Raw genomic sequence first — 144,179 nt, forward strand, 5'->3', positions numbered from 1 at the left:
CGCTGTTGCCTGCTGCATGCGAGGTTCATCTGATGCAGTGGAGGTAGTGAGCATTTTTGCAGACATCCATTATTTTACACCTCACCTTGCAGGTGGCTCCTCTCATTACAGTAGCCCTCTTGTAAGCTTGTGCGATAAGTTTGGCCTTTGGACCATTTGGGAGTATGGTGCTTGGCATGGTAGCAATGGTGTCTGCAGTTGCGTCCTGGATGGTAATGAACTCAAAAACCTGCCCTTGGTTGTTACTGTAGGCAACAGTGTAGCGTAGCACAAGCACCAGCTGACAGTGGGTGGAAATTTCATCATCTCATATGCTTGATGGCGATAAATTCAGCACTCTCTACTTCCTCCAGAATGTAATCCTTTAGTACTGACAGCATGCAGACCGGCAGCTTGTTTTGTACTGTCTTTTTTAAAATTAGTAGCTGTCTTCAGGTGTTCCTGCAGCACACTGTCTAGGGAGGCAACAAATGTACCAATCCCCTGAAAATGCCAAGGTTGCCCGAGGAGTCAGTCTCATCATGCCCACACAAGGCGAACTCAAAAGCCCCACAAAACTTATCACAATCAATTATTTTGGATAAAATGTGTCTGTTTTTATCCACTTCCCCATTGTTCTTCCTAACATGCCTAGCTTGAGATAATTATTCATGTGTGCCCTGGTGTTCTCATGTTTCCTTATTTTCTCAGACAGGTGCTTCGTATCCCTCACTCCCATAACTTTCTATGCTGGATCTCTTCCCGTTGTTTTAAAAAGCAAGCACAGAAAGCATTATAAGGCATTAGCATGACTGCATCAAGCTAGCCATGCCTCTCTGGTGTACCAGCTATAAGAGAAGCCTCGTATGTACTGCTAGCCTGCTGCCTGATTGCGCGGTCAGGTTGATCTGGGCCCAGCTCTCCACCTGTAGTTTCTCCTTTGCCAATCTCTTGATCTTGAAGGAGAGATTTTACGGAGTTTGGGTTGGGTCTTGATATTGCACTGCTTGTCATTGTTATGTAGTTAAAAGAGAGACTAGTCCTGAGTTGAGCAGTGGCTTGCTTGGGGCAATAAAATAATCGCCTTTATCAGATTAGATTTGAGGACGCTGATTGGTTAAATTTTAGTTCATACGTTCATATATTGAATCAGCAATTGGCTAAATTGTCACACAGATCTGCTTCCTGTGGCAATTTCTCCATTGCCCCAGAGCTATTGAACTTGTAACATGCAGACAGGAGGAGGGGACGTGTATAAAATCTTTACCATGGCTGCATAATGACACCATCTTTAATTTTAATTCTAACACAGTTAATCATAACTTCATCATGCGACTTGTGAGTTAAAAAATACTTAGGCTCAAGAGTGAAATGAGATTTTTACAGTAGCTAAAGTAGATCTGACTTGTTACTTCCACCCCTGATAGTTCAACTATTACACTCAACGGCCTAGATTTCAATGATATGGGCTTATTATTGTGTAACAAGCTAAGTTTGGCTCAGAGCTGTTGATACTTTTCACCATAGAAACATAAACACTAAAAACTAATTGAACTAGTTGTAAGCTAGTTAATGCCGAACCTAACTCTGTGCCAAAGATAATGTTTTTAATCCAATATATGTGGTGTATTGGATCAAACTTCTTCAAACACTTGGGTGTGTTCCCAGTTTTATAGTAGGCTGTCTGACCTGATAGGGACTACGACTTTTTTTCTTTATTTGCTGTAGGCACTAATAGAAACTGGAAGCTAGGAGATAAAAGCGGACATGCAATAAAAATCACAGAAAGTATATATGGTGCACTATATAGTACATATGTAGTGTTTTCGGACACAGCCTCTCATCTTGTTATTCCATCCAGACATGTCAGCAGCCAATTGCATTGATTAGCTCACTGTCAACCAGAGACGAAAATAACAGCATAGAGATCATTTTACATGTTTTTGTTATTGCACAGTATGGGTTAATCTGTATTTTCTACAAATTTACAATGAGCAACAAATACTGTATATTCTCAGATAGGCTCTCTTGATATAACATAGTCCCCAGTAGCTGTCTGTGATGCCATGTAATTCTGTTCATATGTTTATTTCATAGCTTTCTTTATTATTTATTTTTTTATTGATTATATCGCTGATTGATATAAAAAACATGAATAAAGGATTATTTCAGTCTTTGCCCGTTTAAAAGCATCATCCTGGTGCTGGTTAATGAGCAGTTGAGGCAGCAGCAGTGCCCTCTGTTGGCACTGTGCCCTGGTATCGCATTTCCATCAGAGAGGAAGATGGCAGCTCACACGTGCACAGAGAGGCCTGGCTTACGTAACTGAAGAGCAAAGCCTTCATGAGCTCCACAGCTGAGATGTGATCTTACTCTCCACTGACGGAACAGATGAGTGTTAAAGCACAGCCTCCATTGACCTGGATCTTTCAGACGATTCTGATTGGATGCTGCACTTATTTGCATTAATGATTATTATTCATACCAGCAGGAACATCTATCAATTTATCTTTATTTAATATACATATAGAAAATGTTTGGCACATTTCTTTTTAAAGTACATTATATATTCTTTGTCTGAACATCTGTATGGTTCTATGACCTACCAGTTACTATTATACATTGAGAAACTGAAGCCTAAAAGGCAATCTTGGCACTTGTTCACATTCATCAGGAAACTTTTTATTCCATGGCAAACCAGGATAAAGCCGGATCCAGAAAGGAGAAAGTCATTCTGATGTCATCCACCATTGTCTCTACTGTGACTGTGGATGTTGTCACCGCTCATGTTTCGGCATAATGTCTCTTGTGTCCACCACTGCCATACCAGGCCTGCTCAGCTCCTTAGGGGATACATCTGCAAAAAACTCAGCAACCACAGGGCAATGATTTGACGCCACACCACCCCATGACCAGTTATCTGGGATCCAGGGGTTAGTCAAGCCCTCCCGCACTACCATGCAGTGGCCTGTCGGAGGAAAAGACACAAAGACCTGGGAAGTCAGCACGAACATGAGACTGCATGCCAAGCCTATTATCATACTAACATGGACACAATGTACCAAAGTATTTACACTCTGAAGTGAATTTTTATCTGACAAAAGCTGCTGTAGCATACATCTAACAATGATTAAACACAAGAAGCTCATTGCAGTTGGATGTGAATATTGGATGAGATTGCAGATGGATTTCATTCATCATAAACAAGAAAGAAAGCTAGGAGTCCTGTTCTGAAAAGTAGTGGGAGAAGTTGTTGCCATGATCACCAGAGCAGCGTATCGAGTCAATAAATAAAGACTTGAGACTTGACTTGGATTTGACTATAGTGAAACTTGATTTTCTTGAGACTTTAATACTAAACCATTCAAGACTCATGTTTTGAATTGGTAAAATCCATTTAGTCCAATTAGTTATGTAAAAAACGTACAGCTTTGAAAAAAACATCAAAAGCCGTATCATTTTAATGGTCAGCATTCAGAGTCCTGAAAGACTTGCATCTTGACTTGAACTTTGCCCCCCAACGACTCAAGACTTGAACTTCTCTACAATACCTTGAGACTCAACTTAGACTTCTTTTGACTGACTTTGACTTGAGACTTTTTTCAACTTAGCTTGCTCAGCACGAACTGATTCAATTATCATTATCATCATTATTATTATATTTAGATTGATTATTATTATTAGTGTTATTAATAGCCCTATTATTATAATTATTTGTTTTATTATTAGTCTCATTAGTATTATAAATCTTTATGTGGAACCTTCATTGTGCTATGTTCTCCTTCCTCCCTCCTTTTATGTGTCTCAAATGACTTGATACTCAACTTGGACTTTTCTCAAATAGCTCGATGTAGAGTTGTTTCAACTGACTGACTTGAGACTGGACTTGGAGATTTTATGAATTATTGTAAATGTCGAATTGAAATCTTAAGCTTTATCACTGTTCAAAAATGCCCATACTGTACACCTACCAGAACAGATCTTCTTAAGGGAGCGACTGACCCAGATGTTATCTAGGCAGTGGGTGCCCTGTGGTGAGCGGGTGCTGATGTTGGTGAACTGGGTGGATGGTACCAGGGCACAGAGCTTCTCTTTTCTCAGGATGTCCAACTCTGAGCTCTGAGGGGAGGAGCCAAAATCTCCCAGCACTACCACCTCCTTCTCACCTGCAGAGAAAGATTTGGAGAAAATGAATGAAATTCTCATAATTTACCCTCATGCAGAGCTGGAGGATGCACAGGACATGATGATCTGTCTGAGATCACTTAAATTTTGATCACTTTCTTTTTGGGCAAATTGTGTGAATCCACCCGCAGTGTCGTGTGGTGTAAAGTCTGGAATAGCTGATCTTGGCTCTAAACTGACAGACTGACCTTTGAGTGTCTCCTGGATACTTGGGGAGAGGCGCTGACACTTGACTTCATCTGTGTTGTGGTTCTTGCCATTGGACTCTCCTGTGGAGGCTGTGGCCTGCATGTGGACGTTCACCACTGTCAGTTCGTATGAACCAACCTAATTGAAAACATCAGTCATTTGATTCTGATCAGAATTATTATAACCTATAGGCAACTAAATTAAACAATATGACACAAAACACAGAGATACATACAAGAGATATCCAGCTTACTGTTAGCATTGTACCAACATACGTGTTATGTATGCCCATCTAAGAGCATTTAAAAAGGGATTTGTTTTGTCTTAATTATATATCATTACTATAAGTTCATAGTTTTGATGACCAGCTTACAATTGCTAGAGGGAGATAAACTCTGTATTCCTTCAAGTAGCAATGAAACATCTCTGACAAAAACGTTTCGGAGCTTTGAGCAGGAGTGGTGATCCAGTAAGCGCTCAACAGACTAGGAGTGTGTGGTCAGCAGAATGCACATTTGTTTAAGAAAAGTGCATTTGTTTTCTGGAGATTACATTAGAACATAAAATAAATAGTTAACTCTTATGCTTTTTTAAAATTTAGTCAAAGTCAGTTTTAGGCTTACTTTTATTTTTTGTTTGATTATGCTTTTCCCGGTTCTTTTATTTCAACCTTTCTGCTGTATTGTACAGAATGTACAGACTTGTAAATTTATTTTATAAAATTCTGTTGCAGCACTCATTGGTACCTAAGACTTTTCAGGACTTTGACAAAATCAATCTTAAATGAAACCGCTTACTAGCTTTTTCCTGAGCTGAATCCACATGTCATGGTCCATCATAATATCACTGATAATGATAATAATAATAATAATAATAATTTTTAAAAATCTAGTGGTGAAGACTGTAAAATATGGTTGAAAGTCCCAGGAAAACCTAGTAAGTTGATAGAGAGTTAAGATGTTTTCATCAAACTACTATTTCCATAGTCAGGTATGAACTTTCATGTTCAACTTTTCAGAAAGCCAAATCAGCTATTCACTTACACTCTACCAGGCAGTCTAAACATCTCAGTTCTCTAATATGTTCCAAAAATGTGGTCAAATTCTCATTTAAACTCAAAGGTGCTGTTTTGTGGAATTCAATATTATCAACCACTCTTCATCTTTATTCACTTTTAAAAAAACATCATAAGAAAATATTGGTCATTCCCCGAATACATATTCCTTGTTGGATAGTTATACTAGGAAATTATTGTTTTCTTTCTCTGTTTTTTCTTATTAGTTTGTCTGGTAATTATCCTCCCATTATATAATTCTGATAAAATTTATGTAATTTGCTCATGCTGCATGTTGAGCTTTTCCGAGAGGTCTTTCTATGAGCCCTCAGCTTCCTACTGCTCCTGCATAGTGTTTTTTATTGTATAAGTATACGTGCAATGTATTTTCATGTGAAAATATATCAAAGAAAAAAAAGTTACTATTATTGAATTCATTTTTAATCCAGGTTGGTCTGATCAATTCGTGGTCATTTCGAAGTTAGGTCAGGACAACATATTATCTGCGTTTTCATGAAAGGGGCAATATCTGCCTGATATGTTGACCAACATACCTCATCTGAACACTACTAAACACGGATTTTGGAATAAATCATTACTTACAAAAAAGTGAGCCATGTAGAGTCGCGGGTAGGTATGATTGCCATTGCCATTGACAACAGGAGACTCCAGGACTGCAGCATCCTTCAGGTCAATACCAGACGAGCTGTCCCACAGAAACCCAGAGTAGCTCACTCCCTGGGAACAGAGGACCATGGGATATAGAGTCAGATATTTTTGACTTATGTAACACCAGTCTCAACACCGTCACTAATGAACAGCTTATGACCAGTTACTAATATAGTTCACTGTAACACAAGGCTATTGATGTAGACTATCTCTACGCTTATTGAACTGTAACAATTGAGCTGTTATCTTCTAACTCAGAAAGTGGGTGAAACTATAAGCAGAAACCGTAAATGTGAATTGCTGGATATTATCTACCGAATTAAAGCGGAATCATGACTATTTATCAGACTGTTACCGAGATGAGAAAGAAGTACATTTATTGAAATGCAAATGTTAATTAGATTTCCTGACTGAGGCTTAAGTGGATTCTTTTCTGTGGTACTACTGTATGAGCCTCGCGGGAATCCTCTGATCACAACAGGATTCTGTTCCAGAAGGCCTTATCTTATACAAGTGCTGTATTTTAGATGAAATGTCAGATAATAATACTTTGTTTTGGTAACTGAAAACATTCATTAAGATAAGATGACCCTTTAGTGATCTAGGGGTGGGGGTCTGCTTCTTTGCAGCTGTAAACAATAGGAAAATATAATGTTACTAAAAAAGTTACAGTATTAATGTATATTCACTTTCCAAGAATACTATGTAGAAATGCATCAGAAAGGATTAAAAGGATGAAAAAAATTTGAATTGCAGTATACTGAGACAGACATATATAAGAATATACAAAATAAATTGTAAAATCACACAGAATGAAACTATATGTTGTTGCTGCCAGTAAATCCCTCTTATGACTTCCTATAGCCCTTCTGGTAGCTGCCTTTAAATTTCTGTTCTGTGAGAAATGTTCCAAATACAATATAAAACACCACTAATTCAGTTTTACTTTATTTACAGTACACTTTGAAGCAGGGCCATAGCCAGGTTTTAGAAATACTGAGGACTTGAACCCTGGTCCTCCCCTCCCCCAGGAAATTTTGACAAGAACCAAAAATTCAAGTCTGTAAATGAATTCATCTGGCATGCCCCAAGGCTCAAAAGCGGTCTCTTTGGAATTCTTTGGTGTTCGGACTATAGTTCAGCATGTAGGGGAAGCGCTGAGGGCAGTGACTCTGTCCAGAGCTAAATAAATCTGCCTACTAGAACCCCTAAAGCTGACTAACTGAGACATTATATCTAGTTTGTTTAATCTCTACAAAAAAAAAAAAAAAAAAGGAAAATTAAATTAAAAATTGAAAAGGGAAATTACTGGTTGTTGTCTAGATACTACGTTGTCATGGATCTAAGTGTTATCTGCACAGACTAACCATCCAAAACCAAAATGAAAATAGAGTTTATTTTTGTTTCTGTTTAAGGTAATTCAACTTGCTATCACCAAATGGAAGTTATAGTTTTCTCTCATTTCAATTTCCCTTTACATCACTTATTAAGATCTCCGAAACTACCAAAACAAGAAAAGAAATGTCCTTAACTACACGATTTCAACATAAAGAATTCCTCCTCCTCCATTTTTAAAAACTTTATTGTGCCATGTCCTGATCTTTCTGTCAGAATGCTCTAGGAGTTGGGTTGGCTGGGCTCTGTAAAAACCCTCTTTTTATTTCAACTGTCCATCTTACGTGACTGAGGCCATGGACACACAGCTGACCTAGCTCAAGTTTATATCATGAGTTCATCTATTGCGCGGTTTCTGCTGTGAAAAAACATCATCTGCTCTGTGCTCAGTGCTTTCCTGATGTCAGGGCAGATATGAAGAAAAAAGAGCTGAATAAATCCACTAGGCTTACCTTAATTGAGTGGCTTATACCTTTGAAAACCAAAATGGAACAGCCTCATTTTCTTGATATAAGAAATAAACCTGATGTGCGGATTGATCTTTAACATTTGGGTGCTAACTGGCAAAAGTTAGGGTTTGGCAGATTTGGGCGCTTGAGTGCTGATGATATCAATATTTGTCGAAGTTGCATTAAGTAGGCCAGTGTAGCAGCAGTTCTCTGCCCCTTCAGTTCACTGTAAAAAGAGAGATTTCAGTAGTGGTAAAGATGGCTGTCATACCTTGCTGGAGTGCCCGGTGGGTTTGTCAGACACAACGCTTTTCCACAGGCCTCGTGGCCATTTCCACTTCCGTATGCTCGCCAATGTTCCTTGGTTTAATTCTACACAGAACTGCAACACAACATAAAGAGAAAAAATAGTGTCAGCACTTAGCTAATATGCACAGAGACCAAATTTGTTGTTAGTTACACTTAATCATTTAGAAATGATGTAAACGTTGACTCTAATTTTAGTTCTGCAAAATCTTCTAAGAGGAAGAACCACGGTTTTTTGGCTAAGTATCAACACTTGAGTGAGCCTGGTTAAAAAAAAATAAATAAATAAAAAAAAATCACTTGCAATTCAGAATAAACCTTTAGGTTAAATACTCAAATTGCAGCTTGCATCTAAAATTATGAAGAGTTACTAACTGAAAAACATTGATACAGTCATTACAGGCCCATGGAAAAGTCACAAGATATCCAATTTAATATCCATTTTATACAACTTTATTGTGATCAGTTACAAGTGTCCCTAATTAGCTGTGCCATGAAAGATACTTTACATTACAGGTAATAACCAGATAATAAGGGAGTACTTTTGTTGTATTAACAATGAGAATATCTTGGTAAAATTAATATATAATAATAGGACACAAGGAGGAGAGTTAGAATTGGTTTAAAAAAGTGGCAATGGGCCAGAACAACTAAATAATAACTTGTCAATAAAAAATGTAAAATGTTAAGAACAGCTTATTTGGTTCTACACATTAATTACTGCTTTCAGAGCAGCTCTGAAAGCAGTAATTAATGAGAAAGAAATATTAGCAATAATGTTGCTGTACGGCTAAAAACTCAGAACTGTGCATTATAAGACACTATATGTGCCTTTCAGTGCCAAGAATGTTGTGAGTTGATAATTATGAGAATCCGAACATGATATAGTAAACACTAAAAAAAACACAGAGGCCTGAATACATAGATGGGACCCAATATTAAAATATCTCATGTATGTTGACACAACTTTTTCCTGCTTCTGTTTAGTTTCTAATCTGTCTGAAATACATGACATTGCAATAAACAGGGAGTGTTGTTCTTTAACACTTGAGGGCAGATTAACTAATTGTCACCAAAAACATGTTACGCTCAACAGTCTAACAGTCACTGAGATACAATACAGAGAGTTCGGTGAACTCGAATAGCCCCATCTCATCTCAAAGAGGAAATACAGTCAACAAGAGGAAGCCTCTTATGTTGACATCACTGAGAGACAGCTAAACCAGTAGTTTTCTAATGTTCTAGAAAACAGGTAAAGGTAACTCAGTGTGGAAATACAAGAAGCAGGAGGAAGCAAAGAAATAGAGGGAGTTTGAACAGATGAGCGTGCTCATGAGGGCTCAGGTTGCTGTTCATGGTGACCTGCAACTGGCTCTAAATTGAACCTGAGAGGCTCTCTTTGGGACACCGGGGAGACAGAGGAACTCCACCTACGTGCACACACACATACATGGCCTTTCCATGTGAGACCAGGTCTGAAAGGACACCGATGAATATTTAAAGTGAAAATCTACAACATTTTAATAATAAATGCTACTGCAGTAAAGTTTTCTCAAATTTCGTATATCTCATACACCGAATGCAGTCTGGGGTATATCTGCCATGATGACATGAAAAGAAATATATCTATCTATCTATAGATATATCTATCTATATCTATCTATCTCTATATCTATCTATATCTAGCTATCTCTATATATTTATTATCTATCTATCTCTATATATTTATCTATCTATCTCTATATATCTATATATCTATATATCTATATATATATATATCTATATATATACTTATACATATTTTGTCATCATAGCTGCAGCATTCCCATAAAATGTACATAATGTATGTATAACAAAACTGTAAACTGTAAAACTGTATTCTCGTATTATTCAGAAATATGCCCAATAAAACACAAAAATTTGATGCACTCACTGAGCATTTTATTAGGAACACCTTCACACCTGCTTATTCATACAGTTATCCAATCAACAAATCCTGTGGCAGCAGTGCAATGCAAAGAATTGGGGAAAAAATGTCATCTCAGTGACTTTGACCGTGATATGATGCCAGACAGGCTGGGTATTTCTGAAACTGCTGGTCTCCTGGGAGTTTCACGCACAACAGCTTCTAGAGTTTACTCAGAATGGTGGCAAAGACAAATAACATCCAGTGAGCAGCAGTTCTGCGGATTGAAACACTTTGTTAATGAGAGAGACCAGAGAGAGATTGGCCAGACTGGTTGGAGCTGACAGAAAGGCTACGGTAACTCAGATAAACAGTTTTTCCCACTTTGGTAAACAGAAAAGCATCTCAGAATGCAAAGCACATCCAAAGTTGAGGCGGATGGGCTACAACAGCAGAAGACTACGTCAAGTTCCACTCCTGTCAGCTAGGAACAGAAATCTGAGGTTGCAGTGGGCACAAGCTCATCAAAACCGGACAGATGACGACTGGAAAAAATATAGCCTGCTCTGATTAGTCTGGCTTTCTGCTGAGGCAGCAGATGGTTGGGTCAGAATTTGGCATAAACAGTGTGAATCCATGGACCCAACCTGCCTTGTGTAAATAGTCCAGGCTACCGGTGGTGGTGTAATGGTGTGGGGAATGTTTTCTTGGCCCACTTTGGGCCCATTAATACCAATCAATCATTGTTTGAATGTCACAGCCTGACTGAGTATTGTAGCTGACCATGTGCACTTTATGGCCACAATTTGTCCATCTTCTAATGTCTACTTCCGGCACGATAATGCACAATTTCACAAAGCAAAAGTCGTCTCAAACTGGTTTCATGAACATGACAATGAGTTCAGTGAACTTCAGTGGCCACCACAGTTACCAGATCTGAATCCAACAGAACACATTTGGTATGTGTTAGAATTGGAGCTGACAAATCTGCAGAAATGATGATATTCAATCATGTCCATGTGGACCAAAATCGCCTCCATGTTCCCATTAAGCATAGTGTACAAAGTTACTATAAATAATATATAATAATAAAGTTACTATAAATAGTACAGAGCCTGGCAGATGTCAAAGTGAGAAAGAAAAAAAACAAGTCCACCTAAATTAGGAAATTATGTTTTGAATAAATAATCAGCGTGAGAAAATTACTAATTTGTGCTCTCAAATTACTTAGTTCATACTCTGAAATTATGAATTTGTGCCCACATAAAGGCAAATAGAAGAAGAAATCTGAAGAATACCTGCATATCTCCATCCTAAATTGATAAAAACCCAGATTAAATCCAAGCAGCTCATTTACATTACATTCTCCACAGTCCAACAACTTTCACTGTTTATATTGCACTGATGTCAGTGTATGTCAAGTAACAACAGGAACTGAAGTTTGGTTGTTGTGACTACTCCAGTTAGTTAGGGAGGAGCACCCAGTTTTATACAATCATTTTTATACAGTGACCGGTCAACTTTTGCTGGTGTGAGTTAGCAGCACATACAGTGTATACTGTGTATCCTTGCATTAATGTGGAGCAAAATAAATAGTGAAAGTTGTCAGGCCATGGGCAATGAAATTTGTATATGCTGCTTGGATTTAATGTAGTTTTTTGTCAATTTAGGATGGAGATATGCAGGTACTCTTCAGATTTTTTCTTCTATTTGCCTTTATGTGGGCAAAAATGAGTAATTTCAGAGTATGAATTGAGTCATTTGAGAACACATATTAGTAATCAAATTAGCAGGGTTTTTTTTTTTTTTAAATCTTGAATGGAGATACATGGATATACTTTGGCCCGTTTACCTGATAAATTTTATTTTATTTCCCCCCCCCCTTTTTTTTTCCTTAAAACTATTTAATTTTCTGGCCCAGGCTTCATCCAAAGAAGTACTCACGTGGAATAATATCTTAAATGTTGTGTAAGCCATTTTTAAATAGCACAAACCAGTTAACTTCACTGTCCTGTGATCTGAAGATTTATGGATATTGTATGGCACTTCCATAAAGACAGATAAAAAAGTGAATGATCACAATTGATGCAGCAGAAGCTGAGATGCCTTGGCTTTCAGTCTGTAGCTGACTAAAGTTTCAAAAATAGTGTACCCTACACTACCCACAACACAACTCAACAGCATATTTGGTAAGACCCCAAGAAAGACAACTCCGATGACAGGTTTATTATTCAGACTTAGCAGAACAATGGTGAAGAGGTTTTACATCCTCTGTGTGGACTACTAATTACCATTCATTCTAGCAATAAGATTAAACTGCTGAGAAACAAGACTGCGTCTTTTAAGCTGTACTGTGGTGGCCTTTACTGTACCTGGTCTAATTCCTGCGGGACTTTCTAGCTCGACCAGTTGATCCCTGCTGGCCTGGGCTCGCAGCCAGGACCTTGACTACATGATATGCCCGCACTTATGTCCCCACAGGCTGAATTTTGAGTCTGTTTTGTGTTTAGACCAAAAAACACTTCATCCTTGTATGCGTTACAGGCTCAATTGCCCCTGGGGACTATGACTGAAAGTACAGTATATCCTGCTGGGGGTTTCTAACCTCCTGGCAGGCTGAAAGTGCTTTATTATTAATATTATTACTTACTCAGCAGTGGGCCAGAGAAAGCAGAATGCAGTTCACCCTGACTGTAGTGCTGTATATATCTCGCTACGGTCTGATAGACCTGTGGTACCAATGGGAGATGACCTGACACATTTTTATGCTTCAGTGTTAATTAGTGTTAATTAGCTTTGTGCTGCTCTGCTATGGGCATGTGTTTCAGTCCTTATGAGGATAGAGTGTTTTTAGACACTGTGTAGTTATTTGTCAATAAAAAAGTGTGGTCAGAAACTGTTTTACTCCTATAAAACAAATTGTCATGTTTTTCACAAGTACAAGTCCCAGTGTGTCATTTGCATGCACATAATTTGATTAAGTGCTTATTTGCTTTGGAATTTGCATCTCATATGTACAGTATTAACTAACCCAGGTCCTGGATTATTACCTGATCTTGTGGTCCTGTTTTACGGAGGGGCCCTTTCACTATGCCTTTAATGGGATATTCTACAATACAAATGCGCTGGCAAAGAGTTGTCGATTTACACATCTAGCAGGCACAGAGCAACATCAGATTTTAATTAGACTTGTGTTTCTTTCCACTTTTTTTTCAGTCCAATATTCACTTTCTTTTAGCTCTGTTTTGGTCTCCGCCAACCCCCTGGAAAAAAATACCTGGCTCTTAAGCTGCTATATGCTCCACTATGTTCAGTAGTTAGTTGTTAATTTTGTCTGTCTGCTTGAGCTTTTTCACTGGAAACAGCTGCCTGCTGCTGCTGGAAACAACGTTGATGAGAGCGCAGAAATTGAGCCAAAACAGTAAAGCGGCAGGCTGTAAAAGCAACACAATGAGCTGAAAGACACTCAAATTCTCTGTATAGCTGTCAGGAGAATTATTCTCTCTGGGTTTGTCACTACAAGCCACAATTTTCACATTACAAGTTCTTATTTGAGCAATTGTTTATATAAAAAATTGATTAGTGCTAATTTAGTTTTTAAATTGTTTTAAATCCTCTTTCCTCAGCCTGAGAATATGCGGTGGGGCTCAACAAATAGCAAAATCATATGTTAATTCTGTTCATTTCTTAACCTTACAGTATTGTGACTTTAATTAACTCTGCAGCCTCTGGGAACATCTAGCAAGACTTAGGCTAAAAGCAAATATGGAGTTAGGTTATAAAATGTAGTAAGCCTTTGTATGTTGGATGCTGTGTTTTATGTATAAACTGTTATGTGTATTTTTTATTCTCAGATCTCACTTGACAAGAGATTGAATCTCATCAGGAGGAGGGGTTGAAGTATTTATAAAGTACAGAGCTAGAACATTTGTCCAGTTATTACATTTTTATTGGTTTATTTGCACAAAGGCTGATTGATAGTTCCCTGTTAGACATTTTACAGACTGATTAATAACCTTGAAACCTAACCACAGAAAAAGGGTTCCTAAGTGACAAAACACACAGAGCACAACAGTCTAAAACCGGCACACACTCTCTGTGTGACTAATCAAAACACATGAACATGTCTAGCAAAGATACAGTGAAATGCTCTCATGGGTATTTGGAGATTTTCTTACACTAAACAGGCATTTTCTACAGGAATGGAGTGGAGGGTATATACACTAAAAGTTAGTTAAGCTCAGTTTAGTCCTGACAATCATCATAATGTAAATTTTCACAGATCAGGGTTTGACAAAGCAATGTAAGTTATGATAGGGTCATTTAAGAGTCTTTTCAGCCATGGTAGTTGCAGTCTGCTTATTCCTCCTCAGCTCCGCTACCTCTTGCCCAGGTGTTGATTATGTGCCTTCAGTAACTGATAAGTTGGCAGATGACAGCCTTCAGAAGACCATGAGTGATGTCACAGCTGCTACATGCAGTGGTGGACGAAGTCTATTCAGACGCTTTATATCACAGTGTTAAAAAAAAAGCCCATCACAAATCAATGCCCTGCATTCATAATCCCACTTAAGTGAAAGTGCAGAAGTGTTATCAACTAAATGTGCTTAAATTACCAAAGGTAAAAGCACACACTCTTGAAAAATGGCCCCTCTGAGTTATAATTTATCATATACAATACATGACATTATTACTCTAGATTGTTAGTACTGATGGCATCAGTGTGTAAGCAGCATTTTACTGTTGTAGCTGGTTGAAGTTGAGCTAGTTTATCTACTTTAGATACAGTTGGGTAGTTTAGTCTAGTAGTTCCCAGCTTAGGGTTCGGGCCACTTTAGAGGGTCACAAGATAAATATGAGGGGTCGAGAAATGAAACGTTTTTTAGTTTTCTCTAATTTTCGTGGTAAAATATTGGATAATTTAACCTTTTTGGGCCTAAATGAGTAATTGAAGTGAAACCATGTGAGAAGTTTACATGGGATATCTCGTTTTTATGGAACTGCTAACCACTCACAGACATCTGGAATTTGACAAGGACGAGCCAAAAAGGTTGTGAAATACTGGTTCAGTCTTTTAATTTAACACATCCTCTTTTCAGTATAAGGTCAATGGGAACTGAGATCTAAAATATGAAATTTGAGGAACAAAAGTATGTCAGGGCACAGTGATAGATGGATATACATTTGTAAGATGAGCAATATAGTTGAAATCAATGACACAAAATTAATAAAGATAATTTCCGATATAAATACATATCATCATGAGACCAAAATCTTCTATGTGTAAAACAAGAATTTTGTAAAACACAAAATTTGACTGTATTATCACGTATTCTGAAAGTTAATTCATCTTAATATATCTTTAGATATGACATTTCAATGCCAGCAAATGTTTTATATTTAGAGTTCCCAAAAAATGTTGTTCTTGTATGATGTAAAATCTAATGATATGTAATTTAGATCACTACATGTCAATCCACTCTCCAGTGAAACCCAGACTCATTGCATTCTTTTAGGGTTAGCAGCTTTTGAACGTAGGGTGACCTATCCACTTAATTAATGGATGTTCTGGTAATTCTCTGACACTACTGTTAAATTAAGTATGTCTGTATCCAGTAATCAGCACCTCACTACAACCCTTAGTGTGTGTTACTTTTTCATTATGTATATGAAGGGCGAACCTAATACACTACAAACAAAATACTACAGCAATGAAATCATGGGAATAATCTGAATATAGAGTACCTACTGTCAGCCAAAATCATACAAAGCTGTTTTAAGAGTTTTATTTGAGCAGTGCCTTTTCAAGTTTTTCCATTGCCCATTAACTCTGTAGTAAGATAAACTGCCACGATTAAGGATGAAAAGATAAGTTGACTAATGACTAGAAGAGATGGGAAAACTGCCAGAAAATCATTGTGGGATGCTGGCTGAGTGAAAACACTGCAATGTGGGCTACCACTTGACCAAAGGTACCTCGTCCTCCCACCACCTCCCCCTCTCTCTGTCCAAAATACCCTGCTGTTGACCTATTTCCCTTTCCACGGATCTCGGATTTCTCTGCCAAGGACCAACCTGGTAGCCAATACAAAAAGTCACATTACACATGTTAAAAGATGTGTGTGGGCTGAAATGCAACACATCATATTGCTCAGAGCAGCCTGTTGAACGCTGACATTTTTGTGGACGCACCAAGTTCCGTGCATTAATGCAGGCGCCCTGTATCTCTGCTCAGTAAGAGAGTGAGTGATCTGACTCTACAGCATACCTACTGTATATTAGTGCTTCCGTTTGTGAGTTTATACATATAGCCGCAAAACAAATTCATTTTAATGGCATTGCTGCAACCAGTGGATTCACTTGTCGGGATGCAGTAAATTCTTTCCCCTATTTTTGACAGTGTTGACATCTAGGGGAATGGAGAACTGGAGAGGGCAAAACAGAGGAAGCGACCATACCTTGCTGCCGCATTACAATTTTACATAACCTACTCTGTGGGAGTATAAACTGCCCCACAAAAGACGAATAGTTTCTAGACAGTTATGAAAGAGTTGATGGAGGATGCACTGTTACAACTTTAGGCAAATTGGATTTATAGATTAAATAGTTTATTTCCAAAGTGCATGAATAAGGAACTGATCCTCACACCCTTTTTATAAAGGCCTCTGATATGCACTGTGTATGACAGTCTGCAGCTCGATGGTTGAAGTTGAGATGTGGGAGTTTTTGTTTTTTTAATTTGATTTAATTTATACTCTATATGTGTTTTTTTGTGTAAATTTCTGATTATGTATATTTGTAATTTATGTAGTAATTTTTTTTTTTGTTCGCTGTTCCGCAGGACAGCTGTTACATTTCTGTTTTTTGTCTTTAGTTTTTCACAGGGTTGATTTGGTCTTGAGTGTGTCTAACTGACATGAGTCAGTACTAATCATAGTCATCAGTATCACCTGCACTGGTCACATTGGGTAGGCAGAAATATCTGAGGTGTAATATGGTTTTTCCCCACTGAAGGACGCGTTTAAGCCGAATAGCCTGTCTGTGCTGAGCCTCATAAGTTGTTAAATTAAAAATAAAACAGAATTCTTAGATATTTTTTGACTTTTGATTGTTTCTCATGCAGAGCGCACCCGACTGGTAACTGAAACGCAGTTGCTTTGAACATTAGCTGATCAAAATTAAATGACAATTACAACAATTTTTAGTACAAAGATTCCTCCTGGGTGTGTTCTTAACAAACTGAAGAATGGTGGAGATAGCATCCCCATGTGGCCAGCCAAAAGGGTCTAATTTTGTATCATTATTATTATTATCATTATCATTATTATTATTATCATTATCATCTGCAAAAAAAAGGATCTCAGAAATCAGGGACCAACTGACAGCAAACTTGGCTGATACAGTCTAAAAGGGATCCACTATTAAGGCAACAAAATTGACCTCAACTCACCTCATAGTGGACTGTAGTAACGATTTTAACGTTTAGGTGCAGTTTTGGGTCATTCGGCCTTTAGGGGTCGCCAAGAAATTCAAATGTTGATATCTCATAATGGACTGCCTGTTTTTTCTTAAACTAAGATGGCGTGATCTATGGTCAATATGTGAAACTTGGTTTGATCAAAGTAGGTGGGCAATATCAGCAGGTAATCAAAAAATTTAGCAATACAGCTCTCAAAACTTCAAAAATTGTCTAAAATTGCCTTAGGGTCGTAGAGACTTCATTCTTTTTGCAACGCATTATACAATACGTGATGAAACTTTGCTTCACTGCAAACAATCAATTACAAAATTGCATAATTAATTAACTAAAAAACTATTAAAAAACTCCTAAAGTACTTGTTCAAATGCTACCAAAACTGAGTCACAGATTGTTTAGAATCTTGAAATGAAATGTTGTAAGAAGTTTTGAAATCTTGTTAAAACTGAGAACCTAGTGACATTAAAAGCTTTTGTTTTTGTAATAAAGTACTGTGTAAAACAACATGTCCTAGCTTGTCAAATGTGTGATCAAACGTCATGAAATTCTCAGAAAACATTTCTTAGTTGATCACAATCGTGCAATTTTCTTTCATTGTTCAACTTTGGTCAGAGCCAGGCTCGCTGTTTCCCCTTGCTATTTTCCTATTATTAGATCAGTGCAAGTAATGGAATGATCAGGTTTAACTTGGTGAACTAGAAGACAGTAGAGCACACCCACCCTCTGATGCTGAACATCTTAGAAAGCTACAGCTTCTGGAATGATTTACTGTATGTTCCTCTGTCTTTTGTCTTCGGGGAAATTTGGCCGTCACAGTTTTTTTTCCCCTTATTTTTAAAAATAAGTCTGAATAAAAGATCAATCCAATGTATCCTGATTCCTGACACTGCTGAAAAGAATACCCTGCAACCCACAGCAACCACTGGCATATTTATAGTAATGAAAGCACAGGAGAGCACTAACACAGTTCAAACCCAAATATGGACCTAGAAATAGTTCACATTTGGGAGACAGAGACACACACGGAGCGAGTGAAAGGAAAGAGGGAACAGTTGCATAACAGCAAACCTTAAATAAATGAGACACACCGAGTGGGAGTTTCTGAGTGAATTTCCCTGTGTGGTGAGTTGTCTCTTTTACAATGCTGCAAATCAAAGCAGCCATCAGCACCTACAGTGTCAATCCTCTCAATCAGCTGTGTGACCCAATCAGAAAATAGTGGGGTGCACGGCTGAACTTTACCTTATCAAGAGCCTCCCGCTCCACCAGGTCCTGCACTGCCAGTAACTTGATGCTGGAAGCAGAGAGAGGGAGGATAAGTTTTACGTTTACATATTTACATAATGACTGTATTTTACATTTAACTGTGTAAAATGTAAGTTTTTGTTTGTAGAAATATGAGACAATGCTGCTGAAAATTGAGTTGTGGGATAACTGTGTACATTGCAGACGACTAAAGTATCTTCTTGAGATTTTAAAAGGTAGACTGCAACTTTTGTAGAACAGTTGCGGTTTGTTTCCATCCACCTGATTTTATGCTCATTTTTAATATGTGCATTAAAAAAAACTGGGTGTAAAGATCAAAAATAGTGAAAGAAAGTTTTTACTCTCGGCTAAGGTGAAAAGAGTTGGTATATGGATAAAAGTAAAATGCCAGCAAGTGCCGGTTGCAATGACAGGCTAATTCTCAATTCATTTCCCAAGATTCTTTTGGGTAAGATACTTCAAAGACATCATCAATAGGCAACCACACTAAGAATGAGTAGAATAAATCCACAAGGAGCAAACAACAAACAAAAACTCATGGTGGTGTTTTAAGTTCTTATTTTGTAATAAAACAATCTAAAACATGTATCTTCATGTATCTCAAAACCCCTGAGTGTATTGAACTGAGCAGGTGTTGGTGGTGGTTGAGTTATTTCCTCTCTCAAATTCATAGTCTTTCTGTAAACCCCGCCATTTTGGTCAACATTACTTTGTGTAGCATTGGTTTTGAGGTTTGTACATGCTTAAATAGTTCCATAAATAATCCACTAAATTCCCTAAATGTTGACCTGAGACCTTCGACCGAAAGACAATAGCAGAAATATTCACATCACCAAAATAAACTCAAACTTCATTAAAAGTCATAAAAGCGAAGGAAAAGATGTGTCAGTACTATCCATGCTGTTTGATTCACAGGTGGTTTAGGAAATGCATAGCTTAGACACAACAGCAATGAGTGCCCTGCACTAAAATGGGAGAATTAAACATTGAGGATCTTACAAATCAACTTTAAGGGGTTGGTTCATCCAAATTACAAAAAGACATTTCCTCACTTCCTCCTAGTGGTACCATGCAGATACGGTATTTTGGTTTTATTTGGTTTGTAGATATTTGTCACTGAGATTTTTGCCTCCACCCCAGTACAATGGAATTAAATGGGATTTTTGTCTGTGGGGCTCACAACAATCAAAATTTACATTCACCAATTCAACAGGAACTTTTCTTTCCAGATACAGCCTCCTGGTTCTCTGAATAAATTCACACACACCTTACTGTGAACAGTTTTCAGAGGAACTACTTTCCATTGAAGAAATAGTGTGTTGTAATTTGAGTCAACTGACCCTTTAAGGTTACTAAAAGCACCTTTAAATCAATCCTTATGTGTAAGTAACCCAAATGTTTTTCTACTCCTACACACTTAGTCTACTGACAGTGAATAGGCTGTAAATTTTGTATTCAGTGTTTAACATATACAGTAATGTTACATTATGCCAAAAGCAGGTTTTTATTGTACTGTCGTGTACACATTAATGATACACAGCAAAGAGAGTCGACGCACCAGATACAAGCGGCACTGCCCAAACTGGATCCTCAACGTTATATACAGCACACTTCCTCCAGAAATATTCACTATTGTTAAAACTGGCAGAGAGCTGAGAAAATCTGACTAACTCCTAGCGAGGGAGCCTGGACTTCTGTCCTAAATTCTATCTGCCAACATGTTATTGCACAGCAAAGGAGGGGCCCTTTACAGCCCAATAAACATTTATCTGTTTACTTTTAAAATGATTTTCCAGACCAACAGTCAGCACAATAAAGAGCAATAAATTTCTGTGGGGCACCAGTGCTTTTCCTCCTACCATTTGGCTCTGAAGAGGAACTGCTTTGCAATGTAATTTTGCGACAGAAGTGAGGAAAGCATTTCTCAGTATTTCTTTAGGATTAATATCTTTTAAGGGCCTACGCATGTGAAGAAATTTAGAATTTAGTAATAAGAAGGCGAAATCCCTCTAGTCGAAACTCACAATCTTCCAGAGCTCAATCTGAGCTCCCAAACATACCCTAAGCTCAGTCTGCAGTACGATATGCTAAGCTGATTCACTGTGGTGCAACACAATGAAAAGAAGGTGGTGGCAATGCTTTGACCTCATTCACCTCTAACCTACTAATCCCAAATCAGCCACACAGAAAATCACATTGCATAACAGTGTTTTCTATTAGTGAAGTGCTGCTGCTGCTGCTGCTGGGCATTACAGGAGCTCTGCTACTACTCCAGACTGACTCACATTCACCTAGTCGAGTGCTGTAGCTCCACCGAGGCTCAGTGACAGCACCAGCATCATGTGTAGTGTAATCAGCAAATCTTGCAAATCATGATACTTGGAAACAGAACAGAAGATGTGTCAGCATGGATCAGCTTGTGATGACATGTAATAAGACGCTCCCGTAAAAGACTGTGGTAGTGGATTTTTTGATGCGTATCATACACCACAAGTGTGCCCGTTGGATCACTGTGCCAAGAACCAGTGCGGTTGTTTGGTCGGCATCAGAGTTTGATTGACAGCTTTCAACCTAAATAAACTGAACCACATGGGTCAAAAACAGGAGTTTGTTTAAATGGCAACAACCAAGTTAAAGTACGGTGTGAGGAGAGAGTCTTCAAAATATCATTTCAAGGGGCATTTCAAAAACTTATCATTTGATCACACTGATGCAAACACTGATGTGTTATAATGCCTTCTTCATTCCACAGATGTGTTATTAATGCATGCTGGCAAAACCAGTAAGAATTGCATGGTGTAATTAAGAAAAAAGTTACTTAGTGTGCTTTCTACAGCCACTAAAACTCCCCCATTCACTGTCACTGGAATTAGAATCAATTAAAAGCAGATGCTGATGCACATTCAGCACACCACAGCCAGTACAGTAGGTGAAAGATGAAGAGGGGAAAATAGATCTAGATGTGTGGAAAGCTCAGAGGCTGTTAGACATTTCTTTAAGCTGAACAGGCTGATCCCTGAATATCCTCTGCAGGGTTATGCTGCTATACTGGCGAGTGTTGGACAGACAAGTTTACAGGTCTTACTGCCTTACCAGTAGTGGGGCTAAAAATCTAAAGTTTGTCTTGAGGTAGGTGATGCAGGTAATGTGGTCATAAAATCACAAGGGTCATCCTTTGGGGAGCGGGAATGACTGCATTAATTTTAAATTCTGGTAAGTAGATGGAATGGAGTACCTTATTTGCAGTGTTGACCGGCCAAAGTTGTCTGGCCAAAGGATGGTGCTAGAAGAAAACTTATTAAGAAAAATAGAAAGGGTTTATCCTCTGGGAACCAGGAGGATTTCATGGCAACATGCAAGATATATTTTGATATTAGAAAGATTTTTGCAGCTAGTTTTGGGCAACAACCAATCAAAAATGAATAGACTACTGTATGTCACAATTGGAAACAAAACAACAATGGATGACAAACAACAAATGTCTTCAAGTTCTATGAACAGTCTATAAATCTTGCTATGCTTCAGGGAGCTAAAATAATTTCAGGAACCTAGTGAAGTATTTGGCCACTAGAAGAGCTATGGAGCAATTTTTTTATGAGTGGGTCCCCACTTTGCATCGTGCTCACATACGCGGATGCACATGCACACTTGTGAGCATGTAGGTGACAGTAAACAAATTCCTGTTGTTGGTTTTATGCTGTTACACTTATTAACTGTTAGTGGTGGTAATGCAACACTGAATGCAAACATTACTGTGGTTGTTTACAAGAAAATTCCACAGGGCAGCTTTATTTCTTAGTTAACTTGACAATAGAAATTAGGTAGTGTTAGCTAAACGTTAACATTTACTCGGTATATTATATTTCTAAAATTAACCCTTTACAGCTCTTTAAAAATTACCTTAATATTACGTGCATATTTGTGTCTGAAATTCATTTCTGGCCACAAGTCAATCATCACTGACTACTTAAAACTCACTATTGAACTAACAGTGCAACAGTACATACAGTGCAAAAATACCACAGCACTCGTGTAGTGTACATGTTGGCTTCGGCAGAAATGGGCAGGTGAAAAGACCTGAGCGATTCTGACAAGGACCAAGTTGTTGTGGCCAAATGCCTGGATCAGAGCATCTACAAAACAGCAAGGCTTTGTGGGATGCTCCCACTAGCAGTGTTGAGTACATGCTGACAGTGGTCAGAGGAGGGAGAAACCACGAACCGGCGACAGGGTACTGGGGGATGTCCTGGTACAAGTGTGATCCACAGTGGCTCCACCTCACAATTTACAGGACTTAAAGGAACTGCTGCTAACGTCTTGGTGCCAGACGGCACCTTCCTAGGTCTTGTAGAGTCCATGCCTTGGTGGCTTGGAGTTGTTTTGATGGTATGTGAAGGACCAACAGCATATTACACAAGGGGTGTCCATAATGTTTTGGCTCATCGGTGTATATTTAGACTAGATTATCCACAGCTATCAGACACAGCATGGAATAATCTAGGCTATATCATGCCATCCACAAATGGAACAGAAACTCATTACATAACAATACCACTGAGACTCTTTTTACAAATGGACCACCAGTATCAATAATCCTTATTTCAGCTTTCCTGTAAATCCATCTATTTCTACTGCTCACCCATTCTCAACTCAACTGAAAAGCTTCACATACGTAACAATGACAGTTGATGAGATCACACACAGAAACTTTGTTGCCTGATCAGTGAGTCAGTCACAGATTCTGTTTTCAGAACAAACAGGCCTACACACACACACACAGAGACAATACCCCTTTCCTATCCCGTAGGTGTGATCACTCTACACAATGAAAGAAACTCTCACAAAGACCCTGTTACACTCCTAGTGCTTGAAAATCCTGATCCTCCTGTTTCCACTGGCAGGGATTCAATCCCAGCTCACATTGAGCTGACCTGAGGTCCAGCCATGTCATCAGGACATGGTGGATAATGCTGAGTCAGGGATTCAGCTAGTGCTCTGATTGTACTTTCAGGCCTTCAGAGGTCACCAAAATGTGCTGTGTCTATAGGAGATCATCCTGAATCAAATAATACTTAAGAAGAAATGGAAATAAGCCAGCCACAGACAAGTGCAGAAATACTGCCAAAGGTTGCAAAGAGCCTCAGTGATATCAAGCCTGATCCTTTAGTGTCACTGTGACAACACAAACTGTTGTCGGTGTTAACCAGACACTTGCAGTGAATTTCTGGGCTCCATATCTCCTGGAGGTTGCATAATCAGAAGTGTCGAGCGGCAGCAGCAGAGATGATCTTGAACATGAATAATGCCTCTGAGGATTTTCTAGCCCTGAACGAGGAAAGGGCCCAAGGCTGGAGTTCACCACAGCGCAGACATTTAAAGAGCACACAGCCCGATGGGGTGCAGACAGTGATAATAATAGCATTTCTGTTTTCAGGGGGGTTCACTTCAAATCACTGTTCATTCCTATCACCTTTTAAAGACTTTACACTGTGAAAACTGAGATTGGGGTGAATTAATAATAAGTAAAGAAATGATAGCAACATTTACTTGATAAAAAAATGGCTAACAGTAGTTTCAAACTATTTTAAGTTGAATTTTATTAATTAAGTAATTATTCATTACATTTTAACCAATTTTGCTAAAGAAATTCCAACCATAATATACTGAGAATAATTTAATTATATTCTATGAAGAAAACCAAAAGTTTTTTCACTTAAATCTTTATAACAATGCATGAGAGATACAATTCACTAGATTCATACAGCCCTGTTAATGTTGATTTGGCCAATTTGAGTCTTGTATACTGTTCATTTTCCCAATTTTTCATATATGTGTGTCAGTTTTTCCATTAAGAACATTTCTTCAACGATTGTCAGCCATTGCTGCCATGTTGGTGGTTCTACCCTCCTCCAGTTCCTTGTAATGGAGTTTTTATGTGCTAATAACAGATTTTTAACCAGTGTCTGTCAATTCCTGTTTCACTTTCTTCAGTAAAATTACAAAGAAAGAAAAAGAAAGGAAGTTACAGCACTCCCTGGATTTTGCCTATCCCAAAGACGATCTGTTTACATTTGGAGTCTTGCAGAAACTGTTCTCTGATCTGGATTGTTCAAGGCTGCCCCCAAAAGTGCAAAACCTTAGGCTGGTTGGTAGGTTGACAAGGAGTTCTTATTGAAATTATGCATAAGGCTTGAGTTTAATCATTTACTCTGGACTTTTTCATTTGACCAATTTGAAAATGATACTGCTCACCTGATACACTTAATCACATCAGACTCTACCTTGTGGTCCATTTAAAATCATATTTTCTGTGAAAGTGTGGCACATTTTTATGTCATCGCACATAAAACACTCCACCACTGATATCTTTCCAACATCCTTTTTCTCTATTTAATGATTTACTATTTTACTATTTTTGCACTTAAATAATTGAAAGTTGTTTGAATTAAAAAAAATTTAGTGCAGAGTTGCACTATTGACAAAGTTATTATATGTTGTAAATTTGTTATGAGTTATTGATAGTAATTATGTAACTCCAGCCAAAAAGGAGACATTTTAGTAGACTGGAAATAATAAAATCATGGCAACAAAATGACATGTAATATTACTGAATAGATTGAATACCCTATCATACCAATTAAAACGTTTTGCTTGAGTACTTTAGAATAACTAAATCAGTTTCAACCAGATAATTAGGTAGGTGTTATGCAATTTTAGCCAGATATTTAATTAGTCTAAATAATTATTAGCCAGATCTAAATAAGTAAATCTAAATCACTTTTTTGTAAAATTAATTTTGGTTTATTAAATATATAGGTTAGATTAACAAACTTTTTGGGTAAATTTGAATAATTTCTTCAAAACATTTTAATCAAGGTTTTATACATTAAATTTATTCAATAATACTGCATGTCCCTTTGTTACAGTGTTACAGTGTACTAGGGTTTTAGAGGTTTTCATGTTTTAACTTCAGCTCAAGGAGGACTTTGTTCCTCTGTTGGCCTTTACTTCCTAGTTCCCCTTCTGTGTTACTTTCAGGTAAAAATCTGTCACATGATTTGCAAAGTTGTAAGAGTACAATACACAAACATGTACAAAAATCTCATAAAAGGATATCTTTTGCAGGATATTCCATAGGAGGATACGGTCAAAATGGCAACAGTATTCAATAACATGCAAAGAAGCTGCAAAACACAATTTTTTTTTTTTTTTTTTAATCAAAATTTAATTCACACATTTACAAATGCCTTTTTAAAAATATTAAAAACATAAAGACGGCAAGTTGAATCACACGAGTTCTTCTCCTCAAGTTTTCCTGCACTGCAACTCTTGCAAGTATTCAGGCTTGTTTGCCAGTCAAACTACAACCTTCTGTCAGTAAGTTCATAGAGTAGTTTCTACTTTTAAGTTGCATTCATATTTTTTCTACATTAACACCAACGCTGCTGCTGTTAGAAGCTTTTTAGCCTTTTTTTTGTTCATTGTTTTGGTTTTACAATGCATTTACTGTCTGGTGTCTGGAGTCACAGCGCTCTTGTTGGTCTTGTTTCCGGCCTCAGTAAGCAGCCGTTTTCAGTGAAAAAGCTCTGATAAACCCACTGTACACCGCCTGTCCCGCACCAAATTGACTAGGGGACTAGCTGGTAAACATAGTGGAGTATTCAGGTCCTTATGACCTAGGTATTTTTCTCGGGAGTGCTAAAAGGAGAATGAGTATTGGACTTACGTTGATCAGGTGGACACAAACACGACTCTAAACGAATGCTAATGTTGTTCTGTGTCTTCTGGATGAGTAAATAGGCAAGTATTGCTAACGTGACAGCCATAACAATTATATTAGCTCGTGATATAGCGTTAGCTGCGTATCTTCCAACGTATTCTGATGTTTTTTTTCCCCTTAGTGGTCAAAATTAGTCGTGGCATCTTTTACCACCAGGCAATTTTAAATTTATATTTAAATGAGAAATTGGTATGGTTTCACACCATGGCAAAATTAAGTTGAAAATGAACACATAATAGCAATATGAAAGTATAAACATGAGCTGGGAGACATAGACCTAGTCCCGGTCAATGTTGGAAGAATAAAGCTCCATCCCATTAATAACGACAATAACTTGCTTACATCGGTCACAAACAACCAATGCTAACAGCTAATTGTGCTAGCAACAAACATAAGCTGCTTATTTAGCCCTATTTTTGCAACAATATGAGTGTTTGGAACATAGTGAGCATTTGAAGAAATGCATTGAAGTCTGTTCAAATTAAAACCAGCAAGCTAAAATATTTTTTTTGAGCCGTGTTTTATTTTTTTTGTGGGGGGGGTCCCTTCAAGGTTTACTCCTCAAATCAAGTATTCAATTAGCAATCTCTGTACTTTATATTAATCCGTAATTCTCACTGGATATTTCTAAGGTAATGTATTTTTTGTTTCAATCCTGTTGACTAAAATGGAGTCGTACTATTGACTATAGTAAGCCAGTCTGATTTGCCGCTCAGTGTTAAAATGCTGTTGAAGAAGACGAACAAGCCCAAATCAGCTTTGTTTAGCAGAAGAAACAGGGTTAGGAACACTGTATTGGCCCAAGAGACTGAGTCGCTGGGCAATACCCTAACTTACCAACAATAAAATGCTGTGCCAATGGAAATTTCCACATGAGCACCTAACACCCTGCGTCAGCTCAGCACAGACCTACTTTGCAGTGCCCCATCCTCATTACCACAGCACCCATGCTGGCCTCAATCTCTCTTGATTCCTTTACTGAATCAGGTTGTCTTAGAGAGGTCCAATTCACTCACATCACTGACAATATAAATATTCAGCATGCTTCTGTGTGTGCTCCTGATAGTTCTGTCAGTCCGTGAAGGGATTAAAGGAGTGTGCGACACTTCTGCCAAACCCTATGCCTGGATTATGAGATACATAATCCAGGCCTACTGTGTAGACCACAGATGTTGCGTACATCATCTCAACAGCTGGACTGGGCTTGTGTAGGTTGCAGTCAACAGGGAGATTTGCAACCTCACACACATAAATGTTCACAGTCTGTGTCACTCACAAAGCCTGGGAGTGGCTGTGCTGTGGGTGAAAATGTGTTTTGTGGTATCAAAGACTGAAAGGCGCTCTGTGTAGAACTGTTTGCACAATACTAGTTTAAAATGAACTGCTTCCTTGGTGTGATTACTGTAAACAAATGAGATCATTGGGAGCTAAACTGGCTCTGTCCAAATGACAAAGATACACCTACAAACACCTCTAAAGCTCATTAACATACTCATTTGTTTAATCTATAAACAAACTAAAATGTAGATATGATATGACTATGAACTATTTCTTGACAAAAAAAAAATCTTTAAAAATGTTAAATGATGTAATCAGAGTGTTTATATAACCATCATGCTTCATTAAAAGCCATCATGCTTTATTAAAAGCATGATGATAATAATTATTAAATTATGAAATGTGCACTTGTGCAGAATATAGAAGTTGACAAATGAAGTAGAACAAGGCAACAAAAACAGTATGCTGTGCAAATCATGTCCTTGGCATGTTATGTTTTCTTTTTACAGCCACACTGATCCTCCATCCTTTATGGCTTTATGGTGCATGCACAAGCCAAATGCTTTTCATTTGTGAATGGAAGCAAGCTGACCTGCATGAACTGGCATCATTATTAGTTTAATGCTGACTGTTCTACTGAAGAAACAGTTTAATCAAAGGATACTGCTGCATGATTCTGAATATCCACGAACTAACTCGGGTCACTTAAAGTCCAACTACATAACATTTAGTGATCCTTTTTGCAGACAAACAAATAATGTCAACGCGATTTTTAATTTTATTGTAATTATTTAATAAAAAATAAAAGTTGCGGGGGGTTTAATTGAAAGTGCTTCTTTTCTCTGTGTCAGTGTCCATTTTTAATTAACAAGACAGTTTGCTCTGGTAACTGTAACTACCAAGCCAAGGACAAAGTGCATTGTATTAGCAGCATGTCTTGCAGGTAAGTTTTCGAGCTGTTCGGTGTGCTGCAGCTGTCTAGCTAATTAGCTGGCTGGACAGCCAGTTCAGGGAAACGTGCAACACAAGTCATGTGTCTTTGTGCAGTAGATAACAAGGACATTGTTCAAAATCCTTGTTGTGTTATGCCTGGCTGTTAATAAGTGTGACCATTTGTAAATGATACAATGGTGACGTAAGTTTAATGTGCAAATATTGTATGTTTAATATGAAACTGATTTGCTGTATATTAGGAAGTACTTCATCTAGACAGAAGAGGACCGGTTGCGCTTCAACTGGATAATTCACCGATATTGTAGGAAACCAGAAAATGTAAAATATTTATGTATGCCGCAGCAGAAAACCACGCTATTTAATTTCAGCTGAACTTTAACTCCAATCAGTGAGACTGTGCAAAAAGAGAAGCACAGATTCTCAAAACAGACAGCAATCGAAAGGAAAGATTACACCATAAATGGATAATGATTCTGAATATTAATAGAATAAAACGCTCTGCGTGAATGCAGCCATTCAGAGAATCTTTCTAGTGGTTTTATAAAGTAATGATAAGCTAAACAAAGAGCGGAAGCAGATCTGATTAGATGGTACCAGCGCTGCTGAATAAGAGAATTGCGACACTGCCATAGACATCTGTTGTAATCGGAGACGGTGGGAGTGATGCGTGTCATTGGGCAACCGATAGTTCCAAACACTGAACAATTCCAGCATTGAACCCAATTCATTTTCAGTGTTTCCCAAGCTCGCTTACTGGTAAGTTGATTAAATGAAATTTTTTGGCATTTTAATGCAGATGTCAGTTGGCCTATATTTACCTCTAATTAAATACTACTGGCGTTCATTGGCATATAAAGTTTTTCTTTGGTTATTAGATTTGTTGTTAAAATTAGCAACACATAGTTGCAACCCTATTAGTACACTTAAATTCAGTGAATAGTAGTTAGCTCAACTAGATAACATGGTTAGCTTGTATCTAGCAAGGTTGTTCCTCGGTTACTTTAGTCATTACACACATCCTTTGTTGGACAGTGAATCAGTGACAGTTGATAAGATCAGCAGCATAAATGTGGAGGATCATAGTAAAAAGAAATTATAAGTGCAGATAGCTAATGACTTCATATATTTTTCTGTTGAAGAGCTGACATGTGAAACCATGGGAGACTGACTTTGATGTCAGAAACAGCTCTCTGTATCCTCCAGAACAATCAAAGAGTTGATTCAATGCCCCTAAACAACGAAAACTGAACATGATAAAACCCTATGCATTTTAAGAGTAGTGGAGTGCAAATACCATATCCCACCAACAATAACCTAGACCAGATCTATTCCACGTTTTGGCAAATATGTAAGTAGTGTACATGGGACATACAATTAATTGAGCTGCAGAGGCATTTACACCTCAGCTACTGAAATGAGTAAAAGATCTCATAATGGTTTCTCTGACAGAAACACATTCTAGGGTGAGTATCCTCTTATATCCTCATACTAAAATCAACTCTGAAACCACATTGTAAAGCTGATATTTAAAACATTTTCTTCCCGGGAAGGCATGCCCCTGGACCCATGTAGGGGATTTGCATCGTTGCAACCTTTTTCACCCCTGATGAGTTTGCCCTGACAATGATTTTTTTTTTTGACTTTTGTTATTAGGCAGATTGCTTGTCACCAGACATATCCGTAAGGTGCTGCTTGGCAGTGGTCAAATGTAGAGGGAACAGCTGAAATGTTGCCAGAGATGAACCCCTGATTCCTGATGGCGAGGAACACACCCCATTTCCATACTTACTCAGTTACAATCCTTGTAAACTGGGGAAGGAGAAGTTCTGGTGTTAGGAGAGTCTACAGGTGTAAGGTTGGTTTGGGATTTATATAGATGGGTCAATATTACAAATAAACCGATCTGACTTTTTCAATCCTGATATTGATACTGATAACTGGGCTTTGGGTATCAGCCAATACCAGTGTTTAATTGAGAGAGTGCAAGTAGCACTAAAACTTGTTGGCCTTGGTTGACAGCAATGCTACAGACATATGACGATCGTATAGAATATGATGCATTTCTGTAGAATAAACTAATCAACAGTATAAAGTCAAAATTAGCTCAACCTTAAACATCTACAGCAGTAAAATGCAACATACACATTAGTGCACGATAGCATGATTCTATTGTTGAATTTAATAAATTAAAGCAGTAGAAATGTACCTTATGTTTAATTGGCATACACATTATATGGCAGTAACTAGGAGTTTATCCAGCCTTGTCTTTTCCCCAGCCTGTATTTGGGGTCATGCCTTTATTGGTTTGTGTCGATCACGCCTCCACCCATTATTGGAGACGTGGCCTTTAGTTGACCACTGGCTTTTATTTGAGGAAATACTGCGTATAATAAATCGCTGTGATGAATGTATCTGGTTGCTTTGTTTATTTTGCACTATTGACTAAGCTTTTTTCTCGGCTTAAATTGAGCAGGTGCTTGCATTCATTGATATTGACTTGTTGTGCATGTTTATGTGAATGTCTTAACGTAAGACGACATTAGGATGTAAGTAATTATGACCATAGAAACACAAGAAAAATATTAATGTATACATACTGTAAATGTATTCTACTTTATGTGAGAAATCCCCCTTCCTTCCAAAATTAAACACATAAAAATTGATTAATGCTGTCTGTCCATTGCTATCCAGAAAAAAATGCTACTATAAGTTTAGTCAACATAGTAATAAGTACATATTATGGGTTAATGTTTACCAAAAATTGCTGCATATACACACCGATCAGCCACAGCAGTCAATGCTGATGTCTGTCCCGCTTGCAACATTCATTTGTTAGCACCTACTGAGGGCTACATGAACCATATGACCGCGTGGCGGCAAGATCGAAGAATGTCACAACTCTCTTATTCAATTGCGCTGGACGGTACTATGATTAACAAGACAACGATGAGAGCAGCTGCAATATGCCTGTCCCCCAAAGACCGAGGAATATCACAAGCAACTAATTATCATATAAGAGGGTTTACTAGCTACAGTGTAAACACAGCAGGCTGGGCTATCATCTGTTAGCCACTTCTGCTAACAACATGAAGGAGTGGTGGAGATATGAAATATTAAAGGCTGGACAGTAAGTGCATTTCAAAGGTTTTCTTCTCTTCATTCGGCTTGGATTTCAGTGATCTGTCAGATAACTGAGTTCTTAGTAAGGAAATAAAACTCGACAAGAACCCAAACAAAACCACAATCCAGGATGAGACCGCTTTGGCTGACTACACTATATGAGGATGTAGACCTATTTGTCTGGTGTCTCTACTTTTTTCCCTGTTATAAGAAACTAAAGCTTGGTTTTAGCAGGAATTATCCACACTGTGTGTGATGTCAGCTGGCCATCACCTACTACCATCAACCCTGTTAGCAAGGTCAGAGGTCTACTACGGACGCAGTACCACTGAAAACAAATCTTCACGACTTGACACGCTGAAAAAAGGAGGGTCAACACAACCTTGCGCAATCTTGCAGCTTTAAGGCTCAGCTTGTTCACGCCATGAAACTGATACTGATGTTCCATCCACATGATCCAAACACAAAGCTCATTTCTCTTTGACTCATGTTTCAGTGAGGAAAAATTAACTTTGCTCACAGTACATTACACAGTGATGAGCGGTAACTTAATTTGATCAACACAGGTGTGACGGTTATTATTGATTACTGACTGTGACTGAATCTGTTGTTATCATACCTCAAAGGAAATTCCAGTATTTTCTAACCTGGTTTGTCAGAATTACAGCCATTCGGACTATGAATCATGCTAACTTTGCACTTGCCATTTCCGTTTAGCGAAGTGGGTAACATGTGGCCAAGCAGCGCAAGCCTCCTAAACCTTTCTAAGTAGGCTTTAATCTACAGAAGTAATTTCAAAGACTTGCCTTAATCAGACTCAAAGTAAACACATTAATTAGCCCCCCGCATTAGCTATGGTAACAAACTTTGTGAAAATTTGACTGGTGGACTGTTTGTGCAGTCCATGTTGATTCGCCCTAAACAGCTAAAAGTACCAATTGCACAGGCGTTATCTGTAAAGCTAGCTAGCAACAGACACACAAATTGCGTATGTTTGTGTTTAGCTCAGCCTCTGACCGATCTATGAACTCAACAGATATGCCGGTTCTTTCTGTTATTTCCCTACAGACTCTTCTCTTTCCTCTCGTCTTTGTATTTACAAGAGGCAGATTGACAGAAGAACGGGTTCGTTTTTTGCTCTAATTGCATCTCTTGACTTTGAATCTAAACACCTTTAAAATTCAGCTGACATCCTGTGTGAGCACACAGTAAGGCTCAGTTTAACATAATATATCTCATTTGTTCAATGTGTACAGAAAGCAAAATGTAAAAAAAACAATTTATGGTGCCAAGGGGAGTTATGTGTTGGAAAGTTTTCTTGATGATTGGAGAGTTTATTCAACCACCCAGCAGTTCATTGCAAACTAAAGCCTGAGATGTTAAAACCAGTTGTAGATAACAGTCGGTGAGCTCAAATTTTAATTTTGATAGGGTCAGAAATTTTACCAAACCTGGCAACCTCACTGTGACAACAAAACTTTGGGATATTGCGCAGTCACTGCACCCTGCTGGTGTTCACCAAGAAATATTCCCAGCACATGTTAATAAGTGAATTTTAGAGATTTGGTAGTTGTGTTTTTTAAGTTTAGACAGAGGTTTAGACAGAGGTAAGCTAGCCATTATCCCCTAAGTCTTAAAGCTAAGCTAAGTCTATGTGTTTACTCGTTACTTCGTTGTTTCTTCATTTCCAGTGCATGCTGAAGTGTTAGGTAGGTGGGACTATAAATTGGATGAATGTGCGATATCAGACTGGGAACAGGGATGGCCCATCAAGGATGGAAGGTTTTTTTGCATTAAACTCTTGCTTCCTGCGGTTCGGCAGTTGCACGGTACTGCAAGACATATTAGATGCCACGTAAATGTCTCAAAACAGACAGCTGAATTCCACTGTGTGACACGAGAAAAGAACCATCTGAGTGAAACAGAAAAGTCCTCCTACAAACTGTCATGCAGAAAAAGACGATTCCTGGAGTAGATTTGACAGCAACACAGTTTTTCACCACTGCAGCCACATTTTCTCTGAGTCAAGTGAGGCCCTTTCAGCTCACATCTACACCTTGATCCATATTAACCCCATTGGTAAGAGCTAGTGGCGGCTCTTTCACTTCCCTCCTGTACAGTGTGTGAGGTTGACTAATGGCTGGCTTATTACTAACATCAGCAGGCTTGGGAGGCTGTAATGGCTGAACACAGTTTGCTGTGTAACCTTTGGTTAGTGGGAGTTCCTTGAACTCTAGAAGCTCTCTGCTTGTGCCTGGAAGAAAGCCAGGAAGTGTGTAAACTCAGCCTGGATCTTGTGATTGCTCACACAACAGAGCCCAAGCTGTGAAAACACACCATATCTACTCTACAGAGTCCTCCTCCATAACAATGATCGCTGCACTATCACCATTGAGGCTGTTACCAATAGCTTGGGAACACAGGAAGTGAGAGGCATGAGTGAGGGAAGTGGTGGAGATTTATTTGAGGGTGGGTGGGTTCGGTAGGAGATGGAAGGGGAGGCAGATTACGGGGGAAGATCTAAGCTGGCGCCAAAGGTAGTCTGACATTTCTTATTAAAATGCACACGACAGTCGCAAAGTTTTAGGTTGTGGCTTTATTGGTGGCTTAATAAAAATGGATGCTTGTAACTCCTTTCAGTAAATTTAACATTTTTTGTGGCCTTCATTTTCAGCTAATCGTAGCAAACCAGAGGGACAAGGGCCTTAGTACACTTCAAAGTCCTTGTTGGCTCATCTAACAGTGCCTGAACTGATAATGACTTTCTGACGTCAGACTAGCCAGAACCATATCCAGTAGGTTTTTTACGTTACCAAAGCTGACAATCCAACAATCTTACCTCCTTCGTGGAGTGATTGGCTGGGTTTGCAGTGGTGTGAAGTAGTCAGGGTTTAAACATTCTTCACACACAGTATTCACCGTTATCATCACTTGTGTGATCCACTGTGTTGAGACCACAAGGACACATCAAAGACAGAGTTCTTGGACAGAGATCAGGGATGCGATGCAATGTGAGGAGCAGACATTTCATATATCAAAGCATACCAAACCCTTAATGGTCCCGACACACCAAGTCGGCTTTAAAGAACTAACTCCAACAGAATCTCTTCAGCTGCACCGCGTAAAAGTCCCAGTATGCGTTCAACAAACTAGTTCGAGTTCTGAAAAGCACTTTTTTCAAAGACTACTAACACCTATAAAGGAGACGGTATACCCCGTCAGAAGTGCCTGTCAGATGGTTAAATAGCTATGGAAAAACCCCTTCCCAACCTTCACACGCCCCTTTCCCCGCATGTCTTTCTGACGGGGGATTAGAAAAGGCTGTGTCCAACCCTTACAATAACTTTCTGAAATTAACAATCAGACTTTCACACCCACTTCACGCTGTAATTGGCTAATTGTGCAGAGGTGAAAAAGGAGCCAGGGTTTGAACTTCTCTCTCTATCTCTCCTTTTTCATTCCAGACCTAATTATTTCCATCATTTTTCATTTGAACAACTAAGTACAAAACTATAAATCCCTTCCAGCAGAGACTGTCTGAAAATGTGTGCCATTATCCCCAAATTTAAATGATATTTTGTCTCCCCCCTCTCTGTCCATGTCACCTCTCACTGCCTCACATCCTCTGTTAAGAGTTGTACAAGCGCTTGCTACCAAGACTACAGCCAAAGGCTTCCTAGCCACCCACATCTATGTTCTGTGCCTGCAGAAGACAACAGTGGAGAGAAATGAACTCGCCAAACATGTTCATACCACTGTGAATATGCTTAAACAGTCCTGTCATGTTCTTTGAATGCAAATGGAGGATTTGTCTGATTAGAAAAACCGCACCTATCGCTTTAAAGTCTTGCTAGGGTTGGGGTTGCTTTGCTTTGCTGTAGACTTTAAACGACTGACTGATTAGTTGATCCACAAAAAACTAATCAGCAACAATTGGGATAATTGATTAATCCTTTCAGTCATTTTCCATTCAAAAATTCAATGGTTTCATCTTTTTACATATAAGGATTTTGCTAATGTTCCTTGTCATATATGGCGATCACCTGAGTACTTTGGGTTTTGTTCTGTTGGTCAAACAAAAGAAGACATTTGAAGACAGAGATTTTTCACATCTTTTACTATTTTCTGACATATTATAGACAAAACGATTAATCAAGAAAAAAAATCATAATATTCATCAATATTGAAAATAATTGCTAGTTACAGCCCTACTTTGCTTTGTAGTGGTGTTGTCAGCCTATAGACTTTTGCTTGAAGAGGAAGAGAGGGTGAAGGCTAAATAATGAGAAACAGCATATTGGTCAAATCAATGCTTTACAAGGCTGAACAGTCCCTCATTTTTCTCTTACAGATTCCACGTGCTGAATCAGCTGAAGGACTTCTGATAAGGGCTAATTAAAGATGTACTGTGGGGCCACAGGGCCTAGAGAACCCACTAATAAGTATAATAAATAAATTTAATTTTTTTATTGTTTTCACAGATTCCTTGCTGAATGATATGTAGTATCTCCAAAGCCTGCTAACCCTTTAGAGCACTGAAATGAACCCTTCGTTCTGGGGACATTTCCACAGAAAAAGTGCTGTGCAGTTATTGAGAACAGGAAGGGTGTCATGGTATGACAGGAGTGCTGCCACTTGTTGTAGCAACCTAGCTAACTTGATACCAGCTGGTGAGATAATATGTTGCAGGAAAGAGCGTAGGAGTCAAATTCTGCTTAGACTGCCAAAAAGGCCTGAGACAGCTCTGACACATCATAGAACATGAGTAATAGGAGCCTAATATTAAGTGTCAAGATAAACCCAGAACAAATTGCTTAAATAAATAACATCTGAATTTTTGTAATTGGTTACCTGGTAACCTTGGTAAGTAATGCTCAAGGAAGTGTTTATGTTTTATTTAAAGCATTTTAAGCAAGATTTTCAAATAGAGTTTTGTATAGCAGCCTTTCCATTTGACCGAAAAGAATAAGGTTCTTATGGATCATATGATGGCTGCATAGGAGAGGATACTAATTTTCCTCTCAGTGACAGTTTCAGACGTAAAAAACTTGTACTGCAGAAACCCCCCCCCCCCCAACCACCCTCTCACGCCGACCCCGCTCTCCACCCTTCCAAGCAGGTCAGGGCTCACCACCCGAGCAGGATACTTTACAGCTCCAGGCAGTTCGACTGGCAAACCCATCCAATATAACCTGCTCCCAAGAGACACTGAGAAAGTCCGGCCATACCCTGCTCATGAAGTGACTATTATGAACAAAGAATATATTAAAGACACAGAGGCCATGTGAGTAGTCATGTGGACACACAAAGTAAATATCTTGTGTAATGCTGAGCCATCACAGGCCTGAGCTAAAAGCGGGTTTAGAAAGGGTGAGCTGAACAGCTTGTTGTCAAGCAAGAACACATTGAATCCGATTGAAGTAATCTCATTATTCACTGACTGTGCAACCTTAAGCTGACAAATTGCTCTGAAAGTTTATCTGAGCAGATGAAACTAAATTCACAGAGGCCCATTTTCCCGTTATCTGTAAAAATGTTGTTCTCAGGGCTAAAGAACACAATCACTTTACTTAGCCAACAACAGATCGTCGCGCTCTCTCTGCTCTTCATTCATTGTCAAACAACACCTTGTCAAACAACAATGTTGTGAATCAAAGAACCAGGGATGTTGCACCACTCTCAAAGCTTCTCCTCGTTACAAGGAAACAGGTTTAGACCAGAAACCTGCTGCTTTGATATTGCTGGACTGTTGCCTTGTGGAGAGATTATAATAGGAATTTCACTGCGTTCTATTAAAATCACAAGTGACCTTTTCTTGCTTATTTGTGTAACTAAAGTATAGTGGCTTTATACACTGCTGCATCCTGCAGATTTTATTCTGGTCAAGATAGGTTATTATGTTTCCTTTCTTCATGTAACGCCACCTTTAGTCGACAGTCGTTTCGAACATTTGCACAATTCACAGCTCTTTTTAAAACTGTGAACCCACGGCCAGATTAACCTGTCCCATCAAATAAAAGCGCGCGCAAAGACCCCAAAAACCAAATATTGCTCCTATATGACGGCATCAAACTACCCGACTCTAAGTTTCTGTGTGTCAGCTGGTTCGAGGCATTTTAGGAATAAGAATATGCACCATTTGAGCAAAATATAAACTAAAATAGGGTCTTAAAATTCAATTTTGACACAGAGCCCATCAGCAAGACACAAGATGAAGCAATAATGCATAACCTGTTTTAGGTCATATTGTACTTTAGAGGCGCAAAAATTTGCAAATACTCAAATCAACATAAGCTATTGAGGTTCAGTTTTTTCCACACGTGACTTAGACTGTAGTGCGACGCCCAGTTTATGAGGATTCTGGTGGCAAGTGGTTCAAAATTAGCTGGTGTGACCAATTAGCCTTTGTAGGCCGCCATACTACCAGTCCCTCAAAACTAAATCAAGAATACTCTAGTGTGTTTATTTTAAACATCCCACGTGCTGTAGCAGACTGACCTGGCCCAGATTCTGTTTCTAGGTGACACTGCTGGCACAGTCGGGACTGGCGCAGGCCTGCACGCCAAGCATCGATCAAGTGTGGCTCTGAAGGCACCATGTCAAAAGTCCCAAGCCAGACTACATGCTGTGGTAGTAGACCTTAAATCCGCGTTGGCTCCTTAGAGAATGTGCCTACAACGTGCAAAGCCTCCAGAACGTGACTAATTTCAGATTAAAAGGATAGTCACTGTTTTCATGTTCACAACAATGATATGTGACTTGTTTTGCTACGTCATCCACCTTCATCAGTTATAGAGAATTTTGATTCATTTCAGTTTTTGACATTTTAATGAATGGCTTTCAAATAGTTGTGCAAGTTGAGCCTCACCATGACACATCCATCTGATTCGATCTACCATCCAGGCCTTAAATGCCAAGAATCAGTGCAGATGAGCACTGAGGTCGTACTCACTCATTCTCCAGCAGGGTCATGCACACCACCTCTTTGACCCCCGGGTTGTTGGCCTTGTCACAGGAGCAGCCCTGCAGACTCCAGGTGGCCAGCCGCACCACGGGCTTCCCGTCCCGCAAACCCTGCGGGCGCTCCACGTCGGGCCGCACGGAGACGATCTGGCTCGGTCCGCCGGGCGGGAGGTCCAGGTCGTCGCTCCTGAAGCTGAATGAAGTCGGGCTGGGGTGGGACTTGGTGGTGCAGGTCAGCCCACCGTTGGTGTTGGTGGACGGCGCTCTGGAGCGCTCCACGAACACCTGGAAGCGGATTTTGTCCAGCAAGGAGCTGTTGATTTGGTTGACCCTCACCAGGTCCTCGATGCTTTTGAACGGGCCGTGTTCCCCCCGGTAGACCACGATGTTCTTGGCTAGCTTCTCCGTGATGCCCCGGATGCTCATTAGCTGCGCCGGGGTGGCGGTGTTAATGTTCATGCCGGTGCAGGACTGGTGATCCAGGTCTTTGCGCAGGGAGGACGGCGAGTGCTGGGACGAACTGGTCCTGCTGGAGACGCATATTTCCAGTTTGATCGCCTCCAGCTTGGTGGCCCCGATCCCGCTCACCAGAGCCAGGTCCTCCACCTTTTTAAACCCCCCGATGCAGTCTCGGTACTCCACGATATTCTGTGCAACGGTGCGGTTGACTCCCGGGAGAGTCATGAGTTCCTCCTCGGTGGCTATGTTGATGTTGAGCCGCTCCTGGTTCACCAGGATGTGGCCGAAGTTACACGCGGCGCTGAATTTGCGCTTTCCGCAGCTGAAGTCCGTGGGGTCCCTGGGAATCGAGCGGTGGCAACCCAGACTCCCGCCCATGGCTCAAAGCGGGTCACCGGGGCTCGGATCGGGACAGCGGACGGGAGCGGACAGCGGGCCACGGCAGAGACAAGGGCAGGCTGAAACACAAACACCACGCAGACAAGAAAAAGTGACAGTCACCCCGCTCTCCGGATACCGGTCTAACATTCTTCCCTTCGACAGAGTTTCAAGATGTTATTGGACATACGCACGATATAGCAGCTGTCCTCGGTCCTGGCTACATGCTGCACGGATTCGCACACCGGCTCCGCGACCCGCGGCTCTCCGCGCAGCTGAAGCCTGCCTGCCTGCCTGCGTCCTCAGCGGCGGCCAAGAACTAGATATACACGCTCCCCGGTAAACTTTGCCCTCCAACTGTCTGCCGTGTTACTGGCCACAGGTCGCTCTCCGCACACGCGCTCGTGCGCGCGCACACACACGCACGCACGCCACAAACCCTTCCTCCTCCTAGCGCGTCAAGTCACACGGCTTCAGACGGGCACATGCCGGAAACGGCTCTGTTCGCCTTCAAAATAAAGGCAACCCATGCGAGATAGGCGAGGCGCGTCAGCCGATTCGCACGTCCGGGCTAAATGAACGACTGCATGAATACATGATCGGCATGCTGCGTTGCATCCAATGCAGGTTAAGTCTTCTCAAAGACTGCGGGAGTTCGAAAAGGATGCGAGAAATGAATAAATGTGCTTCTTAGCCTCAATATGTAATACATATATTTCATAGTTGCCAAAAAAGAATGACTTAATGGGGAATAAATAATTTACATTACATTTTCTGTATTTATTCTTTGATTGACTGTTTTATTTGTACATTTATTTCTGTGTAAATTATTTATTTCCATATTTACAAATTTCCACAATTCTTATCTGCTCATTTTGTTTTACATGTATTTCTACATGTACTGTATTCATTACATTTTTTTTTTCTATATTTATTTTCAAAATGTATTACCAATTTATGTATTCGGGTAAAACTTAAAGTTATTCCCCATGTCCCTTTTGGGCCTCCACGTAATGAGTCTAGCGTTGATCAATTCTACAAAAAACAGTATTATCAAATAACCCTGAAATCTAACAGTCATACGTGCACAAAAATACAACGTGTATTTGCATGCAGATATTCTCTCTCCTTAAATATACATTACTGTCATTTTTTTGTTTTGTTTTGTTTTTTTTTTGGGTGCTTTGACGAAAATTAATAAATCATTTGTCAACCTAGCTTTTATTTTGAAACGAGACACTCTTCTTCCGGTCCGAAGCCTCCTCCATCAGCAGCAGAAGACGTTGGTGTCTCCAGGTATGGCAACCGAATGTTATCTGTCACTGGGGCAGAAGAGCTGACTACGTACATGTAAATTTTTAGTAAAGGCTATTTACAAATTTCGATTCGGTTTTACCTTTGGTTAATAATTCATCATGCAACAATGCCTGGCCCTCTGATGTAGCAACGCGAAGAATGTCCACAGTAAGTCAAGGAAATAAGGTTTTAAAATATTGGTCTGCATTAAAAATTCTATTAAATTAAATTTCTCTCATTTTGAGTTTGCTTGTCAGTAATTTTAGAGACCTTTGACACTATATATCTTATGTATACTATATCTAAAATTTCATGCATTCAAGGTTGTGGCTTTAGGAAAAAACAGGGATATAGTCTTACAAAAATATAGATGTGATGCAAGTGGTCAAAGCATTCACTGCTTCACACTTCAGTGGAAGAATGTAACTACCACTCTGGCTCCTTCTGCTCTGATCCTGCCTGATTGAATTAGCATAGCATTATAATTTCAGACAAAACACATGGATGCATTCTTTACCAACATAGCCTGTGATTATCTATTCACCTTATACTTTTTTTCATCTGTAATTCTGTTGAAAAACTTCTCATTCATAAACTGGGTGTTTCATTTGTGACAGTCCCTTGTTACACATCCAATTGCTTTAAAAGTATTCTTTAGGAAGATTGTAGGGGGGTCTTAAGGAGTACATAGAGGTTCTTAGGAGGATTACAGTGGTCCTGAAGTGGGTTCTTGAGCTTTTTTGGTTGGTTTCTAGTGGCTCTTGGATGCTTCTTGATGCAGTTGCATGCGTTCTTGAGAGAGCTCTGTGATTCCGAAGCAAAATGAGAACTAGTTTAGTTCTTTTTAATCCCTATTTTTTAGATTCTTCTATAGTTCTTTGTTTGTTGTTGTGAGGATCAAGGAGCTCCTTGAATTCATAATGGGACTCCAGAGGTTCTTGGGGGGTTCTGCTGGCTCTTGTGGAGTTCTACCTATGTGGTAGGCTTTTAAGAGTTCCTTGAGGAGGTTCAAAAGATCTTTGAGGGGGTTCTGGGTAGTATGAAAAGGGGTTCGAGGAGATCCAGAGTTTCTATAGGGGTTCTAGCGGTTCCTGAAGATTCCAAGGGTATTTTATGGGGGTTCCAGGGATCCTTGGGCACCCAAAGGTTCTGTGGCAGCTCTATGGGTTTTTGACAGGTTCTATTACAGGGGTCCTTGAGGTTGTTCTGTGGTCTCGAGTGGAGCTCTGAGGGTCCAGAATAGAGTTTTAGAGGATATTAGATAACGATCCAAAGGTTTTTTTTTGAGGTTCCTGTGAGGAACCACCTTTGCTTCCAGGTGTTCTTGTGCAAAATGGAAGAATCTAGGAACATTATTTTGATGATAGGTTTTTTTATTTGATGGGACACTGTTTCCTTCTCCACACACAGTTATGTCATGTATGAAAAATCATATCTGACGAATGCAAATTCTGTCACATTGCACTCTGTTTGCCTTATCAATTGCTGCACTGTTCATTAGCAACAAGTGACTGTCGGCTGTGTAACCGGATTCTCGGATAATGAAAGGATAAGCCGTCGTTCACATCACAGCTCTATTTACGGCCAGGATGCCCCATGGGATGAATGCTGGACATTGCCACCACTGCCTGGCCTCACTGCTTATACAACATGGATAAAGAATAAGATCCAGCACGGGTAAAGTCCAACCGAAATAACAAAAGAAGAGACTCAAAACTGAAGTAATTAACAACCCTAAAAAAGAACAAATGGAAAAGAGGAATGATTTTGGAGTTTCATCCTCATCCAAATCAGTTAAGAGGATTTAGATTTCACAGTGATATGATTTTGAAGAACATGACGTCTGCTTAGGATTCATGTTCTGTTATGATACCTTCTCCTGCCTATTCTCTAATATTACTAATCCCGTTGGTCTTGGCAGCCTGAGCTTTTGCCCCACTCAACCTGTTCAGTGATGATTTCTGTTAGTCTGTGAACCAAGATCGGAAGAGATCAGATGTTGTGCAGTGGCTGGTCAGTCACTTTCTAGTCCCTGTTGAGTTTAATAAATAAACAGACACTGATGCTTGCGGTTTGAGATAATGAAAAGAAATGAACATTATACATGTCTATGTTTTTATTATGGTTGTAAAAACACCGGTAGTTTCCCCTGCTGGCAGTAAGTATGTTGGTCTGTTCAGCGCTTTGACCCAGAGCAGATTTACTGCAGATGTTCATGATCCATAAAGGACAAGTCCGAATAATTTTGTCGATTTATTAACATTAACTGATCACATTCATATGCTTTTCACTCTTTTTCACTCTTTGAGCTTCCCTTTGGTACTAAACTGTCAAACTTGTATACAAGATATCAAAAGCTAATGTAATAAGTTTGGTGATCTCATTACTTTTCATCTAGTCCCATCATCAGGTCAATATTTCACTTTGTCCAACATTTTGTTTATGAACAAATACCTGTAAAACTAATGACATTCTTAAAGTTGGAGATAAACACTATAAAATAGCTTCCTAGACTGATGTCTCATTTTTTCTACGCAAACCACTACTATCAATCCCCAGCATGATTAATATTATGACTAAATTGAGCGTGTTTTCGAATAATTCGGAGTTTTGCATGAGAATGCAAAAATATTTGCATTCTCCCATACAAGTATGATAGGTTTAAACATGTAGCAAACTTTTGGCAGATTCAATCCAAAAATGTTGGCAGTGATCTTAAAAATCCTAGTTACAGTTTTTTAATATTCTCCTGAACCCTGCCCCTGGCCCTTGCCTTTCTCGGGGCCCTAAGCAGAATGGGATTTTTGACCAGTTATTGTATTATAATGTGGGTTGAAACATTAGCTTTTAGCATACACCTCAGCAATTGGTTAAGCGTGTCCTCACCTGGGTGACCTGAGGGCACAGCCGACCAATCCGAAAGAGGAAAGGACGACGTCGACTAGCTGTCAGGCTGGGAAGGCTGTGGCGTGATGCTGCAGTACAGCACTGTGTGTGTATGTGTGTGTTTTTTATAGTCCACACAGCAGCTGAGAGTCCAAAGGGCTCAGCTTTTGTTTAAATAAGCCAGAGGGAGAGAAATTTAAGGTTACATCAATCGTCTATTGACCACATCTGACATGGATACAATACCGGTTGATTAATTAGATGATGGAACTGATCAATACTGTATATTGGCTGTCTGTTGGAACACTTCACTTTAATCTGTTTCATATGTGACACTTTGAATAATAAACATCCTAAATGGTCCAACATTCATCTCCTGTTCAGCAATGGACAGGAAGTATACATGAACCCAAGCTGTTTCCTAGCAACACAGTTCCTGTGAAATAGGTTTTGGCAGGGAGTGTCCCAGAATGGTCTAAATGTAGTTAAATTTTTCCATCCCGACAAGAACAGCATACTGGGGGAAAGATCTAATACCTCTAATCTAGATACTGACCGATATTGATGATGAGCAATATCACTCACCTTTTAATCATGTTTTGTGAGGTGACATTGAGGATATTATGCATTTATTTTGGTTTAGCCCCCATGCTGTAGCCTTTTGGCTGGCTATCGAAAGATGGTTAGCTATGAGCACGTGTCTACAAATAATTGCTGTGAGGAGGACAGAAAGTCAGACACTTGTGGCTTCCTGTTTGTCAGGAACTATTTTAGCTCAGAAGGCACATTTGCAAATAGATGTGGTAAGGTCAATAATTACATGGGTAAATGCTGTATACTAAGCCCAGGGCAAGAACCACCTCAAGGATCCCAGCCAAGAACCCTTGGAACCCTTTCAGCAACCCCTGTTAATCTTTTATGGTCAACCTGTAAACTTCCTAAGAACTTAAGACAGTCATTACGTACAGCTGGAATACTCTCAATGACCCATGTAACCTCCTAAAGAATCCCTGGAAACCTTCAAGAACTCAACACCCCCCTTAAGAAGCATTAGAACTCCCACCATAACTCACGAAACTACTCCAATAATACCCTGTTACCTGGTGGTACCCTGAGAGGAGTCAAGAACCCCTGCCATCCTCTCATATGCACATAGAACCAAGTCAAGGATCCCAGAACCAAGAACCCCTGCAACCCTCCCAAATGCAAATAGAACCAACTCAAGGATCCCAGAACCCTACCCTTTTAAGGAGCCCTGAGACCCCCCAAATAACCCCTAGTACCTTTTCAGGACCCATTAGAACCCTTAAGGAGCCCTGGAATACCCTCAGTGATCCCCAAAATCCCATCAAGAATCCCTGAATTTTCTCAAGATTCACAAGGATTCCTATCAAGAACCCCTACAATCCCTGACTCCCACAAGAGAACCACTTTAAGACTCCTTAGAACTAACATAATGGGATCTTTTCAATGACACCAAACACTAAAAACTGAAAAAAAAAAATAAATAAATAAGAAATGGCTTACTTTACATTAAAACCATCTGTCATCACTGCCAAATGAGCAGATATTACCTCACTGACTCTCAGACTGAGGTGCACTATGTTCCTGATAAAGCCTGTAATCTGACCTGTTAAGGCAAACTGTCAATATGTCGAAGGTTAGAAAGGAAGTTCTTTTCAGAAGGTGAAAGACTATGACAGAAAAAGCTACTGGTGAGTCTTCTGCTCAGCACAGTTCACTGTTAGGGTTTGAAGTCCATCGAGACAAAAACAGCTGGTTCATGATTAAAGTTCAAATGGACACTGACAAGATGGAACAGATGCATGGACAGTCCTTGAATCTATCAGCAGGGTGCAGTTTAGTGCAGACGTGCTGCTAACCTCTGGAAGCAAGTATCTCTAAGGCCTCAATGCAAACTTTAGAATTTTTCTCTTTGAACCCCAGAAAAAGTATTTATAGTTTTCTGTCTTTCACTCTTTTGCATTTCCTGTTTTATGAACACTCCAAAGAAACCTTTGGTGAATCTTCACTATTATTATTCCCTTACTACACGATATGGCTAAAAGTATATTGATATCCCAGTGCACATACTTTTGGTCTGGCTATTTTTCTAGTGCTGTATCCCAATTTCAGACTTCATACTAACTGTATACAGAATGTACTATACTGTATATCTAGCTTTTTGCAATTTGTATACAAGAAATAAATATACTTAACAGTAAATTGTGCAATATGTACACCGACAGCCATCAATCAACATGACTCAGACTCAGCAAAATGTTTTTCCAAAAATTGAAGTCATTTTTGATGTTCGGACCCTTAGTTCCAACAAAGAACAGAGCCCTGACCACTACTCAATCCCAATACCTTAGGGATGAACTGGAGCTCTGACTGTGAGGCATATCTGCTATAGCAGCACATTAATGACCATGGTTTTGGAATGACATGTGCCATGCAGTATTCTGTACATTTTTGCCATACAGTGTAAAATTTTTACTACTTCATACTTCACCAAGACCACTTGTAATTTTTCCCCATCACAATTTTATTATGTGACTTTGTACAATAAAAACAAAACCAAAACGTTACAAAATACATATGCAGTACACAAACAGTGCTAAATGTGATATAAAGAAAGCCAGCTTGGTACAGTTACTGAGTTGACACCTGTTTGAATGAAGAATCTCAGCTTCAGCTTTCCCATCTACCAACATCTAACAAAGACTTTCCACAACCTGTCACTGGAAAGACCTGTTTCTGTTGGAACACATTTTAATATAGAATCTGCACAAGAAGTTCAAATGAGTTCACATCGAACTTCATGAGCAGTTTCTTAAGTTTGTTACACTCAGCGTGAGTGAAGTCAGGAATACATGTTTGTTTTCCAAGAGCAAGGCTAGAAAACACTGGCTATGATACTGGAAACAAAATTATCACAATTTCTATACCAGGGCCAATACAAAAGAAAATACTGAAAAAGAGTAAGAAAATGTTACACATGACTGAAGTTAAACACTGCAGTTTCATGGATATACGATTTACATTACAGGAGATGGAAGAGCATAAAAACGTGGGAGGAAATTAAATGTAAGTGTGTGTGTATGTGTGTGTGTGTGTGTGTGTGTGTGTGTGTGTGTGAGAGAGAGAGAACAGTGTCTGGTGAGCTTCAGCACTGTCATCATTGTCTGCCATTGTGCAGGAAAGACTGGCCTCTGTGTTTGGTTTTTTGGCATTAAAAAGGACACAGCACAGAACAGTGACACATCCAAAATTCCCAAGTAGAAGAGGAAAAGAGGAAAGAATGACTGAACTCTTATGTGAATCATTTAATCAATTGTCTTGTGTGAATATACTTGTTTATGCGAGCAGTGACCCAAAAAAATAGGACAGTAATTAATGGAACATGAGGGAGGAGAGCGGTTGGTTAAATTCAGAGTCCAGACAATACTGCCCCCTGGCTCTCACTTGATTATTACACAGTAATATGGTCAAACTGTATACTGTAACTGATGTAGCTGATCGGCAGATGTTCTGACAATCAAGGCTGGCAGGCTGGAAAAAAAGAATACACTGTAACATCGGGTAGGTCCTCCAGAGTTATTAAAATATCTTCTTCTTTTTGTTCTTTTCCAAGGTCCTGTAAAAACAACAGGAGAGAAGAGTAGTGAGAGCTTTCCACAATGGCTGCAGACCAACAAAAGGCTAGGAAGAAATCTTGACCACATTCAATGTGCTGAGATGTCACTAAGAGATAAAATTGAAAATCATAAACCATCAGGAGAAAAGATTGTGGAAAAGACAATGGATCCCCATGATAAAACAAATCTCACAAACTCCGAGAAATATCCAAGTAAAGTGTGTTTCATGTCATGCCTACTAAGAACAGTGGTGGGTGACTACTACAGGGATTTCTGATTATTTGATAATCTGATTTTAAAGGTGCAGTAGGTGCTTTTGACAGGACCACAGCACAAAATGACCACAGTAGACCAGTTGTGAAGAAAGGCAACTGGACCTTCTACTGTGTAATGGTGAGCGATGGAATTGCAACCAAGTGACCAATGTTGCAGCATCTTTCTGCAATGAAATTCATTCCCAATTCAAGAAAGACAACCAAGCAGTGTTATGGGATGAAGTTTGTGTTTGTACTACATTTGAGCTGGATCTCTGCTCTTAGTAGCTATCTCACTACTTCCTATTGTAAAGGAGTCCCTCTTTGGTGCTAATGCAAGTTTAAACTGATAAGTTACAGATCTGGTTTGTGTGTTTTCTGGTTCTTGAAACACAGTTTGGAGTCAAGTTTTCCTCCAAGGTTATCAATATGTAGTGTTCAGACTCAAGTTGCAAGTTAAGCCTCAGGGACATCTTCAGTCTACAGTTGTATTAAACTCTTTTCTTCAACTCTATTAACCGTAATAGATCATCACGTGTGCTACTGTGTTTACCTGGAGGCATCTAGCTTCTGCTGCTCCAGAATCCTCTGCTGGGCCTCCCAGCTGGCCTTCTCCTCTTCGTGTTGGCGACGTTTCTCTTCAAGTTCTTTGTGCTGGGCCTCTAGGTTCTTTTTCATTTGCTCATGACGCCTCTGGAGCTGCAAAGAATTGGAAGTACAGATTGTACAAAGGAACACAAACTAATAAACACGGATTTTTTTTAAAAGCAGCCTCATTAGTTTACCTCAGCCTCAGAGTCTTTGAGCTTTTGGAGCTTCTCTTTGACCTTCATCTCAAACACTTGCTCCATTTCTTGTTCCATCTTCTTCATCTTGGCCACATGATCCCGTCGCTCCTCCTCCATCTGGGCTAGAGGACTCCTGAGGACACAAACCATGTTCATACAAACAGCACACAGTGTATGTGTGCAGGTGTGTGGATGGCCACACACCTGTGACATCCCAGACGGACGTTTCCTGTCAGTGTTAAGCAGAGATGTACCCCCCCTCCCACTTATAAAAGGTCTTTCTGACTGCAGAGTGATGAAAGGAAAAGAGGCAGGACCAGAGATGGAAGAAAGACCCAGCGTGCTTGCCTTCCCTGGAAGCCCTCTGAAATAGACAGCTTGCAGAAAGGGTTGTAGCTAGAAGGTGACAGGCTTGTCAGGAGAACAGGAGTTATGAAAGAATAAAATCTAATTCTGACACTCATCATATGCTGCTACAGTGATTTCTTGACACGCTTACTACTTGTCGTGCTGAAAAGAAAAAAAAAAAAGAAAAAAAAACTTTTCTGCATCTATATTGGAGGTTTTCAGCTCTTGGGGGAACGGTTTCTTGTTTGTAAATGCAACATTTGTCCTATATGTTAACAGAGGGTTGCACCTGCATGTTTTACATTGTTATTAGCACTAAATTAACCTGTTGACAAGTTAGCAGGCTAAATTTGTTCACATTAGCTGTGTACAGGGGAGAGCCAATGGCAGCACATTTTACAATTTCAGGGAAAACAATTTTACTTTATCAGGCCATTTATCATTACCTTTTAGTTATGCCTGTAACCCAAAGTAGCAACACTGGTAGCGTGACTCTAGGGATGATAATGTCAAATGTTCTACAAGGAATGACATTCCCATCAGCCTCACTTTATGTTTAGTTAGCATTGTAAAAAGATTGGGTATGAACTATAATGGTTAACAAGGTAAATATTATACTTGCAATACATCAGCATGCCAACATGTATGACAACGTGGAACTGCGGTTATGATAGCATTAAGTTCAAAGTTTCTGTGCCTCTTATCAAGAAGGTTATCCCCACTGATAGATGTAGATAAAAGATAATCAAGCAAAATATAGCTTTGTTTACAGTCATATTACATTTTTTTTGTTGCAGTTTTTTAATTAGTGAATTAAATTTTATTAGGTGAATTGAGTGTATTAGTGGATTATTTTTAGATATAATTGCGAGTAATGGTGACTTTGCTGCCATTGTGCAACCAGTTCATTGACATGTCTGTGCCTTTAGCATAGTGGGAGATATTGTAGCTGCAAGAACTGCTAGATATCTCCAAGTTGAAATTATAAGGCTGATCCTAACAGTTGTTTTTTTTTAAATTCACTGCTCAGAACTGAAGATTTTAACAATATGACATGAAGGCGGCATAAATACAAACTGACAGAGTCACTACTGTGACTGTAGGCTCCCTTCTTAGACATGTCCCTTTTTCATGCCTAGCCGGAAGATTAATCAGCAAGTGTTTGTGTAGTACTTAGCCATTATTTGCACAGTAGCTGCACAGTGAAGTCTTCAACAGTGGTTAATAAGAAATCTTTTATGAAACATCAAGCAAGTAGCCAAGCCAGCTGATTGCCGATAGGCTTTAGTGAATGACACTGCTTAGATACATTACACAGAGGTCATGCAGAAGCTTATAGACTATGACTACTGTCTTTCACATGAAATCATGTAATTTATGGCCAAACAGAATCACTAAATTTAACATAATTTTTTCCAAGAAAATATCAATTCCAAAGTGTTGCAGGTAAGAAAGGAAAAAAAGAAAATCCTTTGAGGCAGGGAAACTGAAAATGGTCAAAGAGAGTAAAAACACATTCTTTGGAGAGGTTATGAAGAAGTGAAATAACACTTACATGCCGTCAGCCGTCTCAGGTCTAAAAACAAACAAACGTACAGACACTTAGCATGCTGCCAAAAACCATGCATTAGCTTGTGAGGGTGTACTGGTGATTACTGACGGCTGCAGCCGGTGGATTAGGAGTCAGATGGTGCCAAAGTTAGTGCTGTCAGATTAGACACAACTGATACTGGTTGCCAGTTAGTGGGGGGTTAGTGCTGGAATGTTTGGGCCAGGAATGGGTTTAAAGATTTGAGCTGCTTTAGTGACAGCTTGCCAATTTTAATCTGTAGGTCACTCGCTTCAGACTTTGACCTCTGAACTGCAGGTTCCCTCCATGGTTACACAGTGAATGAAGTGCTCAGAGCGTCCCGATGAAAACAGGATCCTTCTGATAACAACATTATTCCATCAGTTTCCACTACAAATGTGCATTTCAGAAACATGAACGTTACAGTTCTGTGTCTACTGTACTGATGAACTCACTTGGTGAGTTGTCCTTTGTTCTTATTGTTGTCCACACCGTTGTAGGTGACTGCAGCCAGTTTCTTGCTACGGTGGTTTTCATAGTGAACGTTGTTTGTCACATCCTTCAGGTCCTGCATGTGGGTCCTGGAAAACAAAATGAATAAAGAAGAGTAATGAAACAGCACATTTCACTCTCACTAGACTGACTTATGACATATTTGTGTGCTTGATTATTTTATTATTATTTTTTTTTTTTTTAAATCAATACTTTTGCTTGAATAGGTTTTGACCTATTCATACTTTTAATTTGGTTGTACATTTTCAATGACATTTCAATGACATTTTCAACTATTAAAACTATAAGATAGAACAATAGAGCCATAAACACTTTATGGAAAACTAGTCAACTTTAATTGCATTTGCATTAAACCTGCACAAGCGAAGGTAAACTACTCAACAGCAACTCTTCTCCAGTCACCATAATTTATTCACACAACATTTTCAGCTATCTCCCCTCATCATGTTGGTGTCCGAGGCTGTTTCCAGTTTCCTTATATACAGTCCATCGATCATCACATTTAGACTTATGGATCACCATACATACTAACTATACATTACTATCCTCTTTTTAAATACTTTTTATAAAATACCATATTTATTCATGTGGATAAAAAGATTTACAAGAGAAATAAAAATGACCATAACATACAATATTAAAAACAACTCTTCATATTTTTTTTAGCAAATACAATAAAAACAAATTAAGAAAAATACAAAAATATAAAACTGAAATATTAAATGATTAACTCTTGTTAGCTTCAATTCCATTTATTATATGTTTTTTGCTCACCTGATGAGCATGTTCCGGAGGATTGTAAAATCACAGTGTTCTCCATTTTCCACTGTAGGATGAGACAGAGCAGAGTTTATATATAATAGTATGGAGTGATTATAACACTGTAACACATAATTGATCCCCGTAGGGATTATAAATACAGCAAGAAAAACAGACAATATAGCAAATTATGTTTAACAATGCAACTGACAATTTCATCATGTCAGCATACCATAGAAAAATCACAATTTACAACAACTTGATTTCTGTTTTCAAAGCTCTGGTCATTGGTTTTATCGGTTATAACAACACTGTTTTTCATCAAAGTAACTGCTGAATAAACTTAAGCAATCAGATGTTCAGAAAAAAACAACAGTTTAGCCAAATTATCTAGACCACTTTATTTGGGGATAAAACTAAAAATAAGACTTCCCATTATGGTGGGAATAAGCTCTCATTGCGGAGGAAAACTGTGTGTGCTCCCAACCTACCAGAAGTATTGTAGGTCAAAACTGAACAAGGGAGTCTGTCTGTAAACTTTGATGGATGTTTACAAAAGACAGTCTGGGTAATAATTTCCATTTGCCTTCGATTTCTCTTCCAAGTAAGTTTGACTGACCTGGGGTTTTGTCTACAACCTGTATGACCGTCTCACTGCTTGTCTTTCTTGCCTCATTGGACTTCTTTTTAGTGATGTCGCCACCTTCTGAGTTGCCATTAATCACTTTGGTGACTACAATGTTATCGTAACCAATAAAACTAACAGCCAGAGCAACAAAAATAAAACCCAAGTGTTAGCAAAATAACAGAGGGCAGAGTGTCTCATAGTGAGAGAAAATAATGCATATGTAGCAATACACCAAAAAGTTAAAGATGCACAGCATGTTATAAAACATAAATTCAGAAAATATTATAACGGCAAAGAAGACAAATACTGTAAGTGATAATTAGAAGAGAGCAAATTTTTAAATTACAACATACTTGATGGGGTTTATGTGCCTGATTTTCTCCTCTCCTGGTCAAAAAAGTCTCATATATTATATATTTATATAACATTATATATAGGCCGTGTTTATATTATGTAGTATCTATTCAGTAATGACATTAAGTGTTATCCTTGAAGCAAAAGTGAAAACGTGTAGTTTACTTTGCTTTGTAAATGTTAGGACAATTTAAGTATGGAGCCCCAAAACTAACAGAAGGCACTATTAAAGTATTAAAAGACTATTAGAATACTTAAAATGGAGTAAAAATAAATAAAATTATTTATTATTACTTAATTATTTAATTATTTCCCCTTTACCCCCGAGTAGTAAATTTAAAAAAAGAGAAAAAACAATTTAAATTTTTTACTTTTCCTCCAATCATTTAATAAAATAAATTAAGACTGTATCTATTATACTCTTCTTTTTATCTTCTAATCGCACATTTTATTTTTCAACTCTTTGCTGGTCTCAGCACACATTTAATGAATGATCTATTCCCTATTTTTCCCATGCAGAATTTCCTAACTTCCCCGCCACTTTTCCAATTGTCCTAATGTTTAATGATTTTAGTTATTTAACAACTTAAGGCTTTAAACTAATCCAATTTGTCTCAATTCTGTTTCAGCCTTTCCATGGCCCTGCGCACACAGTGTAGCAGCTCGAGTGTGGATGTTTGTAGCACCACAAACCGTCAGCAGATGGCATCATGTGCTGCCTTTTCTGTCCCTCCTACTGTAAAACGCCCCTGTCGTCTGAGGTTTCTCTGGACTGATGTGGTGTGCTGACTTGCATAGCTTCTCAGGAACCTTGCCCTCTTTCTTTCTTTCTCTCTCTCTCCCACCCTTTCTCTATATTTATACAGACATAGAGCCAAAAACATCTTTGGTATTCCAAAACTCCCTCCCCAAGGATGTCAAACACTGGTGGCAAACCAGTTTCATAGTAGCACTTCTACAAGTCACCCACCAGGCTGTACCGTACTCAGCTGTTTAAGATAACAAAAACAGAATCTATATGATCTGGAATGTTCCCTTCACTGCCTCTAATTCATTTGTTACAGTATAAACCTCAGTAACATTCATATTGTGGCAGTGTCCTCATCACTTTAAGCTGAGTATGTTGTCATGTTTCATATGTCATGCCACAGTGTGACAGAAACCTCCTGTGTCTGGTCAAACAGGACTCTCATATAGTGTACTGAAGAGAAAACAATGTCTAGGTTAATTAAGTTTAAGTTAATTAAGATTTAAACTGATAGAGACCCACGTATACACACATGTGGAGTAATCTTATAATCTTCTTGTGGTCAAACGGTTCTGTTTAAATTCAGTGCTCCTCACCGCAACATATTGTGTGTATCCAGTGGTTAAAGTGGGCCAGAACGATTTGGAACAGCATCACGGCACCTTCGATGAATAAGTAAATAAATCGGATTGGTAGTGTCATACAAAACAACGTCAAGCAGTGGTGTACCGGCCATCGGGCATCCCGGGACAAATCCCAGGGGGCTGCTGCATCGGTGGGCCAGTGGACCGTCAAAAAATCCATTACGCTTTTAGTAGCTCTCTCTATGTGCCTGTCATTCGGGCTGCGCAGGAGAGCGTGGTGCGTGTGTGTCCAGCTTCGTTGGCCAATCAAAACAAAGTTAGTTTATGTGCGTAACCATTCTAGACTAGACCATTCTACCAGATTCCATTCCAGACTATCATTCTCGACATTCTAGACCATCCCCCAACCCACCCTCCACCCCCAGACCGGTCCCAGCGGATAAGCCCAGGGCTGAATTTCTTTCTGCTGCAGCCTGGCGTTCCTTCAACGGATCTTTGGGTTCCCCCCTCCTGCCAAATCCCACTTTAACCCGTGTGTATCATTGAGCTCTACCATATGTTCATTTTCTTCCTCATAAAACATTCGCAAATCTGTTTAGTTGGAATATTATAAAACCTGTACTGTTTACGTTGATCAATAGAATAGCATGGAACTAAGGAATGTCATATACAGTGGCTTCAGAAAGTATTCAGACCCCTTCATTTTTTGCAAACTTTATTGTGTTTTAGATTTAACTTTAAACTGATAAAATTCCCCTTTTTGCCCATCAATCTAAACTAGAAAAGAGTGAAAACAAGTTCTGAAGTAATTTTATAATCTTATTAAAAATCAAAAACTGAAATCTCTCACCCCGCTTATCTCAGATAGTGAAGATTGCACTTTTACAGTATCGTGTGTTTGAGAATTTTAGCAAACGACACATTTTATTCTGATTACAAGGCAAGAAAGCATGTATTTTGATGATTGAAATCATAACCCAGCAAGTAATTCCTGCTGGGTTTAATTTCTTCCACACACGAATTTCCCATGTAAACATTTTTCCCAAAGCCTGTATCACAATTAATTTCGGACTAGTGCTTTGAAACTGAATAGCTTTCACATTTACACAGACTACCTTCATGTGGGGGTATTGCCAACCTCGATTAACCCAAACATCTCTGCTTTTACAGTCAGTGTAAATGTGTTTGGTTGAACTCTGCCACCTCTGTAATTGCTGCAGCGCTTAAGAGTGCGACACAAAAATCTAAGACTGGATTGGTCTTTGGAAATGTCTGATTTCTGAGGTAAAAACATATTTGTCTTCTTTGTGTTTTTTCGCTGACATGCACGACACATTTTATCCATTTAATAAAATCAGTACAATTATCGGGAAAAAATTATGTTTTTTTGCTGAAGATTAACCAGTGTGTTTGCACACTCTTCAACAAAAAGAAATGCCAAATGAACCCTTGCTTCTGGCTCTTCATTGTGGGACTGCCTGCCTGACTTATATAAAATGCCTATTTAATTATGCGTTCCTGGAACACAAACAATTCCGTTTGCTGATAAACCTTGAATCTCGCAGGTTTTTGAATGTCTGATTTACATTTTGTAATTTTTCCACTGATGGCCATCTTAATATTGTAGTAATCTATCTTGTTTAGTATTAGTAGTAACAATAATTTGCAGAGATGGTTTTCTTTTTTTGAAAATACAGGTAGGTGGCTGAACATTTAGTTGATTTTATCTCAAATATAGATTTGATAAGGTAGCTCACAATTTTTCCTCCCTTAAATATGCACATAATAAGAACTTTCTAAAATTAATTACTATGAATTACTATGAAACAATTATTTTTTAAAAACAATTAGCATTTTTAAAAATAAGTACAACCTTTGTACATTTGTCTTGGTCAAACTTTGTATTTCATTTGTCTTTATTATTTATGGGTTTCTTTTCATTTATATGTAAGCTTAAACAAATGCTTAATATATGAAATTTGTATTTTACGGCATCACCTATTTATACTGTTGGTCCATGTTTGAGTTCAATAAAACTCTATACATAAAATAAACAAATTAAAATAGAGTATGCAATTATTTCAACTATTTGTCCCAGCGCTCCTCACACAGATGCAGTCTCTTTCTCGTCTACTACCCCTTATTTAATAAAGCGTGCATTGTGGCTACTAAATGACAGTCATACAGTGTGTGTGTGTGTGTGTGCACGTGTGTGCGCGTGTTTGTGCAGAATGGGATGAGAGCAAAACAAGAGCACGTGGATTGTGTTACTTCTTGTAAACCACCCACACATATTGCCTGCTCAATAATCCAATTAAAGTGCAGATATTGGTATGTTTGCGTGGGTTTGTGACAGAGATTCCACTTAGTCGATGAATTCACAAGCTCAGATCAGTTGACCTTCGATCTCTCACCTTCAGCCACGCCCCATGGGTACTGCCTCCCTCGCACTCGCTTTCCGTTGACCTCGATGGTGGTGTTACTACCAACTACAGCCAAGGGTAAACGATCCTGCAAAGAGAAAGAAGGGGACATAACTTTTGCATAGCTCATACATAATGGCTAAAAATACACTGTAGGCTGTGGTTGTGTGCCAACATACAGTATGTATGTATGACATAAATCAAAACACACTGCAAGACACAACACAGCAGACATTAACGTCTAGAGATTTTGAGTTTGAACGAGGTACTCTTGACTGTTTCTATGTACAGTCAAAAAAAACTAAAAATTATACTGTTTTATTTAAAGTTTAATGGAGGGTTGCGTTAGAGGAACAGACCTTGATTTTCCTGATCATCCTCATCTCCTCCTCGTCATCTGTCTCTGGGAACTCGTAAATTTTGATTTTGTGCTCCTGGATTTCTTTCATGATCTGCACACAGCAGAGAGGAAAAAGGGAGAAGCAGAAGCAAAATGAAAAATCATCACGGGAGGTAATATAATGGCGTGAGCTGTATGTAGAACGAACAGGTCCATAAACATCAATAGTCGCATTGGAGGTTAGTTGACACACACAGGAGGAGGAGCCTACGTGTTTGAATGACACAAAAGTAAATAAAAGTCGTCAACATTGCTGAAAAATTTTACGTGAATTTCCTGTAATCTGTTCGGGCTTGTGTTGTCCAGTGAAATAAATAAATAATTTATTATTATTTATTTATTATTTGAATAAATAAATAATTAGCGTAACATTTGAAATTTGTTGATGCTGGCACAGACCTTGTGCACAGACAGTGATCGCTGTTATTAGCCTATTGAGCCGTTTCTAATTAACCTACAGTGTCCATATTTTCTGAAATGAAAAAACATGTCATCCATTTTCACAGAGTGGCTCACTGGTGTGTTTTTAATAGTTTTTGGACAACAATGGAGTTCTGTGGCACAGAAGCATCAGCTAAATCAAGTTTTGGACACAGACAATACTTACTGGTAAATACATTCATTGTTGTTCTGGCCTTTGCATGAGATTTGCTGACACTAAGACAAATATAGAAAATCGCTGGTCTTATCCTTATCCCTGGCCTTAACCAAGTGACGACAGAAAGAAGAAAGACAAAGTTTTGATACCTGTTAGTGCCATCAAAAATTTAAGACTCCCTTATAACAAAGGAACCCAACTTGCAATTGCAGCCCATTTCTACTCAAGGAAAAAGTACAAAACTATGCATTGAAATGTAGAGTACAACTAGAAATGGAGCACAAGGACATGAAACACAACTGTATTTAGCAAAGCAGAGACGATGCAAACAGTACCTTACAGTCATGGAAGATGTTAAGCAGAAAAATATACATTCAGTCAGAAATGACACACACCTGTTTCTTGAACTGTTGACACTCCTCAGGAGTCATTGTGTCGGCTTTGGCGATGAGGGGGATGATGTTTACTTTTTCGTGTAACCGTTTCATGAATTCAATATCCAGGGGTTTCAGTCTGGGGAAAAAGTAGAGAAGGAAAATTTAAAGGCTGTCAGTGTCAGTGAATGGCTCTGATGTAATGGGCCATTTACACATACGGATTCAAAAAGCTGGGATAGCTTAGGCTGCTATTCATTGTGAACGAGACCGATTTTAAAAGCCCTGCAGCCCTTGCTAGGCTCAATAGACTCGAAAAGCACCCAGCTGCACTACAGGGGGCAGCTGAGAAAGGACACAGTGCGAGCGACAGCCAGGCAAAAGCCAACTGTGATCATCCTGACTTTAGGGGAAAAATAAACACAAAGTTGCTTACTGCTACACTCACTACACAAAGGAACTTAAAAGTTTTTCATTTTTTAAACTTTAAAACAAAATAAAGGAAAAGCTGATCAATGCAGTCTCCGGCTTCCCAGGTGTCTACGTGTCTATTACATATTATTCCAAAAAAAACAAAACATTTTCGAAAAATCCTTTTGTAAAACGAGGGTTAATGAGAAATTTTCATTCAAGCCAGGCAAAATGCCAAGATAATGAATCCAAAAACACTCTTTGTAGTGACTTGTTTTTCTCCCCCCCCATTATCTGGGCACTTTAATGCTGTCTGGCTTGATTGAAGATTCCTTTTAGTAATATAAGTTTTGTAATATAATTTTGGTCTAGTGAGGTTTGTTTTTTTGTTGCAAACACCTTCTTTGTATGAGCGTTGTTTGGAATACGAGTCCTCCTATCGTCATTTGTACAGTATTTATATATTAGATATACTCTATACTATACTGACATTTAATGGGTTCATTGGAAAATGTCAAATCAAACTGTGAGCTGTGTGTTTGGTCATGTTATACATATTTGCCTGATTTCAAAGAGCATTAAAAGGTTGTTCCTGGCTGTTTCCACATTCATGATGCCTCCATCGTCTCCATCTGTGAGAACTGATGGCTGCTGCCGTACCAGCAGCCACACAGGGGATTTAAACGTTGGTAACTCTGCACTCACACACACCTTAGTTTTCTTTGTGATTTCTGATGACCTCATACACATCACATCCACATTACACATCAGTAAACAGAAATTATTTAACATAGTTTTTTTTCTAGTTTATTTAATAGGTTTGGTCGTACATTAGTCTGTATTTATAGCGCATACATTTGGTTAACTTCTGTGTCTACAGTTAAATTTGCCGTTGTTCTAATTAATATTTCTTTGAGTTGCCAGTGCCAAGGGTTCTGCTGCTGGTTGCTTTGCTGGAGGGACCCATCTTGTCAGGCCTGAGCAAAAGATGTGCACACTAAAGCAGAGCTGCTAATATAGGAACAGGCCAATTGGACTGTACCAAGCGCCCACCATATCACGGGGGGAAGTGGGATTTTTAGTTTAGGGATTTTGTTTATTTAGACTATATTGGGTTTTTTTTTGATACATTTGTTTTTGGTTAGTTTCTAGATTATTTAAACTGACAGACTATCATGTTGTGTTGTATTCATAGTTAGTTGGTAGTGTTTGTCTTTGTGTTCCTCTTTGTTTCAAAATAGTCTGATCACATGGTCCCTTTTGTGTTCAGTTTGGTAGGTCAGTTCATGTTTGTTGAGTCAGTTCAGTCTGTTCAGTTACAGGCAGGTTTCATTAAATTAGTTTTGCCTGGTTAGTTCTGGTTTGTAGACCACTTTTATGGGCCCATAACTTCTTTGCACATTTTGTGTCTTTCTAGAAAATCTACCTGTGACTCCTCTTGCCTGCCAATTAAGTCCCTTACAGTCGATTAGTTACTTTTCGAATATATCATTTGCTTTTCTACAGCCAAGCATTATATGAGTCTTGTTGCTTGCAATGTGAAGTCAACACTTCCTGATCTTTGGCTACAAGAAGAACACAATAAAGAGATTGTAAGCCTTGCTGTGCTGTATACATTAAGAAATGGTCAGGTAAAGTGGACACAGTGGTGACAAGTGAGAACATCTCCTCTGTAGTTGTTCGGTTTAAATCCGGTCAGTGCAGACACTCCACTTTTGCACAGTTTGCTCATAGCTGTGAGGGAAGACTTATCTGGAAACAGGACGGAGTATACAGTACATACAGAGCTGAGCAGCTCTACCAAAACATCTGATGGAAAATTTTTAGATGGCATGTGATAGCTACTATGGTTATTGTGACATTTACACCTAAATTTTTTAAATTTAAGAAATTCTGAAATTTAATACATCACAATCATAAAATGTACTATTATAAAAGGTTTTATATTAAATGAACTACTAAACTAATTGAGCAAACAGTGTGCTAGAGCCAGAAATAGTGCTCCATTTTCCATTTGTTGAATCATGACTTGATTCTAAATCATATTGTGACACCAAGAATCAAATCGAATCAGGAGATTCTCCAACATTCTCAAGCTAAGATGTCCTGACTTTTTGTCCCGGATATGAGTAAGCTTCATAAACACCATATCCTACATTTCCCCTAATGCAACTTAAAAGTATGTGTCTGCCTGGTAAATACCCCCATCTTTAAAACTCAACCCTCGCACTCTGTGATGCAGGGTTTTTGTTATAAGTTTTTTTGTCCCCAACGAAAGTCAAGATAACCTACTATGACATCATCAGGGTTTATCTGCTCCTCCTGAGTTACAGAACATATTATACAATTGTTTTCACAGGCTGAGTAGTACAACAGATCAATAATAAACTGATCTTTCCCTTTTAACAATCATAACCAGTCTGTGGAGTTGCTGTGAATTTAGCACTTGTTGTTAAAAGGCCAATGCTGGTCTAATACTGAATTCTGATGTTACCCTTACACATACAAACACACACACACAGCAACACAGCTCCAGAGCAGATTCTGGAAATGAATGGAAACATATGGTGCTTGTCATTTGCCAAGAGAGTCAACAAGGCTGCAGTCAGTACTCCACATTGGCTCAATGCGGGCCAACAGGCTCAACATCCTTGACTGAAAAACCACCTTTTGTTGTAGGCAGCAATGTGGCCTAGTGTGTTAACACAACCAGGCCAATTGTGTGTGTGTTTGTTTGCCTACTTGGCAGCGACCAGAGCCAAGACACAGGGGTCTCCAGGTCAGCAAGCTCAGGACCTATTACACTAATGTTATTCCTGCTTGGTAGACTGGTAGGAGGCCACAGGCAGAGAAAGCTGGGTTTGGACTAGTTAACTGGCATCTTGAGAAAGAGGCAGCAGGGGAGCAACACCGAAACACAACAGTTGAAATCTCCAGCTCTTGCTTATTTCCCATGTGACTGAGTCCACAATGAGGTAAGGGGAAAACCTCTTCAAAGACAGTTTACAGTAGTAGCCATCTAAAATTGCTGGCTGGTATTTGTCTGGCTGGTATGTGATCCCCCTTGATGACATAGTGACTGCAGCGCAGTCTTGTTAACGCCCCTAAGCACTGTTTGTGGAAGCCAGTTGCGTGCTTATCTATCCACCAGGAGGAGCAGTGATCTCTTTTAGTTCAAATGTCATTAGACTGGTTCAGAGCATTCAATTCTGGCTATTGCCCCTGGACATTTTCACTGACCCAGTGCACCTGAAATCAGCTGTTCTGATTGTATCTAATGTGTATTCGGGAGTGTCATATAAATCTGTGAGAACAATGGACTACTTAAGGAGGTAGAGAGCTATCACTGCCTCTAATACAAATTTACCAGAAGGAAAAATAAAAAGCTTCTTAGCGGAGATTTTAGGCATGTTTATGGTTTCATAATAATTTATTTTCTAAGAGATTTGTCATTGCATGGAAAAATTGCTATGGGAGGGTGTTGAGGAGATCAGAGTCTGCTGATCTGAATGAGGCGTCAGGAGGTGCAATCCAGCCGGTCGCTGAGAATAGTTGATGTGATATCAAATCTATGCACAATATTTATGCAAAACAACACATGAAACCAGTCCATGAGCCATGATAAATACAAAATTCCCTGCACATGTCCAGAGCCGCCATGTTACAGCATGATAAAGTCAGGCACACTGACTATGGCAGTGTGTGCATGCAGTTTAAAATACCAATGGACAGACATTAGATTTTAATTGGATTTTATGAATTTCTTTTATCATTTATTGCAGCATTATACATAATTGTTAATCGTTATTTGTCAGTTTTGCGAAAAACCCCCCAAACTCAAAATGCCGTTGCTTCCAAGGGAGCTCAGGTCTCTTTTGGGGAAGCTAACCCCCACCCCCAGTCATTGAAATATTATACTGAAGCTTTTTGTGAATTACATGGCTTGCTGATGATGTTATTTGGATGCAACAGCTAACATAGGTTTTTGGGTGAGAAACAGAGCGAGCAAGCAAGAGACAGATGAGCGATGAAGCAGAAAAGACCGAAACCTCTGTTTATAACAAGCAGCAAACACAGCGCTCACTTTCCTTGTCTGTCATTTTCAATGCCACGCGCAGCGCGTACAGAGCACAGGTGGGAGAGTTATTCACATAAAGCAGTGTAAAGCAAGTTGTTGGTGTTGTTACTATATTGGGAGTTCTTGATGCATACAGATAGAGTGATTATCGGGAAACAACTTTTACAGATTTTATGGGGCCGGAGTTGGGTTGACGGATAGAAAAATGGGACCTGTGCTACCACTTTATATATGACATACTCTCAGAAAAGTGAGATATTTTTCATTTTTATTATTATTATTATTATTATTATTATTTTATTTTGTAACTTCAAAATCATTAAGGTGAAATTTCTGTCTAAATATCAAAGTTAATATTGTTAGAAATATGTGAACTAGATGGGCTGCTACTGTACATCTGGGAAACATACTGTGCAAACCATGGCCAAACAAAGAAAGATGACTGTAGGCATACACACATTTGGTTTATGTGTTTGTCTGTCAGTGGATTTTGTGAACAAACTGCCATCTAATGGCACCCTGCGATTGAATGAATGGCACTTGGGTGGGCGTGTTTACTGTGGAATCTAGACACACCTTGTCAGGCAACTGGAGAAAGGGAGGAGACTCCCAGTGGCTGGAAACTGTCTGGCAGCCACAGGGCCTTCGGCAGGGAACGGGCAGTATGGGTGGCTGGGACTGTAATTCTGAAAATCAATGATCTTCCTGAAATGGTAAATTTGGTCTTTTCTCAATCCCTATTGCAGGTATCTCCTAAGTTGTTCCTCATGGATGTATCATAGGTGATGTTTTCTTTTGCCCATACATATATCCTCTTGGATAAATCAATCATAAATATAAATTTTCCATTCATTGGTATGCCAATGACTCTTTACCACCAAAAACAAATAACCAGGGTGATTCAAAGATTTTTAAGGACTGACGTTATGATCAGAGACTAGATTCCAAGTAACTCTGTCTCTCCAACTGAACAAAGCCAAGTCTAAGAATGTTATTATTGGATCTCAAGAGTCATCTATCATAATATCCAAAAACCTTAACAAGTTGTCCGAGTATGGTAAACATGATGCCAAACCAATCTTAGTGTTATTTTTGATTATGGTCTCAGCTTTGAAAATCAAATCAAGCTGTTAGCTGAAACTGCGAATGATATCCAGAAATATGTGGAACTTGTTTCTTTGGCATTTGAACGAGCAGAACTCTGTATGTCCCAGCATGTGCTTTCTATATCTGTGTTACTTTTTTTTATTATTATTTATTTTTATTTATTTATTTTATTTTTTTACACAGCCTTGAACGCTGAACAATACTTTGGGCACCTTATGTTATTTTTAAATGTTCTTAATAAGTAAAGGGATTTGACCTGACTCTGTTGGCTGGTAATTGAGTTTTATTAATGCCGGAGAATAAATTCTGGAAATTATGCAGTCTAATTCATTGGTCTTTTTATGTCAGGACCTTTATCTACTGACTGACTACACCAGTCAACCAACAGAATATTTATTGGCATCTATGACAAACTTTCTTTGGTTCTACCTTTTCAGTCGTGAGGTTTTGCTGCTTTTCTTTGTCTAACATGATACTAAACTGAAAATCTCTGTGTTTTGAACAGTTGGTCAAACAAAATAAACATTTTGAGTATGAACCTTTTGTCATGGCGAGGGCTGTGCCTCCAGTCTATATCTTGTGTTTCTAGTATTTCCAGTGCTCCCTTGTCTGTCTTTGTCTCCATATGTGTGTATGTGTGTGTCTGCGCTGTGGGAACGGCACTCTCCCGACTCCCAGGATGCTGATCAGCCTGCACACCTGCAATTCATCTACTCAGCAACTCAGTAGTATAAAAACCCAAATTCTTCATCCACTCATTGCCAGATCGTTTCTTTCAATGTGGTAGATCAAGTTCTCAGGCCACTTAGATTTGTACAGTCTAAGCTTCGGCTCTTGTGTCGTTTTGATCACTGAACTAATCCTTTTCTCCCTGTGCCACAGGATCATTGAATCCCTGCCTGTATTCCTGTTCGTCTCCTTGCCTGCCGAGCAGTCACCCAGCCACGCTCACAAGCCTGCCTTCATCCCTACTCTCCTCTGCTTCGCCAGCCTCCAGCTTCCCTCAGCCCTCTGCTTTCGCCTGCCCTAATCCTCACCTCCATCCACCTTCGCCCCCTGAGAGCAGACAATAAACCTTTTCTTATTCTTTCTAACTCTGAGTCTGTGTCCTGCATTTGGGTTCCCCTTGTTGATCGTAACACCTTTTGGCTCTGCGATATTGTGATGAGCATATTTTACTTTGACATTTAATAGAGTAAACGATTGATTGATAAATAAAATAATTTTTAGCATTTCTGTTTTTTCTAAACCAACCACTTACAAGGCCTCCACTCTAAGTCAGTTATATGTCATCTAATGCTATGAACATGTGAAAGAAGCCTCAACATACATTGTCATATTCTATGAAAGTGCTAGGTTTGTGAAATTCCTTATTTAAAATACACCTTAAAAATTTCATGAATTTTCACAACACCATGGTAAGTAGGATCCCCGTAGTACCTACCCATGTCCGGACGGGGCAATGAAGTACAGGCAGCAGTGTACTCTGTTGTCTGGCATTTGTCGTCTGTTGACCCGTGACTCTGCATTGAGGTAATCCTCAAACTTACTGTCGATGTAATCAATGACTGGCTGCCAGCTGAGAACCAGACGTTATTCACATCAATTTCAGGGACAGTGTTACAGTTACAGTGTATTGTAACTTGCATTAACTAGTGATAGATGGCTGAGCTCACCAGTTACTGTTGTCAACAGCGTCACCAAAGCCGGGGGTGTCAACGATGGTAAGCAGAAGCTGGACTCCTCCTTCCTTTACCAGAACCTTTGACTGTTCCACCTGCAAAGACCAAGAATGTTGACAAAAATCAGTCGGGAAATTTCGAAATAATTCAGAGTGTTTTCAAGCCTGTGGTTGTATGTCATCCTTTGTAAACCTATGAAAAAAAAACTCAACTTTGTTAATGTATAGAAAAGATTTGTAGGTACAAATATATATCAATGGTGAGGGTAGATAAAGACTCAAAGAAAAAAAGACTGCTTTTGTGAACATCTGAGTACCAATTCAAAGCAGGAAACTGTGTGAAACTCAGCACTCAAAGTTCCCACATTATGTAGAAGCTGCACATGCACACACATTAAAGTTATGTGTAAGAATTTTGGCCCTGTTCTCTGCCTTAAAAGCTGGAACAAAATTGGTCTGTGTGCATGTGTGACTTGAGTGTCTCAGAATGTAGGACAATGAAGTTGCAGTGAAGGGGATTCTTTCGCAGGAAGGCAACATTCAGTTTAAAGGAAAAACTATGCAAGGCGCATGCTTTCGATGATTAACAATTACAATGACCAATAATTAATTAAGACATTAAACACATTTTGAAGGGGCTCAAGATACCAAAATGAAAGGCATGAAATATCGAACGCCTTTCCTAAGGAAACATGACCACTGACCTAAGCTGGTTAATTCTTTACATGCTTAGTGTACTTATAGAAGATACACAGACGGACCAGAAGTAAAACAGCTCTGCAAACTAATTAATCACAGCCAGCCCAAACTATTTTGCTGCCACTATGCACACAATTTAAGATGTGTGCAGAGCTTTTGACAGTAACAGGCAGGGAGGAAGAGAGCACTGCACTGGATGAATGTAGTGAACAAAGCTGCTTCAGACCACATCAGAAAGGCCAGAATCACTGGGCTTTGATCAGCATGAGGTTGAGGCAGAACTCGTGATCAGCAGATGAACTTTGATTTAATCAGCAGATCTGAACCTGATGTTGTCTGCCAGTCTCTCATAAGAGACCAAGAGATTTCATAGACTGAGTGAGGTCCACAGAGGTGTAGGTCCACACAACAGTTACCAGACAATCATAGACATTACAACACTGTGAAAATACATTTGCAATTTACAGCCTTTGACTGCAGTCCAAGTCTGAATATAATTTTTTTTTTAGCTGACTTAAGATACAAATTGTGAGTGCTGTCAATGTTTGTGTGGTTGTAGGTTGTTGGTTGGTTAGTTGAGTTTCAAAGAAAAAATATAAAATGTTGTTGCTCTGGAGCTTTCAAGCATATCACTCAGTCTTCCTATGCAGATGGAGTTTGCTCTGTTCAAATATGTTAAAGTGAAATTAAATTAAAATAAACTACAGAATAATTAAAAAAAGAATGTCTTTTAATTAGAACATCTACAATTCTATGAGCAACAGGGCAAACTCCATCTGCCGAGGAGGATTGTGTGCTATGATCAAAAGCATCACAATGGCTGAGTTAACAGAGTGAAGTGACTGCTGTCAACTCTAATGAAAGCATCCTGTCTGGATTTTTAATTGACAGAATAATCTAATTTCTTTGGCATAATAGAAAACATTGTATAGACAGTAGACCAAAAATGTCCAATTTCTATTTTTAAATGTAGTAAAAACATTGTTAATATTCAACCTTTTGCAATGTACTGTGATTACAGCTCTAACATTGCCAATTCTTGGCAGTGGCCTGTATGGCTTCTCAAGGTACTTCCACAAGTTTAGGAATCATGCCCTTGAAGTTGCCCTGTGCAAGTATGTATGTACCTATGTGGTGATGGGTAGAATCTGTCTACAGTATCCCCAGAGAAACAACTGGATTTGTGTGCTTTTTCCATCAGTGTGATGAAGGTGATAAGCTTGATTGGTCAGACATTCCATTGTCTTTGCTATAAATGGTTTTCATTTGAAATTCCAGCAAATTTACAAGGCTACATTACAACATCTATCACTTCTGTAATATAAAATTGGAAAAACTGTATATTTATAGTAGGTTTTATTCAAATTTCCCATCCCTACAATGTATGCAGGCATATTATATATTTTGCTCGGTAAACATAGTGTGTAGGCCAACTATTCCTCTGCCCCATCCATACAAGATCTTTTCAGACAACAACTTGTCTAGCTGAGAGACATACTGGCCACAGGTTTTCTCACCTTTAATATTTGTTTCAGCTGTTGGCTTGCAAAATCTATCACACATTGCTACAACACGAAATTCCTGAACTTTTGTGGCAAACATTAACCCCAGTGACTCGCTCACACCACTTACTGGCGTCTGCCATGTACTGTCATCTACCACAGGCTGATTGTCTTAAACTGACCTCTGGGGCTGCTACTGGGAGGCTGGGAAGGCCAGACATACATTAATAAATGACTATCATACTGTGTGGGCAAGAACAATCAATATATTAAATTTTATGACCTTTTAAATGCTATTTGGAATTAAATATACTGTACACCTACTTTAATAATAAACTAATTTAAAAATGAAAGCCACTGCAAAGCTGTTGGAATATACTGGGTCTGTGTGACTAGTCAGGAAATGAAGATACCGCCAAGAAGAAGCTGCAATTTTTTTAATTGCTTTATAACTATGTAACTGTGAAATAATTATGCTTGTGATACAAGCAATGTAGATCTTGACAAGCCGATAGATAAGAATCTGTTACACTTATATTATAACCAAGAGGGTGAAATGCTTTGTGTCTGAGATAGTCAAAGATGATACTATACAATAAGGTTTAAGTTAAATGTGTAAGACTGCTGAGTAGACAACACTGAAGAATCCTGCAATGTCTCCCTTCTTCTACTGCATAACAGGATGAGTCAAGCCACAGACATGCCTATTAACCAGACAGGCTGCCCACAGACAGTGAGCTCATGGGAAAAGGAACAACAACACTGTCTACATCAAGTCGCACTAGGACAATAATGTTAAACATCAGTACTACTTTCATTAACAGTGTTTGAATGGATCATAGGTCTACAATCTTATTTGACTGTAATATACAGTGATCGTACACTATAGTGGCAAAAAAAAACTACTCATGATGGGGTCAGGGTAAACAACTATAATTCCAACATTTTAGTATTTGCTCCTTATTCCATTCAAACAATGATTGATTGGTATTAAGTGGCTATAATTTTGCCAAGAAAACATTCCCCACACCATGATATCACTACCACCAGCCTGGACTGTTGACACAAGGCAGGTTTGGTCCATGGATTCATGGATGCTGATGCCAAATTCTGACTCCACCATCTGCGGGCCTCAGCAGAAATCCATATTCATCAGACCAGACTACGTTTTTCCATTCTTCATGTGTGCAGTTTTGCCGAGTTTGTGCCCACTGCAACCTCAGATTTCTGTTCTTGGCCGACAGGAGTGGAACCCAACGTGGTCTTCTGCTGTTGTAGCCCATCTGCCTCAAGGTTGGACATATTGTGCATTCTGGGATGCTTTTCTGCTCACCACAGTGAGTTACCGTAGCCTTTCTGTCAGCTCCAACCAGTCTGGCCATTCTCCTCTGCTCTCTTTCATCAATAAGGCATTTCTATCCGCAGAACTGCTGCTCACTGGATGTTTTTTGTGTTTTGCACTTTTGTTGTTATTTTAATCCTAAAATTCCACTAAAGCAGGAGCGAATGTTCGTTGAAAAAAGCGAGACATGTTTGTGCATTGGAAAAACAAGACTGAGCTAAGTGCACATGGCATGACTTGGCTAATCACCAAGTCCCTGTCCTTGTATGCTCTCCAGCCTAACTGAGCCTTATTAACCAGGAACAACAGAGATATCTGCCCTGGCCTATCACCTCCAACACTTAACACCCACACTGTCGGCCTGCCTGGTCATCCTCTCCACTTTTCTTTCATAACGAACAGGATTCTATTACACACTGTATTCCTCTGGAACTAGGCAAAAAGTGGCCAAAATTATTAGAAATGTAATTAGTTTGCGGCTCCTGGAAAGAGAAAAAGAAAAGATCTCTCCATATTTATCATTTTGGTCCTTGCAAGGATAAACAAGCAACACATACTCACATATAGTACATTTAATTTCAAGCATTCATTTCAGCATACAAGAATACATTCTCCCCTGCGACTGAAAACCTTGAGGAATCATCAAACATTTATTCTGAGAGCCAACAGACAGTCTAAATCTAATTTAAACTTTTAAGAAGAGCTGAGGAGGTGTAATGGGCAGGTTAACAAATTGGAAGCAGCAGTAGGGCAAGGGCAGACAGAGTCCCTCAGTGTGTTGCCAGGGATTAGAGGAGATTTAGAGCAAAGTAGTAGATCACAAGGAACAGGTGAAGGGAAGATGCTCAACTTGCAGCTTATCTACTGTACATAAACCCAAACACTCGTAATTCCCTACGAAAGGCAGAAGACAGTAGAGAGAAGCCTGTTGGAGCTCCTTCACATCAGCAGTATTGCCTTTTACTCTTCAAAAGGAAGTTTAAGTAAAACTATGCAGCTATGAGCTCTACTTGAGGAAACTGTCAAACCCTTATCCTCTGCATCGTCACTGCAAACAGTATCAAAGAATGAGGACTCGGGGTAAACCACATGCCTCACACCTTCGGTATGACTCCTGTTGGCAGCTTCATTCTTGGTACAGTAACACCTGCAGCTTTGATGCCTTTGATATTAATGCTTAAAGCTACAGTATGTAACTTTTTTCTAATACTTTTTAGTTGAAACATGCTCCAAAACATATCTTAATGTGGAGAGGTGCTGTCAAAGGCTTCTGTCACCCATACTCATTGAACAGCCTGACAGCAGTGCAGAGATATTCCCTTTTAAAGTTTTTGCGAGAGCCTTGCCCTTCAAACCAATCACAGATGGCAGATGTCTTGGGTGGACCTCTCAGCTGTCAATACGTGAACGTGCTTCTGGTCTACTACTCCTCTCGCACCAAGGCTTCAAGCTAGTATTAGCTGCTGGAAGATGTGGCTATGACTGACTCACAGTCTAGAGAGCTCCCGATTCCTGAATTAGCTAAGACAGCGAAAATGACAAGGATGTAGGTGAAAGGCTGGGCGGAGCGTTAAGGAACAGGAAGAGAGCGGGATGGGAGGAGTGGAGTGGCTTGCTTCTGAGTCTCACGTTAGCACTAACTTGATTTCCATAACTTGCATATTGTTGGGAACCATTTGGCAGCAGTGCAATAATTAAAATCATGTAGATACAGATCAGGAGCTTCAGTTAATGTTCACATCAAACATCAGAATGGGGAAAAAAAATGTGATATCAGTAACTTTGACCATGGTATGATTGTTGGCACACTGTAAGCTCAGTACCTGCAGGGGTAGGCATGGTACGTTGGGGTGCATTGTGAGCCGTGCAGCAGGCTGAGTCGGGGGCCTGGGCATGCCATCCCTGGCGTCGCAGACTAGCTCTAGGGATGTGGAATGTGACCTCTCTGGGGGGGCGGAGTTGATGCAGAAGGAGGAGTGGTACCAACTAGATATACTTGGACTCACCTCCACGCATAGCACTGGCTGTGGAACCAAACTCCTGGAGAGGGGCTGGGCTATATCCTTTTCCACCTTTGCCTAGGATGAGAGACGGCGGGAAGGTATGGGGATACTCACCCTGGCGAGCGAGAGGGTCGCCTCAGTGCAACTGAAAGTCGCTAAGAGGAAGGCTCTGACCGTTGTTTGTGCTTATGCGACTTACTGTGGGTGGGGTCTTGGAAAGGGCACCACCTGGAGATTCTATAGTTCTCCTAGGGGACTTCAATGCTCACATGGGCAACAATGGAGAAACCTGGAGGGGGTTGACTGGGAGGAACGCCCAGCCTGATCGGTACCCGACTGGTGTTTGGATTTCTGTGCTAGCCATGGATTGGCCATAACAAACACCATGTTCAAGCATTAGGTTGTTCATAAGCGTACTTGGTACCAGGACACCTTAGGCCTAAGGTCAGTGATCGACTTTGTGGTCTATCATCTTATCTGCGGCTGTATGTCTTGGACAGTTGGTTGAAGAGAGAAGAGCTCTCAACTGATCACCACCTGGTGGTGAGTTGGATCAGATGGCGGGAGGGGAGGCCGGACAGACCCGGAAAATCCGAACGTGTAGTGAGGGTGAACTGAGAACGTCTGGTGGAGGCCCCCGTCTGTGTGGTCTTTAACTCCCACCTCTGAAAGAACTTTGCCCACATCCTGTTTGGAAGTTGGGGACATGGAATCTGGGTTTTCAGTAAACTATGAGTTGGAGCTGACAGACAGGCATACTCTACCTCAGATAACCACTCTTTACAACTGAGGTGAGCAGAAAAGCATCTCAGAATTCACAACATGTCCAACCTTGAGGCGGATGGACCGAAATCTGAGGTTGCAGTGGGCAGAGGCTCATCAAAACTGGACACGAGGGCTGGAAAAATGATAGCCTGGTCTGATGAATATGGATTTCTGCTGAGGCACGCAGATGTTAGGGTTGAAATTTGGTGTCAACAACATGAATACCTGGACCCAACCTGCCTTGTGATAACAGTCCAGGGTGGTGGTGGTGGGGGTGTAATGGTGTGGGGAATGCTTTCTTGGCAAACTTTGGGCCCCTTAATACCAATCAGTCATGGTTTCAATGCCACAGCCTGTCTGATTGTTGTTGCTGACCATGTGCATCCATTTATGATCAGTTTACCATCCTTTAATGGGTACTACCAGCATGATAATGCACCATTTCACAATGCAAAAGTCGTCTCAAACTGGTTTCATGAACATGGCAATGAGTTCAGTGAATTGCAGCAGCTTCCCCAGTCACCAGATCTGAATCCAATAAACCACCTTTGAGATGTAGTACAACGGGAGGTTGGCAGCATGAATGTGCAGGTGATAAATCTGCATAAATGATGTGATGCATTAATGTCAACATGGACCAGAATCTCAAAGGAATGATTCCAACATATTGTGGAATTCATGCCACTGAAGCTGTTTTGAGAGCAAAGGGAGGCCCTACCCAGTATTAGTATGGTGTTCCTAATAAAGTGCTCAGTGAGTGTACACATACATATACAGATATAAACACACACACATATACACACATACACACATATATACACACATATACACACGCACATATATACACATACCCACACACACACATATACACATACACACACACACACACACACACATATACACATACACACACACACACACACACATATACACACGTACACACACACACACAAACACAAACACACATATATACAAACACACATATACACACAGTCATACACATACGCTATAAATAATAGGCTGAACAATAGCCATCTAGTTTTCGGTCATACAATTTGTTTTACATATCAGTAAGAGTGATTTTCAGCTTTCATTATATACTCCGGCTCAATATCAAGCCAATATTTTAACCCAATAGGGTTAAAAATATAAATATAAAAATATTTAAAAATTATATGACCATGAAATGGTTAAATTCAATTTTTAAAATTCTGCACATGATTATGAAATGTTAATTAATCCAGCTTCCTTTTACAGTAACCAGAGTTAATTTCAGGTTATTTTATTTCAGATTGTGTTTTTTTCAAAGTCTGTTATTATTTCACAACAGCATGACCAAATGTCTATGACGATTTTATTTTATAAAATCATTTTTTATCACAAAGTCTTTGCCTGTTAATCAAGACAAAGACAGAGTTAGGAATATGATTGGCTGTTGCTTTTGTTTAAACAAGCTGACAGACAATCAGACAAAGCTAGATGAAATACCATTTTATAATATGAGCTGAGTTTTAAAAACATATTGTCTCTTGTTTTTGGTCATACACAGCAAGATAAATAAAGAAAAGCACTGTTGCAGAAAATGTTTTGCCTTTAACTTTAGGTTTCCACAGTGTAAAGCCCCAGGAAACCTCAATTCTTAAGTGTTCAATCTAACATTATTTATTACCAAATATGCAGCAATCAAAGTTAATGTTAGGAACAAACATCCTTACTTATTGTAAGTATGTACAAAAATCTCTGTTGTAAAATAACCAAATCTGTTCTAACACTGGCAGAAAGTTTGTATTCATGTTGGACCACATCACTCATAGAAGCTGACTGAGAAATTAGGTTTTCAGGGCCTTTCCAAACACAAAGTTGTAAATCATTATGGCATAAACAAAATAACAGGAATACCTCAGTCCTATTTTGGGATGGATTTTGAGTAAAAAGATTTATTTAAGACTATAAATAAATCTTTATTTACATCTTTATTTACTTGAGTAATGTTGTATATTTTACTTTCCTAAACAGTCAAACATTTAAAAACCAAGTGAACATAGGGAAGTGTGACAACTGTAAAACCTAACAACAATCCATTACATTGCCTAATTTGAAATGATAACACATTTTGCCCTTGGCAAACAAACTCTCTCTTTGTTGAAGCAGATGAACCAGTTTCACTGGGTGGCAACAGCAAGGAGGAGCATCCTCACAAAACAAGATCTCACACAGCAACTATTCCGTTGATAGCTGTAATACTGAGAGAAAAAAAGGATAGGGCACACCTGTGTTGAAACAGCCTCAGGCTCTGAAACTTTAACTGGCCAGTGTCATCTGGGTGAAGATAACCTGTCATGTTTCAATTAACAGAAACATTTGGCTCTTTATGAGATTTTAAAAAATGAGTAGTTGATTCAAACCAACAGAGAGGGTAAATGCACAATGAACACAGAAAAGTACCAGTTTTTCAATGGGTTTGATTACTACAGTGTTGACACATGAAGAGAAGAAAGGAAATTTAAAAAAAAAAAAAAAAAAAAAATTACCTGTACAGTTTTTTTTATTCTATGCGAAGGACCTGGGTATTCAGGGGAGTACAGGTCTGTCAGAAAGAGTGAGTTGATCAGCGTCGACTTCCCCAGCCCAGATTCCCCTGAAAGTCAAAGACAAGGCCAGAATGAGTGCGTGGGAGTGAACTCAAGAGATGCATTTCACTCTATACTTGTTTTTTAATCCTCTTTTTCAAGCCAGACTGAGGCGCAACATGACACAATTTCCAGATGGTTATCAACTCCATTACTAATGCAGTCTTCTGCTGTTTGACATTCTTTACATGTTTGAGATTCAAAACTTTTTTCAGTACAGGAAATGGGTCCCTTTAACCCGTTTTTTTTTTTTTTTTTAAAGGCAAGCGTTAACATGAGACAAATGAAGAGACAGACAGGGTGGAAGTTCTATCCTCCCAAATTCTTTTCTTGTCTGCATTTCAGGAATCTAATCAGAGAATCATAGGGAGGGAGGAGAGGAAGGAAGATTTTAAACCACCAGTCATCATGAAGTCTCACTATAACAAAGGAGGGAAAACAGTCATCAAAAGCACAGAATCTAATCTTCTTATGCAGGACCAATCTTGATTATAATATAGACTTTGACAATGTGAGATACAGTGCATTTGGGGTTAAAAGAACTATACCATCCTTTGCTGATGGATCATTTATTGCCTTGAAGGGAAAGTTTTTTTTTTTTACCTGGGTCTTGTTTTCTTATTCCTATCAGTTACAATAACATTTTTCTCATCAGCTACACTGCAAAGATTCCTAAGACAGGGACTCTGCTAAACACAACTGTACAACAATGTTGTTTAGGGAAACCAAGACAACACTTTAACTGGTCCTTTCAACAACAAAATACAACCTCTGGGCTGGGAATGAAATTTCAATAGTGTGTACTGACTTAACTGTTTCTGTAAAGTATGGAAAACTGTCAAGTACTAAAAAGTGAGCACGGAACATCTGCCCAGATTCAGAATGTTGCTTGCGTATTCTTTTATCAGATAGTGTCTGATTTAATCATAATTTTGCCAGTTTTATACTGTATTTTATTTAGGCAAAGCTCTTACATGGTTACTTTTGTTCAGACAACATTTGACAGGCTACTTTTGTTAGATGAAAAACAGGCTTTTAAAAACTTTGTATTTCTCAATGTAAGGTATTGAAAAAAGTATTGTTTTGGTATTGTATCAAACTGTATCACATCGCACCAGTATAGGTTTCAGAAGATACCCAACCCTCCAATTAGACTTTTGTTTTGTTTTTTCCCCAACACTGAAATGCTGCTCTGATTAAGTAATACAAAGTGAACATACCGTACAATGTGATTACAAAAAATCTACTACTAGCTGATATATCATTATCATATTTTTTAAATCTCCCATATATCAATATCAGTATTGGCCTCAGAAATCCAGCATCAGTTGGACTACAGACTAAACAGTTGGCTCACTCCTAAGGTACGTGGCCTTTTCTGTGTGATGTAGCATCACTGTTAGTTTCCCTTGAAGCTTCATTTCATAAAACTGTAATAAAGTCTTCTGATGTTAGTGGAGGTGGTCTTTATTTCAGACAAGGCTAGTCACCTCCATTATTATACACTGCATTTAACCCAGCTAATGGTTTATGAAGCTTGCTGCCAGCGTTACACTGCATGGTAGAAAGCACTAAGGTTATCTTGTAGACTAAACAAAATATATTTTTTTAAAATTAATTTCACTTGAGTCTCTAAGAGAAAAGACTATGAGGATTTGGATGAACCAATGAGTTTGGGAAATTAAATTTGGATAAACGTCCCTAAACCCAATACAGAGCAGTACAGAACTGCAAATGCCACCCTAAACTCTGATATAGTACCATGCTGGGCCAGCATGAACGTCATCCGTAATCCCAATAATAATGCAGTTAAATAATTATGTGCTAACTCTTGGCTTTTGAAGTAATACTAGTGTTAGCGAGCTAGCGTTAGTTAGCTACTAAAGGTAGTCAGATAGTTAGCCAGGCATGCTAATGTTAGTAGCTAATGTTAGAGCAGTAAATACATCCATACTTTTGCTCTTTATTTTTGGTAAAGCTAAACCTTTAATAAATCAATTGACAAAAAATTGATCTGGTACAATTTTGATAATCAATTAATCACTTTAGTCATTATAAAGCAAAAGTTCTGGTTCTTTTTGGATTTTGTTAAAAAATAAACACTGCAAGAACCAGTGGGGCCTGGCACTGGTAATCCAATACCATCAGCAGTGTGCCTGTTAAGACAGTTGTGAGTGGTGGGCAACATGAAGCTGCTGAACAAAAGCTTCAGTGTGAGAGAAGAGCCAGTCATACGCCACTCTGGCACTGCAGCCAAAGAGCTGCTCCTGACCTTTCCAAGTGGCCAGGGCCAAAACGGGCCACTGCTGCCAACAACTTAGCCATTCAATTCTCCATGAGGGGCGGATGGCGCAATGAAGAAAACATCATACAAAAGGATCCTTCACTCAATAAACTCTGAGTCATAAATATTTTCCTAAGCAGGCAGAACCATATTTATCTTGAAATCTCAAAAGAAATGTTTCAGCGATTGTAACTGGTCTGTGATGAAACATTGAAACAACCACTGTAAACATTTTTTCAAGGTTGAAAAGGAATGGAGAACTCTTACTCACTAAAGGCTGATGGTTATCAGGGGGAAGATGTGGTTCTGTGCAAACCATGGGTGAAATGTATATGATAAAAATGTCAGCTTGAATTAAGGCAGCTAATACCTGACAAGAAAAGCAGGACTAAAGACTCACACAGTGCGATACTGATCCAGATCCAAGTCTAGGACCTAGTCTAGTCTAACCCTTATATAATACAACTGACATTAGCTGTCGAGACCTGATGAGATGATAATCGGCTTTGACTGAAATGTGACCCTTTACCCACAACAGGTGAACTAAATTGTGTGAACCATATATGTTTGACTGTATTATCTCCATTTCAGTAACATTTCTCAAACTCTGGCTACTTGTGAATAACATAACATTAAAACTAGTTACCGATTTTAATGTTGTGGCTAATCAGTGTATAGTACCCTGATCTCTAAAAATGCAAATAATGCAGACTAACACATTCAAAGGTTCCAATTCAGCAGTAAAATTTAAAACACAATTTCAGATTTGTGAAACTTTATTGTATTTGCAACCGGGTCTTTGATCTAGACCTGGTCTATTGTTCTCTGACTGAAGAAATCGCAGTGAAGTTGGTACTTTTTACTTTTAAAAATAAAATAAAGTTTTCACAAATCTGAAAGTCAGTTTCAAACAGTGTTAAGGCTTTAACTAGTCTTACACCCTTTCATAACAATAAGTGGATCAAAACCCAGAGAATCAGTCATCCAGTATTGTCATTTAAGTTTCACTTAACTTTCCATGCCAGTTAATTTAACCTGAATATACATTCCTGGTTGAAGTTATTGGCATCCCTGAATTTTAAGTACAGAATGTAGAATATCTTTAATAAAGGCAAAGTAACTGATTTTGTATAATCAAAATATTTTAATAAAATGTCCAAGGATACTGAACTATGGAAATAAAAAAAAACTAAAAAAAAATGGTATAGTAGTAAAATAATACAAACACAAATGTACCCCCAGACAAAATTATTATAATCACTAATATTTTGGTTGCAGAAATTAAAAAAAATAACAATGACAGCCTCTAAGGTTTCTTGTCATCTAGAAGCTTCTTACACCTGTCTGCTGGTAGTTTCTGCCACTCTTCCATTACTATGTGTTCAAGCTCTTTTAAGTTTGCAGGAGTCCTTTTTGCAATGGCAGATTTCAGCTCTCTCCAAAGATTTTCAATGGGATTTAGGTCAGGACTCATTGCTGGCCAGTTTAAAACAGTCTTTTGTGCTGCTGGATGTGTGCTTTAGGTCATTGTCCTGCTGAAAGACCCAAGACCTTTACCTCAAACCTAGTTATCTGACACTGCATAACACATTTCGCTCTAAAATGCCTTAGCAATCTTCTGATTTAATAATTTCTTTGATATATTCAATACCTGCAGTGCCAGAGGCAGCAAAGCAGCCCCACAGTAAGATAGAATTTCCACCATGTTTACTGTAGGTAGGGTGTTCTTTTCCTTATGGGCTTCATTTTGTCGCCTATAAACAAACTGATGCGTTCCCAACAAGCTTTATTTTGGTTTTATCTTTCATAGAACATTATCCTAGAAAGACTGTTGCTTATCTAAGAAAGTTTTTGCAAACATTAGCCTTGTCTTTTTGTGCCTCTTTTAATAGTGGTGTCCTCCTTGGCCATGGAGCCCTTCTTGGTTTAGTGTGCGGCATGTGGTACCAACTGAAACCAACTCTTCAGATTGCTCCAGGTCAGCCTGGAGAACTTTACATGTCTTGTGTGGTGTTTTTTCCACAATCTGCATCAACCTTGCAAACTTCTCTCATTGAGTTTCTTCTTAGCACCATGTCCTGGAAGTGTCTTAACACTTTCATGACTGTAAAACATTGATAACATTACAAAATGTAACAGGGATTTTAAGTTCTTTGGCGATTGCCTTGTAGCCTTTGGAATTTCTATGTTTTTTGATGATAGAGTTTCTGATGCTCTCAGACAGCTCTCCTGTCTTCACCATTGTGAAAAAGAAACTGGAAACAATCAGTCCCTTTTATGCAGCAAAACCATCATTCATTGGTTAATTCAGGTTATTTCACTATATGAAAGCATTTTTTTTGTTTTTGTTGTCACTTACTTGGGACATTTTATTAAATATTCTGATTATACAAAATTGGTTAATTTGCATTTATCTTTGATATTCTAAATTCTGTACTTAAAATTCAGGGGTGCAAATAATTTCAACTAGGAATGTATAAAGAAACCATTTAGTGTCATTACAGCCAGGCATCCCAGTCGCAGCACCAGAAGAGGCCACTCTCACTGAGCCGGCCTGCCAAGGCAAGGCCCGCTGGCTTCCTATGCAGCCAACACACTTCCTTTAAAGGAAATTTCTAGCAGCTGTGTAAACCATGGGGGTTTATTCAAAGGCACTTCCCACTGTATGGAAGAGGCTGGTAGAGGGGAAGCAGGTAAAGTTTGACTTACGGGAGGGAGCCAGGAGGGAGCCTGCATTAGTTTTAGTCATTTGACAGGGCTTCCCAGACACTGGGCTAATAATGTGCAAGTGAAATGAAAAGTGGTCTTTTCAGTTATGAAAGGGAAATGTTGTGTTCAGCATTATCGTATGAAAGCAGTCATCTTCTCTTCAGTTCTCTGTGTTTATGAATGGGACTTTCCTTTTAAAAGGGGCAGGAGACAGTAAAAGTTTAACAAGTCTGGGGAATGACATATGTGTAACACATATATCTTTTGGCAGAGCCATCCATTTTACTCCTGAAAGCCCTTCTTACTTACATGAGGGCATTTTTCCAAAAGGGACACAACCGAGAACATTCAACTCTCTGTCAACCAGGACCAGATACAATGAGCTCTGGCTGCAATGGCCAACATCAAGGTCAGTTCCTGCCAATGTGTAAATCACTGCCAAATATTGACTTTGACCAACAAATGGGTCTGACCCACTTTCACTTGTCCACTAACAATAGTTGTCCCCCCACTACTTCCACACTAACACTAAAACATACTTTAACCCATATTGTGTACTCTAAAAAGTAATTCAGGGTACTTTTTACTATTGCGTAATTAAATGCAATGTCACAGGATAAAAATTCAAATATAGCGATTTAGTTAAACTTTTTCAACTGAAAACATAATTCTAATGAGTTTTGCTGACATAGTAACATTGGTAATAACTACAACTTATAATTGTGACTAAATTCAACTCCAATTTCTTTTTAAGTTGATGAAAAATGAAATTCAAGCAGGGGTAATTTAATGAAATTTGTCTGATGACTTAATTTGTCTCAGTCTTTATTTGATAAGTGCAGAGTTCCCTTCCAGTTAACATGCCAGGAAAAATTAAACATTGACAGGACGGGACATGGACATTTTATAAAAACACTAAATGTAAGTGCCATTTCATTTTCAAACTATTTCTTATGTTCAGAGACATCTTTGTGTTTGGTTCCCTGTGAATTTTGTAAAGATGTTAGGTTACATCTTCTAATACTGATGGAATCTTTTGTACCTAACATTTCTTAGTGAAGCCAGTTACATATTTCTTTTTTTTTTTAATTTCATCATTTATCATATCATCATGGAGGAAATTGATGTCCCAAGGTGTTGTGTTTGGCTGATTGACATAATGTATACTCTGAATCCAGGCTATGCCAATGTACCAAAGTGTACTTGATGTACTTAAAATAAAATATTTTAAAGGCTATTCCCATAACGTGATGAAGTGCAAAAACACTGAGTCAATATTTTATGAAGATTCAGCAGCATTAGATTCAACACAGAATGAAGAGCCAAAGTGTAAAATATTAACTAAATAAATAAAAAAAAAAAATAGAAAAAAGTTGCTGGTTTTTGAGAGGATCAGTGTGTGTACTGCTACCATTCCATGATGTTTGTAAGAATGTGGTGTGATTGCAATGGGGTTAACTGCCTAAATTTTTTTTTCCTTAACTTAATTTACAAAGGTCAACTTTCTGAATAATAGTGAGGAAAATTGTTACAATGTAATTCCAGATGCAGATAAAGCAACTAAGGAAAAGGTCTGTGAAGATTCTCAGTCATCCAGGTCATGGTAATCTGTAAGTGCTATGCAAAGGCAACTGGACTTTTTTTTACAGTGTATACAGTTAGCCACGTAAGTTTTTGGACATGACACAATTTTCAAACACAATTCAAAACAAAAAGGTTGATAACACAGCAACAATGACAATGACACAATCACTGCGTTAAACCAATGTTGTCCGTTGAAAAAAATCACTTGATCCACTTGTCGGAGCAAAGGGCCCTCAAGACACCACAGCACACTTTTTTTGGCATTCAGAACTAAGAGGAGCTATTTTATCATTGAAGTGTTCAAACTGTTTATGCAGTTTAAAGTATAAATCATTACATAATTATTACATAAATACAGTTTGACAGAAAAATAATTAAAAACCTTGTGTACTTTTTGTATTCAATTAAATGAAATAATTTTGCTTATAAACGTCTCCTCATATCCCTTTAGGGAGGACAAACTTATTTGATAAATTATTATTATTGTGCCCCTAAAGTTCTTTATGCACTCCTAAAATTTTCAACCATTAAGAAAGTGTCAAGCCCTGATAAATTCCATGATATCCCATAAATTCCATACCCAGTGGGTCCTCTCCCCAGTTCATAAATGTGTTTCATATCACTCACATCAACCCCTAAAAAATTATTAAAGAAAAGTACACACGATCTGAATTTCATCTACTCCAGCATGACAAGTGTTTGACTTTGCCAATTACCCTGCTATTCTAATTACATGCTGCACACAAAATTGCCACATAACAGCCTCTTTCCTGAGATCACGCAGAGGGGGAAACTCCAGGGCGTGACTACATGAACACAGCCAGAAGGGAGGAGGGAGCTCTGATTGCCATGAAAATGGGCTCTTTAGCCCTGGAGGCAGGTAGACACTGAAAGTTACAAACTCAGTGGACAGGATGTGACATCGTGCAAGCATTCAGTGCAGCTTCCTGCCCAGGTAGCCCTGGACAACGTGCAGCAGAGAAAGGAAGGGTTCTTTGGGTGCGCTTCCCTTCAAATCAGCGGCTCAGGCTTTGACTTTGGCTGCATTAATGGAATGACAGGAAACCTCCTCCCACCACACAATCCAAGAGACACAAGCCACACACACAAGTACAAACACACACATTTGCTTTACATATGGCTTCCCTGAGTCTTGTTTTATGTGCAACTTATCTTCCGCGACTAAAACTATCTCTAATGTGTTTGGACAGCCAACTGCTAGCGCTTCCAGCAACAAAGTTTCAGTGAAGCTCATGTATCTTCAACACATGAGCATGCACAGTAGAAGCTACTATGCACCACACATTCTAACACAGACATAGATTTGTGTATGTAGATGTATCAATATCTATTAAAACCTACTCATTTGAATAGGCAAACAAACTGAGAAACAGTAACCCCGATGGTGTTTGTTATCCTCAGATGAAAGCATGATTGTGGCACAGACTGAGGAGAAACGGGGATGTAAAAAGGAGCTAAAAAAGAATTACTCACCCACAACCATGAGTGTGAACTCAAAACCTCTCTTCACTGATTTTCTGTAAACTTGGTTGGGAAGATTTGCAAAGCCCACATAGCCCTCCAGGTTCTTCTGTTGCTGTGAACCAAAAATAAACATAGCTGATACTTTTCTCCATTGGCAACACAACTGTAGTGGAAAATGAGCACAGATTGTGGCACATTGTACCATTTGCTAGCTCAGATTTCAGAAAGCACTTAAGTCTTTTAAGACTACAAAATAATATTTGGCGCCACAAAAACCGAATAAATACACTGTGCAAGCACAAACAGCTAATATCTGATTGCGCATTTGTTAAGCACGAATTAAGAATAGACAGAATTTTGATTGAATGTAGAGTGCAAAAAGGCTAGTTATAATACTTTACAAATACTGCTTTACTGCTGCCTAATTTAAAAAATGCAAGATCTCATATTAGTATTTATCAACTTTTAATAATTTCAAAGGCCTAAATTCAAATTATTTTTCTTTTTAGGCTGTAGGTTTGTAACGATTCAATATGACTCAATTCCAAATATTTTTAAAAAAGCCAAAATGAACATTTGGTGAAAAGGCTATTTTATCTGAGCCCTTTTTACTTCAGTCTATACGGCCTAGAGGCAGAATACTTACAGCTGGGTTGGAGAGCAGACAGGTTGTCAGGATGACAAATAGTGAAACAGGAGGGTAGCAGTCAGAATAGGGAGGTCCAGGAGGCAGGAACAAAGCCAGAGAGAAGGGAACCAGAGAAATAATTAGTAAAACAATACTTTAAATGCAACAGGAATTCTTTTTTAGCTTTGCTTATCCGTTGGCAGATTTACTGCCTCCTGGTATACTAATGAATACTTTGAGAAATATACATAAAGACAAAAAATATCAATCTAGCTCATGGAATTACTGTAGGGCACAATGCAAACATCTAGGAAAGACTGGAATAACTTTTTTCAAATAACAGCAGATATAAAATAGATCTACTATGAATCTGGAGAACAGGTTTCAGTCTTTTACAAATCTCTATTTGCCATTTAACAGACATGAAACAGCCATGCAATGATGATATGTTAAATCATTATTTTCTACATTAACAACATTGTTGTATAATACTGTGTTTTTCTGAATTTGCTCGGTGCTGGATTTGCTCTGTTCTTGTGCAAGATTTATCTCCTCAGTTGCCTTCAAAATTATTCAATTGAAATAATATGAGGGGGTACACAGATTGAACTGCTCACAGCTCAAAGACATACTGCAATCCTCAATGAGGGATCACTGCTTGTATTTCATGGGACACAGGCAGAATCTGGAAACCAATATTTTAGACAGTCATTTTCATTTCAGTTCATTGCAGAAGACCGGGACTATCTGGGAGTAGTAAATACTGGGACTATCAAATGTCAGAATATCAAACATCACCGGTAACAAAAACTGTCAAGTAGCTGGCATCAAATGTCTGATCAGATTTATAATGTATTTCTTTATCATAGTTCTTGATTTAAATAAACTTTGGCTTTATCTGGTAAATAAATTAAATTTAATAATCCTATAAGGACAGTCATTTTGGTGCCTGTACCCAAACTCAGCTATTATATTTGCACTAGTATAGAATAACTTCAAATGATACCCAACCCTAAAGGAAAAATACCATCAAGATCTCTCATATTCAGCTAAGCAGAAGACAGTGACTCACTGCTAAGTCTTACTATTGTACATTACCTTTGTGCTGAGTATTCAAAACAGCACATCAATATTATCAGCAAATAGTAGTTTACTGATCACCTCTGTGACAACACACATGTTGGGTTAAAAGTAACAAGAAACTGCAGAACAGAACCGCCAAAGATATGTCTTACAAAATATAAGCAATTTTATGTTATCTGTTTCTGTCAAAAACCAAACATTTGCCAATACATTTCACAGACATTTTTTTAAGTATCAAATACTGGTATTGGCTTTGAAAATCTCATATCAGTCATGTTGTTGCTGCAGTGTCAGGAAAAGGAATGTTTGTTTGTTTTTTTCCTAGTGTGGATATACAGTTGCAAGAAAAAGTACTGTATATGAACCCCTCTAATGACCTGGTTTTCTGCATTCATTGTTTATGAAATGTGATCTTATCTTCATCTAAGTCAGAAGTATAGACAAACACAATGTGCTTGAGTCAATAACACTCAAAAAATTATAATCTTTCGTGACTTTATGGGGCACACACATTTAACATTCCCAGTGCTGTTAAGTAGACCCTTGGATTTTATAACTGGCCAACTTCCTTTGGCAGCAATAACCTCAAACAACCACTTCCAGTAGCTGTGGACCAGACCTGCACAATATTCAGGAGGAATTTTGGACCATTCCTCCTCACAGAACTGCTTTATGTTCAGCCATTTTCTTAGGGTGTCTGGTGTGAACAGCTCTCTGAGGTCATTCCATTGCATCTTTATTTGGGTTAAAACTCCAAATAGGCTGATTTTCTTTGTTCGAAGTCATTCTGTTATTTCAATGATTAGGGTCATTGTTCTGCTGTATCACCAAACTTCTACTGTGTTGCAGCTGGCAGACAGCCACCTTGATATTACCCTGTAAGGTACCTCCATAATCTTGGGAATTCATTTATCCCCTCAATGATGAATTCATTCATCCCTTTTTAGCTTTTACACCATACGCAGTGCTGCATGTTCTTCTCAAACAATTCAACCTTAATTTCATCATTCACCAAACCATTTTCACAGTAGCATTGTGACGTTTGAAGGTGATCAATGGCAAACTTCAGTGCAGTGATGGATTTTTTTTAGGGAACAGCAACATCCACTGTGGTGTCCTGCCATGGACACCATGCTTCATGCAATCATGCACAGGGTAGACACACCAACAGGGATGTTAATCAGCTCCAATAATTCCTTCAAGCCTTTAGCTGTTACTCTGAGATTCCAGTTTACCTCACTGATCATTCTGTGTATGTACCTTTGGAGTCATCTACACTAGGTGCCCAATTTCTAGGGAGAGTAGTCACAGTACTAAACTGTCTCCAATTTAGGGTTGCAGTGTCCCGGTCAACTGGTCAATTGGTTGGTCGATATGCTCTCATCTGACCATATTATCATTGGTCGGAAAATTGCCCTGTGTTATTTTCGTAAGGACAAAAATCGCTACATCAATAGTCTTCCAGGATTAATCCATTATTTACTAAGGCAGTGGGAGGGATAGGTTACCCCATTTTTTCAAATTTGAACCCACCCAACCTAATGGATACTGATAAATGTAACTTATTTAACTTATTTAAAGGTTATGAACACTTACAAAATTTTTACGCATTTGGCTCCAAACTCATTGACATCATGTCAAAGAAGTCGTTGGTATGGCTGCTTTTTGTTAAAACAGATGACAATAAAGTCGACTGTGAAATCTGCAAATAGCAGTTTGCATATCATAGCTCAACAACCAAAATGGCTGATCATCTAAAAACGGCAGGCTAACTTGTCTGTGTTAGGATGCTGCGTCAGCTTGGATCAACAGCTGATATAGTTCTATTTTCAGCAATCATATGAATATGGTCAGGTGCACGCTGGTCGGCTCTGGGTCTGTTATCATCATTTCAGTATAAAATAAGTAGATTAAAATCGTTTAATATGCTGTAAATACAAGCTTTTTATGTTTATTTATATTTCATTTAGGCTAACAGGTCTACCAGGTAAAGTACACTAGGTGCATGTATCATTGAGGAGTTATTTCTTTTATGTTTAGAGTTGGAGCTGTCACCAGTTAATTTAATTGCTTAACATGATGCATCCTACACTCATCACACTGGACCGACTGTAAATATATACACATATACACACATTTCTGATAGACTATCAGCCTACTGGCTTACATCCCTGTCACTCTCCCCACTGCTTCCTGTACTGGAGACAGTTGACCAACAGCAGAGCAATCAAACATACAGCTTGAATCAATGTGCAAACGGCTGGAAACATACGGCAACTTCATCTCCAATGTGAAGGGACACACATAATACACAAAGACACTAATGACAGGACATTTAAGTGAAAAGATTGGTTCCACATACATTTCATAAAAAGCATCAGCAGTAGTATTGCTGCTATATTCTGGCTCATTGTGGGTATGGTGCAATCACCAACAGGAGAAGTGTCACATACACTGATAAAGGTTGTAACTTCTCTGCCAACTGTAATGACGCATGCACACAAATTGCTCCAGAAAATAACTTGCTGAATTTGGTCCCAATTATGCATCAAGTTTCAGGTACAGGCAGCCAAATTGTCTTACTATTGAGTCTATTTGGTTCTACTTTGTCTTCACAGAAACAAGAACTGAGAGAACTTGACTGTGGTAAATAAAGTTGCACTAAACAAAGTCAATGTAAAATTAAGCAAAAAAGATGTTTTACTAATTCCTGACATATTGAGATGTGTCAACCGAAAGGAGGGTATGGCTTGTTTTAAAGCAGCACTCAAAAGTGGAACATGTCCCATTCTCTGAAAGAGAATCAACATCTTAGTGTTGTTCTTAAGCTTCAAGACAGTGTCACTAACAAATGAAATCACTGCAGGAAAGCAATGTGACCTGAAACAGGTAGAAAAATGCATGTTGTACTTTGCTGTTTGTTAAACTACCGGAAACAATAGGGGGAGTCTCCAGGAAGCTGGGGTTGCAAGGAGATTCAACCAACCCAGAAGCAGGGCCCTGAGCAAAGAGTATGAATTTAACAACAGTGAGGATACCATTGCTTTCTGACAAATCCCTTCCCACGACCTTAGGACAGCGCAGACATTTCACGCATCATCCCACACCGTTATTCTTCCAGACGGCTCTGTTGATACGACTTTCCCGCTGCACCTAAAAATGTCCTAAATTAGATTCTTCCCCTCACATAGGCTAGGTTTTCCCTAGGTTTTTAGGGGGGCTTCTTGACATTGAGCATTGTGAAAATATGCATTTTCACATCATTATGGACCATTATCATTACTATATTTATAAAAACACAATCCTGGCTGTTATTTTTCACAGACATTAGTAAGAAGAAGAGTGAAACAAATATGCTCACTTATGAAGTGAGCGCTATGTCTTTCACAATTTTGTGAGAACGGCGGTGTTTTCAAAACACCGTTTTCACAGGTAGTCTGTCCCTCCTGCCGCAGAAAATAATGGATTAATCCTAGAAGACTATTGATGTAGCGCTTTTCTCCTTACATTTCGACCAACCAATCAACCAGGAAACTAAAGCCCTAGTAAAGATGTTGGGAGACGCTAAGAACTTGTTTTCACTTGTCATGAATTTATTTCCTCAGTGGTAGCAGAACATGTTATACCAGCTTTCAGAAGCTCCTGCAGGTTCATTTGGACTAACCAAACACTTTTAAGGCTGGTAACTCCGACTCATTATAGACGGACTCAAAAACACTCATTAGCCAACAACATTAATCCTTGAAGCAACCAATAATGAAACATGGAAAAAGACCGCAGTTACACCAGTAGTCTCTCATTCAACCCCCGCTTTTTCAGAAAAAAAAAAAAAAATTGTATCGTCTTATATCAGGGCAAATACGGTATCCTTTCTCTCAGGAGCGGTAGAGAACTCTTAGCAGTTTTTTTTCCTGTTCATTTCATTTAGGCGTTGCGCAAAAATACTGTGGCGCTGTGCCTAAATCTTATAATGGTAGGGAAAACCCTGCATAGAAATAAGAAGAGATGGAGAGTTAGCAGCAAATTCCTACAAAATTTCTTTGGCAAGTTTAAGCTTTGATATTTTTGCACTGTACCACTTTTTTTTCGATTACAAAATTATAGGGGTATTGAAGCGATTTCAAGCATTTTCTCTATTATAAATCTGTAGTCTCCGAAGCCTGAGCTAAGATGAACCCTAAAATTTAGTCAAGGTTTTTTTTGTCAGAGTTGATAAGACTCCTTTCAGAGCTACAGATGACATTATACAACTGTTCTCGAAGGTGGAATACTACACTTCATGATGAGTAAAGTGATGTTCATGCGTAAATTCAGTTCAATGCCACTCGATTATAATGACCTTAATTTATGGGAAAAATATTCAATAATATGCATTTTACATCTTTAAACATGTTACTTAAAATGTTCCCATTTAATGAATATTAAACTCTATTACAACCTTGCACTCTGCATGTTTCTGTCATATTGGCCGTGCAATCTTCAATCACTCCTACAGATAATTTTCAGCATGGTATTTCATGGTAACATTGCACCCTGCATGCAACATGCATTCTGTCATCACATGTGCAGTGCAGTTTCATCACATGAACAGAGCATCTCACATACTATAGTTTTATTGAGTCCATAACACAGCATTATCTGCAGCAGTGCAAAGATCAGAAAGTGGCTGATGGCATGCTACTTGTTTTAGTAACCTATGCCTGAATCTGAGTAGTATGTCACTGTTGATTATTGACGTGCTGCTGCTATTCCACTGCCTTATGGCACTAATAAATGACATGTCACTCATGTTCCACTGGAAAATACCACAAATATACTGTACAGATATTTTCGAATTCGATTGTGCTTTATTGGCATTAGAGTTTCAAAAACAATGTTGCTAAAGCATCAAAATATAATCCAAGTACACAAGAACAGAAAAAAAGAATAATAAAAACAACACCAAGATCGACATATATACACATATTTTATATGTTATATGCATTTGTGTGTGTGTGTGTGTGTGTGTGTGTGTTTGTGTGTGTGTCTAGGTTATTCATACTTCCTCATATTGTGGCATATGCAAGATATGCATATAGTCAATGTTCCGTATTTCCTATTTCACTAAACATTTTCAGATGAAGTGCATCTCTGTCTCAACCTCACCTGTGACCATATGTTCTGTTGTCTTTTGGTTGCCATGATTTTTTGTGTCTTCCTTGTTCATCTGCCAGTTTGTGGTCACTGAGCCTACACATGGTTAGGATCTGCCTCTGCTCTCTATCTCTGACAGTTAAGAGATATTCTACCAATTCATAATCTCTGTTTAGGGACAGAGAACATTCTAATCTACTTTGGCTTTAAGTTTCTTCTTTCCAGTGTTGCAAATAGGTTTGTTTACGTTGTGTTATAATTTGGTTTACTCTGATTTGTTTTTGGTAAGCAATGTTGTTGTCACACTGGTCTCAGCACCGTTTGACAGAGGGGACTCTTTTCTGGCTCAGCTCTTGGGTCTGCGGGGGTGAATTTAAGGTGCTTAAAAAATGTGAATGCTCTCTTTTGAATGTTCATTATCAGTGGGTATTTGCCCAGTTCTGCTCGACAGGTATGTTGGCATTTTTCCATTGTACATGTAAAATGTATCTGCTGAGTTCTGCATGTAGAGATTCTGTTGGGTGTTTATCCCAACGGGTATATACCTAATGACTGAGTGGACCCCATACTTATTTACCATATAGCAAAACAAGCAGAATATCAATATCAAATATATTTAAGACAGATTTTATTTGGATTTAGAGGTTTTAGAGCTTTTTCCTTCAGTGCATTCACTGCCATGTTAAAACTCAATGATTTGATTATTTATGGTGAATTGGTATTTGTTTTCCTGACATTTTCATAATTTCTGCCAGGGCCCGGTTCTGGAAGTATTTTCCTACTATGTCCAGCTTTTGCTGTAGTCCTTGTTGAGTAGGACATGGTAGGACAAGGTCAAAAGCATAAAACAGAGACTTCCCCTTTCCATCTAGGGGGGAAAAGCAAAGAGCAGCACACTGATCAAACTGAACAGCAAGTTCATTTATATACACATTAAATAAAGTCCGACTTAAATTGCATCCTTGATGAACACCTCTTGTCTGGGTGAAGAATTCAGTTTTTTTCTCTCGAATTTTAACAGCATACCTATTGTCCACATATTTATATGTATTTTGCCCCTATACAACATTGTAGAAGTGTGTAATAGAGTCCCACTCCTAAATGGATTCGAAAGCTTTTCTGAAATCAATAAAACATGCAAATATCTTACTGACATACTGATTCTTATTGGCTTATTCTACTGATGATTATCATCAGGTCCCTGTGTGCAACTAAACGGCTTGTCACTCCTGTTCCAATGCTAGATACCAATTTTCACAGGCATACTGTTGACATGCAACTTTGACGAGTTACAGGTCACTGCTTTTGACTTGCACATGGCACGTGGAAACGGCATGTCACTTATGTTCTCTGGTCAGATACCACTGTCCTTTGGCATATGGCAATTCTTCTGACATGTGCAACTGATGATTTATGGTATGTCATTGCTGTTTGGCACATAAAAAGCAGCACATTGCTTGACAGGTGCCATTTTTCACTGGCAGGTACTATGTAAAACTATTAGCTTAGGCCATAAAGTAGAATATGCTAGTGGGGCTAGCTGTGGCTACATGTCAGCCCCTTGTCATTTTATTCATTTAATGTCAGAAGCAGTATCTGCCAATGAAGCCACAGTGACATCCTGTTTTAATGTACCCCCTTTAATGTCAAACAGCTGTGACATACCATTAGCCAAAGTGGCATACCCATAAAAATATGGCATATGGTACTAGAACAATAATGGCACACCATCAGTAAATGTCTGTGAAAAGTTGTATCTGTTAAAGAGACAATATGAAAACTATTAAATAATAGGCAGTTTTATACCTTGGTCTTGAATCATGATGATCAAAACATTACAATTTAATGAAAATTCAACTCAATGGCAACCCTACACTGTTCATGTTCCTGTCACATTTGCTATGTACCAAATGCAGTGCAGTGCACTTGTCACATAAACAGATGTTTCTCAGCATCTCACATACTACAGCACTACTGAGCCCACACTAAAACAATTGCCTAAATTCCGTGACTGTGTGCATTCAGGTACATTTTGATTGTATCAGTGGAGTAGGTGTATTTGTGTATGACATACACATCGACTCATGAAAAATTTCAAATTCTGTTGATCTTGATTTCTTTTATAACTTTTCTTGGCCTATGATAAGGCAAACTGTTTATGGCAGTTTGTATATCTTTGCTATTCTGTACATGTGTCTTTATAACATCACTGCAAAGATAACAATAGTTTAATTTAGGCCTGCGGTGTGAGTGCAGACTTATCAGCCTGAGACAGGCTATGTACAAGCCACTTACTGCATATAAAGAGACAAAAATGTATCCCACATTTATGCCCTGAGAACTGACTGGCCTACTCTATTCTACTACACTGAAACACCTGAACAAACTGTGCTTGGTCATCATGGTCTTTCCCCTGGTATTTGACTGCCATGCCATCTGACACTCTGTCAGTCTGGTTAAATGCCTGACCTGCCCATCTGTGCTATGTCATTGCCACTAGGCAAACAGCACAGACAATATGTCACTTGGCTCTGGTTGCAAGATACCACCAATTTTATTCCCATGATAGCCTTAGAGGTTGAATTACTCATTATATAGAATCAAATTTGTATAATTCATATCCCAAAGCCCCACAAGACTATAGAGTTATTCTTCTCTTCTGGATGACAAGGTAGACTGCAAAGACTGTGACTTTAATATGGAGACACCACTTCCAATTAGATTTGAATATTACAAGCCAAAATGTAGTGGGCTTAAGTTTGAATACCAGGCATGCGACACCAGGTATACAACACCAAAACATGTCACAATATATCAGTCTGTCAATCACCCACAACACGAGGCACCAATTTGGGGATTTTATCAACAAGAGCAAATTAAATATATGGAGCAAAAACGACGAATGATTTAATAATGCTTAAAAAGTAACTAAACCAGTTTAACTAATCACTCCCAGCAAGTACAGGCACATAACTCAGCATTAAAAAAATCATGTTTATTGTGTTTAAAGCAGGAACATCTTTAAATCATTCTGAATTTATCTATAAATTAGTATGAGTGATTCTCACAGTATCTGTTATCCACAGCTGCTTTACACCACACTCAGTTGTCAGTTTATTAGTAGGAACACCTATCTAAAACTAATGGAGTCTAATACAAGAGTCCTGCAATACATCCTCCACTCAGCAAGGTTTTAGTGTTCAGTTTTTGTTGAAACTCTTAAAGAAGTTGTTGATTCAACTGTATGATCATTTTGGAGGCTGCAGTTTGTGGGGCTTTTGAACAGCATTGCATTATGCTGATAGGTAAATGGTAAATGGACTGCACTTATATATCGCTTTTCTAGTCTTTTCAACCACTCAAAGTGCTTTACGCTACTGTCACATTCACCCATTCACACACACATTCATACAGCATACTTTTTCTATACATACTGTGCTTTCCACACACACACACACACACACACACACACACACACACACACGATACAGTATGATACAGTATTCAGTATCTTGGACAAGAACACTTCGCCATGCGGACTGGAGGAGCTGGGGATCGAACCAGTGGACGACCCGCTCTACCTCCTGAGCCACATCCTTTGTCCACCCCTTTCAACTCAATGAGGGTAGGCTAAACAGCAGACTCAACTCTTTGTATAATGCAATACAGTTCATCAGCACCACAAACTGCAGCCTACAGAATGATCAGACAGTTGAATCAACATCTCTTTGACACAGGTTTCAGCAAAGGCTGGTTATAAAAAAAAAAAGAAAAATTATTTTCTGATTTAAACTGATCATCTGATTTATCCAATGTTGATTCATAAAATGTCAAGATTGATCTTTTAATGTATGACTTTTACTGTCTATGGCCGTATCCCATGGATGTGTGATGCTTTCCCTTGAGACCCAATTAGTCTCAAGTGGCCAGCCTTCCCACATGAGATCTTGCCACGGAGAGACAAAAAAAAAAAAACAGTGGCGGGGGCTGCTCAGCTGAAGGCACCACCACGCCTAAATGCAGATATCTAGTTGCGTTTCAGATTTAAAAACTATGAAAACAGTGAAGAGCTGGACAAAAGCAAAGTCATACGTAAGATGTGTAAAATGGAGGTGAAATACGGTGAAACACCACAAATATCCAAAACCATTTGACAAAATATCACTCAGATGTATACGCAATCTTGCAAAAACATCTGATCCAAAACAACCCTCACTGGAGAGGGCATTATCATCCAATTCTCGGCATGCCCAAATAACAACGGAGTATGTTGCAACTTTCCTATGCAAAGGATATACACCCAAACAGAATTGTTGAAAATGATGGCTTCCAAAGCCTCATTAATATACTAGAATCAAGCTACGTTTTACCAACACGCAAACATTTCAGTGGCAACCTCAAACCTGTATGTAGATGTTAAACCTAGCGTCACAACTTCACTTAATTCGGCAGATAGTCACCCTAACTTGTGAAAGCTGGACATCCAAAGCAATGGATTTGTACCTGACAATTACTTCTCACTATTTTGGTCATGTTAAACAAAAAGTACATTAATGTAACTGCTTTGGGGTCAATTCTTAATGTAAACATTATTATTTTTAATAATGCGCCAGGTTAGAGGGTTCCTTGTACGATTTACTGCATTAATTCTGAGAGAATCTCTTTCATAGCCAAGCAAAATTTGTACTGTATCTGAAATATCCCTAATCGAATTTATATTGAATCAAATCAAAAATCTAATCGAATTGGGACCTTGGGAATTGTAACTGAATTGATTGGGGAAATCCGTGGCAATATCAGTCCTAGTTTAAGCAAAAACTGAACATTATAACCTTCATGAAGGTAGGATTTATTACAGGACTGTTGTATTAAACTGCATTACTTTTAACTAGGTGTACCTAATAAACAGACAACTGAATGTACATGAAGAGCTTCACATTCAGTTCATTAAATGTTTTCAGCAATCTGAAGGTAGAAGGACACATTTGGTGATAAATCTGCCCCATCTGCTTTGTGAGGTGCCGCATCAGAGCACAGTGCCAATAAGTACAGCTCTCAACTGTGTTTGCCTTTATTAAATCACATGCAAATGACACCAGACTGCTGTAATGTAACCCCATACAATACTACGCACACCACACAGGTCCGGAATGACTCAGTATTCTGTTTATTCGGTTAAGTGGAAGATGTCGGATTATAACAGCTCATTTGTGTCATTGCCTCCTTTCTAACTTTCTTTTTAGCAAATGTAGCATTTCGCGTGTAGTTTTTGAAATAAATTAAGGTGCAAATGCTGTTGTGTCACATTTCATGATATAATGTGGGCATTTATAGCACAAGTAGAATAGAAATGAAACTGAAATAGCATCGGATTGATGTGGTCATATAAATGGCCTAATCAATATTTTTCATAATTTAGTTCTATATTCATTGTGCAAGTTAAATAAACCCCTCTCCATGTGCCGCTGCCTGGAGGAGTACCTGGCTGCAGCCTGTGGATTTGAGATGCTGTGTTCAGGTTGTGCCACTCTGCACCATCCAAACATCAACATGATTTCCTGTAGAAGCCTCTTTCCACTTGTTGCGCTATCAAGGCGTCACTGTGATTGGCGCAGCTGTTTCAGAGCGAGACCAGTTATGTGATCACAAAGAGTGAATTTATTAAATCACCACGCCCTCCGATTTATATTTCCACTTCAGCCAGCCTTTTTGCACTTTGCGCTGCTGCACCTACACGGACCAAAACGGCAGGTGCGCTTGAGGACGCAGTCTCACACACAGTCCGCGCACCCAGGAGCTGCCGCTTGTCGTTGCGCTTGCGCGGTTAAAGCGAGGTCGTGAGACTTAGCTGACAAATTTACTGCTTTCAGTATTGCGGGCTGTCCTGTTTCACCACCTGGGAAGATAACGCTGACCTATGTAACTCGTTCTCCCTCACACTCTGCTACAGCAGAACGTTTACACTTCTCTTGTAATGAGCAGGCTTAACTACGTAGCTACTCACTCATGACAAAAACACAGGAAATGCCGGGCTAACGTATGAACCAATTACCACTCTATCGCTAAAATGATAACTACTAAATGTTATTTCGGGAACTCCGAGCCAAACCCCATTCATAAATCAACAATTTACTGTACTAGAACGTTTAAGGCGGCGTCTTAGTATAACGCAAGTACTTCTAACACTCATTTAGATCCACTTTTCAATTCGGCGTACGTCGAAAAAAACAAGCAACAGATACATCTGGGTAATTTCAACTTTTAGGCATGGTTTTCAATCCCCGGTATATTAACAACAACTCTAAATTTTCGTTACACCATAACACAGCATGGTGGGCGGTAGCAACCAGCATGAACTAGGTGAATTTTAGTTCAACATAAGTTACTAAGGTTATCCGCCAAATTTACCGGAAGACCACAGTAATTAACGAGGTGTGTAGCTGCGCCACCCGAAAAAGCAATGAGACATTCAACTATCAGATTTTTACATCAGTTGTTGCATACAGTGGTTACCCGGGGCTAGGCTAACGTTAAACACTACATGACTATTCCCCAGCGGGATCCCACCTTATTCACCAGCATTTCGTTCCGCTAACATAGAAAACTGTTCGCTAGACAAAGGCCAACTACTCAAAAAGTTAACGTCCACTTGGGTCAACATTACACGCGCAACAGAACAGGAAAGATTTTAAATTCTGAGGAAACTCACCCATTACGCCGCCGTTCCCGTTTGCCTCACTAACCAATGTTTGTCCGCTTGACATTCCCTCTAACAAACTCGGCACCAACTCTGTAAAGTGGTAGTAGTGGGATACGCACATTATTCGACGCAAAGGCGAATAATTGACGCGAAAACGTCAGAGGAATAATGCGTACGTTCTCCTTGGAGAATACCGACTGCGACGTATCGCGAGATTTGTATTGAACCAACTACCACTTATAATTATAACCTTATACTACAATTGATACTAATACTAGGGTACCGCCAGCTGAGCTAAACTGAAAAGTGATGATTAAGACTGTTAACACTTCTCTCATTATAACTAATGAAGGAATTACAACAGGGCGTACTAGCCTGCTAAACCGCACACACAACACATACAGTATAAGCTACAAACACAGTGATTGGAGGAGACAAGACCGTCTCAGGACATTTTGGTGTCCTAGACGAGACGTCCGCTGGCGCCCCTGAGGGGTCTGATTTTTTTTCATAAGAATATTTTATGACAATTATAATAATTGTACAAAACTTTATTATTCACAATTTTATTTTACTGTTCTGCGCCATGCCATCGACATCATTTGTCAATTAGTAGGTTACATTTACATGCACACTTGTCCCTGGTATGTGTTATACTGGTTTTAGTCATATTCAGGATATGATATAGAACGTGACCTGATTATTCAGATCAGGTTACTGTTCGTCTGTGCCTTTGATGCCTCTACATTACAGACAGTCTCTTTCAATTTAGCTCTGAGGAGCAGGTTTACTAATACGAGACTCGCTTATGGTTTTCAGTGCACACTTTAGGCCTACATCAAGAGAGAGGGTGTCTGTGTGAATGTTTTGTAGCAGGAAGTTCTGGACAGGATTTCGACAGACACTCATTAACCTCAGCATTAACAAAATGCAACCTAACGTCAGCACTGTACAGGTGTTTTCACCTGCTAAATATCAGGGAAACAGATGTAAAACAGCCGCTTACTCTCTTATTTAACTGCTGCAGTTAAATAAATTAAACTGGAACTAACCCCTACTTTCTCATATGTTGTGGCTCAGAGGGTCACTCGTCCTGAAAGCCTTCAGTGTTTTAATGGACGGCTGTCATTCCAGGAGCAAACATCTGGATTCTTAGCTGATAAATTCAAATTGCCTTGAATTGCCTGCCACACATCATCAGTGACCTTATGTTACTTTCAGGTTAGCCCAATTGTTTTTTATTATAGGCTGTCTTTTGTTAAACCTACATGACTCAAGTTGAGGAAACATCTGCACACATACAGTATTATCTCTGTCCTACCCATATTATGATTTATCCTGTGGATCATATTATAGTGTTTGCATGGAACACAAGTAACCTGGTCACTCATGTGTGATTCTTACCTAGTGGTGTGTGAAAAGCGGAAAAACGGCAGCTTATGTGAGAGCAGAGTGTCCTTCTCTAGTCTCACTGTATTCTCCTCTTAGTATCAGGTGTTAAGTGCAGCCCGAGCCGTGTTTTTTTTAACAATGTAATGGTTGCAATGGACGTCAGGGACAGACTTTTAAAAGGAGATCCTGAGCAATGAAAAATATTTGAAATGAGATAGTCAACAGTACCATCTAGAGGTTATTTAAATTAGATACAAATGTTTTTTCAAAGCAGCGACTGACTTTTTAGCCTATACCTGGGGTTTAATATTTGATTTATAAAACAAAATGTCACATTGCTTCTTGTGTTTTGTGATTGTGACCTTTGACTCCATGCAATATTTTATTTTTTTTCTTTTCATTTCTATCCTTTCTTGGACAGATCTCCCACTGAGAAAATCCTTAATCTCAGAGGAACTAACCTGGTTAACCTTATTAACAGTGATTATGGGGGTAAGAACCTTGGTTTGTACAAATTTGGATTTAGGAGAAGTGATGGCAGCCAGTTTGAAAGCTGATTATGGTGTAGTTCTGGAAATGAAATTGGTCTATCAACTCACTGCGGGCTGGCTTTTCTAAAGGTAAAAACAGCTGTGTGTAGAGTAGCATGTTATATTGGTAGGAAGGGGGATCAGTGCTTTACAGGCTGATTAAATTGATTTTTTTTTCTTTTTTATTTAAATCAAACAACTACCTATAATATGAAAGGGGTTGGTTGTAGTAACAGACACTGCCAGCTCAAACAACCATTCGGGTCGCCTGTCCCTACCCTCAGATACAACCCATAGGAATGTACCAGCAGCAGGCATAAAAGACCTTCATCATCACGGTGACAACAATAAAAACGTGGTTAAGGTTGTGGAACGGTCAGGATTTGGTTAGGTTTAGGCAACAAAAGATCATGGTTTGGGTGAAAGTTAGTGACCTAAGTCCCAGATGACCTATGGGCTCATTGTTTACAGAAGGACAGTCTCCTCTGGGGATCGAGAATATCTGTGCCACACTCAAGTTTAAGATTATTGTCATCTATATAAGAACAACAGGAATTATATACAATATAAAACACACAGAAAATTATTGAAAGTATACAATACAGTGTAACATTCAAAATACACAATTTATAAAACATGTCATAAAACATATAGTGCAGAAAGATGTCACTGACATATGGTATAGGCAAATACAATACATAATATAAAAAATATCATTATTTCACCTTCAATTTCATGGATAGGCACAGTGTTGTATACAGATCATTATCAGCAGCAGTTACTCAGAGTCATGTATATGATTGTCCTCTTGACATGGCTGAAGAGTCCCATCCTTAGAACCGCAAACATTATTGCAGTGTGGCCTGATAGCTGGAGGTGGATGGGCCTTCTTGGTGGAGAGTCTCTCCTTTCTTTCTTGCCATTTGTCCTTTGCAGTCAGGTGGAGATACTCCTCATGAAATGGAATCTGTTTCTCTGTGTTGGGCTGTTTCGAGCAATGTCTTCGTAGGTGGTTGTGTCGATGTGGAACTCGTTGATGTTGATCTCGATGGTGTCCTTTTACATCTTCTTCTGACCTCAAGGTGCCTGCTGTCTTGTTTGTAGTTTTCAATATCGGTTGTCCCTAAATCCATCTAATAGTTGATGAGCTATTTCACTCTGGGCCAAAGTCTCATCCTTTTGGGACCTAAATAATTACACTGGAGAAAGAAAGAAAGAAAGAAAGAAATATCTACGGTGTGCTAAACAGGATTCTGAGTGTTTTGGAACAACATTCAACTATCAAAGAGTAGACATGAACCATCCTACGCAAAGCATCAGTACAATCAATGCTCAAAGCCAGAGCAGCCTCACTGAGCCGCATATACTGTACATACACAGCAGCCTCTGGCTGTCAAATCAACTGAAATGGGGTGTGGCAAAGAGGAGATTGAACATGTTGCATCTCATTCTAAGAAGCTATGAGCTCATGTACACAGGGCTGTATATGAGTCACCTGTATCTTTGCATTACTCCATGTTATTGCTTTGTCGACTTGACTAAGCTGGTGTGTTACTCTTGCAGATGTTGCTGTTGAATAATAGCTGCTTCGAGACCGTAAATGATAAAATTACAGACAATGAAACAGTATTCTTGGGCTACTCTTTTAACACAATAATAGTGAGAGGAAATCTTTACCTCCATTTTGTTTAAAAAGCTCCATATTATCATTATCATTATTACGTACTTTATTCCAGCAGATTAACATGGAATGTGCCCCCATCTCTAACACATTACAATGTATTTCTGTCAATAAAAAGAATTAATGTATGAAAATATGTCTTTGTGTCTACATACAGAAGAAAACACTGTTCACATTCTTAAAAAGTTTGACAAATGCTTGATACCAACAATGGCTAATATGTGCTCAAATAATGATCTATCTATCCATCTATCCATTTATCTATATGGTTTTGTGTGTTGTTCGCTTTTGGACTCACAGTCCCCTGACCTGAACATCATTGAAAATCTGTGGTTAGATCGTAAACATACTGTGTGTGCAGGTCAGCCTAAAAAGAGCGGGTAAAATTTCCTATATATGAAACTTATATATATGAAAATAAAGCACATTTGAATTTGAATAGAAAGGGCCCTAGCTGGTTTCTACTAAGTACTGAGTTAGTCCCCAAACTTTTGCACATTCCAGAATTACTGTTTAATTTTGTTTAGTTTTTTTAATTCATGTAATAAGAATTAACAGCGCATTGACATGGTAAGAAAGGCTAATGTTTTAAATGTATCTTTGCTGCAGGGGTTGTATTTACTTTCTTTCACTTAAAAAATTCAGCAAAAATATGTACTTTACCCAGCAGTGCCCATACACAGCATATATGCATGTTTAATGTATTTAATATAGGCATACATGTATGTGTATGTTCATCGATATGCAGTGGTTAGCACTGTCCCCCTTAAAGCAACAAGGTCCTGGATTTGAACCTGCAAGCCAGCTGGGACTTTCTGATTGGAGTGAGTTGTCCACATTCTCCACTTGCCTCCAGAGTCATGTAGGCCAGGGTAATTGGCAACCTTAAATTGCCCGACAGGTGAGAATGTGAATTTGAATGCTTGTTGAATTGGGTCTCTACGACCCCCCTGCAATCCTCATATATAATACAGGTATAGCTAATGGATGGATGGATGTTAGTACCGATGGATATATCCTTGCCGGTTTGTATTTAGAATTTATCAGTTCGTTGATATCAAATCAGCCAAACTGCATTATATCCATCATATCAGAGGTAAAACAACAGATGTAATGTAACAGAAGATCAAAAGCAGTGCAATATCCCGAATGCTGCAGAGTAATTAAATCTACATATTATGTCTTTTGTGGTGCTGGCGAAATATCAGTATCGTGTCTGTGCGACTCTACAGAGAGATCCCTGCTGCCCTGCTCGTCAGCCAGTGGCCTAAGTTATGGCATAACGCACACACAAGGTGTCAGTGTGGGTAATGTAATACAGCAAGCATGAGTCTGATTTATTTTGTGAATAATGATGTCGTTACATAACAAAACACTGACCTCATACTTGATTATTTTGCTGAGAGGCCCAAATTGTGAGAGATGAAGAATAACAATGAACGGAGATGTATAGTGCCTGGAACAGCCACCATGGTGAAGCGGGATGAGATTTAATAGCAGCTCGGAGATGAAATTACTGCACATAACAGAGCCATTTGTGATCCAAAGAGTGTTTTCATGGATCTAATTTCAAACTGAGGAGATGGAATTATTATTCAGCATCTAAACACAATTCTAATTTCATCATCAGGGATGTAATTTCCTTTCTCAGATATGAAGGAATTTTCGGGGCCGAGGTGGAAGGGTATCACACACACTTTCCTAGTGTGTTAACATATTGGCAAATGACTCGACATATGCAAATATTTCCTGGTCTAATATTCAGCAGTGGAAAAACGTTAAAACAAATAGCAGCTTCCCTCTGTTTTTCATCAACACTGTCTGTCTCCGTTCAGCATTAAATAATTGTCCCTTTGCCAATTCAGAGTGGGTTTGCTCAGTGCTCAATTTATGCACTGTATCTATTTACTGTCCCTTTGCAGCAGCGTGCTTTGGGAGCAGGTGTACATATGCGCTCATGCATGAGGTACGTGGGCACGCAGTGTAGTCGGTGTGTATGAGAGAATAACGATTGGAGCTGGTGGAGGAGCTGCCTGTCATCTCCAGCAGCAGCTCATTAGGAAGGAGAAGAAAGTGGGCTCTTCCTCCCAGAGCAGACCAAGGAAAGCTGGAGGCCTGTTGCAGTCCGACAGTTCTCTCAGTTTACAGAACATTTTAATATATGCAACCTCAAGAGACAGCCAAGTGGGCTTCTTATTCCATCCTTTTTGTGTAGGGGCCACACAGACTGTAGACCGGTCTTCTTATGATGCCAAAGAAAAGCCTTCGTATTAAGTGCCTTTATTGCCGATCTTTGATGGAATTAATTTGATTTTTTATTTTTCATTTGACGAACACAAAAGTCAAGGGCTTTAAATAATGGAACGCAGCAATCATCAAAAATTTGGAGCAAACATCTTAAGTGAAATTTCCTCAGTGGAGCACAGTAATCTGATGGTTTTGTGATTTATATCCAATCATAATTTCCTGTATGTCTGGTCAGAAGCATTACTACTGCATTATCAGGTCCTGGTTAAAAAATGCACCCACTGCAGTACGGTATATTAAAGGAATACAGTGTTTCCGAGTTTTCCCACTAATCGATACAGTGTTCAATGATGCAAACGTGTGGGTTACAGGAGGTCATTCATATATATTTGGTAGATCATTGATCTTGGTGCTCTCGGAATAACAATTTAGCATGCACTAGCATTACCTACAGTCACATCACCAAGCTTTAAGTAATAAAAACCGGGCTGATGAAATGACTGGAGTTTAGTAAATTATTATATTTTATCAATTCCAATAAACACTAGACTTTCTGACCAGTGGACATTTTGCCTTGTCCTTTTCAAATGTAACAAATAACAGGGACGAGTACATTTAAATTTGTTAACCCAATACCAAGGCCTTGGAATGAGCATATGTCAGTGGGATGCAGCATTAATGAATGTCACTAGTTACACCTGTGTTTGGTTAGGGACCACCACTTCTATAAGATATGTCGACTGGCCTTGTTCTCCTGTTGAAAGCAAGTGAGGGATCATGTCTTTGTTGCTGCACTAGTTAAGTCCTACTGGTTGCTTGGGGCCTAGGCAGTGAGATCAGGTAGGGATAGTGTGCACCTTTGTGGACATTGCGCTCTCCCAGGGAAGTTCCTCTCTGGCAGGTGAAAAGCGGCAGCTGGTGACTCTGTGTATATCGGACGAGACTGAAACACAAGGTACGATATCCAAACATTTATAGTAAGGCTAAAATGTGAGAATGTCTGATGAATTAGTATCTTTTTTAGAACACGTTAGGTTGCTGGCTCAATTCCCGGCTCCTCCAGTCTGCATCTCAAAGGGTCCTTGGGCGGGATACTGAATCAAATTCAACCAAACCAAACCCCAAATTGCCCCTGATGGCTGTTCCGTATGTGTGTGTGAGTGTGTGTATGAATGAGATCTATGATGTATGAATTTGTGCCTGAATGGGTATATGGCATGTAGCTTTGAGTGTTTGATAAGACTAGAACAGTATTATATAATTGCACTCCATTTACCATCTAAAAGTTATACTGTTTCTGCAGCCAAAGTAGAGAGGAAAAGGAAAGGAGAAGAAAAAAAAGGTCATGTCTCTTGAGATCTGTCTGACTGAAATATCGCATTGATTTACTGGGATTTAATTAACAGTGTGTTTTTTTTTCTAATAAAAGATAACGGTGGATATACTTTATATTTTTTAATCATCATTATATAGTTGGCTCATGTTATTTTGATGGGCGAAGACTTGCTGCTAAAATGCTGCTATAAAACCAGAGTGGAGTAATTCTGCGGATCCAAATGTCTCTATTGCTCTTTATGACTTGTCACTTTATTGCACACTCAGTAATATGGACCCGTCAGGATCCTGTCGGAATCAGGACTGAATTTTTCCAGAGATCTAATTGGTCAGTATTCAGGCTGTAGTTTGTTGGCTGCTGATCCTCTGAAGTCGACCTGCTCTGGGGCAGCATTGCTTCAGATCGAGGTCTACCTCAGTTAAAAGTGAGCCAGCTTCGTGATACCCGAAGACTTGAGTTAAGCCCAAAGATAGCCGGATAACCCACTAATCTCACTTTGTGATGCAGGTCCCAGGACCATCTTTGTGCCAAATTAGAGAACTATGTAGTGTCCAGTTTGCATTTTCATTATCCAGTCTTCAATCTCCAGTACCATTCACTCCGCACCATAACATAGCTGAATCACCCTGAATTATTTTTACTTGTACATGACCATTTCCATTCCTTCACTTGTAGCCCCTCCTCATCTCCCATCCCTTACAATACCACCCAACTTTCTGTTTTAATGTTCAAAACAGAATGTGGTAGCCAGTAGCTTAGTGTGCAAAGTAATATGCTCCACATAATAGTCTTCACATAGTGCCAAACACGACTTAAGCAAAATACCCGTAACTTTTAAGTGGGACTGCCAAATTTATGGTCCCTTTTTTTATGGGCATCTACAAAAAATTATCACACACCCAGAACATCCCACATTATGTTTAAATAACTAAACACAATTCTGACTGAAGCATTATTTCAGGTTTGGGTCTGTGTGGTTATATTCTGTTAAACTTGATGCCTTGTAATGAACATTGCATTGTAAATTCCATATACATGCATTCCATTTGAAATCTTTTTTTTTTCCTGCATGTATGAATACATTTGTCACCACAGCTTAAACCTAGTTCCACATTCCATTAGCGGCGCTCTCTTTGATGTTCCAGGGACTTTGACATAACAAAAAGCATAAAAAAACAAAACAACAAAAAAAGATAAACCGTTGTCGTCACTTATTTCCATCTAAAAGTTTATTTCTGTTTCATCTACCATCTGCGAATGTACAAACCCATGAGGTGTGCTGCCATGACAGACACAAGCTTTTCCCATCGACTTGGAGATTCAGGTCACTTTGAAAATTCCATACAATATATTTAAAAAAAACGCAGATGGTCTTCCTTGAATAACTACTGGCCTATTCCAGACTCCCTTTGAAAAATAATGGACGGCATCCATTCTTTAGGGAGATTTACAGTCTTCTCTTCCTCTTAACTTTTATCTCCAGGCCAATGTGCTTCAGTGTGGGAAGTCCAATTACAGAAAAGTGAAAATTTTCAGCCCTGAGGTTGGAATTATGCTTCTCTCTCTAGACATTACTATAAAGACAAGTATGCAAGAGCTACTGAGTGGCTTCTCCATTTATCAGCTCCAAGAAGAGCTGAAGAGATGCATTTGAACAAAGAGTGGAAAAGATAGGAGGCGTGCATGTGGTGACTGTACATGAGTGTACAGTCTTTTTCTCTTCTTTCTTCATATGTGATAACCAGAGCTCAGAGTTACCACAGGCCCTAACAGTCCCTATGGCAACGTTAGCAACATTCAAGTAAGAGAATTCATCCTGTGCACGTGCACATACAGGAGAGGTGCATAGTAAATATTCTAAACACATCACATATCATTGGATAAGTAATCATTATTCAATTTTAAAAAAAAAACAATGTTAGAAATGACCGTATTGAAACAGTTAAATATGATTGCAGAGCGTCGTTGGTTTTTAAAGCCAATGGTTAGTTATGAGGGAATTCCCCACAGACAGATGGTGAGTGATGTTCCCTGTCATCTGGATAAGGAATGGAGTCTTGATGCTGGCGGTGAGTGAGAGAACATATCAACCATATGGGACGCAGGCAGCAAGGTACAGGAACAGGTAAATAGTACATACAGAGCACACAGGATAGTCATGGATTCCCATACACACAGATAAAAAAGAGAGTGTGCTCTGTTTACTGATTGAACAACTAGGAAGAAGTTGAGGTGGACAGTATTGGAAAGAAGGAAGGAAGGAACAAAGTAAAAAAGGAAAATAATGGGGAAACAGAGACATAGGTCGGGGAAGTAAAGCATAAGTGGAAGAATGAAGTAGTGTGACTTACTGAACTTTCACCAAGCTCGAATTTTTTCATAATATTGACATTTGTATGCTTATATTGACATGAGTGTATATATTGATGAGTGTGAGTGTGTGTGTTGAAATGACTGACATTTTGACATTTTGAGTGTGTGTATATATTAAAATATATCAGTATATATATATTGAGGGGCGCATGGTGGAGCATTGGTTAGTACTGTTGCCTCACGGCGAGAAGGTCCTTGGTTCGAACCCCAATTCGGCCGGGGCCTCTCTGTGTGGAGTTTGCATGTTCTCCCTGTGCCTGCGTGGGTTTCCTCTGGATACTTCAGCTTCCTCCCACAGTCCAAAGACGTGGAAGTTAGGTTGCCCATAGGTGTGAATGTGAGCGTACGTGGTTGTAGAATAGAATAAAAACATAATTAAAATCAGATCATTCATGACTACATAACTGATCCATCTGATCTGATTCCCCATAGATACCCGTGTCACTGAGCAACTGAGGAGCCTGTTTATTTCTACTATTAAAAATTAACATATTTACATAGAAATATTAAATATATACAGTATCTACTGATGTAGGAGTGTACTGTATATAATGACATGAAACCATGCTAGAGGTTGTTCTGAAAGATACTGCTCTCTAACACAGTATAATTAATCTATGGTGAAATCTGCTGTTGACTGAATATCTGAGAATTTTGGCTAGGCGGAACTTTTGTGCCTTGTCTAGAAGCCTAACATAGTTTTATTTGTATATACAGCGATCAGCCATAACAATAAACCGGTAACCGGTTTTAATGTTGTGTCCAAATGGGGTAGATGTTGCACTAATGTCTCTACTTGAAATTTCTGTATGTTAAATTGATACCTGTAAAACCTTTATGTCAGCCCGATGTTTATCACCATAATTAATTCAAGTTAAATAAAGACATATCAGAGCATATATCCAGATTTAGACTAAAACAACCTTACTGCCAAACTCTGTTGATTTCCTGGGTAACCATATAAGCCCTCAGCTGACATATCTCCCAAGTTACACAAAAAACTCAGAAAACACTGGACTCACTTACGTGACCCAGAGACACCAATTAAGAGTTCAAACAGTTCACCTTTATTAAAAGGTCATGCAGGTAAGGGCATGTAAGGGCTAGATTAAGGGGCAAAAGTCAGCAGGCAGGCAGTGGGTAAAAGGCTGGCAGGAACACAAGCCAATAAGGCAAAAGTGAGCAGGCAAAGAGCTTATTTCACGCAAAAAGTGGCTGGCTGGCAGTCAGGCAACAAAAAAAGTCTGGAACAGCACGTCTGGGATGGCACAGGACTCAATTTGGCAGTGTACAAGTGGAAGTACCTCTGCTTGCATTCACAGGCACAGTATAGTCCAGTGGGTTGCGATGACTTTCACAGATAGGAATGCAGAGCGGAAGAACGAACTACACCCCCCAGGGCGCCCGACCCCCCCTCCGCCCGCAAACCTTCATCTCTGTGTGATTTAGCTGTTTACTACACCAACAAGAAAAATGGACCAGACTAAAACATACCTTTTTTTGACAGCAGTAGTAGCAAATCCTTCTTCAATTCAGGGCCTGTCCTGTCTCATATTTTTGTGCTGCCTGTCTCTCTTGTGCTGAAAGTCTCTGTCCTGCATCTTGCTGCACTCTGCCTGGACATCTCCCCCTCTCTGCACTCCTAGTATTAGGATTATTAATAATAAGAATAATAAAAATTATATATTATTAATCTTGCACGGAGAACCCTACACCTAGATTAACAGAAAGGAAAAGCTATTAATATGATAACTACAAAGCAGAACAGAATTTAAAGGCTTGGGTATTACAATTTCATGGTTAACTGTAGATATGTAAACTGAATAAATATGATTATGAAAGCTTTCCTTGCAAAAGGAGATATCAAAAGCTGCTCCACTATAAACCCCAACTCCTTGTTGTCACACGTTGACCAAGATAATTAGTAATATGAGAATTCACTGTAATTTGCTGGTTTACTTGCTACTGCTACGTCTTAACGATTAGGAAATAAAAGACTGTTGAAGTCATTTTCCAAAGTGCAGTTTCCACAAACATCTGCTCATCTGTATAATAATGTGTGCAATATCATAACTGGTCTCAGAACAGTGGAAGCTCAGTCAAAGGCAGCTTGAGAAGCACACTTCTCTGTAGCTAGCTATAGCTAGTCACCCGTCAGATATTCCAGGATTATCTACAGTGCGCATGTGCAAACGTCCATAAAATGCTGCCCCCCCCCCACCCCCCTGCCTTTTGTCAATAGGACACGTCCACACCCACGAAAATGTCAGAAATGATAGAGGCAACAGCTGGTAGTCAACCTAGCTTCCGAAGACAATAGCCTAGAGTGGCCACAAGAGGGCAGTAAATAACAAGATAAATGCAAATAGGCAACATCAGATCCTTTATGGGACAGAATGCTGTTCTGAGATAGGACAAGAGACATCACTTCCACTTCAGTTTCATTCTCAATTGAAGTCTATTTTCAGCTTCAACTGGTCAAGCACTGCTCGCCTTGCTTTCCCGCACGCAACTGATATAGTCTAAAGTATGCGGTCTGGCTGATGACTAACACAGTAAAACTTCTACTCATCAAGTCAGGGATGAAAACAGTTTTGTCCTGATGCTAATTGTCAGAACAGCTGTCAAAACCTGGTCCCTCAATGAGCAATCTTTGTTTTTATAAAGTTTATTAGATTTGAGAGAAGCTGGCATTTTTCCCATGACTTCTTCCACTCCAAAAACTCACCAACCTATAGAATAACAACCTGAGCTCAGTTAAGAGAAGTGAGATTTCTCTGAAACCACCTACTCAGTCCTACACAAGAGGAGGCTGCAAGTAAGAGTTGTTGTTGTTGTTTTTTTTAGATCGTAGCAAATAAATCAACTTTCAAGACAATAGTATGAGATATCCACTTCTCACAAGGCACAAGCTAAACAAAGAGGCTTTCAGTGGAAGTCAGCTTTGATTATTCCATCCATGAATCAGCTGGAGACGTGCTGAGAGACAAAACACACCTTAGACAACTTCAGAGATCCAGATTTTGAAACTCTGTTGCACATTTCCAGTGTTTTCCTTCATCACTTATGTGCCCTTATTAGCTATGTTTCTCAGAAGTGTTAGTCAGACATGTTTGATACATATTGAGTGTTGGAATGCCAAAGCTGAATTGCTTTTGTAGAATAAGAGTGCTTTGATTATTGCGGTGACATAAAAGGAGCAAGTGCATGTTTCTTCTTCTGACTCATCTGTAGACTGCACACACTTTGATTTCTCAAGGGTCAGGAGGGGAATCATTCCCAGATTGGTGACATCAGTGGCTGCACATCCTCTGAACGTTCCCTCATTAATACAGTAATACAGTACAGTAATCGAAACAGAGGAAATAACTTGGCTCCTTCTGCAACATGCCATTGTGCATTTACACAAAATGTCAAAGTTCAGCAAGCTGACACAACCGTGAGCCAGTGTTTTTCTGTTTTTTTTTTTTGTTTGTTTGTTTTTTTTCCCTTAATGAGGTTTCTCACCTTCCAGTTTAGCTGGAGCCTCACGGGAGTTGAGGAAACAAATGTTAAAGGAGTGAGAGAAACAAGTGAGCGTCGACAGTCATCAGGTGTGAAAGTGACTAAAAACAGATTGTCTTCACAGGCGTGCTGCACGCAGGCTCCTTCAGGTCAACCCACATACTGTACAGCATACAAGAACAAGAGCTGTGACCTCATATGCGGGAGAACGCTCTTTGTAGTGTTAAAAACATCTACAGTAGCAGCAGAGGTAAAAACAGGAGTATTGTGGGAGTTGTTGTGCCCTCAACTTCTGTTGTGGACTCAACACAGATGTTTCCACAGGGCAAACAACACCGTGGTCTTACATAATGTTGACACCAAATGTAATAGTACAGCTTGAAGTGTGTACCATACTGTATGTAGGGGAGATGCAAAAAAAAAACATGACAGATGTGAGCAAGAAGCACTTTTTGTTTGTGGAACCAAACAGGAGTCTGATGTGCTTTTTTCAGGATGGAAAATTCTGGATTTGCATGATGCCTGCATTCAGACCAACCACTCTGAGAAATATTGTTTATGTGAGAAAAGTTTGTTTTGCTTCTTCATGTGAAATGCTCAAGTAGTGAGATCATCATCATCCAAATCAACAAAATTGAATACTATGTATTCATTTTAATAAATACTATTTATTTCATACTATAATTGACTGGTACTCGACTCACTTATCGGTCAACCACAATGAAGTGACTTAAAATGGGTTACACTGTATGTGATGTCAAATAGAAGCTGCGCTAATTGAGATTTTTATGGTATCAAAAGATCAAATGAATACTGTATGTGTGTAACACAGGTACCTCAAAACAATTGGACTCAAATGCACAACTCAGGATACAGTTCAGGGTTTGACAAAATCAGCGTCTTTACTGGAGATCAGGCAAAAGACTTGGTCGAGACCAGGCTAATTAACGAAAACCAAGAACACTAACACAAGGCAATTGCTGGAACGCTTGTCACTAGGTACAAAATGAACTGGCACAGAGGGATGGGAACACAGGGACTACATACACTGGGAGGGGGGAGACAATTGGACACAGGTGCAACACATTAAGGCTGGAAACAACAATCACTAAGGCAGGAAACACATGAGGGGAGGAAGTGTGAACCAAAACAAGAGGGAGAGTTAATGACATCAAAATAAAACAGGAAATGGCACAGGAAGAAATAAAAGTGAAAAAAACATGACCTAGTTCACAGAACAAGACACGACAATGTGTATCATGAATGGTGTTGCTCTTGGTGACAAGCCAACAATTATCATTCAACTGTGCCATTACCCTCTACAGAGCCTTACAGCATCTTTCAGGTTGTTCTTTATACTTTCCATCCCTAAAATGAGCTGTTTTGATTCAGCCTCACTGCTTTCCCCAAGCTTGTTTCCAGCCACAGTAAGCAGCTGTTGTCAGCAAACATTTGATAAATCAGCTGTACGCTACCTGCTCAGCACGAAACACTAGACAGGCAAAGTTAGCATTTAGCTGGTGAACATACTATATTACAGGTCATGAGCCAGATATTTTTATCAGGAGTTGGTCAAGACCAAAACAGCTAAAAGTAGAGTAAATATTGGAATTACATTCATCAGGTGGCCACAAGCAACTCCAAATGAATTTAAATGTTGCTTTGTGTCTGCAGCTTTATAAGGAAAAGTAATAAAAGCACGTTGGCATTCGACAACAGCTCCCATGAATCATATGATTTACCATTGCCATATCTTTTATAACATTGCATTTTATATCTAAGATATGCAATTCTGGCAAAGTCATTTTCAAAGTTGTGATGTATCTCAGGTCTCCCTTGACAACTAGCTCCTAAATCTAAAAGGGGCTTACCTGTTTAAATAAAACTCATGTATATTTGTAATATTGTTTTGTATTATGGGCGGCACAGTGAAGGTTCTGGATTCGAACCTGCCGGCCTTGCTGTGTGAAGTTAACATGTTCTCCCCGTGCCTGTGCGGGTTTCCTCCGGGTACTCCGGCTTCCTCTCACATTCCACAGGCCTCCAGGTTAGGTTGACTGGTGACTCCAATTTACCCAGAAATGTGAATGTGAGCATGAGTGGTTGTTTGTCTCTATATGTCAGCCCTGTGATAGACTGTCGACCTCTCCAGCGTGTACCCTGCATCTCACCCAATGTCAGCTGGGAATGGCTCCAGCCCCCGCGCCGCAACCCTCAAAAGGATAGCTAATGGAAATTTGTATCATTCTGTATTAAGCACAAATACTCTTATTTCTGGTCATTTTATTGTTTTTTTTCAGTTGGAGTAGCCTCCATGAGGAGTGGCACTGCGTGTTTTCCAGGAACTGTGAGGGACTGCATGGAGGTCTATGAATTTGGTAGTAAAATAAATTGGGGTTACTGAAGGTCTTTTGCATGGAATGCTTTTTATTAAATTACCATACATTTAATTAGTACAGTTTATTCACTAAGGCTATTTAGTACTGAACCATGTCTGAAAGATTGATCCAGGAGATGGAATGTAGTAGTTTGTTCACCATTAAATGGTTTCTTATTTCAGCGTTTAGCCTTTCTTTCATTTTTTTGTCTCAGTTTTGGTTTTATTGTATAGATACGTCTGTCAGTGTCGTTCAGTCTAAGTTACTCCCATCATCCCCCTGTAGAGAGCCCTTTTGAGCAAAAACTTTTGAAACAAACCAACAAACCAAAAAACAACTAATTTTACACTACCTGCCAAGCATCAAACAGCATACAGACAAATTAGCGGATAGTTGGAGAAAAAAAGTCAAACATGTCATTGTGTCATTAGTGAACTAAAGGCTAGCTAGATAGAAAGACTTTTTCGAGTTGTTAGGGAGACCAAAACAGAGCTAAAAGGAAAGTGAATACAGGACTTACTTTTATCAGGTAGCCAGAGTGCTAGCTAGTATGTTCGCCATAACAACATTACGAGTGGTTGCTCCATATTTGACAGGTTGTTCTGATGTTTTTCTGCCTCCTGGTGTGCAAAATCAATGAATGTAGCTTTAAAACTGTTAATTACTATTTTTAATAACAATATATCAAATGACATAGGGATTGTTTTATAGGGATTTTCAGCTCATGTTTTATCTGTTTGGCCCACAGCTTTATGTTCTGGTTCGCTCTCACCATTCGCAAAACATCATTTTGGGCCAAACCAGGCAGCTGTTTTCAGCCAAAAAGTTCAACCTACTGTACACCACCCTCTGAGCCCCAAACAGCAGTCAGACACAGTTAATGACTAACTCCAGAACATACTGGAGTATTTCACTGCTAAAGAGCCAGATATTTCCCTCAGGAGTTGGTAAAACCAAAAACAGAGCTAGAAGAGGGTGAATACTGGATTAAAATTTACCAGGTGACCAGAAACACAACTTCGATGAATGCTAATGTTGCTCCATACCGGTTGGATTTGGATATGTAAGTAAACAACTGACTGGGAAAGGGTACAATCTGCATTCATTCCCAGGTCAAATACTCTGCAGTAGTCAAGGGTATTTATTTGCCCCAGCTTTTATCAGCAATGATGGAAACATGACACCCGGGTGGATAAACTAATTTTCATCCCTTTTCCGGTATGATGCTATGTTGCGCATCAAAGTTCTGGACATTGGCCCATAAAAAGTCAAGAACATTTAGTGTTTTTTACAGTCTATGGGAACAAAGTGCCACGGCGAGAATGAAGAGACCGAGGTAAAAGATATAAAAAAGTAACAACCATATCATAGTCACTGGCCTTCATTGTGCTTTCTACTGTTTATTAACCCTGTTTTCTGGCGCATTTGTGATGTTTAACTTGACACACCAGAAAAAAAAAACTTCTGCTGGCTATAGGAGAAGAGTAAATCACCTTTTTTTAGCGGCTTTACACGCGTTTAAAAAACCTGCAGGTATGCTCCAATTTGGGGTAAAAGGGGTATTAGAGAGGAGGTCGAGGTTTTAAAGAGCACATCAACATAGTATGTGACTTGGAGATGGGACAACCGTTTCCTATCAGTGCTGGTTTCTTTGAATCATGACCATGATCATTCCCTATCTTTAACCATTTTCTTATTCATTTGACCATGACAGCAACCCCAAATGTAGTAGATGATATTAAACCTAACTTTAAACAGGTAGTTTCTTGCCTAAACCTAACCCCATCTTATCCACAGGTTTGGCAGATCAACAAACAGTCATTGTGATGTAAATTATTTTTGTAACCTCTATTTACAATTTGTTTTGGAGGGCACTGTCACACAGATGTTCTCCTGCTGATAGGGGCACAATGTCAGAACAGCAATATTGGTCCTTTTTAAAGACAAGTTTGGAGGGCTCGTTTTGCTGCAGGACCTTAGTTATAAAACCTTTACTATATTCTCTTCATACATCTGCACTTCTGCAATTCATGATCAGTATCTGTTTGTAAAAAGGCCTAATGACAGATCTAATAGGACTAATAAACTAACATAAAAAGTCATTACTTACTTTTATCGCAGGAAGTCTGACTATACCCTTATCACCATTTATGGAACTGATTCAGAAATTGTCTAAGGGCATTACACTCTCTAATTATTTGGCAATACTTTCGTCATTTTACAAGGATGTAAAAACATTACAATTGTTGGGCGGATTATGTTGTGATTTGGGTGTTATATCTGATTGGACCCAGTCTTTTACAGTGTGTGCCAGTTACTGTTGAGAGTAAGTTTTTTTTAAACATGCTGTATTATTATGACCGGAATCATCGACAACATCATAGGCATGACTAAAAGAAATAATTTTTCAAAAAAAACATTAAAAATATTGAGCAAACAAGAAAATTGTGTGATGTGCTGTAAATGAAGTACAATTATTTTATAATCCAGTTTACCCAGGTTTCAGTGCAGACCCACGGCTATGTAAAGTTTACTTCACTTGAAGTTCACTCTTATAAAATTCATTCACCTTGAAATTTCTCTCTGCAGAGTTTATAGTCGTTATGATCTATGTCTGTTAGTCCACCATCTCACCGAAATGCAGCTTCTTGGTTTCTTTGCCTTTTCTATGCCAATTGCAGCATACATGAGCAAACCAAACTGTTTTTGATGGATGTTTATTTTTGCTTTGGTACAGCCCTGTGGAGGGTTTCGTGCTGTGCCCACAGTCTACTTTCAGTCATGAACAGATTATTAGACAACAGGCCCCTGAGGATAGACATGACAGAAAATTGCCACAAAGGACACGGCTGTGTCTCTTTGTGGTCATGACTTTGCATCTCTTTGTGGTTATTTTGCATCTTTCAGTAGTCGTTTTGCATCTCTTTGTAGTCATTTTGCATTTCTATGTAGTGCCATTGCCCCTTTCATTTTGCATCTCTTTGTAGTCATATAGCAACTTTTTGAAATCATTTGTATCTCTTGACTGTCAGGTCCCCTGACCACTGGGGACCCTGGGCCTGTGCCCGCTAGGCCCATTCAATGTTCAGCGTGTTCACTGTATCGAGTCAAGTAGTATCCTTTCTGACTGGTAAGACTGAAAAATCTGTGCATGCTGCTGAATATAAGTCATCACATATGGTGTACGTGATGTTTGCAGTTTTCAATAATATTAAGGTTCGTTCCAGGGAAGGATTTTACCTAGGACAGTGGGCTACATGATGTTTGTAAGGGTGCAATAGCAAATGTTAGGACACAGTCACTCAACTACTTTGAAAGCATTATCTGCCACACAAGGAAAGTGGTTGATATTGACCTCCTGAGAAGATATAGTGTTAGATGTAGCTGTTTTATTAATCATGAGAATATTATAAGCACGCCAAAGATATATGCTGTTTGCACACAGAGTTTATTGTATGTACATAGAAAGGCATTGGCTTATGAAAACAGGCCAGTCCGTAGGCGATGTCTTAAGGAGGACAGTTGCTGGTCACAATGCCACAAACATAAAGGCGTTATCTGATTACTCATGTAAGAACTCTTTCTGTTGTGCAATGAGATAGACACGGAAAGAAAATCATGTACAAGAGTATCTTGTACCACACCCATACTGGGTCAGGTCAGTCGAATAAGATAAAAATTATACATTCAGAATGAGCTACACGTGAGGGAGTGCATGGTTTCTTCCTGTTTAGGGCTGTGTCACTTGCGACTGGTGGAAGCCTGTGGAAGAAAGGAGGGACCAACCTATCCGCCAGCCAAGGGAGCGCTAAGCCTAAGCCACGTCGCCTCCCCAACGTTCTTGACCAATCAGATAGATACACATTCCCATGGAAATCCCTGTGTAACGCTAAGACAGACACTCTTTTCTGCTTGCAGACTGTGGCTTTCTGAATAGAAAAGATCCATGTACATGTTCAATATGATTCTCTGGTTTTTAATAAATTATTAAACTGAGAAATAACTCATCTCCTTGACTCTCTTCCCAAATCAATGAACATGCTGACAATAGCTTCAAAGGGCTGTCTGGGTTTCTTGGCATTATAAAGAAGCCTGCTGACCACACTGCCCACTCTGTAGACTCACTGCCCTCACCTCAGTGCAATTAGGCTGACAATGTTCTGCCATTAAGTACTTAACAAGCCTATCCATCTCAAGGCTTGACGTGTTGTGCATTCTGAGATGCTTTTCTGCTCACCACAGCTGTAGACAGTGTTTATCTGAGTTACCGTAGACTTTCTGTCAGCTACAAACAGTCTGGCCATTCTCCTCTGAACTTTCTCATCAACAAGGCGTTTCTGTCCGCTCACTGGATGTTTTTTGTATTTCACACCATTCTGAGTAAAAACTGTAGAGACTGTTGATCCCAAGAGATCAGCAGTTTCAGAAATACTCAAACCAGCCTATCTGGCACCAAGGGTCCTGCCATGGTAAAGTCACTGAGGTCCCATATTTCCCCATTCTGATGTTTGATGTTCATTAACTGAAGCTCCTGACCTGTATCTGCATGTTTTTATGTATTGCACTGCTGCCATGTTTGGATGATTGGATAATTGCATGAATAAGCAGGTTTATGGGTGTTCCTAATAAAGTGCTCAGTAAGTGTATGTGTACTTGAATAAACTGACATGGGGTGTAAGGCAATTATCTTACAGTGCATTCAGAGTCAGCCTCAATTCTGTCAGTGGACAGCGGTGCCCCCATTGTGTAATCACTGGAGGCCAGCTTGTGTCATCCGTCATACTGATGGATGGAAGCCCCATGGGATTGGTGGGTGATGCTGACAAGACCTGTCACTTTTGGTATCACATCACAGCAGAGTCGGTCAAGGTGGTTTAGTGTGCACCTTGTGCCTCTATGTATAATACATCTAGGCTTTGAATATGTCATCATCTAATAGTTTGAACATTTGTTTTTATCATGGCTGAAAACTGAAAATAGTATTAATAGGATATTAAGACTCTCTAACTAATTTCTACAACTACTTCCTATTAATATTTCTATTTCTCATATAAATGATAATCTTACTACCACAATTATGCCACTACTAAAACTATGATGGATTGTACTATTAATACCACTGATACTAATATTAAAGTAGCTGACTCAGGGTATTGACTTTTTCAGTTAAACCAATCAGATTTTGCCATGACTTCTCTCAGCTTTAATTTCAGTGTGATGCAAAAAGCAGATGTAGACATTACCTTTGTAAGTTTCTTGTTGCTGGCAGCCGAGATGATGTCCGATTCCGACCACAATCCTCTCCTGGAGAATTCGGACCCCAGCACTGATGTTCTGCACAAGAACACATCCACCTCCTCGGTCGGTCAGCGCAGGAGCACTCGCATAGTGCTGCGTGGTTGCTCCCCTCCCAAAAGAGTCAGATTTTCTACTGACCCTGTTAAAAGACTGCAGCATCAGTCCAGCTCCAAGCCTCCCTCTCTCCCACCACCACAGCAGTCTTCAGCGATCCCTGTGAGCATACTCCACTTCCTGTTCCAGATGCATCCGGACCAGCAGCTCTGCTCCCCTCCCTGCCTGCTTGTGGCAGCAAAAGGAACAAGGAATCAGGCCTTCTTTAGCTTCTCATCCTAAGAGGAGAAACACTTCAGTCTCTGTCTCATCATCAGCAATCCTTGCCACGACCCAGGCCTCCATGTTGCAGTCTGCCTCAGTGTTCAACCAGCCCTTCACATCTACTGTGCCTCAAGCCGCTCAAAATTTTCTGGCCTCTGCCATCCCAGGCCTCCAACTAGGAAGAGCATACATCCGTCAAGAAACAAATACATCTGCTTGTTTTAGGTCAAAAATTCTCCAAGGTAAAGACATAAACCTAGTGTGCCTCATCCTACAATCCCCTGAATATGACAAAATGATCACCACTTGGGAAAACATCACTGTAATCATTAAGTCTGTCAATCCGTGGTTAAACAGGGATTGATCCATCGTTGAGATTCTATTTTCTTTAGGTATCTACCGTGATGTGATCTGCTCTGTTTATCCAGAGAGAAGGCAAGAACTCTATTCCTATTTGGCACTGATTGATGATCTATATCTTAAATACAGAAGAAACATTTTGTATCAGTGCCGCAAATCATTGTCCAGCAAAGCCGCTCTCTACATTTCACTGATGTGCTTTGGACACAGTTTTGGTCATGTTTATCGGAGGTTCCCATCCATTTCCTGTGGGAAATTAGGTGACACCACTACCCTTTACCCCAAAGTGCTATCTTAAGACTTCACCCTCCTGGGGCCTCATCTCTGAATGCATTTCAAACCTCAGTACATCCATGGTTGCTGGGATTCAGTTTAACATACGATGTTAAGAGCCTTCTTTTCGTAATTTATTTTCCTTTTCGGATTTGGCATTTTATCCTAGCTACTACAGACTATGCCTAAAGCATGCCTAAAAGTTCTTGATCACACTGATTCTCCATTTTGCCCCTTCCAATCCATGATCAAATACCTACAATTGAGACCTATCACGTTTCTTCTCTATTTCTCACCTCAGGAAATACTTCTTAGTTTAGCTATCAATTAGAGCAGGTCCTCATTAAAAGTGACCTATCCCCTAAGCATTATTCAAGGCATTCCTTTAAGATATGTGCTGCTACTGCATCTGCCAATGAAGCCATTTCATCTACCTCCCATTTACATCCAGGCCGCTGGTCATCTTCTGCCTGCATATGTAATGTCTACACTGATGTTGACGCTGTCCTTGCAAATCAAAGATATCTGAAGCCTTACATTCTCTAGTAACTCATGTATATACATCGATCGGTGTATAGTAACTGGGGGTTGTGTTTACGCTTTTCACTTCTTCCCATTGCTGCTTACTGCCCCCTTGAATTTATTTTAACCTTATTTTATATTATTGCCAAGTTTGAATATCATATTACTGGTCATTGCTGACCTCGTTCATGGCATTCTGGTCAAAACTGACATTGCTCATTGCATTCTGGTCATTACTGACCTTGTATGATGGCCCCAGAGCCTTCAGCTTTGGTGCTGTGTGTCTGTGTGTGTCTTTGTCTGTTTTGCAAGTTTCTGCTGGGTGAAACTGAGGGATGGTTAATCTGTAAGCAGGAACACCTGGCCAGTGTTCTCGGGGTTATTTAATCCTGCCTTCTCATTGGTCTCTCATTGCCTGTCTCCATGCCATGCGCCAAACCTCGTCTTTTTGTTTGCATTAATCTTTTGGTTTTGTTCTGCATTTAACTTGTGTCTCACACATGCCGACACATTCGTACATTTTCGTACACTACTGATACTGATTTCCACTTTTCATGCCTTTTTCTACTATTTAATGTAATAAATATTTTTTATTATCGTTAAATTGGCAGTGCATCTCCCTCTTTTGTTGTGGCCTGCAAGTTGGTCATAACATCTTGTTTATTACGTTCTTGTCATTGCTGAGCTTATTCATTTCATTCCTGGTCATTGATGTCCTCTTGTTGTTTTCCTTGCTTTTATCAGCTATTCCTTTTCCATTAGTAACTTTCATTCTATGTATCTTATATAGAAACCTGCTGCTGCTGTGATGTTAAGAGCAAAATTTTTTTATTTTTCTTCTTTTTTTCCTGTACATCTCAGAGAATGACTACCTCCATAAAATGATGACATAGCGATGGGGTCTAATCAGCAAAGAAACCTCACACATTTCTTCACCTTTCCCCATTGTGCACTCTGAGTCAAATGAGTTAACCTAATTACTCTCTAAGCTTCTTTATTAGTTTCTCCTCACTGAAATGAAGCTTTGCGAAAGTTCAGTCAGGAAGACTATCTTCATTCTAACTCTATATATTTACATTCTCTCTTTCTCTCTCGTCCTTTTTCTGCTCCCAGCCCAGGCACCTGACTGAGGCCGTTCACTCTTTCAGTTAAACCAAACATATTTCACCATGACTTCTGTGAGGTAACCATCATATTGCTCTCAGTATTTAAAGCTGTTCCTTTCCCTGCTGCTGTCATTTCAGTGTAAGATCGATGCAAGCCTCCTCCACCCCATTTACCTTCTGTTTTATCAGAACCAGCGTCCATGGGTCCTTCCACATCCATCCAGATCTTCAGCCATTGCTCTTCACCCCTTCACCACCACCACCACCACCATCACCAGTGTTTTGACTCCATCAAGGGATTTTCCTGTCCAGCTGAGAGAATTATTACCCCCTTACAATGATGTCATGATCAGATCTAATCACATCACATCTTTCCTTTTTGTGCAAGTCAAATGGATTAGTTTAATTACTCTTTAAGCCTCTCTCTCTATTAGTCCCTCTCCATTGAAATGTAGTTATGCAAAGCTCGTACACACCTGGGTGTGGGTGCTTTGCATAGGTGTAATTTGTTGATACATTATTCTCACCCTGTTTTCAGGAAAACAACAAAACTGCATAACAGCCAACATCCATTAGGGACTGGGGCAGACACACAAGCTGACCAAATACTTATTTCATGGTCACGACATTGTCTGACAAAATCAACATAAATACAGGTTAATGGCAACAGCTCTGCTGTGCCCTCAGCTATATTGACATTCAAAAAGAATGACCACAGGGAAAGTTAGAGGTGACTAAAGGTTGTCCTAATTTAAGTACAACAAAGCCCCTGACCCTCACTTGGCTGGCTTACATCATTGTGGAGTGAAACAGCAAGTCTGCTTTTTGGCATTCGCACACCCTGGAGGCCATTTAGGAAAAATTAATCAGCCTAATATGAACATACTCTAAGAGTCTACAGCCGTACTAGCAGCTCTGTGAGGCTGCACCATGATTTTTGAGCCGAATGCTAATGTCAGCATGCTCACGATGACAATGCTAACATGCTCATATTTAGCAGGTATAAAGTTCATCATCTTAATTGAGAATGTTAGTATGCTAACATTTTCTAATTAGCACTGAACACAAAGTACAGTTAAGGCTGATGAGAATGTCAGTAGTTTTGCAGGTATTAACTCTGAACCAAAGTACAAGATTTAAAGAAAATTAACCTGATGATGTCACTAAATGTGGGAGGAAATAGTGATTTTTTGTACCCAATAGGATGGCAATCTATCCAATAGTTGTTGAGACATGGCTGGCACTACAGGAAAATAATGAGGATCAGCAAAGTCATTTGGCTTTTTCCTGTGGGGACCATGAATGTCTGTACAAATGTTAATGATAATCCATCCAACAGCTGTTCAGAGATTTCAGCTACATGCTGAAATCTAATTTAGTATGTATGCTCTGTCACATGTTAAAACACCTGAGGTGAATGGCAATGAGTAGCTGATGTCTGATTTATAATGAAAGCTCAGTCTAATTGTGACACGTGGTATTGACCGGACAATAATGGCATGTATTAGCCCTTTACAACTGTGTTGTTATATGTGGTCATTACCCATTTCCCATGCACACAATCACAACATCTATCAAAATTCACAAACTGTTTCCTTACTAAACGCAACCATCACTGAAACTCTGTATATTTAGACTCCATCTTGCACATGTTTACATGCTGTTGTAAAAACGGTTAAACTTACATTCAAACCCTAAAACATAACACAAAAACTACTGTAAATTAGACTGTGACTAAGGTGATGAGCGGTGCCTGGTTTCCTCCCGACAGCACCTTTCTTACCAAGGCTTTCTCCCCGGAAGCTCACTTTGGCCGGGCAGCCATCTCTAGGAAGAGTCCTGGTTGTTCCAAACTTCTTCTGTGCTCTTGGGAATCTTCAATGCAGCAGAATTTTTTTGTTGCCTTCCCCAAATCCGTGCCTCAACACAATCCTGTCTCTGACCTCTGCATGCAGTTCCTTCAATCTCACGGCTTGGTTTTTGCTCTGATATGCATTGTAAGGCGTGAGACCTTGTGTGTGTGTGTAGGTGTGTAACTTTCTAAGTCATGTCCAATTAATTGAATTTAACACAGGTGGACTCCAATCAAGGTTTAGAAACATCTCAAAAATGATGAAGGGAAATGTCAGGCACCTGAGCTAAATTTCAAGTGTCATATGAAAGGGTCTGAATACTTATATCAATGTGATATTTTAGTTTTTTCTTATTGAGGTATTGAGTGTAGATTGATGAGGGAAAAATTAACATAAACATAAAAAAAGATGAAAAAAGTGAAGCCTGAATACTATTTGAATGCACTGTACAACGCTGAGCACCCATGTTCATTCCTTGATGACCTCTATGAAAGACTTCACCGTTTTCTTCCAGTCGCAGAGCAGTTTACATCCCATCTCAGGAGGATGTCACTTTTCCTTCCACTGTACTCTCCATTCCTCAGCATCACAGAGGAATTCTTTTCCTCGTGGAGATGGGAAGTGTATGACCGCCAGCCACTTGATCAGGTGTCGCTCCTGGACGCAATGGACGCTGGATATCTGGAGCTATCTCCAGAAGACTGCCAGGGACGGATCAGGCTGCAAAAGGATTATTCTTCACATGTTTTGCAAGAGAGGACACAAGGTGTGATGTTGATGAGAACTTGTGATCGAAATGCAGAAGACAGGGTTGACCAGCACTGATGTATTTCTACATCTGCAGCCACCATATGCGTGTATGTATAGTGAATAGGTATAGTTTTGTATTGTCTTACTGGGATTACAGAGGAATATTGCAGCCTTTCTGATTGATATTTACTGTACATATTGTAATGGTGCCTTTTGTTAGTGTTTTTTTTATTTAGGTAAGTGTGTCTGATTGACAAAGTTTTCTTGTTGGAAAAAAAATGTTGTCAGTAACAGTGCATTCTGTATGTGAGATTTACTGTAGTGCTAAGCTGCATTCCAGTTAAGAGAACTGTGTCAAGACTTCTGCAACTCAGTATAGAGAAATGTGAGTAATTGTTAAAAAAAAAAATTGTAATTACATTCTCTAATTGCCTCTGCATTATTGTAATGAAATTAAATAAAACAGAGGCAGACGCCTCATTTATCAAATGAGATTGTAATTTAGACAAAAAAGAGGGTTATATGCATCAAAAAATATTTTTATCATTTGAGTATTTTTTCATTTAGTGGAATATAAAAGGTAGGAGTCCGTACATTATCATGCTCTATTCCTTTTTCTCATTTTGTCAGTTGTTTCAAAAAGGAAAAAAAAATTAGTGTCTCATTTAATTTTCATTTCCTGCTTTTAGACTAGGCTGTCAAAGTGCAAGTTAGGGTTGACGCGAAGGTAAACAGGTCCCAGTGGAAGTCACTGCTGAAGCTTCATGTATATAGAGCCTATTGTGTTTTGCCCTGATGAGGTGAAGGAAAATTAAAACACAGGAGAGAAATTTCTCCTGAGAGGTGAAAGCAAGCCCTTATCTTGTTGGCTGAGAAGGGAAGTTTTAGCTTCATTTCAGAGGAAATGAGAGGTGAAGTGTGGACTAAAGATTGGGAACAATGAATAAAATGTTTACCTAAATGTAACCCTGTGAAAGCTACAAAAAGTAAAAGGTGTACTTGCAGTTTCATGGCTTGGAAAGGTCACCATTTCAACCTTCTTACAGTCACAGCACTTGCAGACTGAATATCTTTTGTTGAAATGGAATAATGCTATGACAGAGTGAAATTTGGAGCGCATTCATTTTCATTTAATTTCATTCTGAAGCCGTGTCTTTGTAACAGGCTAAAGGGAAATATTGTTTTTAATTGAATTTCAGACTATGAAAAAAGAAACGTGTAAAAATCTTCTGTTTTCTCCCTCTTGAAGGGCATATAAATTAAAAGGTAAGTTGTTACATAAACGGCATGAGGTATACAGGGACTCAAATCTAGACTAATGCTCATTATAAAACTATTTTACAGTGTTACAGACATGTTTTGAATGATAAATAATGAATCATTTAAGCTCACATTAAATCTATTATGTTTCGAGTTTGGAATCAAATAACTCCTCATGGATATTTAAGGGAAAAAAATCAAGCATCTGCCTTACAAAAGGTAAAACAAATGTTAACATTTTACTGGCATTCAAGATAAGATTTGACAGCGTGTCAGTAGCTGTAGCTACATCATTTTATTTCAGTTAAAATGACAAGGTGCTCAGGGAATACACGGGAGGCACACCTACTGTGAGAAGTGCGTATTGTCAGCTCTCAATCATGGTGATTCATCTCAGTGCAGTAGAAAAAGGTTTAGTGGGAGACAGGGAAGGACTGGCTAAAATATGCTGGAATGTTTACAGCACCTGTAGTAACGAAAAGAAAAGAAAAGAAAAGAAAACAAAACAAAACAAAACACGAAAAACAAAACTTTATTAATGTTCAAAAAATGTAACAATTATTCAGCAAAAGAAATATCAGCTGTAAACAATCTGTACCTCTCAATAGGTGCATTTCCAGCCGCCTGTTTTTATACAGAAATTTGTGGGAAACAAGGGATAAAAACCCGAAATATCACGTAAAAAATTAAACATCGCTGAGGTGGAAAAGTTGGTGTGTTGATGAAAGAAAAATGTGAGCAAAAAGATTTAATTCCGCTTGATGTGCTGCTGAAGACTTTTGGGGGGCATTTTTTGTCTCCGTGGGACAGTTGATTTTTGAGAAAGACAGGAAATAAGGTTAAATACAAGGTTCCCCTCTCAGAATCAAACTGGGAATGTTACATTTTATGAGCCTTAACCTCACGGCCACCAGGGCATCCATACAATTTGTTATTCTTTGCAACTGCCAGTAGTGCTGCATTCATGTCGTATAGGATTTCCCAATGTTGTGTCACGGTTGGGTTCGCCCATTGATTCGTGATTTGCACTTAATTAGCATTAATTAATTTTCCCTTCAACATCTACAGCATCTTGAAAAGGTTATTTTACTGTGTCCGACAACACTTGCCAGCTATCTAAAGGTGAAAGTTTTTTCTTAAATGATGGTTCCATACATCCGGGTTTAACATGTTCTTTTTATGCTGCAACTCAATGTCCTACATGCTACACAGTAGGACATTCTATCATTCTTTTCATTTGAACAATTTTTCAAATTGTTAAAATGTATTCACTTAACTCATGCTAAAAGGCTTGTTTCACAACTAAGTGAGCTGGTAATGTAGAGTGAAGCATCACTATTGTTGGTCTGTTTACATGCAGTTTAATATACCTTAAACACTGATGTATTGTAGTGTCTGAAGTCAGTGAACTTTTTCTGTATTAAACCAGAGCACAATCCTTCCATAACCTTAACCAAATGCTATGAGTGCCTACATATAACCATAAACATATAGTCATTAAAAATGGATGTTGCACTGCAAGGTTGGATATTTTGGTAGAAAACAAATATGTTGTGTGTGAACATTTGACTGATTTCAGTATAAATGTATTTGTGACTTGCCAAATAAATAAATTAACTACAAATCCTAATTGCTGATAGAAAACGTAACCCAGTTGCAAGTTATGTTTCCTACAAAATGTATTTCCTGTTTCCTTACCTCAGGAATAGTAAGAAAAAGTAAAAAAAGAGTTCGTGACATACAACAACAACAAGTTTTTGATAAGGGCCCTTTTGTCTGCACTTCAGAAACTGTCTTCATTGAAATGCAGCACTGATGAGCTTTGTCACTATCAGCACGTTTCATCCATGATGTGATCATTTGCATTTAGAGATTTTTGAAAGATACAGTTACTCTGAGCTGCTGAATGATTATACTGTAAAAAAAAATGGTTTAGGGCTCAGTAATGAAAGAAGCAATCCATGAATACAAGCATGTATTATTTCTTTTTTAACCACATGCATTTCCAGTGTTGGGCAAGGTACTTGAAAACAATGTTACAAAAAATCAGTTACACATTACTAGTTAGTAATTTTAAAAAGTATTGACATTACTTTACTGGCAAAAATACGGAAGAATAGTAGTCACATTACTCAATACATTTAGGCTACTTTCTGTGACTCAGCCCAGTTTTGTCAAAGGGGCTTTGAACAACTCCAAAGCATCATCGCATTTTCTGTAAAAATAGAAAAGCACGATGTTGACGCTTAACTGCCAGTCAGCCTATGGTTAGAAGTGCTTCTGACAATCAACAGCTAGCTTATGATGGATCAACGCAATGTGGATAGAAAAACCTTCAATTCTATCTCTAGTATTTGTTGGTACTTCAGAATTTCTTTTCACCAAGTGGAAGGTTTCCAGACTCATATATACAACTAGGTGGCTGACGTGAATGTTTTTTCCCACTGGGCTGCTTGTAATTACAGTATGAACAGTGTGAACGCAGCATTATTCCATTGTGACACGCCAGCACCCTGTAAGTCCCTCTCTCACGGTGAAAACACGAGGTTCACACGCCCTCGCACATCTGAACAAAACCAAGGTGATCCCAGAGTGCAGGCCTACCAGCTAGCTAGCTAGCTAACTGAGGAAACAACGCCTAAATAAGACAACTCATGCAACTGAGGAGTTAATGGTCCCCCCCATGGCAGAGGCTAGCTGCCTGTCCTCCACCTCCCACCCCTGCGCTAAACTAACATACCCTGTCTCTACATTAAATGCACACAGACGGATATTAACCAACTCATTCAAGGTTTGGTAAGACATTAAAAAACAAAGCCCCAAAAGGTCAAAGTAACAGCATTACTGGAATTAATAACTGAAATATAATTAGTGAATTTCAAATTGTAATGTCTTGCCTGCTATCTGCACATAATTAATTTCGGCCATGTCTTCAGTAGCGTGTTTGGAGTGCATCTGCCACCTGAAGAGACACACTGCCAATGTCTCTCAGGAAACAACACGCGTCGGAAAAAAGCGGCATGTGTGGACAGCAACAAAAAGATCACCGGTGTTATGCTACTCATTCCTGAACAAAAGCTATCACATTAAGTAAATATATTTATTGGTCATTTATTGCCCAAAGCTGTGTATTTTTCCCAAATTAACAGAGAAATAAAATATACCATGAACCAATGCATACTTCCTTTATTTCATTCTTCGTATTTCATGCCATTACAACAAAACCATGAGAGTCAGTGCTAACCTTTTCATTCTCAACTGTGAATTAGTCTATCATACACACTGCTCTGCTTGTGCACAAAAAACTGTAATATGGTAAAGTATAATTCAGTTTAACAACTTGTTACATCAACATAGTTGATACAGTTTCTTTTTTTCTAACTTGCAAAATAAATCTTAATTGACAAATACCTGAAACAGAGAGAATCCTAAACTAAGATTTTTCAGAACAAAGACCACAGGTGGAGAAAGAAGACATGAATGAATACAGAAAATGGTGAGATAAGTATTCAGGCACTTAGAAATACTTTCTGGTCCTTGGCTACTCTGTGCTTCATTACATTGTACATGCATTGTATAGACTATCCTGATCCGGTCATGAGGAGTATAAGGTTGCCTCTACAAGACAAGGCTAAGGGTTGTAGCACATTCAAGAACAACTAATTAAAGGGATTTCAAGTATTTCACACAACATCAATGTTCCTATTTACATGTGATCCTAGTATTCTCTACCCAAGTATTCTCATTGCATATCCCCTAAGACATCATTTGAACAACCATTACTGTACAAATTCTGTAACAAACAATTCAAACATGAACTGAAAGTAAATTTCACAAAATACGACCACCACCCAGTGTCCAACATGTCACCAATCGTGCAGGATTACTTTAGGTTATTATGTAAAGTAGGTAATATTTATGAAATAAGCTTTTTTGGTGAAAATCTAATTTCCTGTACATTTACATGCCAATCTGCTCTTTCATGTGACTTCCATTGTCTTTCTCTGGTCCTGTGTTTTAGTGAGCTCCGGTGACTGTGATAGGAGGGAAGCCATTTGAGAAAATGCGTCAATTTTCTCTTCACCTGCTGCCGGGGACATTACTGTACACGGTGTTATTAAAGGGAAGTGATGCATGCACTGGCAGTTTGACTTGGAACAGGGATGTCTCTGTTAATTTGTGATGTCTGAGATGATCGGATACTGTAGTCTGCCATCCCCATGTTTGATGAGAAAGAAATGGAGCTGTGTAATGGGAAAGCAAATGGTAACAATTACCAGCTCAGAGTGAATGAAACCACAAAACACCAACAAGAAGAGTCCACTGTCACTGACATTTAGTCTTGTGCTTAAATATGATCAGTGCAAATATACATATAAGATTGACTGACAACTACTGACTAAAGACAACAGGAATAAACGTAGACTTCACGTACTAAAGGAAGAAATGTACGGTACAGCACAGCAACAGCTTGTCAAAAGGTTTTGTTAAACCAGAACCAATAACCTTAGGTTGCAGAATATCACTTAAGACACTCTCGGTTCTTTGACAAAATGATCTCAACTCAAAGTCTACTTAGGGCAAATTCAGACTAAAAGGCAATCTCAGAGTTGCTCTTCTGCTCAAACCACAAAACATCTCTTTTCCCTGACTGTTGCCATGTAGGTCTCAGATAACAACACAAACAACACAACTTATCTGAGACTATATTTATTGATTACAAGATTACTCTAGCTGGAGAGATCTGCAAAAGGAGCAAATGATAGCGATAGCTGATGAAAACACATGAGAAGTCACCCGCCAGAATTGGAAACCACTTGACAGGGGCCAGAGTTCAGTCTCTTTGCAGAAATTGTGTAGTCTCTAATGGTCCTTACTAGCTTATTCCATAGCATTCAGTTGCATCTCACAGTCTTTATCTGCAGATTTGCTCACTTGTCATGGAGTGTCATCTCATGACCTATAAAAATTCCGTCACATAATAACAAGTCATTGTATATAAGAGACAACCATATCACCAGACAACATGTCGATACTGGACAAATCTGCAATAACCCAGACTCACAAAGTCTTTTACCTTCTATGCCAACATTTCTCCAATTCTCTCTTTCTACACTATCTGTGCATGGCAGATAGTGTAGGTAGTGTAGATAGTGTAGGTATAGTTAAGGTTAAAGAAAGCTTGTGGTTATTGCCAATAAACTCTGGTTAAGGTGTAATTAGGGTTATTTGACTAAAACACTTGGTTAAGGTTAGGGAAAGCTCACGGTTAGGGCTAATAAACGCTAGTACAATGTTAATACAAAACATCCTTCCATCATACGAACCTTCACACCTATACTTTTCTAACTTACTACCGAAAGGGCATATTTCTTCCTGTACTGGCAGTGAACATTTGCATTACACGTAAATCGTGAGGTGCAGAGTCAACCAATGTCAGTGTAATTTCTAGGGCGCTGGATTACGTCAAAGATAGTCTCTAGTGTTGGATGTCAGTGGCCTCCTTGATATTTCTACAGCCATCTATTGACAAATGGTTAATGACTTTGACCAATTCCCAATCAATGATGCAACCAGTTTGGGTTTAGTTTATACAAACAGCTGATGATGTGTGATGATATTTCCAGTGCTCATTCAGTCTCGTGTCCATGATCCTTACCGCTTCACCGATGTGGTGTTCCCCGCAGCTGTTGCAAACCCAGGGAGTCCTCTTTTTAGGGAGTACCAGCAGATATCTTCAGGTGCTGAATGGCTAGAGGTTCAGACAGCTGAGCTATGTAAGGGAGTCCCACTTGGATGTTTCTGATGGTCCCTGTTGATTTAGCAGTGTTCATCCTGGTCTTAAGTCAGGGTGGGACTCTTATCATCCAGTAGATGTACATTATATCTACTGCAGTATATGACCAATCTTTATCACCTGATCAAAGTTCCCTTCACTCAATTGATGACAACTTGACAACCACTGATGAAGACTGGGATATGGTCAAAATCTCAGAAAAAGTTAGTAATTGAACCTTGAGTTAATATTATTTTGTAAAACTACCATTTCCATGGTCAAGAATGAGCTTTCTTACTCACTCCTCCGGGAACAAGTTCTATTTTGGGGCCCCTTCTTAAAATGCTATCTAATATCTACTGTCTCATATCCCTTTGACATTAAGGGTCTCTGTCATTACAGTCCAATTACCAACCAACTGCTATAGTTTTCTGCCAGAATTCATATTCAGAACTTATCTAAATAAAGATCTTGACTTTCCTTACACATAATTTCCGCAATTATCTCAGCTAAAATATTACTGGCTTGCAAATGTCAGATTTAGCTAAATTGCTAATTGATGTTGTGCTTGCCAGGACCAAATTTTTAAAGTTTAAGGGTATTTAATTTTTTATTGGACTGTAGTACATTAATGTTTTTGTGGATGGTTATAGGGATGTTAATTACAATGACTCACTGTCTGACATGCGGTGTTTGGTATGAGAATTTATTGCTGTCATCATTACAATAAAAGGGTCAGTTTCTAATTATAATGAGAATTTATTCACATTTGAATGCAAACCTTTTCACATTATAACTAGATCATTTCATGATATCATGTTTTCATTATATTTTTCTCAGCATTATTACATACCGAATTACTCCATTCTGATAGGAAACTTTGCAAGATGTTATGGTTTGTTCTGTAGGCTTGAATGTCTTCCTTCTGGGGACTAACTGTAACTTTTTCGTATTTTAACATGTAGTAATATGAAAGTGTCTTGAAAAAATTCTAGTTATGACAATCAGATGTTTGCTCCAATTTCTCACTGAGCGGGATCAGATTGAGAGCAGCAGAGTTAATCTGTGAGTTATAGCCTACAGTTTTAATAACTGCGGTTTTCCATGTATCAGGGTGGCTTTTGTACTGTTACCTTGCCAGAACTGCGACTCTGAACTGGTTCTAAGCTAATTTAGCCTGGTTTGTAATGGTGACATAGCAGGTAATATTGACAAGCTAGCTAAATCTAGCTACCGTTTTGACTTAAATTTAGTATTTAATTTAATTTAATATATGATCATTTTGAGTAAGTATACAACATAATTTTGACAGCAAATGTCATTAATTTTACATCGTTCATCCGAATTTTGACCTAGTAACTCAAAATTTAGACACAGTATATCTTGTAATTTTGATTTCGTGTCTCATAACTTTCACCTAGAAAGTCAAAATCTACTTAGTATCACATTATATATATATATATATATATATATATATATATATATATATATATATATATATATTTATTTCAAATCTTTCTTAACATTTCATTAGTTTCTTTTCTTGGCAAAAATGGGCTTCCATAGCATCCAGTATTCTCTGTAGCCACAATGTGAGCTCATTCACTAAATATTTCAGTGAAATCTTAGCTTCTTGTCTCTATTGTGTAAATTTGTCTTAATTATGATTTGTCTGTATCAAAGACAGGTCACCATAGCTCAAGGAAAGCAGGGAGATAAGAGTACTTTAAACCCAATGTCTGCATACCATATATTCAAAGCTTTAATAATTAAATAGTCTCCATAGAAATACCATGGATTCAGAAATGCTGAAAGTTCTGAGTGGAAATTTCAATTTGTATATATTGTAGAGTATAGGGTGTCTTACAAATATATTTCTTTTTATCAGATATTCCAAATTTTCAACTAAAAACAACTACTATCACGTCAGTGTTTAAACCTGAGATTCAAATTTTGAAAACTTCGTAAGTAATTTCTGTAGAAAAGATAATGTTGGCATCAGACTATTTGACTCTGTGGCCTCCCTTCTTATCCTATCTCAGATCAGTCATGAACGAACCCTGGTAAGGACATACAACAAAATTTCCAAAATACCAGCAGATTTGATACTCACATCACTAGTAGTACAAATAGTAAACACTCTGAAAGTGGGCCCTGTTACATAAACATTTTGGTGTTCATTAGGTTTGTGATGGACACAGTCACTTTGACACTGCTGTCAGACAACAGTGCTAATGTCGTCTGCTTCATCAGGTTTCTTGGGCTTGCTAGGGAGAGACTTGAGGTACTCCAGGTGGCGCCGGGCATCCTCCTGGTTCTGTCGAACATAATACACCACATATGAAATGACCATGGCAAACCAGCCGAACATGGTCACCAGCATAGCATAGTCTGTGGTCCTTTTGGCCAGGTTACAGAGGTCAGTGTCCACTGCCAAGAAAGGTCTTCCCTCCTGGTCACGAAGCTCTGAGCTCCGGCAGAGAACCCGAGCGGCGGCTTCGTGGTTGTGGGCCATTCCGCTGATAGCCTGTTGGAGAGCACAGTCACAATGCCAGGGGTTATCGTCCACAATGACGCGGGCGTTGAGCCGAGCAAAGGCATCCTTGTGTACGCTAGTAATACGGTTGTGGGAGAGGTCCAGCACCTGTAAAGTCGCCTCTATGCCGCTGAAGGCCCCTCCTCCTAAAGTCTCCACTGCGTTGTATGAAAGATTGAGCTCCCTCAAAAGCCTAAGTCCTTGGAAGGTTTGATCGGGCACGGCTCCTATCTGGTTGTGATCCAGCCTTAGCAGGACGGTGTCAACCGGGAGGCTTGGGGGGATCTCTTTGAGGCGGGACTGACTGCAGGTAACATTGAGGCCATGGAGGTGGGGGTCGCGTTGGCAGATGCAGCCCTTTGGACACATACTGGCCGAGGGGAAGCACAGGGCCATGAGGACAAGGCTCTGAAGGAGCAGGCACATGGGGATGGAGCGCGACAGCCACAAGTCCAGCAGAGTCATACTGACCAGCTGTCAGCAGCATCCCGCCTGGGGCCACAACACCACCGCTGGTCCTTTACACACATCGCATAGTGACAACTGGTCCTCACTTTCTGCCTACTGGAGTGTGAACTGATATTATCATGTTGGGGTGAGGCCTGAAACAAGATCAAACAGAAAGACAGAGTGAACTGTTTAGATTATGGGATGCCCACAACCCTCTTTTATTCTAGTGTGACATTTTATTTATTGTTCTGTTCTTCAGTATCTCTATCATAGGCCTTTCAAATGTAGATAATTGCAGTAACTTGACTTGATTGGTGACAATTTGACAAGAGGCCATATTTTTCAGATTTTGTCTGACTTTCTACTGCAGGTGGTCTGGGAAAACAAATTCCTGAAGTCAAACCTAAAGTATAGGTGTTTAAAAGGTTAGTTTACAGGTACAGTACCTAATTCTTCATATGGCAATGCAATGGTAACTGTTGCTGCTCCTTTACTTGGACACACTGTTTATACTTTTTTGAATTGAGAATGAAGCTGTTACTTGCACTGACTGATGGGGTAGCCAACAACATGTCAAAACCTTTAAATTGACTTGCCAACAACTAACAAACAAAGATCACTAGTCTGACTGCAAGATTCTCAAGATTCACTCCTCACTGGCAGTTGATATGCAGCTCCCAGACCCTTTGATTTTTAGGAGTTGACTACGGTTACAAAATATTTTATAGGGATTTGTCATTCAGAGCGTAAAAGAGCAATATCAATTTAATGTTAGAATGATGCCACATTCATGTCATATCTTAATTATTGTAATTACCAGTTTCCAACTCTAAATAGTGTTCACACCAAAATCCAGACTATACCAATGGGATGCTGATTTTACAAGAGTTCCAATACCATCTTCGACTTGCCCCTTAATGATTGGAAAGTGCCGAACAAACATGGATTTGACAAGTTAGCCAAAGGCTGTTACCCAATATACAACATATTTTTCAAGGATATATTTTTTAATTTTTTTTCTTCTTTATTAGTAACAGTAAAGATACAGACAGAAAATGTGGGGAACAAGAAGGGAAATGACATGTAAGTAAAGATGAAATCACTTTGCCACCAAACACCCACAACCCAGGTAATTAAACACAAATTTAATGGATATAGTTTTATATTGTCAATCCACAGTATTGTTTTGGCTTACATGACCAACTCCATAATCTTAAAACTGTCTTAAGTTGTCTGATGACATAAGATAGACATGAGATTAATATCTTGTCATCCCGTTCTCGGAAGGAAGGTGAATAAGCATATTTCCCAAAATTATGAAGTATTGTTTTAATATTACATTTACTAATATAGTATATACAAATATACTGTATGTGTAGTTGCATTATAAATACATTGATTTATGTAGTAGATTCATTCAATTAATTTCATTCTATTGTATGTCTATTTTATTTGATTTTAGAGGGATTACTTAACCCAATTTACTATTCAATAAAATTAACATTACACACCCTTCATCTTTAGACGGTCAATTCAGTAAAGGGTTTCGGGATGGCAATGTCGGTTGATCCACCAAGTTTGTCCAGAGTGATACTTTTTGGATAGAATTTGGTCCAGACATTTGCGTTCCCCCACAAATGATTTGTAGTGGTACATACCACGTAACCACAATGTCTACAGTTTGACTCCCAGCTAGGGGACCTCTGTTGCATGTCATACCCGACTCTCAAGTTTCCTGTCTATCTCTTCCAAATAAAGATAAATTGCAAAAAAAAAAAAAAGAAAAAGAAAAAAGAATTGTCATAACTTTGGTGATCTAACACCATCATTGGGTTAGAATTTATCCAAAATTGAATATGTGCCACTCTGCGCACAATTCAACAGCATGGGTAACAAAATTGTATTTAAAGTGGCTATAACTGACATTTTAGTGATAAAAATTTATCAAGTGACAACGGGAAAAAATGTGACAATGTGTGAAAGGGGTCCCTTGTGGTGATAACCCTATACAGAGAATTACCACTTGAATTTGCCACTGTCCTCAGCATTACGGGGCTTTATAATGAGTTCTAGCTCATTGTCATCATAAAGTATGACAACAAGAGGCACTGTTGCATGGATGTTAGTCTGTACAGCCTTGTTTGCCTTGTTACAGCCAAATTAAACAGTACTAAAATCTTATAGATTATAACTTTAAAGCTAAATGCTAATATTGCAGTCTAATAGGTCGCAAGAACAATGTTAACACTGATGGTTAGCAGGCAATGTTTACTATGATCACCATCTTAATTTAACATGTAAGCATGCTGACATTTTTACTAGCACAAAACATAATCAAAAAGTACAGCTGAGTCTGATGGGAATGCCATTAGTTTTGCAGGTAATTTATCATAAACCAAAGTACTGGACAAATTAAAATTGTAACCAGAAAAAGTCAGCGAGATGAAAAGTTAAGGAAAGTTATTAAAAATTATCCAGAGGGTGAAAAAACTTGATATCAAGCCACCCAACAGTTACAACAGTTGTTAAGACATGTCAGTGAAAAATACTAATGTCAAACACATGGTGGTACTAGAGGAAAGGTCACTTGGTCTTTAGGATACATTGTTTGGGTAGCATGAATGTCTATACAAAATACTGTGCCAATTCATCAACTATATGTTTAATGGAATAAGTGAAAAATTTGACCTGCTGGTGGCCCAAAATGAAAGTCAGGAAATCACCAAAGTCATTAGGATTCATCTTCAGGGCATCGTGAATGTCTTTACAAAATGTCAATCCATCCAATAGTTGTTGAGACATTCCAATCTGCACCAAAGGGATGGACACTGGAGCCACATAGCCACTGCGACTAAATTAAACTGTGCTGTCAAATGGAATTTGGAGCCATTAGCCTTTCAGATGACAAGAATTGGCTAATGTGTGAGGTCTTATATCTGTGTGTTTTACCAAAAGCCTTGTCTTAGAATAACTTCCTAAACAGCTCTAGGCTTGTAAATGGGCTTTGTGCCAACATCTAGTTTTAAGACCTTAACACTTCAAGTCAAGTCAATTTCAAAAATACACCTACCAACACTTTTAAATCTAATAAATGAATGTCTTGTCTTGTATTTGTTTAACACACACACAAACTGAAATGTGGGAACACCAGTTTGTGGTTTTACAGGCAGTTTCATGTGAAACTATTTCTTCACAAACAACGCAGGTTTTGATCTCTCTACAGGTGTGTTGGTGCCACGCCTGGCAACCTTTTTGACAAGACTGCGTAAGCTGCACACAGTCACTGCATCACTCAGTTGTTCGCCAAGAATTAGCTACAGCGCGTAACTCCCTCTAAAACCACAAAATTTTGTTTTCCCATTGCTGTTTGTGTATGGGTTAATAAATCAGACACAATATGTTAAGTAGTCAGCTCATGTTTTGGTAGGGGTTTTTTCACTTGGGACAGAGCCGAGCTAGCTGTGTCTCCCTGTTTCCACTCTTTATGCTAAGCTAGCCTCACCACGTCCCGACTCAAGCTCTGCATTTATGCACAAGACTGATATCCATCGTCTGATCTCACTCTCCAAAAAGAAAGCAAGTAAGTTTTTATCTAGCAAAAAAACACCAAAACTGAAGCACTAGCAGACCCAAAAACCCAATATACAGTAAAAAGACTGAATTGCTTTGTTGACATGGCTGCAATGAACTTGTAGATTTCACATAGTGCTAGGTTATCATTATATCACTGTTCAGCCACTTATAAGAAAATTCAAGAATTAGATCTAATTCTTTTTTGCAAACATGAGTTCTAGATCTGGATGAATATTTGTGAACAGCTTAGACTACAAAACAAGAATGACCTTGGCTTCATTACCGTCTCCAATCTGTGAATGCACATAGATATACTATTTACAGTAGTTTTATCTTATGTTTTGGGTTACATAGAGTTTGTTGGTCGTTGAGTCTGAATGAGAAAACAGTTGACAAATTTTGAAAGATGTGGTGAGTGTATTTTGTGTCAACTCAATGAAGAGTGAGCCACTGTTTAGTGCACATTGACTGCTGTTGTGCTGACTGTGAGAAGAGTATGAAAAAGTGAATTCAGAACAGTAAAGCGAAATGTGAGTTAAAAATTGAAAATACTGTAAAAAAGACATTTTATTTTAAATTTCTCAGTTTGGCTATATTAATAATGACATTAGATAACAGGATTTATTTTACATTAAATACACCTCAGGGTACCACACTTAAAAGGGGGAGGACAGCCAGTTCACTGATACAGTCTCATAAAATATACTATATCAGTTGGGAACTCTGATTAATAATTACCTTAATAACTACAACCAAAATAACCATATCAATAATTCATAAAGGTTGAGGGATTTGGGGTTCCACAGAGTAAAGATTGTCAACATTCAATCTCATGCAACATTAAATAGACCAGCAGGTATATTTAAAAGAATTTTTTAACAGATAGCAAAGGTGAAAACAGACAAAATATTTGTAATGAGGAGTTACATCTCCGGTGGGAACGAATAGTCCATTTGTTCTACGTTTTTTTTTTTTTTCTGCGATTGTATGAAGTATTTCTTGAAAACAACTTACTGTAACCCGTTTATCTTAGCATGACACAAAACCTGATGCAAAAACGTCTGGGGTGGATGGTTGGATGTAGAATGCGTGGAAAGCAAACTGATGAACAACATATTTTGTTTTTCGTTGTTAAGGAATGAGGTCTTTCCTCTTTCAGAATCTGCTTTAGAAAAATTCCAACCAACTTGCTGTGAAACAGGAAGGACTGCAGCTGGGGAAACTTCAAAACCCTGCCTAACGTGTGACCTCCACAACCTCCGTTTCCTCCGTTCTATCTTTCTGCAGTTGATATTAGACATTAAAAAAACTGCGATGTGCTGGCTGAAGGAAGTCCTTCTTGATTTCAGACAGAGAATGTACTGTTCTCTTGCTTTCCCTCCTGTAAGGCACGATTGCAAGTAATCTTCTGAACTACAGACCCCATTTCATCTAATCTACAGGCTACACAGTCTAAAACTTCTGCTGCCTTTAAAACTAATCCATAGTTCAGAATCTGAACTCCTCCATCTAGCATTTGGTTAAGCCCCAAATTGAATATGGGAGGGTTACAAGTGGATTCCTTACACATAGGGATTTGTAAAATACTTTATTAACTTAAAGTTTTCATAAGGTAGGACGAAAATGGTGTTCCTAACAGAATTTCTAGCTGTATGTGCAACTGAGATATCTCGTGTCAGTTCAGAGGTTCAAAGGCAGCGCCTCCCACTATTATTGATTGATTACATACCAGTAAATTAAGGGGAGAGAGATTAATTATGAAACCTAGCAAGGGATGTCAGAACTAACCTCAATCAGTTTATAACTGAAAAAAAAAAAAGTTATTACTGGATTCCATCAATGCTAGATAGACCTGATTTAAAGAAGCTACTGATTTTAGAGGTTTCAACCATTCATTGGGACTCCCATACATGAATTCTGGGAAATTCCTTTAATTTACTAGTTTTTGGCAGCAAATCCATGGCCATAATAAAGAGATTACATAGATGTATGATCTCAAAAAAGACTGTTCATTAGTAAGCCCTGGTTCGCGGATCAAAAGTATTAATATTTTGATTAAATATGTGCCAAATTTTGTTAAAACGTTTATGTTTTTGTTTTTTTTTTAAATTGGTTACACCTTCAAGTCTGAGTGTGCTTCAAATTTCATACGAAATATCATCCAAACACATCTAAAGGGAAAAATCTGTTCTGAATGGGCAGCCTCGAAGGCAAAGTGAAACGCCTGATATCATCCCTCCAAGACCTCTGTGTCTTTTGCATGTCTTTGTAGTTTCGACGCAATGAGTCATACAAATGGGGATAATGGCGCAATCTTTTGCTGTGTTGTATACTTGAGAAGTGATCGGACTAGTCTCAAACTCAAACCTCCTCGCAATTGGCCAATCACTGCATGAGGTTGAGGTGGCTGTTGTATAGTTACAAAAATTGTTGGGATTTGTTACCCAACCTCCGGGTTTTTAAGTCTGACGTGCACTTCCTTTACTATACTTCAGTGTGGTGCAGGTCTCGACTGAACATCAAAATACGGTCATTAAAATGTTGTTGGAACACTGTTGTTGTAGTCCAGTCCAGGTTATCTGACTGGATGAAGCAATAATTTCAAATTGCCTCCAAGACACACCAGAGAAATTGGCATTATCCATTTAAAATCTAACATACTATCGAAAAAAATGACTTTATTTTCCAGACAAATGCTAGGGTTTTTTCCCCATTCACTTCAAAACAGTCAGCCTCTGCTTGGAGGTACCTTCCCGTGACCATCAGAAGAACTGCATCCAAGTCAACCTGTTCAAAACTGACGGCACAAGAAGCTCTTAAAACTGTTTTTACTTTTTTCAATACTGCTGGTCTACAAGACACTGACCGATAACCTATTAAGGCTGCTCTACTCTATCATTTTATAACATTAATGGATGAAATTACTATGTATAATGTAAAAAGTGTCACTTGTACTCTGCATTTCCCCTCAGCTCCGAAGAGCTGTGTTTTAGCAGTGTTTTTTGTTCACCACCAGCAAAATGCAGCTGTTTGCATAAAAATCAGTGAGTGTACACCATCTGTCCAGCACCAAACAGCAGACGGACAGCAAGTAAATGCTGAACATAGCGTCATATTTGGCAGCTAAAGCGCCAGATATTTTTCTGAGGAATTAATGGAGATCAAAACAGAGCTGAAAGAGGGTGAATAATGGACTTACGCTTGCCAAGTGGTCAAAAACATGATGTGAATGAATGATAATGTTGCTCTGTGTGCTGGATGTGTAAATTCGGAACAAAACGCGTTAGCAAAAAAAAAGAGAAAAAAACCTTAATAAGGTGATAATATTAAGTGTTGTTTGTACAGCTTGTTCCCGCTGCTCCCAAGAATACAAAAAAAATTAATTCATGTAGCTTTAAAGAATAAAGCTCTAAATTATTGTAATGTATCGTAATTGTAACATAAAATACATTAGATATAACAGTGAGGCTGGGGTCAGGAAGCAGGATTACTGCATCAGATTGTCAATTGGCCATTTGCACAGCATGCATAAAATGAATATAAAGGTTGGATTCATACACAGAATTGTTTTGTGCATTCTGCCACTGGGTAATACTGGACTAGCAGAGCTCCCTCTACTTTTCAAGGAGGCAAATATGAGGAAAATAGGGTTGTTTCTACCTGCATCAAAATGGCCTGCAATCAGTATGTTAGTGCTTGTTTTGAGAGGGGAGGAGCTCACAATCAAAGAATCATTACTGTCCCTTGCGTTGCCATTGTGTTTTCAGCAGGATGGCAGGTCTGACACACCACAACATCAACAAACGTTACAGCAAAGCTGAGCATAGAGTCTATAGCAGTTGAGCTCGCCTGTAAGAACGAGGGATCAAATGCTGTCTATCAGCTAGCAGGCTAAAATATCAATTGACGCTACTGTTTCCATGTTTACCCGGGGATGCATACACCCATACACACCGGAAAAAAGATCGATATGCTTAAAGTTAAGGTAATTACTAAGGTCAAGTATGTTTAAAAGATCACAACTGCTACACAATCGCTCCAGTTTTTAGATTTAGAGGGATCGTACATAGTCTTCCTGATCAACCCATAGGTTTGTCATTTGTGGACCAGAACAAATAAAATTATTCTTTAAAGCTGCACTAATCAATATTTGTATATTAACTATGACAGTGTGTAATGTGACAGGGGTCACTCCAGGTGATCAATCAATGGAGAATTATCTGAAGTTCCCTCTGTGGACCTTTTTTTTTTTTTTTTTTGCATCTTTTAGCTCACTGTTCTACGAACCCTTGTTTTTCCTGTTTTGCTTCAGTCTCCCTGCTCTCATCACTGTCATTTCCAGTGCACTGGAAAGCACTGACTAGCTCACTGTAGACCACCTGCCTACCGGCGAACAAAAGATGGTCAAGGTTAGCGACTCGTTACGGTGCAGCATTTAGCAGCCAAAGAGACAAACATTTCTCTAAAAAGACCACACCACAGGAAAAAAGTGAGAGAATAATCGACATTCATTAGGTCGAAAGACAAGACTGAATGCCACTATAGTATGTATAAATATATACATACATATATACATACATATATATATACATATATACATATACATATATACACAAAACAAGACAAAGGGCATCACTTTGGATGGGCATTTTTCAATATTTTTTGACATTTCATAAACCAAACGAGTGATCAGTTAAACAAGAAAATACCTTTCAGTGAAAATGATTGTTAGTTGTATCCCCAGATGTTAAATACTTTGCATATTGGCAAATATGTTTAGTAACATTTTGATGAGATTTAGCCTCTGCAATTTGGCCTATACAGAATAGAAGCAATAGCACTGACTGTGCATTTTAAATTCAAGCTCTTAGAATTGCTTCCCCTGTGATGCCAACAATGTTCTCCTACCAAAGGAAAACGCCAGGGTCCCTATGAAAACAAGCTATTAGTCAAAGTTATTGATGGTCTGTTTGGGTCGGAATACACATTAACACTCTGCCTAATAATGCAGCATTAAAGGGACATTTCAATAGATTTTGTCGAACCGCTTCCTCTACCCAAACGACACCGGACTCCATAACTATTGTGGGTTTTACCTCGTCCACCAGGAGTCATGTTGCTGTGGATGTGACAGGCTGTATGAGACAACCATATACGAGACCCCTAGAAGATCCAGCTGTTGCCTCACATGTGGAAAACCTCGTTGCCTTAACACAACTATTTAAGTGCCGCATGCGTTCGATCCATTTACAGACGTGGCTCTGCAAACACAGTCTGGTGTTTCTATGACCTGGGCAAACCCCAGCAGAAAGCATAACAATTAGCTCCGCAAAAAGACGTGATGTTACCAGCATTTCCAGTCCAATAAACCTAACGCTGTCTGAACTGAGGCTCCGTTACACCTGATAAACGTCACGCAAAACTCGATTTAATAATCCCGTAATTTTATATATCCATCTTTACTGGCGCACAGTAGTTAAACTAATTGTAAACTGAGACCCAGATTCTGAATCTATATGACGGATATTTTCATTCGGCGCCCAACGAATGCACCCAGCTTCAGTTATTAAAATAACATTTTAACTTTTAAATGCTTCGCACCGGTTGTTACCGTCCTCCGCGGTGGATTTAATTGGGAAACGATCACAAGAAACTGCAGAGGAAGCAGGGATAAAGTTGGAAATTACAAGAATTCGAGATCTGATCATGGGTTCATAATATGCCGAATTAATACGTGGCTTTTAATCACTTAAAATTTACATTTGTTTGTATTTTATATGATGTGTCGTTTCGGTAATTACTGAAGAAACATGAAATAGGATTTTTATAATGGCGTCTGGCAGGACGTCGCCTGTGAAAACATCACGCACCAGCCTGCCTGAACTGCCAAAAACATCAAATCAAAGCCTTATGCTGTTTAATTGTCAGAACAGGTAGAATAAAAAAAAGTGGCTGGTAAAAGTTGACATTCAGAATGATCCGATGTCTAAATTATAAATCACATTTATCAAAAACAATTCCTCCATGCAAAAAAAAAGGATGAAGACAGCGACCGTAGCAGAGGACAGACAGCACAAACATAATACAGCAGAGACAGGCACAGGAGCAACAGGCGACACAAGTCCCCTCACCAGCAGTCAGAGTCCCTCGCTGCTGTGAAAGTGTTCATATCATATGGAGAAGTCCCGGTGGGCTGCGAGGGCAGCCGGTCCTGCCGTAGTATCCGCTCCCCGGCGCACGACTCGCAGTGCGAACTCGCATCTTTACCTTCCCGCAGGAAGCACCGCAACGGAATGAATGGTGAGAAAGGGAGGGGTTCGCCGCGTGAAGCCGCCGGCAAACGGAGACAAACCTCACTTCCGATCTCAGCATTCAGAATAAAATGCAAGGCGGTTACTCGGGCATTAGACGTACAGGTCAAGCGTAAGATGGACCAATGTGTCATTGAGAGGGACTTAACTGAGAGCAGATATGAATATATGTGGGTGGTTGAACTGGATCTTTTCACGTCTGCACCAAAGCGATGGTACAGTCATGATGGTGGCGTGCAGCGACGTTTGCAGATGGGCGAGCAGAGCTGGAGAACCAAGGTGGTGTGATCGAAAGCAGTCCAGACACAACCAGGTCTATCTTATAACTGCTAGGTGGAGCGGGGCAGTGGAATGAGCGGAGACCAGGGCTGCTGACGGGAGTCAGGAGCTGCTCCACAAAACAGCCCCCGACTCCTCGTTGTCACACATGTAGACCAAGGGGATAAGTAAGACCACTCATACCAATCTGATATGAGAATTCATAATTTGTAATTTGCTGGTTTACTTGCTACTGCTACGTCTTAATACTTAGGAAATAAAAGACTGTTGAAGTCATTTTCCAAAGTGCAGTTTCCTGAAACATCTGCTCGCGTATTTTTTTCACTGACACAGGCCAATAGGTTGCTTTGCAAGTTTAGTATGTATTCTATCAATGTTAAATGTTCATTTTTTGCACATATATATATATATATAAGATATAAGAAAGGCTATGTATACAGCCTCTCCCTGCTGCAACTACGGTAAATTTAGTATGCAGAGGCTCATTGTGGCTCACAGTGATGCAGTGAGGTTGCTGCTTCAGGTTCCCACATGAGATAGTGCCAGGCAACTGATTGTCTTCTGTGGTGTTCCTACGTGTGAGGCACTTGGAAGACATCTGATGTACCATTTCATGTGTCACTTGGATGATCCGGAGAACAACAACATAGAGGCTTTAACCAGCCCTAGGAAGAGCTGCACTTGGTACCCGTCCAGGCTCAGGAAACACTGGAGAGAGAGACTACATATGAGCTGTTTTATCAAATTGTGTGATGAATTGTAGTGGTTTTTATCTTGGGTTCCTTTCTATCAGACATGGCAAAGCCAAGTAAACAACTGGACACGCTGGAGGGAAGAAAGAAAACTGATTCAAGGACTCGACTTCGTATCGGAATTTTTCAACTCATTCCCACATGCAGATTAACCTGTTATGAGGTCTGAGAGTAACAATTAGATGCTGAGGCCCTATAGAGTGCTGCAGGGATGACGTATTTTTGTAGGCCAACCTGGAAGTTTGCATCACCATGTTTCCCTTGACAAAAAAAAATGGGATTTTTCCTTTGGTTTTTGGATCATCGCAGAAAATAAGCTCTGTGACAAACAAAAGTTTGTGATACTTACACGTTTTGTTCAGCAAGATAGGATCAATTTGATTCAATTGAATTGACTTCAATTTTATTTATACAGTGCCAAATCATAACAGAGGTTATCTCAGGGCACTTTTCATATAGAGCAGATCTAGACTCTAGTCTTTGTAGTTATATTTACAAAGACCCAACATTCCCCCACGAGAAAACATTGGCGACAGCGGCAATGAAAAACTCCCTTTTAACAGGTAGAAACCTTGAATAGAACCTTGCTCATGGTGGGCAGCTGTCTGCCCCGACCGGCTGGGTTGAGAGTGAAGGGAGAGAGAGAGAGAGAGAGAGAAAGGGGAGAGAAAGAGACAGAACGTAGGAGAAAAGAGAACATTGCACCATGCCAGTTCTACATTATAATAAAACAAAAATTAATAATGATAACAATAATATTATGATGATGATAATTATAATAATAATAAAAGTAAATATAAGTATAATAATAATAATTGGAGCAGTGGGTGTTGAGCAGGATCATGCGGGCAGTCTTCAAATCTTTATGATTTTTGAAGCCTGAATACAATCGCTATAAGTAAAAAGCTAATGTTAGGTTCTAAACCACAGTCGCATAACTTCAGTGTCACCACCTTCCTCTTCTAGCTTGCTCTTATGTCCCCGACAACCTCCGTAGTCTCGGGACGAAGAAGCCTGCAGCACTCTACTAAACCCATCTGTGCATTGTGTACTTCAGCCTGTCGCTTCCAACTTCTCAGCAAGTACAATGCACATAGCAGACTATATATAACAGCTTCAGTTTATTGAATCCAGAAGCCAGCCGGTACTCCTATGCTGAAATACACTTACCTGGCCCCAGGTTTTCTCTGTCTCCATTAGTTTGTAATAATTTAAATAAGCACGACTTTATCTAGGAATCCGCACAGTATTTCCACAATATTATCTGAGCTAAAATAATAGAGGTTCATTCTTGACCATGGGAACTCACTTACTATCTTTGTGACCTGTTTTCTACCATATCCTATGGCCTTCTTCTGAGCAAGTTCCATTTGCTGAAGAATGCTGTGGGATATGATCACAAGCTCCAGAAAAGGCGACCAAGTGAACCTTGAGTTTAGAATATTTAATCAAAATAGAGATTTTGACACAGTGCCACAAGGTATGACTGGCTAAAAGACAGGGATACATGACTAGATAATAATCTT

The 144,179-nt window shown here is 39.1% G+C and overlaps 3 protein-coding genes across 7 annotated transcripts; all 3 read right to left on the minus strand.

Annotated features, from left to right (window-relative positions):
• Positions 1-1,404: 1,404 nt before the first annotated feature.
• Positions 1,405-40,199, minus strand: eepd1 (endonuclease/exonuclease/phosphatase family domain containing 1). Of its 3 annotated transcripts, none has more exons than XM_040122477.1 (8): positions 40,002-40,199; positions 38,960-39,887; positions 18,852-18,903; positions 8,192-8,302; positions 6,011-6,145; positions 4,353-4,449; positions 3,951-4,145; positions 1,405-2,947 (listed from the first exon to the last, which is right to left on the minus strand). In XM_040122477.1, exons 2-8 carry the CDS (start codon positions 39,805-39,807, stop codon positions 2,757-2,759), a joined length of 1,629 nt encoding a protein of 542 aa, XP_039978411.1. In that variant the 5' UTR covers positions 39,808-39,887; positions 40,002-40,199; the 3' UTR covers positions 1,405-2,756. The 3 variants fall into 3 exon arrangements, with proteins under 3 accessions (XP_039978411.1, XP_039978409.1, XP_039978410.1); XM_040122475.1 differs by having other exon boundaries at positions 4,353-4,491; positions 40,002-40,196; XM_040122476.1 differs by having other exon boundaries at positions 4,353-4,491; positions 39,998-40,196.
• A 6,317-nt stretch (positions 40,200-46,516) lies between these two features.
• Positions 46,517-96,002, minus strand: LOC120786804 (septin-7). 2 transcript variants are annotated; one of them, XM_040122478.1, is made up of 15 exons: positions 95,805-96,002; positions 94,297-94,298; positions 82,261-82,363; positions 74,091-74,197; positions 65,244-65,344; positions 65,012-65,146; positions 57,993-58,110; positions 56,959-57,051; positions 56,591-56,687; positions 51,878-51,929; positions 51,046-51,171; positions 50,576-50,596; positions 48,670-48,805; positions 48,438-48,583; positions 46,517-47,629 (listed from the first exon to the last, which is right to left on the minus strand). In XM_040122478.1, exons 1-15 carry the CDS (start codon positions 95,914-95,916, stop codon positions 47,593-47,595), a joined length of 1,386 nt encoding a protein of 461 aa, XP_039978412.1. In that variant the 5' UTR covers positions 95,917-96,002; the 3' UTR covers positions 46,517-47,592. The 2 variants fall into 2 exon arrangements, with proteins under 2 accessions (XP_039978412.1, XP_039978413.1); XM_040122479.1 differs by lacking the exon at positions 50,576-50,596.
• Positions 96,003-130,248: 34,246 nt separating this feature from the next.
• lrrc3b (leucine rich repeat containing 3B) lies at positions 130,249-141,589 on the minus strand. Of its 2 annotated transcripts, none has more exons than XM_040122430.1 (2): positions 141,443-141,589; positions 130,249-131,890 (listed from the first exon to the last, which is right to left on the minus strand). In XM_040122430.1, exon 2 carries the CDS (start codon positions 131,751-131,753, stop codon positions 130,971-130,973), a length of 783 nt encoding a protein of 260 aa, XP_039978364.1. In that variant the 5' UTR covers positions 131,754-131,890; positions 141,443-141,589; the 3' UTR covers positions 130,249-130,970. The 2 variants fall into 2 exon arrangements, with proteins under 2 accessions (XP_039978364.1, XP_039978365.1); XM_040122431.1 differs by lacking the exon at positions 141,443-141,589 and adding an exon at positions 136,326-136,404.
• Positions 141,590-144,179: the final 2,590 nt, after the last annotated feature.

The sequence above is a fragment of the Xiphias gladius genome, chromosome 24 (genome assembly GCF_016859285.1).
Source record: "Xiphias gladius isolate SHS-SW01 ecotype Sanya breed wild chromosome 24, ASM1685928v1, whole genome shotgun sequence".
Taxonomy (NCBI): Eukaryota; Metazoa; Chordata; class Actinopteri; order Istiophoriformes; family Xiphiidae; genus Xiphias; species Xiphias gladius.

What these genes read in the sequence shown, in the direction of transcription:
- eepd1 (XM_040122475.1), bottom strand. Translation starts at nt 39,807, where the DNA reads ATGGGCGGGAGTCTGGGTTGCCACCGCTCGATTCCCAGGGACCCCACG. An exon ending in ATGACCCTGCTGGAGAATGA is followed by an intron (nt 18,904 to 38,959) that starts GTGAGTACGACC and finishes CTCTGCTTCCAG; the next exon opens with CATCAAGTTACTGGCAGTGC. An exon ending in CCTTAAGAAGATCTGTTCTG is followed by an intron (nt 2,948 to 3,950) that starts GTAGGTGTACAG and finishes TTCCTCCGACAG; the next exon opens with GCCACTGCATGGTAGTGCGG.
- LOC120786804 (XM_040122478.1), bottom strand. Translation starts at nt 95,916, where the DNA reads ATGTGCGTATCCCACTACTACCACTTTACAGAGTTGGTGCCGAGTTTG. An exon ending in GGATGATCAGGAAAATCAAG is followed by an intron (nt 56,688 to 56,958) that starts GTCTGTTCCTCT and finishes TTCTCTTTGCAG; the next exon opens with GATCGTTTACCCTTGGCTGT. An exon ending in CAGAAGCTAGATGCCTCCAG is followed by an intron (nt 47,630 to 48,437) that starts GTAAACACAGTA and finishes TTGTTTTTACAG; the next exon opens with GACCTTGGAAAAGAACAAAA.
- lrrc3b (XM_040122430.1), bottom strand. Translation starts at nt 131,753, where the DNA reads ATGACTCTGCTGGACTTGTGGCTGTCGCGCTCCATCCCCATGTGCCTG.